This window comes from Eublepharis macularius, chromosome 14, assembly GCF_028583425.1.
Source record: "Eublepharis macularius isolate TG4126 chromosome 14, MPM_Emac_v1.0, whole genome shotgun sequence".
Taxonomy (NCBI): Eukaryota; Metazoa; Chordata; class Lepidosauria; order Squamata; family Eublepharidae; genus Eublepharis; species Eublepharis macularius.
Genome location: NC_072803.1, coordinates 57,840,876 through 57,973,117, shown reverse-complemented (window position 1 = coordinate 57,973,117; position 132,242 = coordinate 57,840,876). Strand labels below are relative to the sequence as shown.

Below are 132,242 nucleotides of genomic sequence, written 5' to 3'. Positions count from 1 at the left end.
TCCCTGTTCACTTGCCATTCACTTGCTCTCCACTTGATCACGTAGTCTGTTCACTTGCCAGGCAAGTGTAATTCGTCACTTGTAGCTTGGCTCAGAATCAGCGTTTCCCACTTGATTATTCAAGATTGAGATGCCTAGGGTCATTAGACCCCATGCTTGTGTTAGCTTCATATTTGTCTCCACATCCCAAATTTTATGGTTTACTCTCTACGTTTTCCACCCCATAAGTAGAATTAAAATTCTCAACAAAACAAGCAAGGCTCAAATGCACACTTCTTGTCAGTCAATCTCACAACCACTCATTCCTTGGCTAATATGAAGTGTAAGTATGTATGTGTGTTAAATCTCTAGCCACCAGAACAATAAGGACAGTATTATCATCACAGTAAAAAAAATCTTGCAGCCGCTTCCTTTTGTTCTAAGGCTGTCATCCAACAACAGTATCCGCTGGTAAAGTCCTTAAGCTACTGCTCGTCTGGTTTTTACAGCCGTCTCCGTCACCAGCAGCACCGTGAAAGGCCCCTCCTGACCTGCAGCGAGTGAAGGTTCCCTCCAGGACTTTATTAAGACCTCATCCCCTGGCTGGAAACGATGAACCAGGAATTCCAAGGGTGGAGTCTGCTCCAGGATAGCCTGCCAACGTAAACCAGAAAGAACAGCCAGCACCATGAGCGCATATTCTTGCAATGCCACATCAGAAATTATTAGCCCCTCCTTGCCTGGCCATTGTCCTTGATAAGGCATCCCATGCATGAGTCCAAAAGGGGAGATTCCTAGATTTCTCCTTGGAGCCGTTCTCATTCGGAGAAGGGCTAAAGGGAGCACCTTAGTCCAAGGGATTTTAGTTTCCATACATAGTTTGGTAAGAGTTCTGATTTTGGCATTCAATTTTTCCACTGCTTTGGCGATGCCATGGAGTATGTCCCTTCCAGGCAAACCCTATGGCTCCCATAACCTCCTATAGTACTTTACCAGTGAAATGGCTGCCCAAATCTAAATGTACAGACTCAATTATTCCATAGCACGGTATTAGATGTTCCAAGATGCATTTAGCCACCACCTTTGTTGTGGTTTTGCTGGTGGGGAGACATTCTACCCATCCAGTCAGGTAATCCACACACATTAAACAATACTTCAGACTTTCTACTGGCTTTAGCTCAGTGAAATCAATTTGCATATATTGGAAGGGCCGGAGGGCAACAGGTCTCTCTCCTAAACCCTTAGGCTTCGCCCCTCCTTAATTGTTAATTTTCAAACAAGGTACACACCCTGTAGTAACAACTTGAGCAATCTGATAAATCCCAAAACATTTTGTAAGAAACAGATCAACTAAGGCTCTGGGACCCCAATGGCTGCTCTCGTGAAGGGTGTGTAACACACTCCGAGCCATTGGCTTAGGAAGCCATCTTCTTCCATCAGGTAATTCCCGCCATCCTCCCACTTTAATTCCCCAGCCACTTTGATTTTCTGTTCTTCTCCATGAGTGTATTCTGGAGCCTCCCTTGGTGAAATTAATGTGGGGGTGACAGGATAAGCTATGTGGTTTAGCTTAGTTGCTGTGACCGCTCTCTTGGCCTCTACATCAACCCTGTGGTTTCCCTGTGCTTTGGGTGAGTTTCACTTTTTGGTGGCCTGCCACATGAATAATTGACATTCAAGTACTTCCTTAACCAATTGCTCATGAGCTAAATTTCACCACATATTTTGAATCAGAGTGAATATTCATCACTTCCCCCCCCCCCGGAGGGTCCGCTTCAAAGCATATAATTTACACATTTGAGCTGCCTTCCCAGGTGGCAGGGGACCTGCTTCTTTTACTGTGGACGATTCCGCACACGTTGGATAATGCACTTTCAATGCACTTTATCAATCGTTTGAGGTGGATTTTTTGTTCCGCACACAAAAAAATCCATTCCAAATGATCTATAAAGAGGATTGGAAGTGCATTATCCAGCGTGTGCAGAATCACTCATCGTCTTCTTCTATAATAACATACCCATTCCACCATTTACCTTCTATTACCCTAGAGGATCTATCAATAAACACATCTATTCCATCTGCCCACCTAGTTTCCTTTAGATCCTCTTGAGCTTTGATCTGGAAATCGATAATTTGCAAACAATCATGCTCCTTTTCTTCATTTCCCTCTTCCACCCCCTTTAAAAATGAAGCGAGGTTCAACCCTGGACTGGAAGACAACACCAGGTCCTCCCTTTCCATCAACACTGCTTCATACTTCAGTATTCTAGAATCCCTTAGCCACTGCTCTGCCTAAAATTGCTTTTGCTTGATGGGGGGGGGGCAATCACTCTTAGAGCTCCACCCAAACTGATGTAACAAGCTTTTGCCCGTGTCTGAAACTAAGCTTCTACTAGCCAAAAGAAAGATGCATCTTTCTCTTGGAAAGCTTTCAGTAATTAGTTCTCAGACCTGTCAAACAGATAAATTTTTTAAACCACCTGTTTATCAGTACATTTATTTATATAGGGTTCAGTATTGCTTTGCAACTCTTCATCAAACACACAGACACCTGTCCAGAGTTTATTTCACTTTATTGAAAATACACCCTAGTTTTTTAATGAAGCATCAAAATATAAATGGTTATTAATATAAATCCTATACAAACAGAACACAGAAAGGCAATAAGAAATAAGTTTGCTAACATTTCTTAATAAATTCCAAGTTTAACATAATCAAAGTCTCTATGAAATGCATAGGTAAAAATAAGTTCTCACCTAAATTCTCTCAAGAGATTTCTTCCATCAGAACTCTGACATTCTATCTGAGTTTGCAATTTTATAAGTCATCATATGCAAATATTTAAGGTCTATTCACATGATAGCACAAACAAACGATAGTTGGTCTGATGCTTCATTGAATATTCATAGTTTCTATTGTACAACCTTCCAATTAGTAAAAAATTACATTATACTCAAACTTGCAAAACAAAACTATAAATCTCTGAGAAGTGTCAGAAAAAGTTGAGAGATCACTATTGGTTGAATCTCTGATAGAGGAACATTAATCTCGATAGAGTCCACTATTTTAATTAACTGCCAAAAGATTAAAGTACACCTGTTAGAATTACCTAACACAGAAAAAACACACAGACGGTTCATGCAAAGTCTGAAAGTTCATCTAGAATACAAGTGCTTGGCCTAGTATTGCTCAGTATTGATTATTGTCATGTGCTTTTATCTATTTTGGTGCAACAGTGAAACCCTGTGCCATTTCCACTATTAAGGCAGTGGTGGCAACTCCTTGAAGGCATGGGGACCAGCCCCTCACCACAGGGTCCAGCAGCCTAGACACGTAGGCTACTGGTCTCATTATTCCAGCTTGTTTCTGTGCCACCACCCCTATGGCTGTGCCATTCCTAGTTTCCACAAACACATGGAAAGGCCTTTCCGTGGTTGGCAAGGCCAGGGCGGGGCTCTTATTAATGCCCGTTTCACTTGCTCAAAGGCAGTTTTCTCCTCAAGTGTCCAAACAAAAACCTCTGGTTCCGACATGACTAATTTCTTAAACAAGGGCTTCGTTTTGCTGGCATACCCTTCTACCCACACTTGACAGTATCCCATCAGACCCAAAAGGGCGCAAAGCGCCCTTTTGGTCCTGGGGAGGTGGACCTCTTTTATTGCTTGGACGTTTTCAGGATCCAATTTCTGACACACCCCTTTTCCCCCTAAAAAGTTTAACAGCTGAATGGTTGCTTGAGCCACCGCTGTATGAGAAGGGGCTCTACTTGTAGCCCTCCTCAGTTTCCCTCCTTTGCTCATACTTTTAGGGTCAATTAAATCTTCCTCCTGTACTCTGAGTGGACACATGGTCACCCAGGTGGAAGAAGAATCCAGGTTAATTTGAATACACCCAATTTTTCCAGAATATCCCTTCCTGCCAACTTCACCTCCCTATAAGAAATCTCACATGATTACTGGTTCTCCCCTTCCTCCTCCAACCACTAGTGGTTTAAGGAAGAACGGGGAGAAGGGTTGGTTTTCTACCACATGAATTAATAAAGAGGCTGATGATAACCTCCCTTTCCTACAGAATCTTTCCCAGCGTAGACCGGTGTTCACTAGGAAAGTCACTCCTTCTTTCTCAGGCCCTACCTTTTAACTTTATTAAGGGCTTTGCTAACAAAGGGCCTGAGTAAATGAGCCCGACTTTCCTAATCCTCCAACTCCATCAAATTCATGATCTCATTGTGTTTCTTTTGTTAAAAAAAAATACTCCGCCTTCCAATGTCTCTCCTTTCCACGACTAAAACATCTCCCTTTCCCTGGACAAATCCCAGGTTGTACATGGTCGAATCCACATTCACCCATTACCCGCATGTTTATCGGATATCTTCCGTTTGCCTCCAATCCGCGATTTTTTCCTCTTCGTTCACATCCCTGCTTCCAATCCGTCTTTCTCGTGCGTCCCTCCGGTCACACGGCCGCTCGAAAACCGCTTTTTTGGGCGGGACCTTTTTTTCCCGCCCATTTTTTTAAAAAATTTTTGAGCGCACTTTTCCGTTATTTCAATCTTGCCTTATAAAGAAACATCATTGAAGATAATGATTCCTCTCTTTCCCCCACTGACAGCACTGATGGCTCTCTCCCATTTCTTTTTTGGAAATTTGGAAGCATGTGGGAAGCTTTCATGGGCATTTCCTATGCAGGACAGTTCAGTGCCTGAATTTTACTGAAGTTTCACTTCCTTGGAGTGTCATTATTTCGATATTTCATAATTTCGATATTACAGTAATATAAAATAAATAAAATAAAAAACAGTTAAAAAGGAAGTTTCGCGAGTCCGTTCTGAGGATGGATTCACCCCAAAATGATTTTTCAAACTACCAGATTTGATTCAGAAACAGCATAATCAATTAATCCAATGCTATGAAGTCAAAAACAGTCTTTGCAGACTATGGAGCACTTGCAAGTTGAATCAGCCAATAGGAACTCTTGGAACGGCCGGAGAGACAGGAAGGGGGGTGGTTTTTAAAAAAACCTCGTAAATTGCGCATTGGCCCGTTCACAGCCACCGTGAAACTCCCGTTGAAAACCTGTGACCACATATTCGGGAGAAATGCGAATGAAATGCGTCTGTTTAATGAGGTAATGTGACCGGCACTCGGGATTGCGTGGGGAATGCGGGGAACATGCGACTTAGAATGAGTAATGTGGATTCGACCCATATCTTGGGCCTTGTTTACCCCTACCTCTTCCCATCTAGCTTCCCAGCTTTCCAACTTTTAATCCATGACTTTGTCCCCTTCTCCTCAACCCGCTTCACGCAGGCTGAGTTATTTGGACCATCACTCTGACTTTACTTTTTACCTTCTCTTCTTCTCGCCTCACATAAACTTTCTGTGCTTCCTTCACCAAGACTCCTAGATTGGACTCTGTCCAATCTTCCTTCTTCTCCTTCTTTTCTTAATGACTGGCCGTGTCTTGGTGACAAATTAGACCTTTAGAAGTATCTGTGCTTCCTGGCCATCTGGGTCCATGTTTGTGTGTTTCCTCAAATTCCCTTTTAACCTTTTTACCTACTCATTTGGAGTTTTCATCTCTTCCCTGTGAATCCTGAAATGCCCTCGAAAAACTCTTGAGTCTTTGGAACAGCATTTCAGATTCCCTTAATCAAATAGCTTCTATAATCTTCCATACTTTGTGTGCTGCCGTATTTGGATCCTAATTTGGATTGCTTATAGGTAATTTAACATCGGCGGCCACCACTCCATCTCTAGGTGGGTGGTCTTTTTCTCACTCTTGCATACCTGCCACCTTAATTTGTGTTTCGCTTCTCTCCTGTGAAGAGGGTCAAAACTCAAAACATACTTTACATTTCAGACCAAGTATTGATACCTGGCCCCCAAAACTGACCCAATTGTTTTGCCACCCCTTGGGGTTCTTCTACCAATGAAAGTAGTTCTTTTCCTTAATGCTCTTATTTCTGTTCTCGTAATTGGTGATTCTCCATAACCAAATCCTCTATTCTGTCCTTCCAAGGGCACCTGTCTGAGTGGTGTCAGTAGTGTTGTTTCTTTGGGTTCTTTTAAAGTTTGCCCTTCCTTATGTTCCAAGGGTAAATTCACCAAATCCTTCTGGAGTGGTCTCAATTCTTTCTTTAGACCCTTATATGGGTCTACCCTATTGGCTTCTAGGGAAAAAGGCTCTTGTCCCTCTCCTTCTTCTTCATCATCATCATGATAGACATGATGACAAGGATGAGGCAAATTAAACCAAGGGTTCCCATTTCGGCAGGGGAGATGCTGATGGTTGATAGATTTTGGAACCCTTCCTTGGTTGCATCCTCAAAAGATACATTTCAGCATTACAACAACCATATCCACACAACTGCATAATCACTCTCCTGTGAGAGAGGTTTCTCTTTATCATGTTCGTATAAATTTAAAAGTTATCTAACATCTAAATCAAAACTTCCTTACCTTGGCCAAATGAAACCTTTTGCCACTTTATACTTTGGCCATTCCTCCACACAGTATTTAACCCTTACCCTTTTCCTTAAACCCTGTGTTCCCATAGTACTAGCTCAGTACTGTAATAATAGCCCCAAGGGACTGTCCTGGGGCACATTTAGAAAACCTGTCGACTCGCCAGCTGACTCCCTGGGAGAACTTTTATCCTTAGAGACTTTACTCGGACTGTTATTCATTGTCCTAGTTCTCCCCCTTATTGTGACATTTTCCCTAGTGAACTAGTGGGAGAAATGTCCCCTTTTACCTTAGACCTATATTTTCCATTCCCCATTCTGTAACCCTGAGACTTTCTTTCAACTGTTCGCTAACACTTCATCCGTCTCTAGCTGCTTCCCTCGCTGGAATAACAGAACCGCGGATCTGGACTCCACACTCACTTCGTACTTACTTGTACATCTCAATCACACACTGACAAGTCTCACAGAATGTCCCAACCACCAAAGTAATACTCTAGTCCAATTCCACAGGGATTCCTGGAAAACATCCCTCCTGTTAGGGCACCATAACCTTAGACCATTTACTTTGACTCTTCTCCATGGTGTCCTTCCTTAACTACCCAGGTATATACCTTAATAAACCAAATAAACCTTACCTGGGTCTGTGCGCACAGAGTTGCCTGGTTATTCCCAACCGCCGGTGGTACCTGGCCTCCAAGGTTGGTCTCGAATTACACCCGTCCTCCTTTCCCATGGGTCCTGCAGGCTGCAGTCAAGGAGACCGTGAAATCACGGGCTGCAGCTTCCCTTTGGTCACTGTCTGCCCGAACCAGAGTTAGGAGGTAAACCTGAGATAAGAAAAAAGGAAGTTCCCGGCCAACGCACCAAATTGTGGGATACAGGTTTTTGTGGTCAGGAAGTCACTATTAAGCTTTATTAATAAAGGGAGCAGGAAAGTTTTACCTCTCCAGCTCAAAGTTTTTAGCATGATCTTTTCTACATTTGGAAAGTACATCCTACCCCGTTTGCACACGCCCCTCTCCCATTCTCCCCTTGCTGGAATACTAAGGAGGTACAGCATTTCCGATCCGCCCGTTTACATCTCCCATTCCCCACTTTAAGACTCCCCTCCCCACAAATATACTTTATACCTTATTGTCAGGGCTTGTTGCTGCCGCTGCTGGGTGGGGCGCTGGCTGGGCCAGCCCTGACATCAGAGGGGTGCCAGGGATGCTGCAGGACCCTGCTCTGTGGAAGGAGGGGCAGTATACATCACCCAGACTCCCTCTCAGTCCACTCACTGGCCTGCTCAACCTGGCCTGCTAACCCCCTGCGTCCTCCATCATCTCCTCCTCCCAGAACTCTCCTCCAAGCCTCCACTCTCACACTGCTCTGCTCTCACTCCACACCATCACTCCTTACTCACACCCACCACCTCAGAGCTCTTCCTAGCCACCCTTTATAGGGTTTCCTTTCCCCGCCCCGCCCTCCTTCCAGGCTTGTTCCCTCTCCTGACTTGGCCCAGCTGTGCCTTCTCTCAGGTGTTTCCCTCCCATCACTAACCCCTCTTAGGCTTCCTTGCCTTGCTAGCAGGGTGAGGTTGAATGTGAGCCATCCCCAGCTGAGGTCTCCTTGGCTTTGCTCATGAGGAGCTGCCCCAGTAGGCCTTTGAGCTGCTGAGCTTGCCTGGCCTTGCTCGCGAGGCGCTGCCCCAGCCGGCTTCTGTGCTGCTGAGCTTGCCTGGCCTTGCTCGCGAGGAATTGCCCTGGCCAGCTTCTGGGCTGCCTGCTCATTGATGCTGGGCGGGGCTACCCATCTCCTCCCCCAGAATGCCTGTGGCAGCTCCACCTGGAGGGGCTTGGCTCCCAGCAACTCCTGAGCCAGGCTACTGTCCTCTAGCCAGGGTGTGGCTCTGGGCTGTAGTGGCTGCTTCTCCTCCTTGGCTGGTAAGGGCTCTGTTTGGGCTGCTGCTGGGCCCCTATTCCCCCTGCCTTGGCCCTTTTCCTCTGGCCTGCTTAGCCCCCTCTCCTCCCCCTGGAGGGTGGGACTAGCTGGCCTCCCCCTGCTCCCTCCGGCCCTCTGAGGATTTGGCCTTTCGCCCCTTCCCCCTGGAGTGGGCAGGTTCTGGACCTGGTTGCTGGCTGGGGTGCCTCCCGGTTGCCTCCCACTGTTCTGTCCTGGCAAGTCTGGGGGCTGGGACTCAGACCCCAGACACATATATAGTTAGCTATTCCATTAGCCACACTCACACCGCTAGTCCTGTAACCACAACTATTTCCTGAGCAAGTAGCTTTCAGCAAGTTTTAACTGAAGATAAGAACAAAGCAACTTCGGGTTCTCCTTTTGAGAACACAAGGGGAGCTAAAAGAAAACTCTGAGCTAAGTTTGCAACCCATGGTTTCCTGCTGTCTGCTATTTGGGCTCGTCTCCTTGCAACGTAAAACAGGTTGTTTTCCAGCACAAAGAACATTCTGTATTTAACAACTGTTTAACCATTTCAGTCTCACACTCTGAAGAACCTTATTACAATCTAGAACTTACTGGGGGGAAAGCACAAGCCAGTTGATGACTCCCCTCTACAGCCCTTGGAAGCTTACAAACAGGGTTTTTACTCCAGCATCTGTTACTTAGGCCTGAGCCTTGGAGAAGGGCACACTGCACAGAGGCATGGTGGGGCAAATAAATAATAACCACTACACCAAACCACTACACCAAATGAACAACGGAACACATGAAAAAATAGACCCTATTTAATGAAGTCTGACATTGGACAGAACTCCCAGCACCCTTGTAAAGCAGGCTTCTGTTTACAACGGAGGAGCTTCATTTTAGGATGCTGGTAACTAGAACTGGAATGCCAGCCTTCTACTCCAACTCTAAGCTCTCGTTGTTCTTGAGAAACAGAAAGATTAACTACAAGCAATAAAACGACAGTGGTTGACATTCTAACTTCTATCCTCCATTTAACTATCACAGATACAAGGCGAAAGATTTATGCGATCTGAAGAGAAACCAAAGTCTGTATCTTGCTATATGCAGACGATGCCGTTATTCTCTCTAGGACCTCCGTCGGGCTACGAAGAGCTCTTCATACTCTTGCTCTGTATTGCAACTCTCAACAGCTTGTGATTAACTATCAGAAAACTGAGGTCATGTCCTTTGGTAAGCGCCCCAAACAAAGAATCTGGGTGATTAATGGCCAAAGGTTAGAACAGGTTAATTCCTTTCAATATCTAGGGATGGTTGTGCAAGCCTCGGGGTCCAGAATATCTCATTGTGACTATGTTGCGGATAAGGGAGAAAGATCAGCTCTCAACATCATCAAGTTTCTCCGCACCAAGAGTGGCCATTTCTCACCAGCTGCCCTTAAGCTTTTTCAAGCAAAGACACTCTCTCAACTACTATACGGGACCTTCCTAGGTCCACCTGTTTCATGTTTTGCCCCTCTTGAATGGGTGCAATCAAAGTTTTTGAGAGCAGTCTTGCAAGTTCCCAGATGTATATCAAATTCTATGATCTGCCTAGAAACTGGGGTGCTAAAGGTTGCTGCCAGGATATCACTTTCTTCGCTCTTCCTCTGGCTCAAAATAAATCTACATCCTCGCGGCCTCCTTCCACTCATCCTGCTAATGACTTTCGATCCAGCTGGCTTAAGGCTACCCAACTGACAATTGCACAAGTTGGATTCTCCTCTTCAGTTCTCCTTCAGATGGGTGGAGACTTAGCCAGACAAGCTTTGAGGCAGAGAGCGAAGACACTGAACGGCAATCTGATTATCTCAAGATCTGCCACCTATATTGTAGCACCTCATAAACGCTACCTTTCTACCCCGGCTCCTTATTTATACACGCTGGAAAATAACCACCAAAGAAGAGCTTTCACTCTGGCTAGATTTTCCGCTCTGCCATTTGCAATCATCAAGGGCAGATACCGTAAGTTCCCTTGGGCAAAGAGACTATGCCCATGCAATAGTGATGAGTCAGAGACGATGGAGCGTTCTACACTCACTTCTGATTTGGTCAACATAAATAGGCTTCTGTCTGACGAAAGTACAGAGATCACTTGGCAGGTAGCCAACTTTTGCTCCCAAGCAATTAAACATCGATCTTCTCACATCTTGCCTGGCAATGTTGATGAAGAATCCATTGTAATATCTAACACGTCATCTTAGCCATACTTTGTCTGGAGTTGTGCAAACCCTTATCTCTACTTGTAGTAAGTCCTGATTTAAATTATTAGATGTTAGTTGGCATATACTGGCCTTTTAGTAGTATTGCACTAGTATGTTTTTTATTGGTCCTGATCGACTTCTTTTAATTTTGCAAGTTAGTGTTTGTTATGAAATTATGTATCCACATCTAGATTTGTTACACTCTTGCTATATTTTATATATGCTAAATTCTGGTCGCTTTTTATCTCATTCCTCTCTGGTCGCTGACTGTAATAAAGAAAGTATCACGATACAACACTTATGTACTTCCTAATGCCATTTCCTAGTAATGTAGCATTCATGTAATCAGTGATAACTAAGGGCACCTAAAGGAAGAAAACCAATCAGTGCAGCTTGAACAATGCCAGGACTTGAAATATCACAAAGATAATCATGCAGCACAGTTAATAGCCAAGATAATCATCATCTTTTCTTTGTGATTTTTTCTGGTCCCAAATTGCAGATTGGGGTTAAAAGTGGGTTCTCTAGCTGAAATGATTGAAGATGACTGTTCCAGTTATTGGGGTGGGTGGGTGGGGGGGTTCTAGTTTCTGCTCTAAAAAATATTTTAAGCCTTGAGCATATGATAGTTAAACATAGGAAACAGCATGAGCTCCACTGCACTGAAATGAAAGTAAATGCAGAAATAGGAAACACAAAACTTGCTATATCTCAAAGGTTTATTATAGCACCAGTTTCCATTTCTTTTTTTTAAAAAGTCACATTAACTCTGAAACAGTTAAAAATTCACTCAAATTTCATCACTCATTTTTTCATTAAAAATACAAACAAGCTAAACATTTGGATGATTTTCCTCTACTGCCAATCGTAAAACCATTTATTTAGGGACAGAGGTTGATGGAACATAAATACGGTGGAAAAGAAAGTTATTCTATGTTTTCCATAAGCGACCATGGCCCTTTTCACAGCGCTTACCTGCTGCCGTAACGACGCGAAATATCGCGCAAAACCCGTGGCCATCGCAAAAACATCGCACGAGAAAACGTGATGTTCTCCTTTTTTTGTGCGATATTTTGTGTCGTTGTGACAGCAGGTAACCACTGTGAAAAGGGCCCTTGTTTTGCAAAAACAGAAAATGCAGGAGAGTGTTAAAGCAACCCATGCACTGCTTTGGAAGAGAAGCAGCCTGCACTCAGCAGGCTCTATGATAGGAATCAACATGCCAGGCACTTGAAGTAGCAAGAGGGCTTACCCACAATATTTGCAAGATCACACACCCATCCACACCCAAACACATGTATATGAAGTGTAAACAAAATTTGACAATATGTAACAAAAACTCTTATTGCTCTTCACAAACTTACTCATAAAAGACTAGGGAGTGACGAAAATGGTGTGGATCTGTAAAATGGATCCCAAGAGGGTCAGTAATACAGAGATTAGTAAGGACAGGCCAACCAGTCAAATGCTTCTCCTTAAAAGTGATATTCTCTGCAAATACTTCTTCCCTGCAATGGGTAACAGCTACACAATTTGAACTGACAACTCTCCCACTGGAATAACTGGAAGAATGCCGGAGAAGGCAAGAAAATGGCCTGTGCCCTTCCCCAGTCTGCCCCAAAGCATGGCGCTCAAACACACAGCCTTGAGACTTGGATTCACAGTTGTGCAGACGGCTTATTATACACATCCCACCTGTTCTGCATCCAGTTAAACGTGATTTTGGAAGTTTAAGGAATCGTGACCAAAGCATTCACAAAACATCAGCGAATATACAAGATTATTAAAATCCCCCAAGTTACTTGGTAAGAGAAGTAATCAACATAAGGCACTAGAATATGGTGGTGGGGGGAGTGTAAATGTCCCCCACACTTGCCAGTTTTCATATGGCTTACGAAGCAACACAGTCCTTGATGCTCTCATCCCATTATGCCTTCTGGCCTCAGTATAAGAAGCGTGTCTCACTCAAGTAACCCAAGAAAGGCCCCGAGCTACACGGACTCCAAAAATACTTCTTCATTTTTTAAAACAGGATATGGCTTTAAATAGATCTTGGCTTCTGTACTTGGGCTTGTAGCAACAAGGTACTGCTGTAGTGAGGAGGGGGTTCTTATCAGAGGGGAGATTGGGAACGGATAGGGGAGCTTGTCAAGGCACTGTCACCAAAGACATTGGCATAAGAGGACTTGAGGAACTGGACGTAGTTGTGCATGCTGCGATTGGTGCTCTCTGACTGTTCCAAGCGGTCCTTCAGGTCCTGGAGGCGGCTTTCGTATCGACGCTCTGCCTGCGGGAGGAGGAGAGTCGAGGGATTAGAAAACAGCACAGGCGTAGCCGAGCCGTTCCATCTTCATGCCAATTTTTTGTTGCAATCCACACTCAAAATGCCACCATCCACAATGTATCATGCAGGTACAAAAGGCTACGGCTGAGGAAGTTCAGAGCTACAAATGCCTTCCTCTAAATCATTTTAACATGCCACTTCCTGAGCTCCCATCCTTTTCATATGCCCCATGCAACAAGCAGGTGTCTTCCCATACAATTCCATTTTCTCTGTCTGTCCCCTGCCACTTTCTGCCCTCCTTTATATAGCCTCTGCTCTCTACAGTCCTCAACGTGGCACCCACCAACACCTTTCTTAGCACCTGCCAAGTGTTTTTAGAAGGGGGGGGGGCTTTTGCCCAGCTCATGTAAAGGGGATAGCCAGCCAGGTCAGATCCTTGCAAAATGAAGACAGATGCTGCCAGAAGAGGGTTATGTATACTTCCTTTGTGTGTATGCAAGAAAATGTGTTTAAATAATATGTTAACTTCGAAAGGTGTCTTGCTAAACAGAGATTCTGCCTGAAATGCTGAAGAATTACTATCAGAGTTACGCACAACCTCATTTCTGCGGCAACCATTTTGTGGTTGTGCTATGTTAGAATTCCCAAGGGGCTTGCAGGCTGCAAAAGGTTGGAGACCCCTCCTCTATACTCTGTAGCTTCCAATTGCTGTCAGAACTAGGGCAGAATGCATCCGAGAGTTTCTTTTTCTCCAGCTTCCAAGAGAGGAAGGTACAGCAGCCTGCCACTTCGGCAGTGTGCCTGGACGTAGCTCAGCTGACAACCTCCTCCCCTAAAGGATATTTGTATTTAGTACTTCTTTATTCCTATGAGGTGCTTTGGGAGCCAACATTGGCTGAAAAGTGGAATAAAAATATGACAAGCGCAGCCGAGGAAGATGGAAGCTGAAACACTTGCAACGTAAGATGTGACAAGAGCTTCCCAGATTCCTTAGCCAGTATCTCTGGCACTCGTATCCCGGCTATTCTGCTCTTTTAATTATTTAATGTTTAGAAAACCAAAACACACATCATCTCAAAATCAACCCCTACAAAAGCACTCGGAAGCTATCACCTGCCACAGGACAGACCATTTCCATTTCTGGGACTAAAGAAAACAGGGAAAGAAGTTGTGCACTGAATAAATAAATAATCTTTACCCGTGACATCTTGTTTCACTACACGTGCATTTGTGTTAATCTTCCCCTCAAGGACATGTCTTAGGAACAGCTGGGAAGAATGAAACAAGGATCCCTCTGAATCAGACCAAAGTTCCATCAACTGGGTGCCTCAAGACGACTTTGACACTCTGTACCAACTCGTATTCACGGGTATGACACCTCTATGGCTGCATCTGGCCATCTTGGCAAACAGCCACTGATGGACCTCTCCGTCTTCCATGAACTTGCCTAATCCCCTTTTAAAGTCATCTACGTTATCAGCCATCACTATATCTTGTGCCACGTGTCAATTATGCATTGCGTGACGGTCTCTTTCTGCCTGCCCGAAATCTACTGCACAACAACTTTATTCCTGAATAGAGATGGGCAAAAAATGGAACACGAACCAAAAAGAACCACTGGTTCGTGGAAGCTCCTTTCCACAAACTTCCAAACTGGTACGATGGTTCGTTTTAAAAAGCAATGCCCCTTTCCGTGCTGCTGCATTTAAACCCCATGAACTGGTTCACGAACTTGCCCCAGTTCGGGGAAGTTCGTGGTTCGTGAAAATGCACGAACCAGGAACCGCACGTTTTTTTTTTTTTTGCTGTTCATGCCCACCCCTATTCCTGAATTCTAGTGATGTGGGAGAAGTCGAAAAAGTTCTCTCTATCCGCTTTTTGCATACTGTGCAGAGTTTTATAAAAACTTCTATCAGTGCTAGATACATATAAAGGCATCCTGTACCTATTGCAGGAGTCTAAGGGATGTTGCAATTCACTTTTTAAAACGAGTCCTAACTAGGCCTTTTCTTGGCCTTTTTCTTTAACAAGACAGTGATCGAGTCTGGATAGGGATAGCCCAAGAAACTATTAAATTCCAGCTGCAACTTCACAGGCTGTTGGGAGTCTTATCTTCTCTGGAAGAAGGGCTGCAACTTGCCACATGAAGCAACAGGTTGAAATGCTTTCAAAAACCAAACAAACCTGTCTTTCCCTGACAATATTAATATCAAACTGATCAAGGATCTATCCATATTTATAATATATATTTAATGCTCCTTTTTATTTATTATGTTTATTTAAGCATTGATGTTGTAGCAGACTTCTTTCACTAATTGTCACAGCAATGAACAGCAGCAATTTAACCGTTACTTGATATTTTTCATCAAAATGGATTCAGAATAAACACTACATGATTGTGCTTCATGTCATATCCCAGTAACTTGTACAATAGCAACCTGAGACCAAGATATCAAAGCAATTCCATCACAGATGGCAAAATCTGTTTTGGCAGATTTACACTTCCATTATCAGAAAGTGTCTCTTTTATCTATCTCGTTTCATCAGACATGTTTAAGTGATACTGATACAAAAAATAAAATGCGATTGTGACTCTCTCTGCAACATTATCTGAACAGCTGAGCTATGCCGTTTTTGACAGGTTTGAACATCTAACCATGGGCTCTGAGCAGAGCTTCCAAGGCTACACGTTACATGCTGCTCTCTCTACACATGGCAGTCCTGGACGTCTACAAGTACTATTATTTATGTTTGCATTTGTTACATTTTTAGCCCACCCTTCCTCTAAGGAGCTCACAGTGAAGTAACATGGGTCTCTCTCCTCCATTTTATCCTCACAACAACTCTGCGAAGTAGTAGAAAAGAGCAACAGCCCAGTAGCACCTATAAGACTAACAAAATTTTTGGTAGGGTATGAGCTTCCATGAGCTCAGCTACTGCTACAGACAGACTAACACGGCTACCCGTCTTGATCTATCTGTGAAGTAGGTTAGCCTGAAGGAAAATGGCTGGCCCACAGTCTCACGAGTTTCAAGGTGAACGAGGACTGAACTGGAGTCTCCCCAGGCATACAGTGAAATCTTAAGCAGAGTTACTCACGTCTAAACTCATTGATGGGCTTAGATTGAAGTAACTCTGCTTAGGATTTCACTGATAGTCACACTAACCACAAGAACTAGCCGTGACAAGGAGATGGTCCTTCCTTACCATGAGAAAAAACCAAGCTGGCTTTGGATACATCTAAGCAGTGCTCTACTCAGAAAAAAGCTCCCCCACCAATCGCATTTGTTCCCCCCAATCCTGGCAAATTGATCTGCTAGCTCCCACGGGGCCTCCCTTAGTATGGGGAGAGAGGGGTGAATCCAGCCCTCCTCCAAAAAGCCTTCCCCCAGCCTAAGGAGACTTCCTCCAACCAGAAGAACCACTTAAGCTGGAGAAAGGGTTCAAGCCTGAGCCAAACAGAAAGATAAACTTTGTTCAATAGAGTGGTAGAAGTAGGGTAGGATCAATCCCGGAGTCTCCTGCAGAGAACTCACATCATCTTTGCCCCTGCGCAGCTGATTCAGCTCTGTCTTTGTCCTGCTCAGCTGGGTCTCCAAATCCAGCATCTTGGACTGGGCCGATCTCTCTCTTGACGCTGCTCGGTCCTTTGTTTGTTCCAGCTGCAGGCAGAAACAAGAACATCAAGGGCTGGCTTGTGGGCCAGCAATATTCCCTAAAAACCCTTAGATATGAAGTGAGCTTGTTTGTGCATGCAATGACCGGTATTCTTTAGCACAAGACCAGAAACATCAAAAAATGCACTTGTCCCTTGCCCTTCCAAAAGATGTTTGTCCGGTGCCATCTTTGTGTATTTTCAGGTGCCGGGCAAAAGTTAGGCTCAGGTTCTTCTTTCAGAGCTTCTACAGCTGGTTCATAAAATCTGTTACTGTGGAAAAAGGAACCTGGTAGAGTGAGCGCATTTCTCCCAAACCCATGCATAATTCCTTGCCAAAAAGAGATACTTACCTGCCTCTTGGCATCATCAATGGCCATCTCCAGTTGGCGTGCCAAGGAGCCACTCTCCCGAGTTTTCTCCTCTAATCGCAGCTGGGACTGATGGATGGACTCCTCCCTTTTGGCTATGACCTGGAGGAATTCTATGTTCTGAGCACCTGTCGCTTCGAGTTTCCTGAATCGCAACAGCAAAAGAGTCACACGCATGCATATATTTTAAACACGTACAGTTTTTTTAAGATCTCCTCTGATCAGCCAGAGTTGCATCAAGGCTTGGACCCAGGAGGTAACATCGACTAAACTTGTTAAAGGTCCCACAGATCCTGCATGTGGTGTATGAAGCTGCCTTTAAACAAGAGCTGACTACTGGTCCAGCTAGCCCGGGCTGATTCTGCACACGTTGGATAATGCATTTTATCAATCGTTTGAGGTGGATTTTTTGTTCCGCACACAAAAAAATCCGTTCCAAATGATCTATAAAGAGGATCGGAAGTGCATTATCCAACGTGTGCGGAATCACCAGTCTTGTCAACTCTTAGCAGCAGCTCTACAGGGTACTGGAAATGGAAGGACCTTTCCCAGAACCTTCTGCCTGAGCTCCTTTACCTAAAATTACCCTGGGACCTGCTGCATGCCAGGCAGGGGCTCAGCCACTGAATACTGCATCTGCTTTCTACAATTCAGCAACAGTTGCCCTACCGCCTCCCAAACGCCTCTGCCAGAACTTCGCAGCTTTGGAACTGTGTACGAACAGTTGCAGTGCTGTGACTAAGAGGCTGAGTTACAAACGGTTTGTAGGGTTGGTCTGGAGCCAGGTATATTTAACACAGAGAAGAATGGGGACACAGCTACACTCTATAAACACTCAAAGGACTGTCACACAGAAAAGGGCAAGATTAGACCTAATGGACTTAATTCACAAGACGATAGATTTCGAGCACTGATTATGTCTTTGCGGCACAGGGATAACAGAGATTGGGAATGCACTAACTTTGGATTCCCTGCACTGAGCTGGGAGGCTGAACTAAGCTCATGCCATCTCTAGGACCCGATAATTAGAACTTGAAACAAGGAAATTTCTGGTATGATTGTTGTTGTGGATTTTCCGGGCTGTATAGCCGTGGTCTTGGCATTGTAGTTCCTGACGTTTTGCCAGCAGCTGTCACTGGCATCTTCAGAGGTGTAGCACCAAAAGACAGAGATCTCTCAGTGTCACAGTGTGGAAAAGATGTTGGCAGGTAATTTATATCTACTCAGGAAGGTGGGGTTGAGCCGAGTCATCCTGTAAGAGTTTCCCAGCCCAACCCCACCTTCCAGAGTAGATATAAATTACCTGCCAACATCTTTTCCACACTGTGACACTGAGAGATCTCTGTCTTTTGGTGCTACACCTCTGAAGATGCCAGTCACAGCTGCTGGCGAAACGTCAGGAACTACAATGCCAAGACTATGGCTATACAGCCCGGAAAATCCACAACCACCATCGTTCTCCAGCCGTGAAAGCCTTCGACAATACATCTGGTATGATTCTCTCCTCTGCCACCAAGGCGCTAGGTGGCCTTTGGCAAGTCACTCATTCTCAGCCTCACCCCCTTCTGATTTCCCCAGTATTGTTACCTCCCAACATATGGTATGCAAGTATGTTCCTCCACCCACCCTTTTAATAATATAGCTCACCCCTCTACACGTGCTCGCCCGCGCCCGCACAGACACACACACACAAATGTCCGGACAAGAATCCTACAAAGTCCTAACTCACAATATCAGCTGCTGCAAAACACTTGCCCAATGCAGCCTAGCTGTTTTGCTTGGTTTGCAGCTACCATTTCCAAAGCATCTTACTCCCTAACCTTTCCAATTCTTCTAGCTTGAGGGTCAGGCGCTTGTTCTCCTCCTGGGCCGACTGATACTTCTCTCTTGTCATCTCCATTTTGTCTCCTTGGAGTTCAATCTAAAAATACAAGGATTAAAAGGAGGGGGGGAATGTGGGGCTTTTGTTACATAGGGTAGAGACCCACCAGGAGCCACCAGTGATGCACAGTTCTACTGTCACTCGGAAGATGCTCCATCCCTTTCAGAGCTTCTCCAAAATATGAGCAGAGTCACATAAAAGAGAAAGAAAGTGTGAAGCAGCAGGAAAGCTACCGGGTCTAGGATTTAAGTGGAACCAGGACTCATCTGAGCATTTTCAATGCCAGGGTTAAAACTGGAGAGGGAAAATGTTTTTTCCTCACTGCTGCACCGCCACAACCAGCCCCCGCCCCGCACTTAATTGCGAGGGAAGACTTTCCAATCTGAAGGGGAGAGCAGCACCTTCTGTTCTATACATTAAGCGCGGTGTGTGTTCGCATTTTTGTGGCTCTTTCAGAGGCTATTTTGATCCAACATGAAAGAGTTCTTCTCCACACCGCACAAAACAAGCAGCTCAGTCACCTGCAAGCAAAGCGAAGCACACAGATTTGAGGAAAGCTCTAAATGCAAGAAAAAATCCCCCTAGCAAATGCACAGCTAGCTGCTTGGAGAGCCAAGGAGGGGACTTCTGAATTTCAGGGAAGTCAAGGCTGGCTTTAGCATGGAATGCTAAGGCCTACTGCTTCTTTACTAGACACACAGTAGACCCAGATTTAGGCCGTTCTTGCGTCTTATATAAGGCATGTCCTCCTGGCCTGAAGAGGGTAAAGATGGCTATTCCAGTTATTTGAGGATAGCACTGAATTCAACCTGTAGGTATATAAAAAACTTTGTATTCAAAGGGACTTCAAACTTTTATCTCTAGTGATCCAATTAAGCCACACAAAATAAGCCAAGATTTACTGTGTATAATGATTTCTACTTCCAAGAGTCAGGATATCTGATGAATTAGGATGTGTTTTAGCAAACACTGGCACAGCAGGGGGAGACAAACACAAGAGAGGAGGGCACAGACCTGAGGCTTGGATGGCCAAGAGGCCGTGTCGATTAGACCAGAGGCTAAGGGAGCTGAACAAGCACACCCACCCATACCCTAGCCTTTGGGAATAGACACACACAAAATACTCCTATCACCCAGTTCTTTTTTAAACTTATAGAGTTGTGGGTGCTTCACAATTGCATCCCAGGTGCAAAATTTAATATTCGAAGGAAAGCAGCTTTCATTAAAATAAAATAACAAAACCAAGTTTCTAGTCCTCAAGGTTTCAGTGCCAGCCTGCTGCCTGGTCTCAGCCCTGGTAGCAAAAACAGAACATACAGAAGAAACAAACATGCTAATGTTTTGATACAGTTTCAATTGTTTTGATTTCAACAGAATACATAACAGTCCCTGTCTAAATACTGACATTTCCTTTCCACACATCATAATAAAAACAGTGTGTTTATATACTGCTCTTCTAGGGAGATTAGTGCTCACTTAGAGCGGTGAACATAGTCAGTGTTATCATCGTCCCACAATACAGCTGGGGAGCTGGGGCTGAGAGGAGTGGCTTCCCCAAGGCTGCCTGCTGAGTTCATGGTAAGAATGGGATCCGAACCAGCAGAGTGCTGATTTGCAGCCCAATCTCTTAACCACCATGCTACTGCTGCTCTCGAGATTAGAAGCACAACTTTTTGATACATAATGAGGAAAGCAGAGAGTTTCCTAATTCTATGCTTGCAACTTCAAGAGCGCAGGAACTCAACTATAATGCCATGATGGGAAAGGAAGCATGAAGGCGCGGACATAAAAACGGAAGGAGCTGATGAACCCGACCAAACAGCCTTGTGAAAGTGGATAGGAAGGTGCCAGAGATGCCTGCGGTGGACTGTGCTAGGTGGCAAGCTAAGAGGACAGGAACTAAAAGCAAGGCAGCTAAGCAACAAGAAAATAAAAGACAAAAGAAGAAAAACAAAAGACATGCCACACATCTTTTTATTCCGCAGTGCAGTTGTTTTAATCATTTCAAAAAGAGACGAGACAAGAGACAAAAGAATGCACTTTCCTGACGCTAGAAGCTCATTTTGGTCCCCGGCTCGAGGTTCGTGTGGGCGTTTTCTGCCAGTCCCTTACCCTCTGACGGAGATCTGTAATCATGGCGGACAGGTCCATGTTCTTTTTCTCATAACTCTTGAGCTGATCCTGACACTCCGCCAGTTTGGTCTCCGTGAGTTTCAGAATCTCGGGAAGCTTTTCCAGCTCGGCAACTTGGCTCTGGAACTGCTTACGAGCCTGTCAGAGGAAGAGCGGGTGGGAAAGGCAGCAGTTAAAGATAGGCCGCAACATTTATGATCTATTTGGCCGCTGCAAAAGATCTGCGTTTGCTCCAGCCCTCTAGACCTCACAGCTGCTCTTTCCCTAGCTGTGCAGCACACGGTGTTCTGCTTTGGATTCTCTTTGTGTGCTAACTCTTTAGTTACTAGTCACATACGCTGGCAATCAGGTGATGTTGATGAATAAAAACATAACCAAAAATTTTCAACCAAAAATCTCCATAATAAGAATTTTTAAGACAAATACATGAGATCACAGGCTACTTTGTTCCATTAGACCCGAAACTGATTTTTTCAGATCAATGGGATACTGTTATAATTCCTCACATTAGAAAGGAATTGATACGAAGCCTGTTGACGGCAGCTAAATCTCTAATAGCATGTAACTGGAAATCTATGAAGATTCCAACGGTGGAAAGTGGGATTAGCAAAATATGGGACCACCATATCCAAGAGAAAATCCATGATGATTTGTACCAAGCACAAAATCCTATGAAAGAAAGTGACGTTTTAACGAAATGGTCTCCGTTTTTTGAATATCTCATTGTTACTGAACTACACCCTCCTAAACATCTGCAATTTCTCACTTTAATTTAATAAGAGATAATGATAATGTAAATTCCCTGTTTACTTAGCTTTTTGTAAATCTTGTTATGTGATTGTTTAACATACACCGGATAATGTTGTAAATGTTTAAACAAATTCTATAGTCCTTACTGTAATTTATAATCTCTATTTTATAATTATCTTCAATATTGTTGTACTGTTATTGTTGAAATGAATTAAAAAAAATTTTTTTAAAAAAATCTCCATAATCAATTCAATATAAATGACAACTAAGATGCAGTAAAGGTGTTTCTTGCGGGAGGGAATTCTCAACCAGAGCTGGACCCAGGCAGTAGGGAGGGGTGCCTGGCTGCATCTGAATCTTACTTTGATGGCCACATCAAAGTCAGCTAGAAGGTGGGATGGGGGCGGGGATCTCTCTGCTGGAGATACAACCAGGCGCAGTGGAGATATTAAAAGGACCAGGCAGTAAGTGATACAAGAGACTTCTCTATCAGAGCTTCTGGAAAGCAGCTGCTTGTCACAGTAGACAAGACTGACCTTGACAGATTAAGGATCTAATTCTGTACAAACCAGATTCATGCATGTAGATTCTAACGCCACAATCCAACAGAGGGTCTTTTATATTACCTTTACATGTTAATCCACATAATAAGTACAGGACACTGCCGTATAATGAGTCAGATAATTGGCCCATCTAGTCTGGTACAGTCTACACTGACAGCTAGTGAGACTCCAGGTTCTTAGATGGGAGTCATTCCCAGCTCTGCTACCAGGAACCAGAGGTGTTCCGAGTCCTGTCCAGAATCTTCTGTATGCAAAGCACATACTCCTTTATTCAGATATTTATTTATTAAAATATTTAAGAGGTATTTGTATCCTGCCCTTTGAAGAAAAATAACCTTCAGGGAGGCTCACTATCAGATCGAACCCTTGCTGAACCCAGACAACTGAAGGCAGAGTAGCAACACTTGGAAATGGGCCTGGAAACCAACCAGAGAAAAGTTAAGCTACAGCAAACTGGCAGTGTGTTCCAGTCCACACGCTGGCAACTGTATTTTGGACCAGCTGTAGTTGCATACATAAGTATGTGCCATCAAATTGCAACTGACTTATGGCGACCCCAGCAAGGGGCTTTCATGTCAAATGAGAAGGACAGGGGGTTTACCACTGCCTTCCTCTGCGGAGTCTTCCTTGGTGGTCTCCCATCTAAGTACCGACCCTGCTTAGCTTCTGAGATCTGACGAGACTGGGCTATAACATGCCACCTTCCCTCCCTCAGCTGTAGTTGCTGAACACTTTTCCAAAGACAGACCCCGACAGGACAGTAAAGAATGTAAATGCATCAGGCAGCTTTGATGTATCCTTTCAATCAAGCAACCAACGCAGGTGGAGAGAGGCACTCTCGGCCACCACTGCTAACTGGGTGCCCAGGAGTTGTACTTTACCCCTGAATGCCTCCAACCTGAGTGTTCATGGGGAATGTAACTCCCCCCAACACCTATCATCATCATCATCACCAATAACAACAACAACTCCTCCTGAATCACACAGATTCCGTCAGCCATCGTTTCCACCTTGTCAGGATTAAGTCTGTCTGCTCCCCTTTATCCAATCCCTGAGCTCAACCACCACCTTAAGACCTCAGCTGTGTTCTCAGGATTGGATGGAGACAGAAAGAAGGCATTCCAGCAAGGCGTCATATACACAATCCTCCTAGCCTGCAACCACCTCTAACTGCAGCAGTTCCTCACAGTCACAGGCAAAAAGCCTGTTGAAACCTTATCGCCAAAGATAATTTCATCAGGACATGTCCGGGATTGAACTTCTGTGCTGAGCTACAACTGTCCCCCAAATATAGATCACAATTTTTGCTGGCAACAAAAAGTAGACCAGTGGCATTCACTCAGTAGCCCAATGTGGCTCTTCGACACGCCAGCTGCGGCTCTTCTGAGCACTATTCCCCAATGAGACACCTGTCCCGTGTTTCAGGACCATGAGCAGGGCACTTGCTGGGTGGGGCCTGTAGTTGGCAGGTGGTTCCCACCTTGAAACAGTCACCACCAGAGGAATGGATGAGCTGTGAGCCTCCTTGAGGTGCAGCCCTCGGGTTAGAGATAAAAGAAAATGTTGCCTTTTTGGTTGATGGCAACTGTGAATGTGGTTCTTTGCAATCCATGTAGTGAGTACAGCAGACACTATAGAGTGAGTACCATGGAGTGAGTACCACTGGAGCAGACACTACGGAATGAGTACCATGGAGTGAGTACCACTGGAGCAGACACTATGGAGTGAGTACCATGGAGTGAGTACTACTGGAGCAGACACTACAGAGTGAGTACCATGGAGTGAGTACCACTGGAGCAGACACTATGGAGTGAGTACCACTGGAGCAGACACTACGGAGTGAGTACCATGGAGTGAGTACCACTGGAGCAGACATTATGGAGTGAGTACCACTGGAGCAGACATTAGAATGTACCAGGAGACACTAGAATGTACCAGCAGCCACTGAGCAAGGCCTTCTGTTGTCCATTCACATACAAACATGATAGTTTCAGGGCAAACCACCACACAAAAACACACACATGCATACTCAGCTCTTTTGAAAAAGGAGAAATGTTGGATCTGTGAAACACAACAAATCCTCACATTTCACATTCAGCTTGCGTGCTAGATGCACACTTACATTTTCAATCTCTTTGCTCATTTCTTCTTTAAGTGTTTTGTTCTCTTTGTCACAGAGCTCTAGTTTCACCGTCACCTCATCAGCTTCCATTCGGGTTTTCAATACCTGGACACAAAGATTACAAAATAAAGATGGCAGCTGTTTCAACAAATTGTCAGTATGCAACTTACTTCTTTGGTGTCAGGATACATGTCATCTCTCCCCCTACCCTCAGTTGCTGATATTAACAGAGTATTTCAGGTGGAATGCTCATATCCTGGAAATCTAGTTGATCTTTAAGGTGCTATTGGGCTGCGAGTCTTGCTCTTCTACTGCAGACCAACACGGCTACCCACCTGAAACTATTTTTAAATTTATACTCTGTTTTTTCAAAAGCTCAAGACAGCTTACACCATATCAACGCTAATGGATACTAAAAGCAGACAAAAATTTACCGGTAGAAAAGAACAAGAGTCTAGTAGCATCTATAAGGCTAACAAAATTTGTGGTAGGGTGTGAGCTTTCGTGAGCCACAGCTCACTTCTTCAGATACAGCTAGAATGTGAGTTCATCTGTCCTTATATCTTGGAGAGTGGAGTGATTACAGAAGCCAAATGATATGTTTGGTGTAGTGGTTAAGAGTGCGGGACTCTAATCTGGAGAGCCGGGTTTGATTCCCCTCTCCTCTGCTTGAAAGCAGCTGGGTGACCTTGGGTCAGTCACAGCTCTCTCAGAGCTCTCTCAGCCCCACCCACCTCACAGGGTGATTGTTGTGGGGATAATAATAACACACTTTGTAAACGGCTCTGAGTGGGCATTAAGTTGTCCTGAAGAGTGGTATATAAATTGAATTCTGCTATTATCATCATCATGATAATGATGCATTACCAAGAACTTATGGCACTTAAGTCTTCAGAAGAGGGGGATACAATTTCCACCATTTCCTCCTCCCACCAGAGATCCCCACTTTGCCCCCCAAGCTGTCCCTGAGGGACACCTGATCCCTAGGAACAAAAAGGGGAGGGGCTCAGTGGACTGCAGTGGAACGGGGCTCAAGTCCCAAGCAACAAAGTCCCTGGTTGCTGTATGTATCTCCAAAACAGACGACAGAAGCTTTCAGCTGAAAGCCCCTCTGAAACAAAGTGGTCTGACAAAACCGTCTGAATGCCAAAGAGGGAGCTTAGCTGATGCAGCAGTGCAGTGACCCAAACAGGCCCATGTTTTTGCTTGTGTTTTTTTCCCGAGGACAAATGCACCCGCCATGCAGTCGGCACAGTCAGACAGGAACCCTGAGTTGGCCCTGCTGGACCCATAACGACTGTGCTTTTGTCCACCCAAGAGAGAACTGCACTTCCAACAGCAGGGCAGAAAATAATTGCACAGAGGCCATTCCTGAACCTTCACTAGATACCAAGGTCTTTTCAGACGAGTATGTACTTTTGTATGTAAACCATACACATGAGCAGTATAAAAGCCACCTACGAAGTGATACCCCAGGGCCATTTGCTTGCTTTTGCGTGAACGTGGCCTAGGTTTAATTCATGTAATTGCCACATCAATTTCCCTGGAGCAAGTTCTGCAAAGCGGACCAGGCAAGATCACATCACTAATACCTCATTCGTTTAATGATGTGAGCACAGAAGAGTAGATGCTGATTGCGTTCACACATTTCAGCTGAGTATCTAGAAGAGAACTTGCCAAAGAAATCAGCATATATGCGGTTACCCAAGGCCTATAACACCAAGCATAAAGAGATCACTCCCCAAGAAGAAAGGAGGAGAATCGAAGCACCATACCTGATTCTTGTAGGTTTCAATCAGCCCTTCGTAGTTCTTGAGTGATGCTTTGAGCTGTGCCACTTCCATCTGAGCTTTGTTCAACTTCTCCTCAAGAGGGATCATGCTATTCTGGAGAAACCACGAAGGCAATGAGTGCTCATTCAGAATGCAAGGTTTGGTGTATGCAAAGCAAGCCTTGGCCCACAGCACAGAAACCAATGGTACCATTTCTCAGTCGGGGCTTAAGGCGACCCCTAAACCAATCCCCAGTGAAGTCAATGGAAGTTACACAAACACCTCAACTCCGACACTATGCCAAAAACATGACTGAAGCTAACCATGGTTTGTTTCTTTCCAAAATACATAGCTTAGAGCTGCTTGTCTCTAAACCCATAGGGTGTGCTGGAGTTGCTTGTCTGCTGTAGTTTTCTCCCCACTCCGTGCTGAGTTTCATAGAGTAGCAGCCTCAAGAAGTGGAGCAGTGACCATAAATACAGCTTCTCATTTCAGGTGACACACCAACCATGGTTGGTGCAAACTATGGTTTCTCATCCAACTGCACACCATGGTATCTCAATTAAGATGTCACACCAACTTAGAATCTTCCTTAGCCCTGGCTGAACACAATGCAGGCGTTACGCCAAAAGCAGCAGCTTCTGTCCACTTCCCCAGGGCTTCTGCAAGAGAAATTCCTTATGGACTGTAACTGCACCAGCTCTGGAGACCCTAGACCCCCTCCACTGACCTTCAGCCTCTCATTCTCCAGTTTGAAAGAGGTGCTCTCTGTGACCTGCCGGTGCAGCTTGTCCACCAAAGCATCTCTGTCTTCCCGCATCTTGTCTTCTACAGTGTTCTGCTGTTCGAGAAGGTCTGTAATTCGGCTGCCAAACAGCAGGGGGGGGGAATTATTAGCACAAAGAAAGCAGCCGCTATAACAAAATGCAGAATTACTCAACTGACATGTCTTAAGTCTCCTTGAATCACAGGACAAGCAAATGTTGCTTCAATTGTTGTTTTGTGTGCATAGATCTTGGGGTGGGGTGTTGAAATACAGACCAGTTTCGTGTCCCCATTTTCGAGACATTTTAAGGCTCTCTAAAACACACACATTAAGAACTAGACAGAATGCACATTTTATAAAGACACATTGTTTTAGGGATTTTCTTAAGAGCCAGGATGGTGCAGCAGTTAGAGTGCTGGACTAGGATTGGTGAGGGCAGGGTTCAAATCCTCATTCAGCCATAAATCTCAGTGGGCCACTCACTCTCAACCTAGCCTACCTCCCAGGGTTTTACAGCAGAGGCAGAGAAAACTACCTTAAGCTACCTGAGCTTCTCTGGAGGAAGGGCAAGACTAAAATGTTAAAGAGATTTTCTGATATAAAAAATTAAAAGCAACCCAGTGAAATTCAGAACTGAAAATGAAAGCGGCCTTTAGCAGCAAGCAGAACGTCGCCATCCATTGGAGTCAACTCTCTCAGCCCTGCACTGTTACAGTTGGGAGCGAATTAATTCCGGGGATGTCCACAAGAGAAAGGCGTCAACACTCCACCCTTCTGCTGCAGCAATATTTCAACAGACAGCCCAGCTTGCTGAAGACAGCTCTCTTGCAGAACCTAAGGCTGTGCAATGTGCTGTACAAGTGTGGGATATGATGCAGCAACCAGCAGCCAGAGAATCTCCAGTTTCTAACCCTGGTGCACGTGGAAGAAAACTTGAAAATCTGATGACGTTGCCTTAGTGCTACAAAAAGGAAACACAAGGGAAGGGGGCACGTTCCAGTGCTTCCCATTCATTTCACTGTGTCAGGCGATGGATGACAGGATACTGCAGACAGATCTCTGGCCCACTTGCAGGAAGACACCAGTACTTAGTCAAATGGATTTTATCCAGAAACCAGGTCATTTCAATATACGGTTCCATAGGTCTACTTAGAAGCAAGACAGAGCTCCAAGCAGCATGAGTAGAAAATCACTGGAATGACATCATGTAAAAGATACGTTCCTTTTACCCATCTCGTTTACTCCATTCCCCCCTCCTTCTAACTATAAACAATACTTTGGCACTCATTTTGTGTGAGAGCACTTTACATATTTGTGATATCAGGATGAGTTGCTAAGAGGCGAGACACAGCACGGGTCTGGGAAGAATTGCAAGGTCATAAACACTGAAACCATGGGAAGCCGCTGCAGTCCAGCAGACAAACACCTGTGAAAGCCTGAGAAACAGTTAGAACACTAGTCAAAGGAAACTGAATTATACTAGGATCATGTTTATAATAACTGGACTAAGCCTCAGAATCAGAATTAAAATTGGGATGGATGAATGGGTACATGACATACACGAGACACTGTCCCTCTTCCCACAGCTACTGTTCTCACTTGTCCTTTCTACTATAGCTCAGTTATCCCTGCCTCCCTGCTTTTGTAATATAACCTGCGCTCCTTTTATTCCTTCAGCCGGCAGGCCACTGAATCCTACATTCTTTGAACACTTTGGCCTTGATAGCAGACTAAGCCAAACAGCAGCAAACCTTTAGGCACGTCTGCTTTAATCAGTAGACTAGAACTTGGATTTCTTTCGGCACAGTGCCTAAAACAGCAAACAGCATGGTGGTCATCTTGACGGTAAACCACAATACACCCTATCTCAGAGTTGGGTACTAAGCTACATCCTTCTGGCACCCCATCCTAAGTTACTCAAAGCGCCAGTTCCTCTTGCTGTCCCCCAAGCACGCGATGCAGCTCTCACCTGTTCAACATGACTATCTCCAGCTCCAGATCGCTTTTCTCTTTGACCGCTTGGTTGTAGCGGCTTCTCCAAGATTCCAGGGTAGACAGCGCCTCTGTTACATAGTTGTCCTGCCAACACGGCAAGAAAGACATGTGGTTGAAAATACAACGTACAATGTATGGAGGCAGGTAGCTTAGAGGCCTTTTTGGCAGAGTAGCATCAATGCCTCCGTATGGAGGACAAAAACCGGCAGCTTACTTGTAACTGACGTTCTTCAAATGCTCACCTACACAGGTTCTGCACCGGTGCAAAAGCAGCCTTGGAATATTCTAGAGCTCTAGACAAAGAAGTGCTGCCCAAATGCATCTCCCCCCGCCCCCCAAGAGAGAGTTTTGACCTTCCATGAATGCAGCATAGGAAGGGGCAGTTACCTTCTTGATTCCTTCAAGATCCACACATGCACGGAGGATGCGTTCAACCTCATAGTATAGTTAAGAAATAGTCTGCATTGTAGCCTTAGGGGGGATGAAAAGCAAAGCATCCTCTAGGCCGATGGAGGCAGCGATTTTCTTGCTCTAGCAAGAACAGGGTACTGGCTAAGGTGACCAAATGGAATGTTTTGATTTTGTGAGATATAAAGGTATTCACCACTCCACCGCTTATGATGAACTGTAGAAAGCCACTTAATGGAACCATGCATAAAACGAATAAAACTCCTAGCTGAAGTGGGATACAGGGCCACACTCTACCACTCCCTTTTGTAACAGGGCCTGTACCTCATTGCTAGAGGAGTGCACTAAAAAAAAAATCAGTATTTTTTGGATTCAGCTATCCTTCAGTAATGATTTTATGTTTGGATCCGATTGGGAAAAGTGTTCGATTCTATAGGCTCCTGAACAAAATGCCCCCAGCTACTCCCCATTGTTCACTATGTGGGGAGAGGGCGAGAAATCCAACACTTTCTCTAGGGCACAGAAGTCTAGCCCAACACGTAAGAGCAACCACTGACCAAAAGTATTCCAATGTAAACAGAATCAATAAAGCCCAACAGAACCAATGCCAGACCAGAGAATCCCAGCAGAACAAACCTGGCAGCTGAAAGGACGCACTCCCCAAAAAATTCTCTGGTTTGGCAGCTGGTCAGCTTTCACGGACAAAAGAAGGGAGAGGGAAGGAGGTGACTCCCACACATGAATAGAATTGCACGTTAGGGAGAGCTCAACTGTCTGTCTAATCATGATGATTTTAATATAGACCACATGAAACATAGTGGTTAGACAGACAGTTGAGTTTTCCCTAACATGCGATTCCATTCACCTCTGACAGTCTCTGTCCTCCTCCCTCCAAAACCACAAAATTGCTGGTCTCAGTTACTTTTGAATATTTTGGGGTTAACTGAGACCAGCAATAGCAAAATATCCAAGAATCCCGGTATTGATTGAGATTTCTGAATATACCCAAAAATACCAATTAGGTATTTTTCCAATTAGGTATTTTTCCAGATTATTTTCCAGGTAGTTTTCCAATTAGGTATTTTTTCAGATATATTTTCAGACTGGATATACTGGATCTCACACCCCCTCTCATTGCAGAGGAAGGACATCGACTCAGTAGATCAGAAGGAGAGTCCTGAATGCAAGCCGTATGATGGCGAGGACCTAGGAGTTAATGCAGCAGAGACGGGCGGAACGATCCTTTTTGTACATCCAGTACAAACGGGAGGTGAACTGGCAGCTAGCAAGAGGCTCCAGCATACAGCAAAGCCAGAGATTTTGCCGGGCTTCTCTGTTTCTCAGCTTGACTGTTTTTGATTTTAGGTGTTAGTAACAGCTCAGGGCCAAACTGGAAGTCACACCACCTCTGCAAGATGGAACTCTCAGAGGGAGTGTGAATGCCAGTCCCTATGGCAGACGTTGCATCTAGTTCAGATCTTAGAGGTGAACACAGGAGTTATCTGCCAGGCCCGAGACTCACTTCAAGACTGGGGAGATGGGACACAAGTTCTTCCAGCAGATCTAGGGCTGTTGCTGGGATGATGTGTGACAGACAGGGGCACTCCCATTTTTCTACCTGTGCTCATGCCACAAGACAGGTATCTAAGCCTGTGTTAATCCCAAGTATAGAACCCCGGCTTGTAGAGGGAAAATCAATTCTATCCAAGGAGGGAGGCGCCATGTACGTGTAGGAGCCCAGCACCAAGCCGGTTTCGGGCACATTCAGAATTAACGCTGGCTTGATGTCATGTCTGAATATAACCTATGAATTACTACGACTACCAGTGTTGAGGCAAAAGATGGTAATTCTTTCCTTCTGACTGGAGAAGAGACACCAGAACTTTCACAGAAGCCGCTTTTTAAAATTTGCCCACTTGAAAATCATCATTTCTGTACAACTGCTGCACACCTTTGATTAAAAACAACAGCTAGCTCTGGCGCTTCCTTTCACCACAGTGGAAAAGAGGGCTGAGGGACTGGGCATGCCCCTTTCTCCTCTTCACATGAGAGAAGGGAGGAGAAGCAGTGTTTTGTGCTAAAAAGGAACTAGAGAATTTTCTGCAGTCGGCACCGTACCCACACAGTTCCCATGTGGGGTCGCACAGATGCTGCAAAAAACAAAATAGCCGCAGGCATTCTTGGTGCCCTCCTGTTATGAAGACACAACGCACAGCAGGGCTTCTTGGAGACAGCATTCCCCGACTGTGACACAACTCTCTTAAAAGCGACAGAGCGACAGTCACCTTTTCTGCTAGCTGGGCGTTCAGCTGTTCTGCGTATTCTTCGCTCCTCTCTGCTCGCTCTTTCTGGGCACGGATAGCTTTCTTCAGTGTCTCTTTATCTCTCTCCCCTTTGTCCCTCAGCTCCTTCAGCTGTTCCATGATATGCTCCACCTCTGCCTTATGCTGAGACCCAGCACGCTCCAGATTCTGAAAGGAGAGGACAGACGACAAGTCAAGGGGCCCAAAAGGATGTGCTTTGCTTAAGCCAGCTGAAATTCTTCCGCCCACCTGGCAGGCAGTCCACAAAACTCTTGTTTAAGAGCAACTCAGTTGAATGGAACATACATAGGATGCCAAGTCGGACTGAGTTCTGTCTGCTCTGAGCAAGTCTTGGGCACAGAAAGGGCTACCCGAACACCTTTTATCTGAGATTCCTTCTTTTGTTTTTAAAGCAGTATCCGTGAAGGGTGGGGAAAAAATGACAATCAGGTGACACATCTCTCCCCCACTCCCCAGAGGAACGGAACCCGGAATCTTGCATTCTGTCACCAAACGTGGCACAAACACGCAAGCCTACTTTATACCAAGTCAGATCATTGGTTGATATTACTTAGTAGTGATTCTCCAGGGCCTTTTTCCTAGTACGTGCAGCTCGAGGCCCATTAACTAGAGGTGCCAATGAATGAATGCAAAGGAAGTGCGCCACCAATGAGCTCTTCCCCAAAGGGACCATCCTGAGCTCTCCTCCCACAACAAGGTAAGGACTTGCAACCTCCTGCTTTGGGAGGCAACAGAACCAGCCAAGCAAGCAGCCGTCCCACCAGGAGGCCACTGGAATCAGAGCGCAATCCACTGAACTGAATGAACGACATCATGCTCCACGGAGCTTCAGGCCAACTTTACAAGATGCAGGGAAGCCTGCAATACAGCAAGCCACTTTCTCATCCTCTCCCGGAAGTGGCTACTTATAAAAAGTTTAGCCAAAGTTATTCTGCGATTGACTAATTCTAGAAATTTCATACAGACAAAATTGACTCTGCCACGTCCCTTTTAAAAGCCAAGTCACTCAAGATCACCAGTTTCCATACCTTGATCTGGATGTTCAAGCGGTTGTTCTCAGCTTCTTTGTTGCGCAACTGAGCCTGCAAATGGCCCCTCACAGCTTCCATAGATTTGGAGAGTTCAGATGCTGTCTTTGATTGATCCTAAAATGAGGGAGAGGTATGGCAAGGCGGGACTCTCTTTCTTAGCCACACAGCCAGATCCCACGCTTCACCATGAAGGCAAGAAGCTATGCAGTAGCACTTTTACTGAAAACACCTCAGAAAATAGGTTACCTTTTCTGTCTGTATCTGAACCAATAGATCCTCTACTTCCTTTTCTTTCTCCTGCAGTTTCTTTAATAATTGCTGCAAGACAAGAGAGACAGAGAGCATGCACCAAAAAGAATCTTCACTGTTGCTTTCCACAGAAGCAAATGAAGCAGAATTTAGCCTGAGGACCAAATGAGGCTGAGAGATCCACGAGTGGATGCAGTTTGAACTATAAATACTGCAGCAGTCTGGGCGAGCGTGGATCAGGGCCATGAGAAGGGGGAAATTTAACCCTTTCTCCATACTGTTTCCCCAGTATCAATTGTCCCCATGCTAGGTGGAGCTGCTATACACAGATAATAACCATATGATGACCTGCATGTTTTCCTATGAGGTAAAGAGCAACCACCACTTCTCACAGTTCTAAGTAGAACTGGGGTCAACCACAGCAGTTATTTAGTTTCTTGAAATGGGCAGGAGATCCATAAATAGATCAAATTTAGTTTGGCTCTATCAACACCGATGCAGGGCGAGAGAAGGCCTGTATATACGGGCTGCAGAATTATAACTAGACTTCTCTATAAAACACTACATTGGGACAAAGATCTCTCTGTCAGCAGAACACCAGGACTGGACGGGTTAAAACACTAGTGCTATCTCTCTCTCTCTCTCTCTCTGTCTGTCATGTGATGTCTTTGGGTGAAATCATTTTCAAGACATCTCTAAGAGCTTAGGCACAGAAATGCTCCAAGAGTTTTCTCTCCACACATGCATGGGTGTGACGTGACCTCGCTCTCATAAATCATGTACACAAATCTACATTCTCTTGCAACCCATACAAAATCTACAAACTCCGAAGTTTACAAGTTAGCAAGGAAGCAACTGGGAATATCCACATGACCGTCCCATGGGAAAACAGCATTCTGCATGCTGTCTTCACAACAGTCCTAAGCAGGAGTCTACAGTTCTCATTTTATAGACCTGGGAACAGCAGCTGAGAAGTCTCAGGAGTGACATGCCATCATCAGAAAATGAGTGCCTCAGGCCTTTTTTCTGGGAAAAGAGGTGGTGGAATTCAGTGGGTTGCCAGCACAGGGGGCAACTCCTGGCGGGAGGTGGTGCCCCTGGTACCACATGTGCACACGCAAAGTGCATGCATGTTCCCAGGACCGCGCAATGACGTCGCTTTGGGTCAGCTGGAACAAGGGAGAGTTTTTAAAAGTTTAAATCACCCTCAACGAAAATGGTCACATGGCTGGTGGCCCCACCCCCTGATCACTAGAGGGCGATCTGAACTCCCCTCTGTCTGGAGATCAGGGGGCGGGACCACCGACCATGTGACCATTTTCAAGAGGTGCCAGAACTCCGTTCTACTGCATTCCAGCTGAAAAAAAGCCCTGGACTGCCTGACCCACCTCTAGTCCTTTCTTTCTTATTCTAAAAGAAATGCTTCGTATAGCAGCACTCGCTCAACCTGCCGTTCATATTTCAAGGACAAAAAACTCCCAGTCTTGCAAAGATGCTCTTCAAAGAAAAGCCACATTTTGCTTCCCACTTACCGCTTTCTCTGCGTCAGAATCAGTCAACCTCTTCATCAGCAGTGCTTGTTGTTCCACCAACTTCTGAGCGTCTTTCTGCAGGAGGACAGAAAATTCACAAAAGGATTCTGTCCCAGCCCCTTCCTGCAGGCTCTGCTCTGATAAGCCGTAGGTTTCGTTTGTTCAAGTGTTAGTTCATGACCTTATCTACCCAAAGACAAACACAAAATCTGGGCACTGGAAGCCACTCGACTGATCTGCAACATGCACAATCCCAATTCAGAGGCTTAACTGCAGTGCTGATTCGTTACAGAGATCTCTACTTGGGTGGGGGGGAGCATTACTTTTAAAGATTAAGACATTGAAAAAAGAGGTATCTTTGTTTACTTTAAAGCAAAGCTCTAACCACTAAACGACAGAGCTGTATTTAAGAAAGCTGTTCTTTCCCACAGCTTATGTCTTACAGATTAACAGCCTTCTGACTAGGTGGGGTCAAAAGTTTATTTTTATTCGAGATGTAAAGTGAAAACCATATTTCTAGCCAATATTCACTCTATGTTGTCTTTAAGACTCTGATTTTAAATCAATCTAATCGGCTTTTTTTCTGGGAAAAGAGGCAGTGGAACTCAGTGGGTTGACAGCACAGGGGGCAACTCTTGGTGGGAGGTGGTGCCCCTGGTACCGCACGTGCGCACGCAAAGTGCACACATGCTCCCAGGGCCAATGATGTCACTTTGGGTCAGCTGGAATTCCACCACGTTCTAGCTGAAAAAAGCCCTGTATCGAATCAATCATCAAACAAATATACACCAATCACAAATATGCAATTATAGTACCGTTCTTTAAAGATAACAGAAGCAGATAAGCAACATGTCCCTTTCCCTGTGTATCTTAGATCTAAAAAGTAAAATACAATTTTCAGAATCTCAACATCTTTTTGAAAGATTAGATAAACACACCCAAGGATCCCTGAATCTCTCTGACTTGAGTTGCTTGAGACTATCTAATAGACTCTGTATCACATGAAACCCGTCTGACCATACCAAAACCCACCAATTTGTCACTTCCCGTGGCCTGGGATAAGTTCTTCTCTGAGTTTAAAGCAAATCCTTCTTATGGAATATATAATGTAACAAACATTATACTTGTTCAGAACAAGCTAATAAGACTAGTCTGGGCAGCCGTCCAACCACCGTGCTTTATCTCATTCAAAGATCCAATAAGAACTAAGGAGAGCAACATATGCCTTGCAAATATGAAAATAATGGTCAAGCTTGCTGCTTTTCGTTCAGTAACTATCTGAGGCAAAGATCTGTGACGGTGTCATGCCTGGATGGACAAGTAATCATTTGCAAGCCATGGCTGCTTTCAGATGCCATGCAAAGGCCGCGCATTTTGGCTCGCTGGTAACGTGAGCCAAAATACGTGTCTCCCTTGCCTTATGGCTGCAAAAGGCGGTTCTCAAAATGCACTAGCAAATACCTCCAGAAATCTCAGAAGCCAGAGGGCAGCTAAGTAAGTTTTCTAGGACTTGATGGAAATGCTTTAGTAGCCCACATTGCTCCCCTGACCATGACTAAGAAGCCCAGAATCATGCACAATAACTCTTTAAATGCATATTAAGATATTCTCATGACAAGCAAGACCCATCTAACCCCAGCAGCTTTTCTTCAGCAATTCTATGTATGGAACATTGTGCACTGCACTTAGTGCCTAATTTTAACTCCTGAAAATTTCACTGTTCTGATTTTTAAAAGGATCTCTCTCTTTCACAGTTCACCACGTTTTGCCAGAAATATAAGCCCAGATGATCAGTGTCTCCTGCGCTGCCACTCATCTTAACAGCTATTCCCAGTTGCATCTCTCCTAGCCACACTCCGCACTCTACTGGTTTGAATCCCACTGCTGCCATGAGCTCAGTAGGTGGCCTTGGGTAAGAGTGGCAAGACTCTAATATGGAGAGCCGGGTTTGATTCCCCACTCCTCCACTTGAAGCCAGCTGGGTGACCTTGGGTCAGTCACAGCTTCTAGGAGCTCTCTCAGCCCCACCCCCCTCACAGGGTGATTGTTGTAAGGATAATAACAACATACTTTGTAAACTGCTCTGAGTGGGTGTTAAGTTGGTCTGAAGGGCAGTATATAAACTGAATGTTGTTGTTAAATACATGACATCGTCAGTCACAAAAGTACCCCGTGCACCAAATACCACCCCTCAGTTCCATACACGCTTTTATTAATTGCACTTTTGCAAACATAGAAAGAAGCCCATCTGAGAAAGTTCATGCTAAATTATCATAGCTGATTCCTCTGCCTCATTATTTTGACGAGGATTTGCTTTATCGCATTGGCCCAGAGATTAGGGTATGGCAGGGTAGAGCATCAAACAGCCCAACAATGCTACAACGCACAAAACAAGCAATTCAGATTCCAGTTGTTAAATCATTCCACAAATAGAAGGGCTGTCTCAGCCTTTGTGCTAAGAGCGCCACATGAGAAAAACAAAACCAAATCTAAATACAGGTACGTAACTCCTCTCACCAGTACAGTGTCTGGAAGCCAGTACTGTGCGGTAGTTAGAGTGTTGGTCTAGAACCCACGACACCCAAGTTCAAATCCCCACTCTGCTATGGAAGTTTTCTGGGTGGCCTTCGGCCAGTCCCACACTCTCCACCTAACCTAATTCACAAGGTTGTTGTGAGGATAAAACAGAGGGGAGAAGAATGACGTAAGCCACTCTGAGTCTCCAGTGGGGAAAAACGCAGAATATAAATGAAGCTGTATTGTCGAAGGCTTTCACGGCCGGAGAACGATGGTTGTTGTGGGTTTTCCGGGCTGTATTGCCGTGGTCTTGGCATTGTGGTTCCTGACGTTTCGCCAGCAGCTGTGGCTGGCATCTTCAGAGGTGTAGCACCAAAAGACAGAGATCTCTCAGTGTCACAGTGTGGAAAAGATGTTGGCAGGTCATTTCCACACTGTGACACTGAGAGATCTCTGTCTTTTGGTGCTACACCTCTGAAGATGCCAGCCACAGCTGCTGGCGAAACGTCAGGAACTACAATGCCAAGACCACGGCAATACAGCCCGGAAAACCCACAACCATAAATGAAGCTTATAAGTCTTCAAGAAGTGTACGACTGAGAAAAGTGACAGAATGTTCCTGCAACAATGTTATGGGAACTATGGTTGTTGTGGGTTTTCCGGGCTGTATAGCCGTGGTCTTGGCATTGCCACGGCTATACAGCCCGGAAAATCCACAACAACCATCGTTCTCCGGCCGTGAAAGCCTTCGACAATACATTATGGGAACTGTTAGCTTCACACGCGCTTCTGCAGAACAGGATCCCCAGAAGCTATTTTCATGCCACTCCCAATTCCATGGATTCAAAATTACACGCAGCAGGAATCCAGCACCAAACTCCTTGAGCTGCAGAGTGACCTTTTATACAGGGTCCACTTCTCGCTACAGAGGCAGTTCCCCGGCCACTCACCTCCCGGCCGTGTTGCTCCCTAAGCAGATCTCTGAGTGTCCGGTTGGTTTCTTCAAAAGTATTCAATTTCTGCATCAACAGTTCTTTTTGTCTAGTAAGGGTGTTGATGTCAGAAACAGTCATGTGCTTCTCCTGGGTGGGGTGGAAGAGGAGGGAAAAAAAACAAACAGTCCGGGGTTGTTAGATCTGCTGATTTGCTGTACAGCTCCCAGCGCAACTGCACAAAATAAAGCTTTGCCAACTACACAAGCGACAGTTACTTGTGTATCTGGCACATTAGGCTCTCTCTGGAAAATTCTAGCTGGAAGCAAACATCTACACTTCAGCTCTTTGGGCACACACAAATAAAACTCTATTCTTGCTTAATTTTTACTTTTCTCCCTACATTTCAACAGAAATCAATGCGGGACGGTTTCAGGTGGGTAGCTGCGTTGGTCTGCAGTAGGAGAGCCAGATTCAGATCCAGTAGTACCTTAAAGACCAACTGGAATTCCAGGGTATGAGCTTTCGAGACTCAAAGCTTTGACTCTTGAAAGCTCATACCCTGGAAATCTAGTTGGTCTTCAAGGTAGGACAGCCTTCCTGCACATCTCATTGAGTAGAAGTAGAGATCTGTAGATATTCAAACCTTTAAAAAAACACACACACATAGGAAAAAGTACATAAACTTCCTCACCGCTTGAAAACCAGCTGAACAGCAAAGTGGCTCTCAGATGGCTTTCAAAGGGAATTTGACACATTCAGAGAGGAAATGAGCAGCAGTGGCTATTAGCCACACAAGCTAAATGAAGCCTCCATCTTTAGATGCAGTATATCACAAATCCTGAGGCTGAGGAAGGGAAGGGGGCGGCAACAAAGAAAAGAGTCACTGCCTTCGTTGCCTGCCTGTGAGCTTCCTGGAAGAGCCTGGTAGGCCACTGTGGGGAACCAGAGGCAAGACAAACTGGAGCGCTGGCCTGATCCAGCAGGGCTCCTCCTGCATCCTTAATTACTACCCTCCCACATGCCGTCAAAAGCCTGAGATAGAATTTCTCTCCCTGATGTGCAACTCTTCTGCTTGCAGCAAGCTTTGCCATGAAAAAGCACCCCAAAAGCATCCTGTTCCACACCCATTAGTAGTGGTACAGTTCCACCACATTCTGCTCTATTTGCAGAACAGACCCTGGTAAAACCTACTGGGAGAAGATAAGGAAACTGGGCCTATACGTTCCCTCTGCCCCCCACGCCAGTTAGACTATCTCCCCGCAACATCTCCTGCCCACTTCTCCTTTGATCCAAGCAGCTCTCCTACAGCTGACACGTACAGTTTTCAGCTTGCCGATCGTATCCTTCAGGGCTTGAATCTGCTTCGCTGCCGCCGCTCCATCCATCTCTGCCTCCACTAGCTTGGTCATCAGACATTCTTTCTCATGTTGCAAATGCCGCTTCTGCAGTCTGGAAAGCAAGAAGGCTGTCAGAAGGCAGAGGAAGCATCTGACTGCACACCCTCAAAAGAAGATCTTTCACTTGGGGACCAGATCCGTGACTGCAAGTAGAGGCAGAGGCCTGCACTACACCATGCACATAGTACCTTTTGCCCAGCTTCGGTACAAGGTGGCCACAGTTAGACATGCTCTTGGGTGCTTCTAGAGTGGACTACTGTAACACACTATGCAGGACTGCCTTTGAAGACTCTTTGAAAGGCTTCAACGAGCGCAAAACAAAGCAGCCAGACCAATGACAGGCATGAATTAGCAGCAACCAGGGCTTTTTTCCAGCTGGAATGCGGTGGAATGGAGTTCCGGCACCTCTTGAAAATGGTCACATGGCTGGTGGCACCGCCCCCTCATCTCCAGACAGAGGGGAGTTGAGATTGCCTTCTGTGCCGTGGTGTGGAGGGCAATCTAAACTCCCCTCTGTCTGGAGATGAGGGGGCGGGGCCACCAGCCATGTGACCATTTTCTCCAAGGGCAACCCGCTGAGTTCCACCACCTCTTTTCCCAGAAAAAAAGGCCTGGAAGTTAGTGTGTTGGAATAGTACCAGGGAGATCTGGATTCAAATTTCACCACTTCTGTGAAGCTCACTAGGTGACTCCGGGTCAGTAGTCTTCTCTCATCCTAACCTACCCTGAGGTAGTTGGAGGAATAAAAATGTGCTAGATGTACTGTCAGTCCAATTCTGTAGAAATTGTGGGACTTAGAAACACATTTCCAACAGAGACAGCAAGTTACATAACTTTAAAACATGTAGCCTGCAGGTTAAGAAATTATTTATCCATTTACATTATTTTTAGTCCATTATTTTCCCTGAGACTCAAGGTGCATTACACAGTGTTAAGTCAATGCAATCAACAACTGGGACATCCAATAAACCAGACAAACCTGAACCAGAATTGAACTCACATTTTAAATGGTTAAGTTCCTTGGATATAAGCCTCATTGTGACTTAACCGAAAGTACGGGATAAAGGTATCTTATAAATAAAGAAGTAGAACTTCAATGTTCTGCAGAGCCTGCATTCTTCTCCCATAGCTTCTTCTCTGGCCCCTGAGGACTGCTTGATTTCTAGCCTCTATAACTTCCTTTCCTTCTTTCATCTGCTCCTCACTCCCACCCCACTGGTGACACAGCATACACATAAACTAATGTCTCACTGGAGTCACACACATGCACATGTCTTATGACAAAATGCCACAGTGATTCTCCAGTGCCCTGGGCTAATAAGAGTCTTGTCCAACACCGGCTAGCCAAGATCTTTTTAACTGTAGTTGTCAAGACCCAACCTGTGTCCTTCTGCTTGCAAAGCATCCATGTGACCACTGACTTACGGCACTTGCCAAAGGTTAAGAGGCCACAGAGCTGTAGCTTTAATTGTTACCATTGTTGAGAACTTGTTACCAAAAGCGGGGGAGGGAATTGCAAGAGATATTTTTATTTAAAATATTTATAACATACATGCTCAACTAAAAGTTCACTTAGCAGTTAATTCCCAGCATCTAACGGTACACAACTGTCTTACTGTCCCCCCCCCCAATTACACTTGACTGTTTTCATCAAGAATTTAACATTAATTTCCTCCAAAGACAACATTCTACGGAGAAAAGAAAGAGCTAGAAGCTTACTTACACGGAAAGATCTTTCTCCTCTTTCATGCGTTCGATATTGCGCCGAAGAATAGTGTTCTCGTGTTCTGTCTCCACCAGTTCCTGAGTGACTTCGTCCAGCTCTTCCTTCTGCTCTTCGAGCAGACGCTTGGCCACACATCGCGACTCTTCCCGCTTTGGTATTTTAACCTGCGAACACTTTCATTTGTGCAACAGGCAAGAGTTTTACCCATAACACCTCAGCTGCCAGAGACACAGGACATACATGCGACAAAAATGTTACCAAATTCTGTGAATACATGGTTTCAATTTGAAAATTCCAGATTCTGACCTGAGTTTTCAGAGTCAGGAAAAAAAAATACATGCCCAGATCACACTAATGAAATATGAGAGAGTCTAGGGGTTTTGAGTTGGGGAGGGGGTTGCATCAATGGAATTTTTTTAAAAACTGGGAATATTAATTACAAAAACAGGTGAAACGAGAAGGTCTTACAAAAATATCAGATGAACACACACACACAGAGGACATGTCATACATTTCCCTATATAGCAATACTACATACTACTGTGACAATTTCAGCAATAGCTCTCTCTAGAGAAGGAGCATCTGGAGAACTAGATTCTGTGGGAAATATGAGGTAAGGGTTTTCTTGAAGTTTTTTCTTCCAGGAACTGGAGATCACAAGTTGCCAAACCTGCAACTGCTATGAGGAGGGAAGGGGACAAGAAACTATCCGCTGACTATCTGTGAATGACAGTCCAGCCACCATCCATAGCTCAAAAGTAATTTAATGCTCTTTTACTCGTTAGAGCAAGTTGGTTTCTAAAAGTCAGTTCAGAAGATTTATACTAAAAATATGGGAAATGTGACCTTGAACAATTTTTGGAGGGCTGCGTCTCTACTCCTTGCAATAGATTTTTTTTTAAAAATGGCTGTACACACATTTCACCCTCTACAATAACAGTGTATAATGTCAACAAAAATTGATTGGCACAAACCTCATTGCCAAATCTTATTGATCTGGTATAAAATGGTATACAGCATTGTAAAGAGGTGCAGTTCACACCTGACTAAAATACACCACAGTCAAGGTCCTTTGGCTAGTTTGCAGTGGTTTTGCTGGGATATACAGCCCCACACGATTAACAAAAAATATCAAAGTATTTTAACATGTATAACACCCAAGTAAATACTAATTTCTGGGGCAAAGATCAAGAAAAGCCATACTCCAATATTGTACCACAGCTTTCCCATGGGTCACAGATACGCTACCACTTGCTTCTCCCCACTACATATTGTACTCTAAAAAAGGCCGAAGCCGCACAATCTCCATCTTACCTTATTCATTTCAGCTTCATCTATTTTCTGTTTCTTTTTACAATGGGCAGTTGAGGGATTGGGAATGGAAAGAGAAAAGGACAAGTATGGTATGACAAGTCTCTTGGTCTGCAAAATCTTTCACTGATTTGGAATTATTCACAAACGAAAACCTAAAACTTGCATTTAGCTTGCAAGAATACTATGACCAACAAGTTTACCAGTGAAGCTGTGGGTTGCAACAGAACTAAAAGACACCAGACTTTGAACCTCAGTCTAGCCAGTCAAAATGGAGCATGCTCAACAAGAACTTCGAAATACGTTTCTGCAAAGGCGAGCTAACTGGAACGCACAGAACTCGTTACGTGAAACTGAGCCACGTCATACAGTGCAATCCAAAGAACACTTTGGGAGTAAGCCCCATTGAGAACTATGTTGGATTCCCAATAAACCTGCTTAGGATTGTCTTCATAGTATGTCTGAATAAACTGGCCATATGTTTACACTTACGGCGGCACAGGCAAGTGGATGGTTCTTTGCAAAGGGGGAGCAATGCTGTACTCAGCTTGACTAAGTGGCCAGTAGTAATAGCAACGACACTGTTTCAACAGCCACCTGTTAATTTTGTGACCGCAAAGCTGTTCTTCTGAGTAATTCTTGCTCTACAGTGCTATGCTTTAGTCAGAGATTACACCATATCCCAATTTTAAAAATATGACATCCCCCCACCCAAGCCTGAGCCTCATTGATTAGAAACCCAGCTAGCACAAAAGCAACTGCCCTCACCTCATTTTTTAACGTGCCCACCACATTCAGCAAGCTGTCTATTTTCTTCTCATATTTGTTCATCTTGCAGTGAATGGTGTCTTCCTCGTCTGTAGAAAGGTCGCTCAAGCGGAGCACTGACAGTAACTTTTCTGAATCTGGAGGAGTGATTTCCAGGCGATGAGTTGGCCCCTGGTTGAGGACGAGACAAGGACAGCAACCAAAAACTATCAGAAACCCTGCAGACCAAGTCAAACAACACAACCCACAAATTCTGTACATCTGTCATGTGAAGTGCCTCAATTATAACCTCGCCCCATGGACACAAAACATCCACCAGTTAGCATATAAATACAAACACTTCAGAATCTCCAAGGCAATCCATGCTAAATCAAACTTACAACAGGCTGGAAAAGTAAATTAACATTCTCCCTATACTGCAGACAGAGCAGCTGAAGTCAAGATACAAGAGCTTGCCTACAGCCGTCCAGTGAGTTTATGGCAGAGGCAACATCTGAACGGAGGACTTCCTGGTTAACCACCAATCACACCTCTTAATCACTATACTGCCACTGTCCCAGTTTAGTTCTCCCTGGGCACAGTTTGAGAGGGAAAGAGATCGAAAGGATAGCTTCTGAACAGGCCCACTCTTAGGGTCCCAAGGAAGGAACAGCCATCCTACCTCCCACTTGTAAGATGATTCTCTGATGGATGTTTTGCCTGGGGGCATCCAGGGGACTTTGGTTTTTACTCGGACACTGCGGCGCACATTCACGGTATCCCCTTTCATTTTCTGCTTGTGCTTTTGCTAAGGGGGAGGGGCATGTAAGGAATAAAGAAGAGAACAAATTAGTTACACGAGACACTTGCCCAGATTAACTTTCACATCAAATTGTGCAATAGAACTGGAAGGCACCAAGTTATTCCAAGAAACAGTACCACGGAAAAGCTTCACGCTCTACATCACAGTTGCAGTCTCAGTAACCAGGGCCAGGAAAAAGAAATGTAAGTTGGCAATGCATAGCGAGCAGGGTCTGGGACCACACTGAAAACCACTTTATTCTGTGTCACTCAGGGATCATTGTGACATCATTCATGTAAGCTTGACCTCTTATGATGCAATGCAGGCCTTGGTGACCCTGTAAGGATTAGATCTAGTGTAGATCTCGGCTGCAGCAAAGGACTCTAGATCTGAATCTATGGACCTCTTGTATCCCTCCACTTGATCTAATAGCCTCATAACGTAACAAAAGTCTCATCATAACAATGATCTGAAACTGCAGAACGGATCGGGAGCAATTCGTCTTTGTGACTCTCTGAAGTGACCTGCATTGCTAGAGGCCTCTGGCAAAACCAGGTACATTGAAAGAAGAGAGACCACTAATTCTCTTACGATGGAGTAGGCTGTGAAGGTTTTCAACGTGATTAGAGGCAGTTGATACTGTTGCGGGCAACAATTCTAAGTAATTATTTCTTAGACAAAAGGAAGATGCAGATTGTATTTTAAATGACATTATATTTTAAACAGGGGAATAAGTTTCTACTTCTGACAGTGCTAAAATGCTCTGATACATAATTACATCTACAAAAGCTCCTATAATGTAGGTTCATCACATCTCTAAGGGGAAGGGGAGCATTTTATCTAACTGCTCCTATCATTCAAAGATGACAACCTTATTCAGCTGACTTCCCCTCCAAATTAACACCCCATGTAATAAATTCTTAGTTTACTACTCTATGAAGCGTATGGAGAACTTTTAACTTTTACTGATTTCAGGAGGAGACAACATAATTTAGCTTTACTACTTCCACTGCTAATAATGAATGAGATAATGTAAAAGTATATTAGTTACCAGTAGGCATATTAACGTCATATTTTCTTGACGAAAAGCTACCAAATTATTTTCCATTTGTGAAAGGACATGGTGGCAGGCAACCACCATCTGTCCTATTGCGCATTTTCACCTCTGTTTGACCTAAAAAATCCCATTTTTCAAAACTATGACATGGAATTGCCGAATTAGAATTTAATTAGGACATTTGTTATTAACTAATTAAGCCTCAATTAAGACAACAGGTTCCTTTCACCCTAGAGGAGTTATTATTAGATATATTAATAAATTACACTGCCTCTTATTACCACTGTACTTCTGGTTGTAGACATCTGAGCTTTGTAAAGAAATATCATAGACTGGATCTCTTGAACTTCATGGCTACCGGACCACACTGTTTACATTTCTTTGCTCTACACTTGTGTGTGTATACACCATGCTCACTCACCTACCTACTTAGGATGCACTTCATGTATCTGAGGATGGGCTCTAATCCATGAAAGTACATGCCAGTGTGCTGTAGTGGTTAAGAGTGGCAGGACTCTCATCTGGAGAACTGGGTTTGATCCCCCACTCCTCCACTTGTAGCCAGCTGGGTGACCTTGGGTCAGTCACAGCTCTCTCAGAGCTCTCTCAGCCCCACCCACCTCACGGGGTGATTGTTGTGGGGATAATAATAACACACTTTGTAAAATGCTCTGAGTGGGTATTAAGTTGTCTTGAATGGCGATATATAAACTATTGTTGTTACTATAGTTGTATAGTTGTTATTATATATATTATAGTTGTACAGGTTATAGTTGTACAGGTCCTACAAGCGGCGCGGAAGGCAATCTAAACTCCCCTCTGTCTGGAGATCAGGGGGCAGGCCACCAGCCATGTGACCATTTTCAAGAGGTTCCGGAACTCCGTTCCACTGCGTTCCAGCTGAAAAAAAGCCCTGCTAACTTCTATAGCATGCTTGTTTTCCCCTTATTTGTAAACTTCGTAAAGATACTTCCAGGAACTATTCCCTTTATTGTTGATTTACTTATGTGGCAGCAAATGAGATTTGTACTCTGGGGGAGCAGTGCTGATTTTGAGGGTACTACTTGACAGTATTTGATAAAGAAAATATAGATATAAAGAAAATATAATTGAACACAAATTAGGTAAACAGCCTGATGCACATTTTCTATATTCAAGCACACTCACCAGTACTAAATATGCAGCAAAAAAAAAAAAAGGCAACAGCAACAAAAATGCAAACAGGCAGTAGCATAACCCAACTGAGCAAGCCTACTAAATTCGTAGCAAACAGATAGCAGCATAACATCATTGCAACCCACTATTTATTTATTGACCCCTCAATCAACAGGAACAGGCCTTGAGCTTCCACTGGTGCTTCTGGGGGCTTTTGCTTTCCAGGCACAGCCCCTAAAAACACTCAGCTGCACACTCGTACCTGGGATTTTGCAGGAGGTGGTGTTTTCTGACCCTTTTTAATATGGACATGGACAGGGGTATTTTCATCCACATGGACGTGCAAAGGGGGAGTTGAGGAGCGGCTCTTCATAGTTCTTCTCCGACAAGCGGGAAAAGGGCAATCAATACAATGGAAAAAGGACCTGTGAATAAGTAGACTGGAAATAACAACAATTCTTTGTGGCCGAGTCAAAAAGGAGCTGCAGCTCTCTTTGGGTGGGGTAAAAACATGCAACATTTGCAAACCAAGCAAACGGCCAATTCAGACATTAAAAACCATCCTGGAATGACATACTCCAGGAATACCAGTACTGTGTGCAAATTCTGCCCATTTTAATTGGCTCTTGTTTAAGTCATCATTTAAGTTTCCTTTCATAAGCACTGCCCAACATCCGGCTCGATACCGAACATGAGACCTTTCTCTGTCATGGATACTGTGGTTGGAGGGTATCTAATTAGTGCCACCAGGAGGCCTCTGAGCACATCAGCCTACCGATTTGGCACCAGTTAGCTAGCTTACCAAGGAAGTTGTGCAATGGCAACATCAACTGGCCACCTCACATTCTAGGCAATTAACAGCAACTGGCACAGAGCTGCTATTTTTTCCGAATGGACAATTCTTATTCTAGGTCAATGGGTGCCTTTGGAACAGTCCATTTTCTCTTCTAGAATAGCTTTTTTACAAAGCTTGCTTGAGCATAAATGAGGGATGAGCTGCGTACAATCACAGCTGGACTACCTGCCGCTACTCTTCACATATGACCTCAAACACGGAGACCACCATGGTGTACGAAAATACACATTGTCTCCCATAGGCGTACTGGGATAATGAGTGCAAGAAGGCTTTGTGCTATGACTATGCCTGTCAGGCAGGCAAAGTACACACTGGCTGACCCTCATTTTGGATCGCACAAGCTCCATGGAATTCTCTGGAACAGAAACGTGGCTCTAAATAGGAACTATTTGGGGGCCTTCTAACCTAGCAGCTTGACATTCTACTGACCCTGGGCATCAAGTAACCCATTAAGTACCCCATCAAGTAACCTCAAACAGGATAACCATTTTATTCAATTATCTTATCTAGCACACAGAACACAAGCACTGCAACTTTGATGTCTGAAGTTCTTTTATGTTCTAACTCTCTAGACAGGTAAAAAAGGTAAAGGTAGTCCCCCTGTGCAAGCACCGAGTCATTACTGACCCACGGGGGGACGTTGCATCACGAGGTTTTCTTGGCAGACTTTTTACGGGGTGGTTTGCCATTGCCTTCCCCAGTCATCTACACTTTACCCCCAGGAAACTGGGTACTCATTTTACCGACCTTGGAAGGATGAAAGGCTGAGTCAGCCTTGAGTCAGCTAAATGAACCTGGCTTCCGCCGGGATCGAACTCAGGCCATGAGCACAGCTTGGGCTGCAGTACTGCAGCTTACCACTCTGGGCCACGGGGCTCTTCCTCTAGACAGGTACCTGAGTTTAAATTGTAAGTATCACTCTCACCCAACTTTGTTACTACCATATTGTTTGGAAGCGTCCCCCTTAATCAGAATTGCACTGTCTATGAATATCCACAGTCCCAAGACATGTCCCCACCCCCACCCCACCTGCTCTTAACGTCAAGTAAGAAACCCTTCCCAAGAAAGCTAGAGAATGAGGGAAATGCTTACGCTACATAGCACAGTCACATACAGATAGAAGAGCCTCAGTTGCTGCTGATAATTTTCTTTGAGTGGAGGCTAATACTCCGTTCTTGAGGGACGGGGACAACCTGCAAGTACATTTTGTTTTGAAATTACAAATTTAAGAATTTGTCAAGTATTCTCATTTTCTAGGCACAGACATTGCAACCATTCAGGAATACTTCATTGTATGCTGCTCAGATAATCTGCAGAACAATTCAAACTAGGTCTGGAGAGCCTGGCTTGGGAACCGACATCCCTTGAAAACCCTGACTGGTGACCTTCCCTGGAATAGAGGTGGGGGGTGCGTGTTCCCATTGGAGATGCTGCTGAGTGTGCAACTTCTCAGTGGTTTTTGATACCACAGACCATGGTACTTTCCTGACCCAACTGGCTGATCTGAGAATCAGCAGCTCTGGTCCTATCTAACTAGCTAATACAATAACCACTCAGACTCCTGGCATTTGTGCTGTGGGATCCCACAGGGTTCTGCCTTGTCCACTATGCTGTTTAACACCCATGAGAAACTGCAGGGAGTGGCTGTCTGGAGGTTTTTGAGTCAGATGTCATCCCAGCAACAGTCTACTCTATTTCCCCATCAGCTGCATCAGATGAGAGAAATCCCAAAACAGTGTCTACAGGTGAATGACTGTGTTAGGGCCCGTAAACTGAAACTCAAACCAGATATGACTGAGGTATCCTTGGTCAATAGCACTGCCAACTGTGGATTGTGGCGTCACCTGTACGGGATAGGATTGTGCCCCTGCTTACGGAGCAGATTCGCAGATGCGGGGAGAGAGGGCATTAGACCTATGCTGACAACTCTCTGTATCTTTGGTCCAAGTTCTGCTGGTGTGCTAACTACGGCCTCTCTCATACAGACTAGAGCAGACTCCAGTTATCCATGCTTTAACCATATACAGCCACGTACCATAATACTCTATATAGGACTACCTTTGAAAATTGAGTTTCAGCTGGTGGAAAATTACATGAGGAGACTGGAAAAGCACACTATAGGGAACCTATCTCCCCACTCTTAAAAGTACTGCATTGACTACCAACTTTTCTGGGCTCAACAGTGCTGGTGATGACAGTGACTTGAGTACATGAAACTGCTTTATACTGAGCAAGACTCCTTGGTCCGTCCAAGACAGTATCATCTACTCTGACTGGCAGTGGTTTCCCAGTCTCAGGCAGATATCTTCCATGTCACTTAGGCTTAATTCAAAAATGTTTCATGTCACATGCTTAATTCAGAAAGGTTTCATCCATGTGTTTTGCCTTTACTACTTCTCTGCTACCATTCTGTATTGCATTCTGTTTTTCACTGAATGTCCCAACTACTGATCATACTGTATTTTTGCTGTGAATGTCCTAATCATTGAATGATTTAATTATTGATTATATTGTATTCATTTGCAGTATATAATCCACCTTGAATCTCTGTGGGCTATAAATAAACAATAATAATAATGAATAATATTTGATTTTTTAACTGGAAATGCTGGGGCTCTCCTGGATGCAATAAAAATGCTCTTCGCCATTCTGTAATAGCAACATCTAATTTATGCAACCTATTATACTATTTCTATTTCATTGTTCTATTTGTGTGAGCCATCTCATTGCATTGATTCCTGTATGTATTATGCTGTTTGTTTTTTTCCATTGTATTTGTAACTCTGTGATCCGCCTTGGGTCTCAATGAAAAAGGCAGATAAAAAATAAAGAAAACAACCATCAGGTAGGCAAGACTGAGAAAGAACAACGGGCCTAAATTCACCCAGTGAGCTTCCAAGCTGAGCAGGGATTCTGAACCCAGATTTGCCCAGTCAGTTCCAAACTGTTGGTGCTATGCTGCACTCCATCAATAATACTTAGAGGAAGACTGCCTTTGAGTATGGAGGTTCCATTTAGTCAATGACAGACCCCTCCCCACAAGGTTGCCAACTCCAAGTTGGGAAATCCCTGGAGATCTGGGGGTGGAATCTGGATAGGGTAAGTTTGGAGAGAGGAGGAATCTCAGTAGGCGATAATGCCATAGATTCCACCTGCCAAAGCAGCCATCTTCCCCAGGGGAACTGATCTTTGTCACCTGGAGATCAGTTGTAATTCCGGGAGATCTCCAAGCCACAGGATTGCCAACCTCCATGTAGGCCAACAACAATAGAGAGATGGCCTCCATGTAGGCCAACAACAATAGAGAGATGGTTGTTGTGGATTTTCTGGGCTGTATTGCCATGGTCTTGGCATTGTAGTTCCTGACGTTTTGCCAGCAGCTGTGACTGGCATCTTCAGAGGTGTAGCACCGAAAGACAGGGATCTCTCAGTGTCAAACTGAGAGTTTGCCAGTTTGACACTGAGAGATCAGTGCCAGTTTGATACTGAGTGCCAGACACTGAGAGATCAGTGCCAGTTTGACACTGAGAGATCCCTGTCTTTTGGCGCTACACCTCTGAAGATGCCAGTCACAGCTGCTGGCGAAACGTCAGGAACTACAATGCCAAGACCACGGCCATACAGCCCGGAAAATCCACAACAACCATCATTCTCCGGCCATGAAAGCCTCCGACAATATAACAATAGAGAGGCTGCCCTTGAAAACACTAAACGCCACAAAACAGAGGGGATTCCCCGCCAGGGCTAGAACCTAAAGAAATCACACTAAAATACAATAAAAACTGTAGAACAAATCACTCACAAATAAATATTTATGTGTTAATTCATGCTTTTTTTTCAGAAGTGCAATATTAAAGTGCTAAGTATATCTCCAACGTATTCACAGCCACTGTGATCTCTTGTACTATTGTATTCTTTTGCAGGGAATATGGTTATATTATTTTGTCTCTTCGATAATTGAATGTCAGTATTGTGGAATAACTGACCATATGAATTTGTATGAGCACTTAGCACTTAAATATTGCACTTTTGATAAAATAGCATGAATTAACATATAATAATAATATTTATATTCTCCTTCAAGACAACTTAATACCCACTCAGAGCATTTTACAAAGTATGTTATCATTATCCCCACAACAACAATCACCCTGTGAGGTGGGTGGAGCTGAGAGAGCTCTGAGAGAGCTGTGACTGTCCCAAGGTGGCTTCAAGTGGAGGAGCGGGAAATCAAACCCGGCTCTCCAGATTAAAGTCTCACGCTTTTAACCACAACACCAAACTGGCTAGAAATATTTATTAGTGAGTAATTTGTTCTACAGTATTTATTGTGCTTTAGTGTGACCTCTTTAGATCCCATCCCTGGCAGGGGGTCTCCTTTGTTTGTAACCTCCATGTAGGGCCTGGAGATCTCCGGGAATCACAACTGATCCCCGGACTACCGTTCCCCTGAAGGAAACGGTCCCTTTGGAGAGTGGACTCCACGGCATTTACATCCTTGCCGAGTTCTCTCCCCTCTCCAAATTCCACCCCCAAATCTCCATGAATTTTCCAGGCTGCAGTTGGCAACCCTCTGCCCACACCTGGAGGTTGGCACCCCTGCCCAGCCCCTTTCCAAGCTCTCTCTCGCCCTCCTGCCACCACCTCACCATGCAGAACTGAGGCGACCCCGCAGCCGCCGCCTCAGGATCTCCTCGAAGTTGTTGATGAGACGCCGGTAGCTGCAATGGCTGCGGCTGCCATGGAGACCCTGAGGCCGGGGCGCCAGCGGGCGAGGCCAAGGGAAGCCGCAGTGGCAAGACCCCGCCGACGCGCAGCTGCAGCTCCAAGCGCCGCAGATCGACTTCCGGCTACGCCTCCAGGACGCCAGCCGCTGCTCCCCCATTGGACGGTTCGAACCCCCCGGGTCCCGCCCCCTTCGTCCGGCTTCCCTGGCCTCGGTGCAAGCGCGCGTGCGCAGCTTCCCTTCGCTCCGGCTCCCTTCTGTCGCCCCGCCCCTACACGCGCCCATCTCGGGGGAGGGGACGTGGCGTCATAAGAGCCCCGCCCCCAGTCAAGGCGCAGGCCTGTCGCTGTGGAAACAGGGACGCTAAGCCACAAAAGCCCTTTAGCGAGGGCCCCGCAATAGGATGTTATTTTTTGAGACCCAACAAAATAACAGGACACAATTTAGAGGCTTCAGAACTTTTCGGGTTTCCTCATCAGTGTTAAAAAGGGAGGGAAATAATCTTTTCTCCTTGGTGGCTGTATAAATGTTATTGTTAAATACCCTACCCAAGCTGTTTTGAGGATATTTTCATAATGTTCACACACACACTGTTCTATTTATTTTGTCATTTATATTGTTAAAAATTTCAAAATAAACGAGCAAAGTGAAAAAAGGTCTTCATTTTAACTTCATTTATACCCCATCCTTCTTCCCCATGGGGGCCCAAAGTGGTTTACACCATTCTGTTCCATTTTCCCCCCTCACAAGAATCCTGTGAGGTAGGTTAGGCTTAAGTCACCCCTTGAGCTTCCACGGCAGAGTGGAGATTTGAACCTGGGTCTCCCAGCTTTGAACCCAACACTCTAACCTGTACAGTGCAGGTCCTGGTCTTATGAGCCAGTATGAAGGAATGGATAGATAGATGGACTAGTATCCAGGGAGACTTGGGTTCAAATCCCTTCTCTGCAATGGAAGTTCACCTTGGACCAGTCACAGTTTAACGTATGTCACAGGATTGTTAGTAAGAGAGAAGGCATAGGGGAAGAACCATGTTCTAAGTCGCTCTGAGTCCCCATTAGAGAGAAAAGCGGCAAATAAATAAATGCAAATACCTGATCTTAATACCTTTTGAATCAGGGAAGGATAACTTTTTAATTTAGATTTTCCCCCCCACCATTCCTCAAATCAGTTCAGAACAACCCTGTGAGGTGGGCTTGGCTGGGAGCAAATGGCCCCAAACTACCCAGCAAGCTCCATAATAGATTGGGAAAATGAACCCCATTCTCCCCGATCCGAGTCCAGCACTTTAACCATGACAGAAAATTGCGGTTTTGCAAGCCACTGATGGAACACAGTTGATTCTCTGGGAAACAGTAGTTGATCAAACCTTTGTCCAGGGCTTTTTTTCTGGGAAAAGAGGTGGTAGAATTCAGTGGGTTGCCAGCACAGGGGGCAACTCCTAGCAGAAGGGGGCAACTCCTGGCAGAAGGTGGTGCCCCTGGTACCACATGTGCATGTGCAAAGTGGCGCACGCTCCCAGGACCGCACAACGATGTCACTTTGGGTCAGCTGGAACAAGGGAGAGTTTTTAAAAGTTTAAATGGCCCTTGGTGAAAATGGTCACATGGTTGGTGGCCCTGCCCCCTGATCACTAGACAGAGGGCAATCTAAACTCCCCTCTGTCTGGAGATCAGGGGCGGGGCCACCGACCATGTGATCATTTTTCAAGAGGTGCCAGAACTCTGTTCCACTATGTTCCAGCTGAAAAAAAGCCCTGTCTGTCTAAAGCCAAATGGCCACATATATCCTTTGAAAGTCAAGAGCAGACAGAAAACAGCTTTTCTTAAAACTGAAACTGAACTCAGACAAAAGTGATACTGGTTGGAAAGGCAAAGACCTTGAAGGGCAGTGCCTCCCACTTTTGATGGGGTTCAGCTGACCTTACTGGTTCAGTGAAGAACCTAAGGATTTTACTGAATTCTGTTACTGCTGGAGAAACTAGTTCATGCAGCTGCAAAAAATGTTTTATTCCAAACTCGTTTAGCCCAGCATATGACTGCCTACCTTAACTCAAGTCAATCTTGGCCCCTGGATCCATCCTACAGTGATCTCAAGATTAGACTACTGTGATGCTCAGGCTACCCTCATCAGATCTTGGGAAATAAGCAGATTTGGTTCTTGCCAGTACTTGGGTGGGAGACCACCAAGGAAATCCAGGCGCACTATGCAGAGGCAGGCAATGGCAAACCACCCGTTTGTCTCTTGCTTTGAAAACCCTACAGGGTTGTAATAAGTCCGCTGCAATTTGATGGCACTTTACGCACACACACTAGCCACTCCACAAGGGTCTGCCCTTGAAGTCAACTTGGAGACTCCAGTTGGTACAAAATGCTACAGCTCAGTTCTTACCAGGAGCTAGACAGAGCATGCATATTACACCCATTCTGAAATCACTTCATTGGCTCCCCATCAGTTACCAGGTTCAGTTCAAGGAAGTTGTTATCACATACAAAGCCCTTCATGATGACCTCAGACCTTCATAGCTGCAGGACTGCCTCTCCTTCTGCTCTACCACAAGAGCTTCACTTATCTGAGCAAGGCCTTTTTGGGGTGTTGTCATGCAAATAGGTAAGATCTGCATCTGTTTGCACATGTGTATTTTCTCTGCCCCTCACCTTGTGGAATGGCCTGCCTGTGGTAGCCAAGAAGGCTCCTGCACTTCAGTATTTCCACAAACTTTGCACAACTGAATTGTTCAGGATGGGATTTATTTAAAGGAATAGTTCAGGAAAGGTTTTTTTTTAAATAAAGGGGACTCTGGATTATACCACTGTGCACAGTCAACTAACCCTGGTTAGTACTGCGAAGTGGAAGGCGGCAATGGTAAACCACTTCTACTAATCTCTTACCTTGAAAACCCTATGATGAGACAGTCCAAAATGTATTACCTACTAGTTGTAGGTATTATTCTGCTTTATGTTCTTTAACATGTGTTGAAGTTGGAGGATTTGATGACACATCTCTCTCACTCACTCACTCACACACAGACACACACACACAGAGCACGTTTAAAATGTGCATTCTGTTTGTGAGGAAAGTGTCAGGAGGCGTGTACATCAAAACAAGCTATCCAGGGAACAGGGATGAGATTTAAGTCCTGCTCATAATCAGAGAGCCAGAAGGCAACTCAGAACTACCCCTAAACCATGACACAGAATTTTATTTATTTACGTTATTTATCAATGCAGATCATACAAAAACGAGGCAGGAATTAGGCTACAGCAAGGGGGAAACAAGAGATGCTGCCAGATGCACCTCACCTTGCAATAAAGTGATACAAATTCCAGTGAGGCGGGGCAGTGAATCAAAAACTGCATCAACTACACCATCAAATCTCACTTCCTGAATCCTGATTTGTTCCTCACCCCACATTGTCAGCAAGTGTCCTTGATGAACCCCACTGCAAAAATGAGCGAGGGAAGGAAAATGAACACAAAGTTACAAGCAATCCCTCTTGCCATCCATGGGACCCTATTGTGGTTCCCATCTCAGGCGAAAAATTACCTCCTCGCCTGATTTACTGCCTTGCAGCCACTGTGCTACAACAGCTCTGCTAAGAGGCTAAGGCCGGTTTCATTCATAAGGTGGTCATCTGAACCACTTGAGACTGCAGACATGTCTGAGTGGTGGTGGTGGTGCCAGCTTTGAACTGTCCTTCACATAAAAAACTCAAAGCAGAGAAAACTAGCACATGAGAGATAAGGGTTCTTTCCCTTGACTGTGCTGGTTTTCTTTTTGCAGGGAGTTTTAAAGGCAGAGGAACGTTCCGTAATGTGATGCTCCAGTAGCAATCTGAAAATGAGCAAACCACTGTACTACCACAGCTCACTACCGTCCCATTCCCGTTGCATGTGCGAGCCGGGTCCAAGCTATGAACCAAGTTCCTAGTTCAATCTCACCTGTGCCATGAACTTAATGCACAGTCTTATGCAAGATCTCTCCCAGCCCCAAGCTCCTCCCCAGACCTGCAATATTTCCTACCTTACAAAGTCATTGGAGAGAGGCAGTGGCTCAGTGGCAGAGCTTCTGCTTTGCATGCAGGTGGTCATCATCTATCAAAAGCATCAGGGGAGCAGGTGATGTGAAAGACCTTGGCCCGAGACCCCTGGAGAGCTGCTGCCAGTCAGAGAACACAACACTAACCTTGATAGACCAAGGGACTGACTCAGGATAAAGTACCTTCGTGAATTCAAGTATTCTGTTACTACCAGTATACCCAAGAGGTATTTCACTGCTGAAATGCTGTATACAACAAAAGGGGGAAAAATGAAGAGAACAAGACTCTGCTGAACAGCAGAAAATTTACTTTATTGCAAATATCGTTTCTTCCTCTCAAGCCTAGAGAAAAATACACAGCGGGCTGGATCCCTGATATCTTTGCACGATCAGCTCACTACACTGCAAGCCGTCTATGGAAGAAAAGGAAAACAGAGGGGGGGCATCTTCCTTTCAGAGAGTGCAAAATTCTGCCTGAGGAACTGGCAATGCATACATCAGTCTATGGCTTCCCAAACTGGTTGTGTCTGTGACAATTGTCCCCGGCAGGAATTAGCTCAAGAGGGAAAGTTCCATCCTAACATGCCATAACCCAGCATATTAGCATGGAATCAAATCTTTGATTTCAGCAGTACTTGTTTCCCAATAGTGAATGTAGGCGAATGACTTTGGGGGGGAAAAAGGGGGGGGGGGACACATAAAATTCACTTCTGAATTTTGCACTAAGCCAGCTGAAGAGCAAATGCAGATGTAACTTCAGCTGCAGTCATCTGGTCATATACAATGAAGCAATCCCATTACCTTCAGTGGAAGTGTTTTTTACTTGCAAGTCAACCCAACTTTTATCACTAGTCACGGAAGGCTAAAAAACCTCAAGAAACCATTTTTCATACAGTAGCCCCACTGACATTCAAGGTTTCATCCATAGCACAATCCTCTTACATTTGTTTAAAAGTAAACTCCACTGTGGTCAGGTGTACTTACTCCCAAATGTAAGAATCACGGGTACTATATGTTTTACCAAACTTCCATATACATGTGTATCATAATGTGTGATAATCACACATATGCAGAGTATCATTGTCACAGATTACAAACTTCATGTATGCCGGGGAAGGATTCTGGCCCCATCCACCCAGTTACATAGGAATTTTGCAACCCAAAAGACTTTCCTGCACTGGGTAGCAGTTCAGGAGCGTAGGGTGTACTCGATTTCACTCTTTCCAGAATATTCTTGCTTTAGTCAGTAGGAACATTTCCTGAAATCTAATCCATTTTCAAAGACAGATTTCATAAGTATTTGTTGTCCACTTATATTACTGTAACTGGGTCTGCATGCATGTAACACAGAAGCTCACTAAACAGTACACATCCCAGAGAAAGAAGATGAGCCACTTCGGAAGAGCTGGAAGCGCATTTCTTCTATAGCTATCACCTCTTTTCCATCATACAGGGTGGTTCTTCTGACAAGTGCCCATTTCCTCGATCTTTTTCGGCATATATCTGTGCCATTACCGTACTTTAAAATAGGCAGGAAGCCATTTAGGGCGAGTCAGAAACCGAACTGGAAGTCAAATCTCTAAGTAGAACAAAAACAGCCATCACAGCAGTCTGTACAATCACAGGCGCAGTCCACACCCATTTGAAATCAGAATCCACTTGCCAAGCATAACATCTATTGTGTGCCTCTAAAATTTTATATTTCCTATGAACCGTTAACCACACTTCTACCATTTCCTGGCTTCCCCCAAATCCTTTATTAGTGCTGCACCAGGCATTCCACTTAGCCTGTTTCAGTCCCATCTGCATGAGTGGAAGATGTCAATTAATAGCTCTGGCTTCCCCAATGGCTGCCTCCATATGACGGTACCAAGGCTGAATTTTGGTGTGAATCATCATGTCATCAAATGCTTCCAGCCCCTCCATGACTCGTAGGACTCCATATACAGCCTGTGCAAACGAAAAAGGAGAGAGCGTGTAAAGCTGGTCAAAAGACCATTAGCTATACATATAGTGTGAAGGGGTCATAGCTCATTGGGCATCTACTTGACCCATGGAACATCCCAGCTTCGATGCCCAGCAATGCTGGTTTGGTGATTTCAGGCAACAGGGTTGGGGAAATACTCCCTTAATCTGAGCCCTTGGAGAGCCACTGCTTATCAGAAGGGATGATATCACGCTAGATGAGCAAAAGCTCAACTCTGCATGATCAATGGATGGAGCTGAGCAGTGTTTTTGATCGTACAAAAGAGTCGGTTTCACTGGGAGATGCAAGAGACCTGCTATGGGAGAGCCCAACTCCCCAACAGGTGACAAACATTACGCTGGAAGACTATTTTATCTGATCTATTCGACATGGTCATTTTTTGTGAATGTGCACACATGGCGACTGCTGAGATTTGCCATCCCAGGGCATCCATCTACTCTCAAACCTTCCCTAATCCCAAGTGGTTATCATTGCACAGGAATTAATCAGCATAAGAAAGCAACAGTCACTATGCACTGATGAAATCCAAGTGAGACACCCTCTGTCTACAGAACATTAAGCCAGATTCCACTGATAATCACCCGACTGACAGATCGTATGAACAGCACCTCCTTCTCTAAGCCAGGTTATCACATACCTCATACACCCACCACGAAAAAGACATGGACTCCCCTGTGAAGAAAATGCTCTTTTTCTAACTTATTCAGAAGCCGTATTTCTTGAAACCTTGGTCAAGAGGCCTCATGTTAAACTAAGAAAATTCCTCTTGCCCCAAATCCCCCTTTCTTTCTACCTGAGAAATGAGTTGTCTTTAGAATCTCAACTTGCTGCGACCTCGGAGATAGGATAACACGTTCTGCCTTGTCAGCAAGTGAGCCTCCGTGACACAGCTATCTGCAAGCTAATGAACATTCCTGATTGCTTAGATTATGCGTCTGCGAGATTGGGTGGGTGCTACCAAGGACTGCAGATTCGGTCTCACTCTTCCTTCCTCATGTACCCATCTACCTTTGGTGACATCAGCACTTGGACACCTGATTGGCTAACAGGCCTGGGCCACTTTGGTTTCCAAATGACATAAAAGTAGCTACCCAACATGGGGCTTTCAAGCTTTCGGTGAGTTTCAGTGACTTCTGCAACTCGCCCCAGCTTCATTTCTGGCTCGAGATTCTGTGGACGGACGCTCATGCAACTTGGTTCTTGACTTTAAAACCTTAAAGTAATATTCATTCTGCTGAACGCACTCTGTGAACTTGTGAACCACCTACCATAATAACATTCTGTCTTGTGAACTCTACTTGCAAGCCACCCTTGCAAGGTAGACTTCTGTTAATTCCCTCATAGGCTTGGAGCTTTGACCCTTTATTTCTGTGCTTAGCGGTAGACAAAAGGAATGGTGGCAGCTTACTAAGGCAATTGTGAGACTTTCTCTCATTCCCAGTTTTGTAGCTTGTGTGAAACCAGCCTACAGGGCACTGTGCAGCTCTTCCCCTCAGCTGGGTCGAGGCGGTGGTGCCCTATAGCCCATGACACCAGCCCTTATACACAAATTATAAAGCAGGCAAGATCCCATATTTTGTTAGACCACCTTCTGTCAGTTTAAGAGTACATCAGCATTTCAGTTTCTGCAGTACCAACTAAACAAGCATAGCTAAAGTTCTGAATTTACCAGCAATAGCTATAGTAAGTTTCAAGAAAGAAATGGATTCATTCGCTCAACTTCTCTGACAGGAAAAATGGATTGCTCATGTCTCAGAGTTTCAAAAGAAATCCAACTTGATTAGCTGAGGGAGCATTTCTATAGAACAGCGTGGGAGGAAGGGTGTCTGATACTTCTCTTTATTTTAATAAAAATAAACTTTAAAAAAAATTGCATTATTGACTGTTTTGGTTTTAAATCAGTATCTGGCCAACAACAGTGGCCTGTAGTGAATGATTTTAAATGGTGTGCTTTGACAGAGGGAACAGACAACCAAGAACTATTGACACCAACTGGCTCCGGCCAATTCCTTACCAAGTCAGCAAGGTTCGGCTGGGATCCCCCCATGAACATTCGATGTTTGCCGATGGCTTTTACCCAATCATTGGCTGCTTTGTACAGGTCTTCTCTGACATCATCTTGCAGATGGTGCCTGTGTAAAGAGAAAGTACAGCATTCCACTGCGACTCCTTGTTTTTGTCCACCTTTTTTTGCATCAAGATACAGTTGCAAGACACAAAGGTCTTATTCTTTAATTTAAATTTCTACCCAGTCCTCTAAAATTAGGACAAATCTTCTTATTTTTTATGTCATTTATAGTCCACCTTTCTCACTGAGACTCAAGGCAGATTACACAGTGTGAGATCAGTACATCAGTATCAAGGACATTTCCATAAACAATGCCGTACGGTAAATAGATACAAGTTCACAAAGATATCTCATTAGCAGGAATCCAATATAACATAGTGGTGAGGTCTATGGTCTCTAACTCATTAGCAAAGTATCTGAGACTCCCTCCCTACAATACAGCCCTCCTATCTGAGTAAAAAGCCTTTTTGAATAATTCGGTTTTGCATCGTTTGCCGAAAAACAGGAGAGTGGGGGCTCTCCTGACCTACTCAGGCAGGCCATTCCACAAGGTAGGGGCCACCACAGAGAAAGCCCGTGTATGGGCTGCTGTCGATTTCGCCGATGTGCAGGGTGGCACCTGCAGGAGACCCTGTTCAGAAGAGCAAAGCTGCCATGGAGGAGTATAGGGAGGGAGTTGTGGTCACAGATATACCGGACCAAGGCCGTGAAGAGCTTTGTAACTGATAACCAATACATTGAACTTAGCGTGGTAACTAATGGGTAGCCAATGGAGTGACTGCAGGATTGGAGTGATGTTCATGCGCCTGCTCGCTCCTGATAACAGTTGAGCCACAGAGTTCTGAACCAATTAGAGTCTCCTAGTTAACTTAGATGGCAGACTTATGAATAGTGCATTACAAGAATCAAGTGTTGATGTTACCATAGCATGGATCTGGGTGGCCAGGTCAGCCATGTCGATGTAAGAAGCCATTTTCCAGGCTAGGGAGAGGTTGTAGAAAGCATTTTTAAGCCGTTTGAAGAGGATTACAGAGGGAGATCAACGGGGTCATCCGTCGCTCAACTGTGTAGTTGTTACATATTTACATACAGCTACACAGCAATGTGAATCTTCTGAGATGATCTGGTTCAAAGGATCACTAAGCCTTCTTATATATCTCACCTAGTTATAAGGCTGCAGCTAATACTGAAACAGATCGTTGGCCAGATGGTGCCGAAGTAACGATTTTCCACAGTGCTCTGTAAGGCAATCTTATTTAAACAGGCCTTTTGATGAGCTGTTTTTCAAACATGCAACTATTAATTTTGTACTTGTTTACTGTGTGCTATTGGAAGCTTTTACTACTTTTTCATCTCTAGTTCTACAATACTCTATGCAGGGATCATTTCGTACAAAAAGAGCTGGAGGAACTCATTAGCATAACTCATTAGCATATGCCATGCCTCTTCCCATCACCGGAAGTGTGTCATTAGTATAACTGATTTGCATATGCCACACCCCCTGACATCACCTATTCTGGCTGTTTTGGACCCAATCCTGGCCATTCAGGGCCAAAATTGGGCCCAAAATGGCAAAAAGAGGCTGAAAATGGCTGAAAAGGGGGCCAAATTGGTAAGGATTGGGCCGCTGATGAACAGGAGAGTGATCCACCACCCATCAGAGGCCCGATCCAGGCCGAATCAGGCCCAAAATGGTTGAGTCAGGGGCCACCTGACATGTGACCTCTTTGGGGAACTGCCGGAACCGCGTTCCGGTGCGTTCCCCCTCAAAATGAGCTCTGACTCTATGTATTTATACAGACAACAGAAATGTAGGTATATGGGCAGTTACTGATTTTGCCCATTTACAGTTGTAGGTCATCTTGGGATCCTAAAGGTGGAAACACTAAACACAGAGTAATGGAACTCCCTCAGTTACTTCCAGCAGTCTGATTTTCCCACACAGAACTAAAAAAATAAAATAAAGTAACAAGCCTGGGGGAGGACGTCAGAAGCACCCACCTGCTCTTCAGTCTCTTGCTGATAAAGAACATAGCAGCAGCCCCAACGTATTTGGCAAAGAAGCCTTCCAGTGTGCCAAACTTGCCCTCGCGGACAATGTAATCAAAAGAGGCCAGGGCCTCGCCAGGCGTACGATAAACGTTGGGTGAGATGAGGTGCACGAGCCAATCATCTACCCATTTCCGCCATTTCATCTCCTCCCTAAAAACAAGAAATAGAGCTGCTTTATTTCAAAGAAAAAAAGTGGAGCCAAGGGAAAACACAACTGGGGGGTTGGCAGAAAGGAAGTGGTGCTAATAGGGTAGGAAGCATCCTAAACTAGGGCTTCTCCCCACTGCATTCTCGGCACAGAATTTCTTACTGTCATTCCAAACGTGATTTAGAACAGAAAACCGCAAGCCATAGGCTAGCCTGATTACGTCAATCTACAATATCCAGAAAAGTTAGTGGTACAGTCTTTTCTGCAAGGGGGTACCGCTTTAGACTGCAAGGAGGAGGGATATTGTACACTCCTTTATGTCAGGAACTCTCTCCCAGCTGAACCCAGCATGTCATGGAGGAAGATTCTAGCCTAGCCTTCTCCTGACAGGCTCACTTTCTGTGTGCTGGGAGCCTTTGTCTTCCATCTTCTACAGTACTACATTTTTATCCTGACTCATCTCCAAGGAGACCAGGGGCAACATTCCTGTTTTTTTCTCCATTTTATTCTCAACAACCCTATTTGATCTTCAACTGGCGCAAGGTCACTCAACAACCTTTATGGTCACGTGAAGGTTTGAACCTGGACCTCCTCAGACAAAAGTAGATACTCTAACCACTGCACTTATAAGAATGCCCCTCCCCCCCGCTTTCTGAAGTAGCAACTGCCTGTAATTATGCCTTTTCTCCCCTGGATATACAGAGCAGCTCTGAAGTAATTCATATGAGAATGAATGTATAACAACAACAACAACTGTGCTGCTCTTCTAGACTGCTCTTCTAGACAGATTAGTGCCCCACCCAGAGAAGTGAACAAGTTAGTGTTATTATTATCCCCACCATACATCTGGGGAGCTGGGGCTAAGAGGAGTGGCTTCCCCAAGGCCACCTGCAGAGCTCATGGCAGTAGTGGGATTCGAACCAGTAGAGTGCTGATTCTCAGCCGAACCATTTAACCACATATCACTCACTTGAAGCCACAAGTCCCTGGTGAATTCTGACTCAGTTCAGACTAGTGATACTGCTAAAATTTGAGATTCTAAAGTTTGGAAGATGAACCTTAGTGGTTTGTAATGTTTCTTCAGTATGGAGTGGGGTGGGAGGAAGAAGAGAAGGCAAACAGAAAGAGTGCCTGTTATGACCCTTACTTTCTCTAGGGTAGATTGTGCCTTTAATCTTTCCCTTAACACCCTCTGGGTAGTTTGCTGCCACCAGGAATATTATATTCCAAGATATTTTATTTAAATTTTCCCTTCAGTAATGTGCCTAAGCGTCAGGCTCCTTCGTGGTTCTATGTGGCCCTGAGGATAGGAATGGGATATATCAATGACAGCTAATCTGGGATATAACAAAACCAAAACAAACTTTTATTTTTTCAAGAAGCATATCGGTTTCATAAAAATAGTTTTTAAAGTTACTTCATTTAAACTCATTCACACAGATCGCTTCTAAGGCTTCACACACAGTTTGCCTCTTTCTTCTGACTCAATATTTCTCTCACAGAAATGCTTAAAACTGCTCAGGCAGCACACAGCCAGCCTCTCTTTCTCTCTGACTCTTATTCACAGAAATATTAAACCTGCTCAGGCAGCACACAGCTAGCCTCTCTCCTCTGACTGAATATTATTCACAGAACTGTTTAAAGTTACTCAGGCTGCCCACAGCTTGCCTCTCTTTCCCTGACTCAATATTTCTCTCAGAACTGCTTAAAAATTACTCAGGCTGCACACAGCTTGCCTGCTTTCTCTTGACTATTATTCACGGAAATATTAAACCTGCTCAGGCAGCACACAGCTGGCCTCTCTTTCAGCCTCCCTGACTGAGTGTTCTTTCACATACATACTCGGTTCAGGTTCCATACAGGTTATATTTCTCTCATAAATACTTCAACATACTCAGGCAGCACACAGCTAGCCTGTGTTCTTCTGACTGAAACTTTGCTCTCCACTCTCAGTCTAAACTGCATTCACTCCGCCCACACTCTCAGGGCCAAACTACAAGTGATGAATGACACAGGTTGGACACTTGTCAGCTTCCCTCAAGTGTTGATGGGAAATGTAGGCAGCTTGGCAGAATGTTGGACAAGTGACAGTTGAAAAGTCCATTGGACAGCAGTCAGAGAGCCAAGCTGCAAGACCAGGACGCCTACATTTCCCATCAAAATTTGAGGGAAGCTGACAAAGGTCCAACCTGTGTTATTCATCACTTGTAGCTTGGCCCTTGGTCATCAACCAATCATATCACTCGCTCGTCCCTCTCTTTCACCCCCACTCTTCACCGATCTCACACCAAGCATTTAAAGACACATGCACACATTTACTTGAAATCAATACAGTGCCTCTCTTCCTTCTCTTCTCTGGCTTATTGATATCACTCACTGCAACAAATTAAAGTTGAGCTAGGATCCACAGGAGAAATCCAGTAGCCAGGTGAGGCACTCTCAGCAATTTTATTGGGAATGCTACAGAGTTTACCAGATATTCCAGGTCTAACTGGGCATGGGAAGAAACCTGGTTATTTCAGGTATGGTTTGGTATTTTCAGGTTTCAGCAAATTACCTGTTTACCCATTCTATTTTTATCTATTTTATAAATATCGTATTTACCATATATTCTCAATTTTATAGATCTTATACTTTAAAACTATTGTTATTTAGTAATTCTGTATTTGTCCTTGATTTTAACTGTATTAAATTATGCTTAAGGCCTATGGCCATATAAGCAAATTAAATTATGGATGATGAGAATGAAGCAGAAGGGAGGGTGTTTTTCTGCTCATCGTTAATTCAGACATTACATCAAACCACAGTTAAGGTTGCTTAGCTATAGTTTGATGTGGCGTCTGAACTGACCAACCGTAGTTTGGGATCAAGCAGCAAACCACAGTTGAAAACCATGGTTTAATGTGTGCTTGGAAACCATGGATTGTGCTTAGAGTTTGGTACCATGTCTTAACTGCTAAATCAGAGTTTCAGCCATTGCCTCACCACCAGAGATCACTGCCTGATAGAAAGGGGTGAGCTGAAGCAGACAGAAAATGAAAAGCAAGCACGGTTTGCCTGTGGATTTAGAAGCTCAGTCCATGTTGTGCATTCTATACCACAGCTAGCACAAATTAGGGATCGGCATGATGACTGAACTGAACTTCTCTGAGGAAGCTATACACATAAGCACTTCTCTTGCATCAAATACCTACGTCCTTGCAGCTTTGATCGGGTAATGGTGCACCGTTTCCTTCTCATCCAGCATGAGCCAGTATTTGTTGCCATAATCCGTCACTTCTTTTCCCCGTTCGTTGATGGCTTTCATAGGAGGGTAATAGGACACAATCTCATCCAAACTCTTCCTAGAAGGAAAAGGTAATGGGGCAAAAACAACAAGAACAACAACACATGTAAGTTTTTCCAGGAGACACACGGACAGATAGACACTCTCCTAAAATCAATGCTCTGGCCATTTCCGGCCATTTCTGCCCAGTCACATCTTGGCATTAAGAGCACATCATGCTATGCCTTACTGCAAATAGAGAAGGAAGTTCTCTGCACATTGGATTCACTAGATTTTGCACGGCACGCATGCCATAGCAGGGTGCAGTAAAGATGGTTAAATGCTATAATACATTAGAAAGCACATCCAGGGCAGGAAAAGTCACACCTGCTGTGAAAGCAGAAGCAAGTAAAACGGAGGTGTGCGAGGACAGCATCCGTTACGTTCAACTCAGGGAGATGTGCGAGGACAGCATCCGTTACATTCAACTCAGGGGAAAAGGCAGGCAGTGTAGAAAATGTTGACTTATTTCTCAAACGCAAACTAAAACACCGTCAAATGTAAAGATCAGGATGGGTAGCCATGTCAGTCTGTCTGTAGCAGTAGAAAAGAGCAAGAGTCCAGTACTACCTATAACAGTAGTGAGCTGTGACTCATGAAAGCTCATACCCTACCACAAATTTTGTTAGCCTTATTAGTGCGACTGGACTCTTTCTCTTCTCTACTGTCGGAAGTAAAATCACTTAGGAACTGAAGTTTGTTAACTGCTATTTTCTTCCTCAGACTGTCATGGAGAGATAGTAGCATATAAACAATCAAACGTGAAACGACTTTCTCCCTGCCCGTCTCCCTACTTATTCCGTGTCACACACATGTGTGCTCTGCCCCCCACACTGCTTGCTGCCCTCTATGCCCCTCCTCCTCCCTCACAATCTGTCACTTCAGCACATTAGAACTGAGACAATAGCAATAACGTGCCCGCCCCACACCAAACGTGCCCTCCTTTCCCCCTTCACAGCTAAGAGCCAAGCTACAAGTGATGCCTGACACAGGTTGGACACTTGTCAGCTTACCTCAAGTTTTGATGGGAAATGTAGGCATCCTGGTTTTACAACCTGGCTCTCCATTACAGCTGCAAGACCAGGACGCCTACATTTCCCACCAAAACTTGAGGGAAGCTGACAAGTGTCCAACCTGTGTCAGGCGTCACTTGTGGCTTGGCTCTCAGTCATGGTGCAAAGCTGAGAAGAAAAAAAAGCCTGTTAAAGGGCTTAAAGGGGAGTGGGGGCACACAAAGTCTAGCTCTGCTTAGGTTAAAAGCGGATCTTATCTCCATGCCTGCCTCCCTGCAGGAAGACTGTCTAATGGATTCTCCACCCACAGCCATCCACAGTAAAAAGGGGTGTATTTTTGAAGGGGGGGTATGGGATCCACATGAGTCTTGTTCCAAAGGAACCCAGCATCACATGGAAGCACCCCACCACCACCACCACCACCAAAGCAGGCGCATTTAGCTAGCCACACAGGCCAAAATCTCCAAGTGGAAGCAGTCCAAGAAGAAAAGTGCTCACAGATTACAAACACCAAGGGAATATCACTGATGAATCAATCAGGATACAGAGCAGCAGTTAGCGGGAGTTAAATTCCAAATATTTATTTATTCGCTTATTTCATCTACAACCCACTTTTCTCCCAAATGGGGACCCCCAAGCAGCTTACATCGTTTGCCTCTCCTTCATTTTGTCTTCACAACAACTGTCAGGGAGGTTAGGCTTGGAGTGTGTGACTGGCCCAATGAGACCCAGGGCAGTGTGAGGAGGATTCGAACCTGGGTCTTCCTGACCCTGGTCCAACACTTTAACCTCTACACTGTACTGGCTGTCCTGTGCGCTTGCGTTTCAATACACGTAGTAGAATTTACAGTGCCATTCATTTATGATTACAGTGAACTATTAAACATCTTAGCCAAAATCCACCTTATAGCCATCCCCCCACCCATGGTTTTGTAACAAGTTGGGGGCTTGCAAGGAATCACAGTAGGGGAAAGAAAAGATTAGAAATCTCCCCATCTCTAAGGAGTCCCTCCCCTTGTCTAAGATCTCAGGGGCTTCAGAAGGCTGATTTCTCCTCCCTTCCTTTTTTTCCCCTTTAACTGACTCTCACCTGCTCTCAACATGATGTGCTTGAGAAGAAGGGTCTTGTAAGCCTGTACTAAAAAGAGTTCGGGGCCTAGGTCTGATTAGCAGACTGCAGATACTTTGATAGACCTTAGGCCAGGCCAGACTAGCAAGTAACTGATGCGTACATAGGCTTGTATTAATTTGCATGTTTAGCAAAGGCTCATAGGGCATGTGTTTGAAAGGGCCATGTCTAGGAGAGGCGGTATAAAGCAGGATTGGGCGAGCTGAAAAGACTGGGACAGAGAGAGGAGCGCTAAAGGCTCTCTGAAAGGCAGAGCTTGTTTCCAAGCTTTGGATCCAAACCAGATGCAGAGCTGAAACGGCTAGCCAGGGAGGGCTGAACACTTATCCCTTGTACAGCAGAGGTGGCTAAGAAGAGCTGAAGAAGCTGGGGAAAGCGAAAAGCAGGAATTGTTGACAGCTGAACTTTTCACTGCCTGCCTGAGATCAACACCCTAGTACAGAGCTGCCCCATGTCGTCTTGCCAGGAGGAAAGGGGAACTCCTCCTAGGGCAACAAACACACTCAAGGATTCATCCAGCATCTTCATAAAAAGAGTTTCTGCTGTTGCAAGAAGACCTCCTGGATATGTGGGACTCTGTTCCAGGCATAGCCTCTGGATGAACCCACAGTACTGCCTGCGCCCTCAACGAAGTGGAGTGTGAGGAGGACTCTGCTCTGGGGACACTGGTTAGTGAACCAGCATGGATAGCTTTGGGAACATTTTCACAGTTGCGTTCTGTTATATTTAAATAAATTGGATTTACATTTTAAATTTGTGAACATTACTCTAGAAATTGGACCTGGCCCTTGGGACTCCGGGGGTTGCGCTCCATCTTCATCAGTCTGGGTTTTTTGGTGGGGGAGGCAGGGGGAGAGTGCCCCAAGTAAGCGCAGACCTGCCTTGTCTGTAGGATTCAGCCATTCATAGTACAATCCTATGTACTTTAGACATACTGAAGTCAACAGGTTAGTCTGGAGTAACTGCACAGAATAACATTGTCAGTGATAAACTGTTAAATGTACAGTATTGTCAGTTTCTGCCATGGCAGCGGTGAAGCCTTGGGCACGGATATCTGCGGGCAGGACCTTGGGCATGAGTAGGCTTGAGATTGGTCCCTGGATAGTGGAAGGAGGGGGATATACAACACCCTCGCACCCTCTCAGCCACCTATGGACCTGTCGAGCAGAAGCCCTCTGCTCTTCCTTCCTGCACTGCCCTTTGCCAAGTGAACTCCTTCTTCTCCTCTCTCTCTCTCTCATTGTGTGTGCAGGGCCAGGCGTATCTCCTGCTTGCGTGCTTTGCCCCTTGGGACCTAGCACCCGGGGAGGGGTCTGGGGCTCATCTGGGGCTGCTCCCAGGTCTCCCGGGGTATGTTGGCTGCCTTCTTGCACATCCGGGGCTCCCCTGGGCCCCGGTGTTCTGCTGCTCTCCACCTGCTGTGATGGCAGTACGCTTCCCACAGGCCCCAGGTGTTGTAGCTGTGGTAAGTTTGGGGGGTGCGGGAAGCTCATCCCCGGACAAGTATACAAATCTTCATGAATACATGAAAATACATGAAAGTATACATGAAATGTATAGCATACAAATCTTTGCACAGTATAAAAATCTTCAAGTACTCAGAGCGGAACCACAAGTGACGCCTGACACAGGTTGGACACTAGTCAGCTTCCCTCAAGTTTTGATGGGAAATGTAGGCATCCTGGTCTCGCAGCTTGGCTCTCTGACTGCTGTCCAATGGACTTTTCAACTGTCGCTTGTCCAACATTCCGCCAAGCTGCCTACATTTCCCGCCAAAACTTGAGGGAAGCTGACAAGTGTCCAACCTGTGTCAGGCGTCACTTGTGGTCCCACTCTCAGTGTCTTAAAGAGCTACACTGGGGCTCTTCTGACTTCAATCTTTGGATTCAAATCACTTATGTAGACCTTCTTCTAAAGAAAACGGGAAAATAGAATCTGTTGCATCAGAAGACATAATGCAGGCCAGCAGTTTTGTTACCCAGCCACTTTGAGAACAGAGTGAGTAAGAGTGCCCAGGCCCCAAATCCCACCTTCCAAGCTTTCATTAACATAACACATCCCATGCCCCTCTTTGTCCTCTAGGGATCAAGCAGCGCCCCTGCAAGGGCTGGCTTGGGCTCATGACATGACCAGCTGGTGATCCTTACGAGTGGAAGTATGATTCCAAATTTATGCACGAATACATTGCTTATTTAGAATGTGTTTTTGCAGCCCAGAATGGAAAGAACAAGTTTTTTCCTTACCTGGAAATCAGATAGGTTTTAAGGGCACTGATGATCACCGAAGAGTCATTCAATTGCTGGATGGGACAAAACAAAGAAAACAAATTACAGCAGAACTTTTACAAGCATTCAAAGTATATCCAAAGGGACAGCAGGCCTAGAAGAAGCCGCACGCTCTAAAGGGGTAGCTTTGTTTGTTCACTGCAGCAAAGCCAGTTTTCTTCTTGGCTGTGCAGAGCATAAAAATTTGGCACTCTGATGGAAAACAGCAACTATCACCCAAAGGTGCTTAAATTGAGGACACCTGGCAACTGAACGTGCCATTGGTATGGACTCATCAGCGTTCCAGGTTTCTTCGGTGCAAAAATGGAAAAGTATAGTACTGCCTTCAACGGATGACTGGACCGTGTAAACGATGGAGTTAGCAGAGATGGCTAAACTTACAGCTTTGATCAGAGATAAAACATTGTCTCCATTTATATTAAGTCAAAAACCACTTACTGAGTTTCTGCATGAGATGGGAAAAATGAATTAATGATCTGTGGGTTTGATTTCTAAGAAGATAATTTGGGGGAAATTAAATAAAAGGGGGCAATACTGAAAAGGTAAATTTGGAAGGTATTAAGACTACTAGTATAATGTTTGTAAATATATGATAGGTGTTGTAGAGAAAACTGAAAATGATTTTTATACATGTATTATTTTTCTTTGTTCTTTTTTAACATTTCTGCTTTTTCTTTTTCTCCTTCATTATTTCTCTTTCCTTTTTAATGGGATTTTAAACTTATCAATAAAATAAAAAGTACTGTGAAAAAAGACATTCCAGGTTTCTTCCCCTAATAAGAAGGTGAGTTTCTGAGAATCTTGCTACCATAATAGGACAGCACAACATGCTATATGGGAAGGCCCATACCACAGGAAGAACAGTCCGGGTTACAATCTCCAGTTAAAGGACCTTAAACCACAGAACTTCAAAATTTCTTGGCCTCGGATTTTGAAAAGATCAGTGCCAATCAGAGACAATAGCATGGGACTAAATGTGGCTCACACCAAACCATGGCTTGCACTGACTGCAACTAGGAATTCAACATATGATTTAAGCATCGAAGCACATAACTGTGGCAAACCATGGATTGTGAATTCAGATTTCACACTAAAGTTAGCACCAGCCCACTTCTCACCACAGCTTTGAATTCACTAGCTAAACTCAACCCACTGTTTATAGATTAGATTCAGACACTGCTGAATCTAATATGCAAATAGCTTGCATATTATCATTCTGGCCCCAATCTGGGAATCCCAAATCTGTACAAATCGGGTCTGATTCGGGTATTTTATCCGAATCAGAAACCCAAAGCGCACACCCCTACTTGTCACACCAAATCACAAGCATCTTTAATAGTGGGAAATTCAAATACAGGATAAAATTTCAAGAACTCTGCTGTCAACCAAGGACATGCACTTTGCATCAATAAAGCCCAAATTTGGCAAACAACTGGAATTGTAAAAGTAGGTGATATTTCACCGTGCACATAACAACAACAACATTCAATTTATACACTGCCCTTCAGGACAACTTAACACCCACTCAGAGTGGTTTACAAAGTATGTTATTATTATCCGCACAACAATCACCCTGTGAGGTAGGTGGGGCCGAGAGAGCCCCTAGAAGCTGTGACTGACCCAAGGTCACCCAGCAGGCTTCAAGCAGAGGAGTGGGGAATCAAACCCGGCTCTCCAGATTAGAGTCCTGCCGCTCTTAACCACTACACCAAACTGAACTTAGAGCAAAGAGGGGATTTGGTTTTTTTAAAAAAGGCCTGCTGAAGGGAAGGCAATCTCTAGGAATGATACGGGATGCTAGATATTTATCTAACAAAATGAACAACTATTATGCAAGCTCAAGATCCATCAAAGCAAGGAGGCTTAGCATGCAGCAATTAGAACTCTTCTATAAATGGGGGAAAAACTCACACATTTTTGTACAAATGCTCAGAAACCAATAATTGTTATTTATAGAGCGGTATCAGTGAATGCAGCACTTTAGAGGAATACAACCTAAGGACACATCTCCCTGTGCAGAGAAATAAGTAATCTAAATTTAGAGCAGGGAAGGGGGAGGGGAGACACTGGAAGAAAACTGCGGAAAGAAGGGAGGAGACAACACAAGACTAATGTCAGCCTAGAGGTCACATCAGGTGAAAAACCTAAGGAGTCGGTCAGCTATTGTTCTAGCCAGAAACTCACCAGGGCACTTCCAGCGTCGGCCAAAAGAATGGGCACCTTTCTGTAAGAAGAGAACTTGATTTCCTTCCGCATGACCGGATTCACCTCCACGATTTTGTAAGGCAGCCCATGATAATCGAGGAATGCTCGCACTTTACTGCAGAACGGGCAGGTCTTGTACTGGTAGAGAGTCAGCTGCAGGTGGCCTTCCGGGAGCTGGAGGGCAAGAGCACCACCAACATTTTGGGTCACTGATCTGGCTAAAGGGATACAAGACACACAAACACCCCCCCCAAACCAGTGCTTAGACATTTCTAAAAATTAAGACATTCTGTGGTCCAAAACCAAACTGGCAAAGGGAGAGAGCTAATTTTCCATTTGCCTGGAGGTCTGGGGGTTTCTTTCACAAAGGAAAATTCGAAGCAAGAATCCACCACGAGCAATCCGAAGCAGTGCAGTCTATTCTGCTACCTCAGGGTTTTCCCATCTGAAACAAAACCACCAGATATATAATGTCTTCATTTGAATCTATGCAGCAACCACATCTTGACTACAATGTACAATTCTAGTCAACCCATCACAAAGCACCAGATAAGGTTGAAAAAGAACATTGAAACAAGGAGTTGGAGCACTTTCTCTAAGTGAAAGAACTAAAGCAGCTGGAGTTTTTCAGGTACGGAAAAATGACACCTACCAGTTAAGGGTTAATATTTATACAAGTATGCACGTTGTGATAATAGACACACATGCCTATCCCTCTGGCCTGGAAGTCTATTAGTAGGTTCTGGACTGGCATGGATGTACTTTTTTATGCAGCACAGAATTTGTTCATGAAAGTCATCGGCAAGACACTGAGATGGCTGCTGGATTATTTATTTATATTTATTTATGTCATTTATTGTCCACCTTTCTCACTGAGACTCAAGGTAGATTACATAGGGTGAGATTAGTACAATCAGCAGCAACCGACATTTCTATACAGTGTCAAGGACATTTCCATACATTACAGTGTCAATGACATTTCCATAAACAATGTCATAAGATTTTACAAAGACATAGAATTAGCAAGGATCCAATCCAGAGTTGAAAAATCGCTGAAACTATATTCATAATCAATTCTAGGACTGACATTAGACAACATGAAGCACAGGTAGTATAAAGGAGTACATATTTAAAGCAACAGATAATATGTAAGGCAACATAGTGGTGAAGTCTAGGGTCCCTAACTCATTAGCGAAGCATCTGAGACCCCCTCCCTACAATATAGCCCTCCTATCTGAGTAAAAACTCTTTTTGAATAATTCAGTTTTGCATCGTTTGTAGAAAGCCAGGTGAGTTGGGTTCTTTCCTGACCTCCTCAGGCAGGCCATTCCACAGGGTAGGGGCCACCACAGAGAAAGCCCGTGTACGTGCTGCTGTTAATTTCGCCCATGTGCCGGCTGGCACTTGCAGGAGACCCTGTTCAGATGAGCAAAGCTGCTGTGGAGGGACATAGGGAGGGAGGCGGTCCCGTAGGTATGCTGGGCCAAGGCCATGAACAGCTTTGTATGTAATAATAACCAATAATTGGTTTTAAAAGGGGCTTAGTTAAACCCAAGATCAGAGGCCCAGCAGCAGCTATTGAGCAAGGAAGCAGAATGAAGCCTCCATGCTCAGCAACATTATATCTTTGAAAACCAGTTGCTGGAGGCCAAACAGCAGGAAGGGCTGTTGCTTTCCTGCACTATCAATAGACTTCTTCCTGTTGGAAATAGGGTGCTGAATTAAATTACTCCACCATACTCTGATCTGGCAGAGGTGTTTTTTTCACTTGCTAGTTCAGGAATTCATTCCCAAGCAAAACACCTTGTGATGCACCTCAAGATACTTTCAGGTGGGTCACTGTGTTGGTGTGCAGCAGAAGAGGAAGATCTGAGTCCAATATCTTTGCAAATAGACCCTATAACATTGAAAAATCCTAAAAATTGACTGTACTAACTCACACTGTGGAATCCTTGAGTGAGAAAGGCAGACTGTAAAAAATGTAAATAAATAAATGTCCAAGTGAATTTCCAGGGCAGGACCTTGCCAGAGCCAAAGCTCCTTTGGTCGGATTATCTGAAGAAGGCCACTTGGAAAGCTCGTACCTTGGAAATCCAAGAGTCCAGTAGCACCTATAAGTCTAATGAAATTTGTGGTAGGGTATGAGCTCTGTGAGTCCCAGCTCGCTTCTTCAGATATTTCATACCCTACCACAAATGTTGTTAGCCTTACAGGTGCTACTGGACTCTTGCTCTTTTCTACTGCCACAGACAGCCTAACATGGCTACCCATCTCGTTCTCTCTCCTGGGAAATCCAGTTGGTCTTTACCGTGCCACTGGACCCAGATCTTCACCCTTTTATGTCACTGGCTGCTTCCACACACGTTGGATAATGCACCTTCAATGCTCTTTAGTGATCCTTTGGAACTGGATTTTCGTGTGTGCAACGAAAGGTTTTCTAAAGCGTATTGAAATTGCATTATTCAATGTGTGTGGAAACGGCCAATGCATCCCCATACGCTCTTAAAGCGAGGTTTAGGGGTGCACCGGGCGGCCAGCAAGCAAAGAGAGACGTGTTCAGACGTGGGATCAGGCCGCCTGCCCCATTTTTCCAGACGCTGCTGAAACTTCACCCCAGCAGGATATCTAGGCGAGGGGAATAAAAAGCAAGCTGGCGGCGCAACTGGGAACGCGCTCTGTGCACGCGTCCGAGCAAGCGTAGGCAGGGGCAGCTCCTCAAGGACTGAGGGTAGGGTTGCCAGCTCCACATTGGGAAATTCCTGGAGATCTGGAGGGTGAAACCTGGAGAACGTGGGGCTTGGGGAGGGAAAGGACCTTGGCATGGCATAATTCCATAGAGTCCACCCCCAAAAGTAGCCATTTTCTCCAGGTGAACTGATCTCTATGACCTGGAGACCAGTTGTAATTCCGGGGGATCTCCAGCCACTACCTGGAGGCTGGCAACCCTAACTGAGGGTGCTGCGTTCCCCGGCTTTACCTGCGCGACCTCCTGCTCCGCCTGCTGCTCCTGGCCTTGGATGCTCTGCCGCAGGGACTGGTACAGCCCGAGGGTGCCCCCCAGCCCGAAGGCGGCCCCCAGCAGCAGCGGACTCCGCTTCCCGGCCCAGCCCTGCAAGCCGCGCCTGGCTCCAAAGGAGGCCACGCACCGGGCCCCGCGCCTCGCCTCCGGGAGCCCGGCCGAGCCGCCGCCCAGCCGCCATGTGAGGCACCCCAGGCGCCGCCAGCCGCTGCCCGCCCAGGCCATCTTGGCGTTGCAGGGAAAGCGGCGCGGCAAGGCCCGGCAACCAACAGCGCAGCGCGGGCTTGCCAGCTCCGGAGGGTGGGGCGGGGCCTGGGGGCGGGGTTTGGGGGGAAGGAGCTTTTGCCTCCTGGAGGTCAGTTGCCATTGCGGGAGAGCTCCAGGCACTAATTTAATTTAATTTTAATGTATTAGATTTATATTCCGCCCTCCCTATACCAGCAGGCTCAGGGCGGATGGTTGATGAAAAACGAGAGCCGTAGGCGCGCCTGCGACCAAGAAGTGTGGCCCAAGACAGCAAACAGCGGCTCGTGTAATTCAGCAATGGCAGATCGTTGGAGTATTGTTGCAAACAGGCACGCTCTTGAGGAAGATGGCAAAGAGTCCAGTGACACCTTTAAGCCTAACCAACTTTATGGTAGCATAAGCTTTCGAAAGTCACAGCTCTCTTCGTCAGCCTCTTCCTTAGAGCTTGAGGAAGAGATACCAAACGAGCACGGAGCTAGCATCTGTTTGAGCGCATGGCTCCGGGCAGCTGATTTCGCCACAGACCTGTGAATGCAAAAGGAAAGATTTAATTGCCCCTTAGACAACTATTTATTTATTTTTATTATTTATTTGATTTGATTTATAGCCCGCCCTCCCCACAGATGGGCTCAGGGCGGCGAACAACATTCAAAAAATACGTTAAAAGTCACAAAGCCATAAAATCAATAATGCTTTTTAAAAAATCATTAAAATAAATTTTATTTATGTTCTTTATAGTCCGCCTTTCTCACTGAGACTCAAGGTGGATTACATAATGTGAGATTAGTACAATCAGTGGCAAGGACAAGGGCAGGCATTTCCATACAGTGTCAAGAACATTTCCATAAACAATGTCACAGGGTAAATGAATATAAGTTTACAAACATACGGTATTAGCAAGGATCCAGTATGGGGTTGAGGAATTGCTGAAACAACATAATCAATTCCAGGACTTACACTGAACAACATAAAGCACAGGTAGGATATAGGAGTACATATTTAAAGCAACAGGTAATATGTAAGGCAACATAATGGTGAAATCTATGGTTTCTTACTCATTAGCAAAACATCTGGGATCCCTTTCCTACAATACCTCCCTCTTAGCTGAGATTTATGATCTCTATTTGCCTGCAGGAACAATTGACAGGTAGCCTTTGGTATGGGCTCTCGGTGGTGCCTCCAAAATCAAGAAAATGTTTCACTTACTATTTCATGTGGCAAAGAGTATTGAATGTGTATTTATTTGTATTTATTGGTTATTGTGTATAGGAATATGATGGGGCATGCTGCCATCTTTAATGACTATTGCACTTTAACACTTAGTGAGTTCTTTAACTGGCTTTGCTTACTGCACTTTATGAAATGATAATAGACTCTATTTGGAATTTGTTATAAGACAGTTCAGTATTATTTTGCTGCTACTTATTGGTCACAGGCGAGCCTGCAGCTCTCGTTTTTTCAACAACCTTGCACCTAGTGACACTTCCTGGATACAGATTTACTACCTGGACGATGGCAACTGTAGTGTACATACTGTATAATGTATTTTAAAGATGTAATTTTGAATGTTTTATGGTTTAAAACTGTATTAACTGTTTAATGTAATTTTAAATTGTATGCTGGTTGTAATCCGCCCTGAGCCTGCTGATGTGGGGAGGGCGGAATATAAATCGAATATAAATAAATAAAAAATTGCCTGCCACTTCCAGTGTGTGCATGTAATTATATTTGTATTCATGTGTGTGTGGGGGGGGGGGGTGTTTGCCTTTTTAATGAAAAGTTTTGGATTGTGAAGGCCTGTGGCCATATACAATAAATTATCTTGTCTGTCTGTCTATTTATCCTTTATGGTGCTGCTGGGCGCCAGTTTGATTTTGCTGTGACAGCCTCACTCAGCTTGCTACCCCTCTGGAATTACAGATAGGCCAGGTTGAAAAGCTGCAATCAGTTTAAATCCGTGGATCGTACTCCTAAACTTGGTTAAGATCAGGACTGCAAATCTTCCTGATTTTCTTTGCTAAGAAGGCATCCTCCCCTGGTCGCCCCCACCCCATGCTAACAAATCATCTGTAAACTGGGGGGGGGGGGGAAACCAGTTGGTTCCTCTTTTAAATACAATGCCAATTCCTTGCCCTACAGCACCACTGTCAGACATTCACTGTTCCTATAACCATAAACTTAAAAAGAGTCCAGTAGCACCTTTAAGACTAACCAATTTTATTGTAGCATAAGCTTTCGAGAATCACGTTCTCTTTGTCAGATGCATGGAGGGCAGAAGGAAACTGGCCAAATAGAGAGGGGGGGAAGGGGGGAAGGAGGAGAGGGGGGATGTAAACAGCTCCTTTGATATGGAGATGCAGACAGCTCCTTTTGGTGTGGGGATCAGTTTGCTTGTGTAAAGATTCAAAGGAGTTTGCCGTGTTAGTCTGTAGTAGCAAAATCAAAAAGAGTTCAGCACCACTGCAGCACAAGCCCTCGATAACCACAGTCCTCCCCGCCAGATGCATCTGACAAAGAGAACCGTGTGCATAAACTTAAATAGCACTAAAGGCCAGGCCTCTTAAAGCCGCATGCTTTGGTGTGTCTCCAACTCTATGACTTCCCCTGGATGCCTGTTTAGTTTGTGTCGATTCAATTAAATTCTGTTCATTGCTCTGTACAGCCCTGCAAGAATTATGAGACCATAGATAAGAAAGTCAGATTTCCTGCTGTGGCTGATTTACACGGTCAGACAGTTTGACCAAGGTCAGCCCAGTATTGTCTGCTCTGACTGGTGGTAGACCTTTCATGTTGTCTGATGGATCAGGAAATAGCTGTAAATCGCTCCAAGCAAAATTCAGAAGGGAAAACAGAATCCATGCAATCTTTTTATTGGGGCCGACCCAAATGGCAGAAAGCGCTGTGCAAGTTTTCAGATTCATTAGTACTCTTCATCAGACAGCTGTTACAAACAATTTTAAAGGAAGGAGGGGCAAAGCCAGTTGTCTGGTTTCACATCTTGAGACCCAGTTACACCAGCCTTTGACGTGAGATGCTGACAGGCGGAGAGGTTCTAATTTAATTGCTTGAAGGTGTTGGATTACTGCACTTGCCTTCTGAACAGTAGGCCTTGCCCGACTGTTTTTTCCAGTATAATCAATTGTTTGCTTTTTCTTCCTGGAAAGCTTCTCTGTAACCCTGTTGTAATGTTGAAAGTTGTATCTTACAGCGGCTGTTTAAAGAATTGTTGCTATAATGGACATGATCCAGCCTAAATAGTGCATTTTAAAAAAATAACTATTTTTATTTTTATAATTTTTAACATTAACAATATATAAACTTTTAACACCAAACAAATGAGTTATATTACAATATTTAAGATATTGAGCTAAATAATCTAATATACAGATTTTTATGCCATATACAATTAATATAAAATAAAATCCTTATTTTTTTGGTAGAGAGTTGTCAATTGTAACATGGTTACATATTCACGAAAAGGGGACCATGTTTCTGTATATGAGGATTGATAATTGGGATTATTCATAGATATTATCAGGGCTTTTTTCCGGGAAAAGAGGTGGTGGAACTCAGAGGGTTGCCCTCGGAGAAAATGGTCACATGGCTGGTGGCCCCACACCCTGATCTCCAGGCAGAGGGGAGTTGAGATTGCCCTCTGCGCTGGTCAATCTCAACTCCCCCCTGTCTGGAGATCAGGGGGCGGGGCCACCAGCCATGTGACCATTTTCAAGAGGTTCCGGAACTCCGTTCCCCCACGTTCCTGCTGAAAAAAAGCCCTGGATGTTATCTGATCAGTTATTTTCTCCATTATCAACAGGTCCCAAACCTTCAGCAACCATTGTTTGACAGTTGGGATTTTGTCTGTCTTCCAGTTTTGAGCTAATGCAGTCTTAGCAGCCGTCAACAATAAAGAAACGAGATCTTTTCTCAGTTTTGGAACATCATTATCATTCCCTAAAATGAGCAAGATAATTTCTGGACATTTTTATATTTTGTATCCTCTGATGTTTTCTATAACTTCTAGAATTTTATTCCAATATTTTTATATATGTGGACAAGATCACCAGCAATGTATAAATGATCCAATGTTACCACAGGCTTTCCAACAACTGGCATTTGTTACTGCTTTACAGTAATAAAGTTTTTGTGGTGTGAAATACCATCTTGTAAAGATTTTGTATGATTGCAGTTTGATGTTTAAGGCATTGGTATTGTATCATTTGGAAGACCATACCTGATTCCGTTGATTTTCACATTCTTAAGTTTCATTCATTTCAGGGAATTTAAAATTTCTCCCTTTAAAATGCAGCCATTAACCCTGAAGTCTAGAGACTCTGTACCCATGAATATTATTCAGTTAGCACATTCTAACCCACCTCTCCAACTATCTGCTCAAGGAGGCTAACTGAACCCAAAGGTTGAAATCCTTATAACTCTTTCCTGGGAGTAAGTGCCAATGAATAAAATGAGTCTTACTTCTAAGTAGACCTGTTTAGGCTTGCTCTTGAAAGGAGGAGGGCTTGTGGTCAACCTGGGGATGTCTGAATGGTCACTGAAAAGAGGGCACGCCCTCTTTGGACCTTAACAGTGCAATCCTAGAAAGAGTTACACTTTCTTGAGCCCATTGACTTCAGTGGATTTGTTTAGGATGGTGTTTGGTAGTCTGATCCAGTGGACAATGTTTGCCTCTCTCTGTGTTTCCCACTAGGCAGCTTTGCTCATCTGAATGGAGCCTTCTGCAGCTGCCACCCTGCATAGGGGCAAAATCAGCAGCTGCCTGTACATACACATTCTCTGTGATGGCCCCCACTTATGGAATGACCTACCTGAAGAGGCCAGGAAGGTTCCCGCTTTCCTGGCTTCCTGCAAACTATGCAAAACTGAACTATCTGAGAGAGCTTTTTCACACAAGTAATAGGACTGTGGTGTAAGAAAATGGTTCAAAAAGATGCTTTGATAAAGGGATAGGGACTGTAGACTGTACTACTGCATACTGTCTGCTGTTGTAAGTACACTCCTATTGGATATTTCTGCATGGTGTAAAATGTCATATCAAATTGCTTATGTCTTGTTTCAGCTTTGTTTTTAGATCAGTATCAGATTTCTTCCAGTGTTCAAATTTCTTCAATCCTTACCCTATTGTATTGTTTTTTGAATGTCCCAGCCGTTGATCATATTGATCTACACTGTGCCTTGAGTCTCGGCAAGTAAGGCAGACTATAAAAATAAATGTTAAAAGTGCTTGACCAAATTTTGCCCAATATAGCAGTAATAGTAATTATAACAACAACATTTGATTGATATACTGCCCCTCAGGACAACTTAACACCCACTCAGAGCAGTTTACAAAGTGTGTTATTATTATCGCCACAACAATCACCCTGTGAGTTGCATGGGGCTGAGAGAGCTCTGAGAGAGCTGTGACTGACCCAAGGTCACCCAGCTGGCTTCAAGCGGAGGAGCGGGGAATCAAACCCAGTTCTCCAGATTAGTCTCCTACTGCTCTTAACCACTACACCAAACTGGCTGTGAATGGCTTAGCGGAGTTGTTGCTGTTGTTATTGAAGATAGTATGAACAAGAAAGGTGGTAATAATGAACAAGAAAGGTGGTAATAAAGATTGTTAGCTGCTATAGCAAACTGGTAGCTGAATGACTTGGGGGGTTATTATTTCCCCTAGTATTATCGTTAATATTCATATTGAAGATAGTATGAACAAGAAAGGTGATAATAATGATTGTTAGCTGCTGTAGCATACTGATGAAATGGTTGGGCTGTAAATCAGCATTCTGCTGGTTCAAAGCCCACTGCTGCCATGAGCTCAGCAGGTGGCCTTGAGTAAGCCACTCTTCTCAGCCCCAGCTCCTCAGCTGATGATGATAACCCTGACTTTGTTCAGTGGGGCACTAATCTCTCTGGAAGAACGGTATATAGGCACCAGTTTTTATTTCTGGTGCGCAGCAGCGCTTCTCAGCTTGAAGACCACTGCCTCCCTTTCTGTCATGTAGTTAAGATTTTGCCTTCTTCTTACACCCTCTGAGTAGATAATGCTGCCTCCAGAAATTATATTCCAAGCTAGTTAATTTTAATTCCCCCTTGAATAATGTGCCCAAGTGTCAGGCTCCTTCGCGGGACTATGTTGCTCTGAGGACAGGAATGGGATATATAGGAATATATATAGGAGAGTTTACCACCTATATAATGCAACATGGCATCATATTCTTTCAGGAAACCTGGATGAAGGAAGCCTTTGAACTACCAAACTATAAGGCAGTCCTGCTTCCCGCCACTGCTAAGCCAAGAGGAGGAAGACCTTCAGGAGGCCTGAGTATATTTGTATCAACCGCACTGAGAGACACTGTAGAGAAATTAGATATTGCCGGCAACTGGGGTTTAGCTGCTTGTGTATCTTTTACTAATTGTAAATTTTTTTGCATTAATGTATATTTGCGTCCCCAACCTTCCCATTCATCCATCAAAAATATTTGGGAACAAGAAGAACAGCAGATACGCTGTTTTCTGGGGAGATTTCCCATGGCATCTATAATAGTTGGGGGTGATTGTAATGCCAAGCTGGGTCAAAATGAGAATCAAATATTAAATCAGTTGGGAGCACGGAACCCAGACGCTGCCTTTGATAAATGGGAATCACACACACTGGGGGTGAACAAAATAAAGCACCGTGCTACGCGGCCCTCCCCTTGGGTTTCTTTCAACGGATCCTACAAGGCCCTTTGGCTGAATGGAGGCTGCCCAGAGCGGATCAGCCGGCCAGCAGGAAAGGGGCGTGGCTTGCGCTTGCAACTTTGTCTCTGCGTTCCATCCGGGAAGTAGGGGGCGTGGTTTGTCCTTTGTAAGGCGGCGGGGGGGATCTGTGAGCTCAGCTGCAGGCGGTGGTGGCAGCATGTCGGGGCCGAACGGAGAACCGCATCTCCCTCTGGGGAGGGGCGAGGAAGACCCAGACGGCGGCGGCTTCGGGGAAGCAGGTAACCTTCCGGCTCCTCCTAATACAATATCCTTGCCTTGCCGGCGCCTCTGGCTAGCTTAGGTTTGCTGATGCAGGGTCTGGAAGGCGGCAGCCCTTGCTTCCTCGGGAGTAAACCCTGGCTGTCATTGAAGCGGTCAAACCCCTATCAGGGCTTTACCGCTTGAGACTGCCGGAGGAGGGTTGGAATGCTCCGCCTCTGTTCCTGAAGACAGAAATGTCAGGGTGAAAAGTTAGAACCCTCCTCCTTGGTGTGCTAGTCGGTTGTGCAGGGAGCTTTAACGTGCTTTTGTATGTAGAAATCCGTATACCTAGAAAACCACCGTATGGGGGGACAGGCTAATCCTGACTCTTCTGTCTGACCTGCTTGCTTTCTGGAAGGGTTTTTGTAATCCCTGCATGCAGAAAATTAGGATGTCAGGGAGAAGGATTCCACCATTATGTGATTAGTAGCCCTCAGCTTTATCAAGGCAAATAAATGGAAGGCAGTATCTTGGGAATCCCCTCCCATATTATTAGGTTGCTTCAAACCTGAGCTGATTAGGTACCTGGTGACTTTTTCTAGGTATTAGTGAGTTCTCCCCTACCCATCCCCTATCTTGAGATTAGTTCCATGTCAGGTTCACATGTGCTGGTAAATTCCATTATGACTGTTTATTATGTATTTGTGTTATTTATAGTCTGCCTTTCTCGCGGAGACTCCGGGCAGATTACCACTGAACTTTTGAACAGACTCCTATTGAAAGACTTTGGTTTGGGATGGGAGGCTGGAAAGGCTAAAATTCAGTTGCGCAGACAGAACAGGCCAATCGCACATGCAACTTTGGATGTTGCCGTAGTCAAGCGAAGGATGAACCAGCCACTGATGATAGATGATCTTGTTCACTGATGGGGAAAAAATTATGCCTGAGGAGCTGTGAAGAAATACAGCAAGTGCTGCTTATGATACACTAATGCTTAGCTCCCTCAACCTCTGAAAGGCTTGATGTTCCCCATGCGGCTCCTGGAAGATCCAGTACAGTTCTTCCAATACAGGAATTTAAAAGTCTGTGATGCCATAGAGCTTGCCTGTGAAGCAGCCCTGGGAGAGAGAAACTACTCTTGCTCCCATTTTTGTAGAGTGAGGCCAGGCTAACTTGACAATTACATGTGTTAGGAAGGGTGGAATACACTTGTGAATCCATTTTCCTGCATGGCCATCAGTCAATTTAGAAACCTCATACAAATATATTTAGAATGGCCTTTCTGTTTTTCAGCTGTGCGCATCAACAGCAGGTGGGTGGAACTGAAAAGGGCTTTAACATATATGCTGATCACAACAAACCACAGTTAGTACAAACTAGGGATAACCCAATAGCTATAAACTGCAGTTTGAAATCCCAGTTAGTAGATAGCCCAGGTGAGCCTGATCTTGTCAGATCTCAGAAGCTAAGCAGGATCAGCCTTGATTAGTAATTGGATGGGTGACCTCCAATGAAGACCAGGGTTGCAGTGGCAGGCAATGGCAAACCACCTCTGTTAGTCTCTTGCCATGCAAACCCCACCGGGGTCGCCATAATTCTGACTTGAGGGCTCTCTCCGCCACCAGCCAATCAAAACCCCTCGTCTGTTGGACTGTCTGCCTTCAGGCATCACAACTAATCACGGTTTGAGCAAAGTACAGTTTAGAAACCCTAGTTTATTGTGATATATGAATGCACTTGCTGGCAAAATGTAGTGGTGGTATCTCTGCCCATTCAAATTTCTGATCTCGATTCATGATTTTCTTTCTAAATGTTGGTTTCTCTCAACTAGAATATGCAGCAATCAATTCCATGTTGGACCAGATCAACTCCTGCTTGGATCACCTAGAGGAGAAGAATGACCATTTGCATGCTCAGCTGAAAGAACTACTGGAGTCTAACCGGCAGACTCGCCTGGAGTTCCAGCAGCAACTGAATGAAGAGGAAAACACAGATGCTGCCATGCAGGGATCGGAGCCGGACGCTTAGTATCTTGTCTTTCTACAGTTGGATAGAAGCTGCTTTCAGTTGGATCATCCTTATCCATAGGTTTAATGTTAAACTTTAAATAGAAGAGGTGCTTTTGGTTTGTGTGAGCGTGTTTCATATCTCTTCCCTCTTCTCCTTTGGATGCACGGTTTTGAGCATGTAGCTGCTATATAAGAAAAAGGAAATTATGACGTTTCTCATAAGGTAGATAGGAGAAACAGGATGGTGTGTGTAGACCAGATAAATCTGTCTAAATGTTGCAATTTAGCTTATGGAATCAGGATTAAGTTGTTGTTTTATTTTTAAAGTAGCGGCTCTTCCGGATGAGCGTTGCCGATTGTATTTGGGGAAAAGTTTCTTCTTTCCAGTCTTGTTGATCTCCCTGTCTCAAGCTGTGGCAACTGGATGAAATGCATGAAAGAGAGAAGGGGCCTTGATTTCAGGTGCAGTTGATGATTCATTTCAACTCTGCCTGATACATCATTGAAATTTATAAACAAAATCTGTAATTAATGAGTTTGGGGTGGGGGGGAGTTACCTGCTTGTGTGAACTTACCAATCAACGCAGCGCTTCTTTCCTCGTGTTTGTTTGGAGATTAGCCCTTATCAATTGTGGGACCAGTTTCACCATTTAATTTCTCATGGCAAGTCTGCAGAAAATTCACAACACCCTTCCCAAGCTACAATTCTCAGCATTTTTCGCAGAAAAGGCATTGCAATTAGGTTTAAAATGAGCAGAAAGGCAGTCACGTCTCATATGTTCTATCCAACCCTTCCCTCTCAATGGGAGGCCTTTCCAGAATAAAAATGCAGGCGTTTCAACCAATGAAACATTGAAGCAAATATATTAACCTTAACCCTAGCCGTTCGAAACAAGAGGTATCACAACTCCAGGTTAAGGGTAAAAACATTTGCTTAATTTGCTTAAAGGCAAGGCCTAAAATGGATACCCAATATGCTTTTCCCTGTAGAGATGTTTGCCAAATGAGAATGGTGCAAAAGAGGGTTACCCGCAACTGTGTTGTAGCTTGTTTCCCTTGTAAAAAGATGCCATTGGTGACTGCATTATTTTCCTTCCTCAAAGCACAAAAACAGGTGGCCTTACATGTAATTGTAAAATCAGTAGCAATGGCAGGTAAGAGCTACATCTCTGTCTAAATACTGTTCACAGGGTATCAACAGAAACATCACATGCTCACTCCATTCTTTCGGGGAAATGCATTGGTAAATTACAAGGGCAACTGTAATGAATTCTATGGGGCGGATGCTGGGGTATGCTTCTGTGGATGAAAATGAGGAAAAGCTGCTTTTTCGGCCTGAAGATAGATTGGGATGTCTTGGAATAATAGCATCTTGAATAATAAGATATCAGATGGGCAGCTCTAGCTTTGTATGAAGAAATCTGGTTCAGAAAACGATCGTCAGCAGAATTGTTTCTTAAAACTTTTTATCATTTGGAATACAGGAAGTCAGAGGTGGCTTTTGGAGAAGGGGTTTTAAAAGGGAGGGGTGAATGGGGAAGGTGTGACAGCATAGGGACTGGTTTGAATTTCCTATCAACTTGATTGGTTTTGTATGGTATTACTTGGAACTGCTGTTTCTGAATAAAATCACTCATTGCGATTTTAAAAGATTAAAACATGCTAAATGTGTTTTGATTAAAGTCTTCCTTGTCAGTCTTGACTTAGTAACTTGCAATTCTTCCAAAATTCAAAATATTCAGAGCCGGGGAAACACGACTTGTCTCTCACCAGTCGAGGGATACATCTGATGAGTAGTGTCACGTGTTTCCTAAGAAGTCCACTAAATGCAGTGAGCTATGAATGAAACAGCTTCAGTCTTGCATTGCCTACTTAATACCGTCCCCATAACCTACCAGTGTCATAAATTTGCACAGCCAGGAGTGCACGCTCCATATCCCCTCATAGTCAAGTTATAACTAGTCTGAGTTATTTTGAGGCACATTCGAGGAACACAAATAGTTCTGCATTGTTTTGTAAGTGTGAGGTAGTCAAGCACTAGAATGTAGTCTACTTTCCCCTTGCCTCTGCATTAGGACTTACTCCCTTCTAAGTGTGTTAAGGACTGGAACCTTAACTATCTGAGAGCCAGTTTGGTGTAGTGGTGGAGAGCCGGGTTTGATTCTCCGCTTGAAGCCAGCTGGGTGACCTTGGGCTAGTCACAGCTCTCTGGAGCTCTCTCAGCCTCACCCACCTCACAAGGTGTTTGTTGTGGGGATAATAGTAGCATACTTTGTAAACCATTCTGAGTGGGCATTAAGTTGTCCTGAAGGGCGGTATATAAATCAAATGTTGTTGTTATTATCTGAACAATAAACTGACAAGGATTGACAGGGCAGTTGGTAATGCTACAGGCATGATTTAGTTCTTTTATCATCAGGGGTAAATTTATAAACATCTTACTTACTGAACTTGTGATAATTCTCAGAATCAACCAGATTCTATTCAGACTTAAATCTAACCATCGTTTGTCTTCAAGTAGGGAGAACCAACTAGGCACCCTTTTGTGGTGTTTTTGGTGGCGAGACACAAAATTCATTACTGCTGGCCACGTCGCCACACTCCTACCATGTATCTACTGATTAGGTATAGACTTGATCATTTCTTTGATAATTCCTTGGAACAGCTCTAAAAGGAAGCCCCTGGCTCTTACACTCGATGTTTTTTGTACCATAAAGAGGCCTCTCTGGCCATGGCTGCCCCTGCTGATGTCTATGATCTGTTGTACATGAACCTATTCTCAGTGGCTACAAGTCTGTGATATTTCTTGGTCTTAAAACAGCACAGGCCTACCTACTGACTGTTGAAATGAGTAACTTTTTCAAAGTTTCTAGGAACTTTAATAAATCTGAATGATTGTGAAAAGGGTCTTGCTAGAAGTTGGCATAACAGGATCTGTTATGGTGCAGAATGTTTAATGAGCAGGGAACATAGGCTGTTCTTGGGAACAAATGTGGTCTTAATGATATGTATGTTACTGAATCTATAAGCAACATAATCCATGTAATATCTTTTACAAGGACCAACACAGCGACTCACAGCATTGTGCAAGCTTTTGAGCTCACCAGAAATTTTCTTCAGGATTTTAAAAAGTTTTTAAAAGGTTTGGGGAGGGAAGAATGCTTCGGGACACCATGTGAAATCCAAATAACATCACGTCCTGAAGTATTTCCACCACTCCCTAAACTCTTTTTAAACAACTTTTTTTTTTTGTGACATCCCACCTGAAGAAGAGTTCTGGTGAACTCAAAAGCTTGCACACTGCTGTGAGTCACTGGGTTGATCCTATTAAAAGGTATTACATGGATTGTGTTCTTAGACTTTGGGAGTTTAGTTCTGGGCTGACCCGGCTGTAAACAACTTCTTTCTCCTTGAATGTATAAATAGCAATGGAGAAACACCAGGTAATAGCTCTACAAAACAATGCAGAAGCAGTTAGTGGTTGGACAGCAAGCAATCTATCCCCAGATGTTTTAAATCGGTTTTAAATAGGTTTCCCAAATGTTCCAACTATGATATACTAAGGGTGTCTTTAGAGGGGGGTTAACCCTCAAATTACGATCTGCTGTGCAAATTTTGTTGAGGCAGCTTGCAAAATTCACCAGGCAATCATGTGTACTGAATTGAAACTTTAGTTAAATTATATAAATTGATACTGTCTTGTTTTTGGTAATTATGGCTGACCTCTCTTTTTAAGTTTTGAGATTTGCGCTGAATAAATTTGATTGAAATAAATCAGCTAGGGGAGAAACACAAGGAGTGGTTTTCCAGAACTCAAATGGATTAAAGAGCTGAATTGAAACACATCTAACAGAACACAATCCTGTATAAAGCACATGAAAACTAGGGAGGTTTTTTCTTTTTTTTTAATTTTTTTAGAATAAAACCTGCAGTAAAATCATAGCACACTTTTTTCTAAAAGTAGAAGACCTGAAGATGGGGGAAAAATAAATCTTTCTTCAAAAATCTACACAAAAGGGGAGAAACTCTCCTATTAAGGTTACTTTATCTGGCCCTACGCCTAGTAGAACGCCTGCGTCCAGCCGAGGCCTCCCCTTTGGCTAGGGAGGAAGGCGCTGCTCCCTCCGGCTGGTCACTGCCAGCCAACATCTCATTTGTGCTGGGATCTTCTTCGTCTGCTGTGCCTCTGCCTGGGCTTCCCCCTTGGATGGTTTTGTCGCTGAGCTCTTTTTTCTGTACACACAGTCCCACCGGTTCCCTCATCCCTGCAGCGGCATCTCCAAGCAACGAGTGATCCCTCAGGTTGGAGACCTCATTTTCTTCATCATCTTCATCGTCTGCCAGCAGGGCTCCACCTATATCACCAGTCTGAATGGCTGCTGGGCTACCCCTAGGAGTCAAGGGGCAGCCTTCTTCTTCTGGAGGTTTGCAATCTTCTTTGTTGGCTGCCGTTAATACTACAGCCTCTTTTTCCACATCCGTGCTCTCCGTCATAGCAGCAGGAGGAGTTTGGTGGTCATCAGCCAGCCTGAGCTGAGGACCTGAGGGGGCCTCTGTAAGCACGGCAGTGGCCTGCGGCTTTGTGGCTTTGTATCTCTGCAACCGGAAAACAGAGGAGACAATACTGAGTTAGATGTCTGTGAATTTGGGCTGCTATTCTACTTTTTAAAAACAAGCGTTCGGGCCTTATGGTTATGAAGATTTGTTTGAAAGAATATGGCCAGTGCCTACAGAAAGCTCAGGAGCCCACAGGGTAACTAAGAGTTTTTGCAATGAAGGGCTATATTTAAGTGTCCTTGATCATGCCATTAGCAAAAAATCAGAATTATGTAGAATTGCAGTATAAATGTGCCAACTGGACCAATCAGGATACTATATTCAGCTTGCAGAATTCAGATATCCTTGGCATAGATCTTAAGATTGCTTGAATCCAGAATAAACACACAATTTCTTCTTGTTCATTTGCTTCTTGTAACTGCTCTAACTTTACCCATGGTATATGACAAATTACCCTGATCTAGATAGCCCAGGTGAGCCTGATCTTGTCAGATCTCAGAAGCTAAGCAGGGTCAGCCTTGGTTAGTAATGGGATGGGAGACCTCCAATAACGACCAGGGTTACAGAGGCAGGCAATGGCAAACCACATTTTAGTCTCTTGCCATGAATACGCCACCAGGGGTCGCCATAAGTCAGCTATGACTTGATAGCACTCTCCACCACCAACATATGACAAATTCTCTACCAGATTCAATGTTGGAAAAAATGCTTCTATAACTTTTTTTGAAAGATGGCCCTAGCGGACAATTACTTTAAGTTTGGTGAAAGGGGATTGCACATTCTGTCTATTTTCAACAGTGCAATGGAAGTTTTCTGCCTCTAGTAGTAATATGATCATGGACTACCCCTAGCAGAATGTTTCCACTCACACACATTTCCAAATGGTTTCCTAGAGAGTACTGGGGCTCTCCAGCAGAAAAGATCAACAAATCTGCCAGAATAACTACATCCCTAAGCCCCATGGAGCAGAGTATAGTAAGCTGCAGTACTGCAGCCCAAGCTCTGCTCATGACCTGAGTTCGATCCTGGCGGAAGCCAGGTTCAAATAGCTGGCTCAAGGTTGACTCAGCCTTTCATCCTTCCAAGGTCAGTAAAATGAGTACCCAGTTTCCTGGAGGTACAGTGTAGATGACTGGGGAAGGTAATATAAACCACCGCCTAACAAAAGTCTGCAAAGAAAAGGTCGTGATGCAACGTCTCCCCATGGGTCAGTAATGACTCGGTGCTTGCACAGGGGACTAGCAAGACTAGCTATTTTTTGTGGTACCCACTTGCTGTTAAAGATATAGGCCTATAGGTAAAAGAAGATCATCCCAAGCTAGTAAGTGTTTAAGGAGACAATCTTTTGAAGCCTTTCACAATTTCTTATGCAAGACAGTATTGTTAGAAGGGAACATCAGTTCACTAGCAGAGATCAACTTGCAGCACACCACAAGCAGAGGGCAGAAATGACCTCAGCATACATAACATTGGTGCAAGGCTACATTCTAGGAAGTTGAACGCGTGCACAGGGGAGAATTGTGCATGCAGCCAGAAACTGGCTTCCCAGCTACACTACAACAGTTCTCTTTGCTGAAGAGGTAAGAATCTCTGCACAGTGACTTGTCTCTGGCAGCAGGAATTGCTTGCAGCGGAATCAGGAAGCAAAGCAGTAGACAATAGTTCTCTCCCTTCCAGCAGGGAGCCATTTATTTTAGAACTTATACCACACCTTATCCAAGGGAGCTTACAATCGCAGATGAAAACAGAAAAATATAACCAGTCTTTTGGAAGTCTGTTCTTAGAAACCTGGCCAGTAGCAGGCCTGACCCACTTGCAGTGAGAGCTGCAGTATCTTCAGGTCCTGCTGAGCCTCTAGATTGCATTTGCAAGTATCAGAGGTTTGCTATCTGCAGCCAAATGTAACCCAATATGGAAGCAAATGTGATTCTTCAAAGGTAGTAACTGAAATATTTAAGTTGGGGCGGGGGGAATAGGTGAGGTGCTAGAATATCCAGTATGTGAAGGGAATGGAGGACAAAGATTTTTATGGAACTAAAGATGCTTTGAGATGCTTTCCAGAAACGGAAATGAGAAAGGTGAACAACTGCCAGTAATCCAAGTGCAAACCATGGACACATTTATGCCAGTGCATTGAAACAATCATACAGGCCACTCCTGGGAGACCTTGTGTACAACACTTCCTAATAAACAACTCACAATCACCACTGTTTAGGCTGCAGAAACTTTATGGTTATTAATCAACATGTCAAATATCAGTCATACTAATTTATACAATTTCAGTTATGCACAGGGGCTCTCTTATACTAGCTCTTTGCTGAGCCCTTTTTCTGAATTTTGACACAGTTGGACTCTTTAATTGTCAAAAACTGCTGACCCCTAAGCTACTGTACAAATTCTAGATGAGTTAGGAGCTGCAATTTCAAATTGCTGGAATTTTGCGTCCAACCAGTCATTTAGATCCTGTACCATTTTTTATACTATTGACTCCCCCATTATTGAAAAATTAGACTGCAAGTTCCCTGAAACAGGAATTGCTTTTCTGTGGTTTGTTATTCTGTAAAGTGTCATGGGCATTGATAGTAACATATATACACATTAAATAACCTACAGCAGTACGGTTTTAATGGAGCCGTGGCCAGATAGCACCCCAATAACCTTTCTTCCCTCTCCAAAAGCTCCCTCCGGCTGGTACTTCCCCCATCCTGCCCAGCTTCAAATGCAACAGTCAAGATAATCCGGTATAAAAGTTTATATGTCAAAATTCATTATCGCTAGTTGTTAGGCTAGCAGTGTTAATACTGTATCATCTGATTCTGGTTGTACGAGAGCAAATGTCACGTCTCATGTGCAAGCGGGTTAATGCACATAAAGAACAGCTGAGGAGCCGATGGGGACTAGCTATTTATCACCAACAGCAGTCAGTCTCTAGAGAACTGGAGTGCTTCATTTCTAACCAAGAGGCTAGGATTGACTCCTGCCTGGAAGTCACAGCCCAAAAAACGCCCATAATTTACCAATGAAAAGGAAAGAGGAAATCTGCTCATGCTCAGAAACACTATGAATCTCTTCAAGAGTTCCAGAGCTGAACTCTAATTTAAAAACAAGGCACAAAACAGAATTCTACTCAACATAGTGGCAGGGGTCTAAGCCCTGAGGATTTACAACTATGGTCACATCCACGTATTACTTCATTTGAACAAGCGCTTTATATTAATATGGCCTTCCTGGTCCAAAGAAGGACGTATCTCTTGGGCCACGTTACCACTACCAGACACCAGCTTGCTCAGTCCCTTCAGTTCCCTTGCCACCTGGGCCAGTTACCCTATAGGAAGCAAGGGTAGAAGGCGTCCAGATGGCAATAACATTTAAGACCAGCAGTGATGGAGCAGGAGCTCTGGTGGCTGGGGAGAGGCGAAGTGTCACTGCAGAGCAGACAAGATCAGAACGAGGTGGGCCTTGGAAAGCTGGAAAAGAAAATTCTGTGGCACCCTTCCTTCAACAGTACTGAACACAGTGGTGGAAGAGCGAGAACTATTATGGGTAGATGGGTTGACTTTGGGCCATAATCCACAGAAGAATCCTGGACTAGTTACCATCTCTTAACAAACATTGCTGCAAAAAACGGGTTAATGCCCTCGTAAGGAATACTGAGCTTCTTGGACGAAAGGAAGGACACGTGTGACAAATACACAACAAAATAATGGTATTGGCAGGCACCACACTAAAAGCATGTACATAGTACAGAAGTAAGGTTTGATTCCTTCCCAAGAGACTCAGCAAGCCATTTGCTTTTGAAAACAATCCTATGAATGAATGGACAAGTTGAAAACACTGAAGGTCAGTGGAAAAACAAGCGATCTATCAAGAACTATTAAGGGAAGCACAAAGAACATGTCAGATGGAAGTTAACAGACACAGAGGACAAATGGAGGAAGTGCTGTTAAGCAGACAGCTGAAAGGGAAGGAGCCACCAAGGGGGGCGGAGCAGACAGTCACAGGACGAGAAAAGCTAAAGGTGGAAGGGTCTAACCTGAAAGTTTTCAAAATGCATCAGAGACTTGCAGTGTGCGAGCCGGGCAGCCGAGTCGCTATGGTAGAATGTGCGACACAACCTGCAGAGGAAACCTGCCACGGGGACCAGAAAATCCGGGCCTGCGAAACGAGGGAGGGGAAGGGAAGTCACAGATCACATTGAACAGAACCAAAATAAAATTTAAGCTAAATAAAATCTCACATAAATATAGTATGTGGGAGGGGATGCAGGTGTGGTTAAAAAAAACACAGGACGGTTGTGCTTTTGTTAAAGACGAAAGAAGTGTTAAAAACGAGGCTTGATTTGTGTGCTACATTCTAGCTGCACAGCTGGGGAAAATGGGCATCAATCTAGCAACTGGAACAGAGAAAGACACAAGCCAAACAAATAAATAATAAAAAGAAGATATGGAAAAGTACAGAGGACGTGTCATCCAATGGAAGGAGGCAAAACCACAAAGATGACAGCAGGTAAGCGAAACACACACATACAGTATGAATCATTATTCCATCTGCCTCAGAGTAGAGAAGGGTGGGATGATATGAACAAGGGGAAAAAAGGCCTGCAGTAGCACTTAAAAAAACCAACCGTATAATGTGCTGCCTTTTCATTTCCCTTTGCAGCTTTTTATTTTTAAAAATTGTTTCAAAGAGACAGCAGCAGACAGAAACTGGAATGGGGGGGGGGGGCGCGGATCACAGGACATGAACATGTACTTCATTTATGTGAATGGGAGGTGCCAGGACTTGCACAGTCTGGAAGCTCTGGCCTTGGAACAAAAGTGTGCCCAGGGCTTTTTTTCCTGGGAAAAGAGGTGGTGGAACTCAGTGGGTTGCCCTCGGAGAAAATGGTCACATGGCTGTTGGCCCCACCCCCTGATCTCCAGACAGAGGGGAGTTGAGATTGCCCTCCATGCCGCCAAGCGGTGCTGTGCGGAGGGCAATCTCAACACCCCTCTGTCTGGAGATCAGGGGGCGGGGCCACCAGCCATGTGACCATTTTCAAGAGGTTCCGGAACTCCGTTCCCCCGCATTCCCGCTGGAAAAAAGCCCTGAGTGTGCCAGTGCAGGCTGTAATTACTAGGGAAGGAACATATATTCTGTATTTGCTTAGAGGGTTATTTGGTGCATTCCACAGCTCAGTGCAACTTCTGAATCGTTAGAAAGCACCCTGCACCGTTTTGCAAATAAATAAATGAAATGAAACCCAGCAACAAAAAAATTAACTGCTAAGGCAAAGCTCCTGTTGACCCTTGTCAAAGAGATGCCTTCAGCAAGTTTCTATTCAGTTCAATGGCAACCGTAACTCTATGGGGGATCACACGAGATCACCGAATGCAGGATGCAGCCAGTTCCATTGCTGGCGGAAACAATCCTGATGGTTAAATCGAATAAGGGCAAGCATTGGAAGGACAGAAGGGCAATTCCAGCCCCTGTAGCTTCATTTAGTGACATCTTCCAGTTTGTGGAAGGCCTCGGGCAAAGTAACATCAGTAATTGGACGCTTCTGTAGGCCCGCCTCTTTCAAATCATTGTCGCCAGCCTTCCACTACCGCCCGAAGGGAAAGAGGGCCCCCTCACACTCCTGGGGCTTCTTGCTTGTTTGAAGAAGGGAAGCAAGCTGCAGCAGCAGCGAAGGGGGTCAGAAGCCCCGAAGCCTCTAGAACTGGTAGGGCACCCCCTTCTGGGCAAGTGTCCAACAATGCCAATCTCTGCAGCTGGTCCTGAATTTAAAATGACCGTGGCAAACTTTATCCATCTCATCCATTCTGCTCCCACCTCCACCCGGCAAGAGGCTCTACAAAATTTCAATCAAGATACTGTCAAACCTGTAAAGAAAAAAAATGATGTATGTTCTCTTTCTTTCTCTCTAAGCTTTGCGCAGAACAGCCTTTCAGTTGACTAGTGCCAGCTTTATTAGAAACCCAAACTGCTTTTGCGGGAGGCTGGGCTGCCCAGCAAAATGGACTGTTGGCTCCTGGATCAGTACCCTGAGAAAAGGAAGTGGCCCCTGAGAACAGAGACGTTGGCCATTTGGACAAAACACCAAGTTACCACAAGGAGGTGGGTCAAGGGGTGATAGGCCTTTGAAGACCTCAGGCCCTGCTCCCTTCCCAGGGCACTCAAATACCTCTACCATGAGAAAGAGATAAACTTAGGAGGCAGGGCCGGATCTAGGGTTGCCGGTGCCTGGTGCAATCCTTGTCCGGCCCTCTGCATGCATGCACCTGGCGCTGTGTGATGACGTCACTTCCGTGACGACATCACACAGGGGCGGGAGGTGTGCCGCCCGTGTGGCAAGCCGCCTGCGCCAGCGCCCGGTGCGCTGCTGAGCTGGTGACTGCACGGGCATGAGCGCAGGGCTAGGAGGCCCTCCGCACGGTTCGCCTGTCCCGCTGCCCCGTGCTGCCCATGCAGCAAGCCAGCCGCCACAGTGCCTGGTGCACCGTGGAGCTGACGGCAGCAGCGTGGGCGTGCGCTGGGGTGGCCGACTTGCCGCATGGGTGGCTGAGCACAGGGCTGGGAGGTCCTGCGCGCGCAGCAAGCCAGCCACCCCATTGGCAAGGCAGGCAAGGACCTCCCAACCCTGCGCTCAGCCTCCTGCGTGGCTAGCTGTGGTGCACTCCCGGTGGCTGGCAGCCACGCCAGGCACCCCCTCTTTGGCAGGGGCAGGCTAGCCCCCTGCCCACCCTCTATCCGGCCCTGTAAGGAGGTGGTACTATTGCCTCCAAATAAGGCAGCTTCATACTGAACATGTGTTCATCCAAATTCACCTAACTATACTGAAGTCAGCAACCTTGTGTAGGTGGCTTGTGCAGGGCTGTATTAACCCACGGCCGGGCCCCTAGGCTTCCAGGTATTTTGGGTGCCCTCCAGCACTTCAATCTTTCACCCCACTACAGCTGACATCCTGACCCTGGTACGGTAGGTACTAGACTGCAGTACTTAACCCTATATCCATTTTGAGGGTCTCCTGAAGAATCCTATTCACATTTTAAAAATATTTTATTGCGCGAGTAGAATTCTTCAGGAAAGTACATTTTGGGGGTATAATTGTTCAATACTGTAATATTTTGAAGTGAATCATTTGTTTTATTATTTATTAAAATATGTAAGTTATGGATAATTGTTTTAATATAAGAAACAATTTGTAAGCAGTTAATTATCTTATTAATAGAGATTAAATAAGAGAATCAATTAGTTGTAATTTACGTGGGGGTGTGCCAACAAAAAAACCTGACGGGCCCCTAGTCCCTGCGGGGCCCCTGGGCTTCGGCTTAGTCAGCCTTATGAATAATATAGCCCTGGACTTTCAGGATTTTGAGAAGGGTAATGGACGATGCCACAAAATGGCTGCTACAGAGTGGGGTGCAAACTGAAAGATGTTGGGAGGTTCCAAGCCCAACAGTCTCCTATAATCAGGATAGCTATTTCTGAATGGGTGCTCCCCACAAACACAGGAGTGATGCCTTCTGGGGTCTCCTGAAACACCCCCTGACAGAGGGTAGACAGGACTGGAACCTTGTTTTGGGGAAGCAATACTCTGGCAGAGAAGGACACCAGTAAACACGTTGGTGGCTGCCGTGTTGGGGGATCATGGCTCTGTATCAATCCAGGGCTTTGCATTCATTTCAGGTGGCTTATGGAACAAAGCAGTTGCGGATGGGGCGTGCCATTCTGCAGCCTGCTTTGGGTTTCTGCCTCAAGACTTTTTTGCTGTGCCACCCACAGACTGAACAAGCAACACTGACCATCATGGCAGCATCTTCATTTTGGCAATGGATCTAGTCAAGAGGGCATAAAAAATCTGGAGAGCTACTAGGATGGCTGGAAGGGCTGCTCAAACATGAAGTGTGGGGCTGGTAAGCCTGTAACTAGGGGAGTGCACTTCGGGTTTCTGATTCGGAAAAAAGCCCAAATCGGACCCGATCTGTAAAGATTCCAGTTTTCTGAATCGGTGCTGGCCCCGATTTGGAACACCTGAATCAAAGCTTCCAAGGTGATTCGGGTTGCTTCGGGAAGCTTCGGGCTCCTTTTAACTTCAGAGGGCCCATGGGCCAGCTAAAGTTTAAAGGGCCTTCGGGGGGGCGGAGTTTAAAGGGAAAAACACTCCCCGTGCTGTTTGCAAACAGTACGGGGAGCCTTGTACCCTTTAAACTCTCCCCCCTCCCCTCGGCCAGCTGGACAGGGGGAGAGTTTAAAGGGTAAAAGCCTCTCCGCGCTGATTGCAAATAGCACAGGGAGACTTTTACCCTTTAAACTCTCCCCCCTCCATCCAGCCAGCTGGACAGGGGGAGAGTTTTTAAAGGATAAAAGCCTCCCCACGCTGTTTCAAACAGCGCGGGGAACCTCTTACCCTTTAAACTCTCCCCCCTCCCTCCAGCCAGCAGCAAACGAGGCGGAGGAGGCCCTTCCTGCCCCTCAAATGGCTGCTGCGGCGAGGGCCGCCGCCACCGGCACAGCAGCACCCTCCCACCGCCCAGCTGATCAGCCTCCCCTCTCCCTGCCGGCCAGGTAAGTGGGGTGGGTGGGTGGGGGGTTTGCTCCCCCTCACTTCAGTATGCTCCGAATCTTTATGGAGCATACCGAAGTGAGCTAAATACCAGGTTCTGGTAAATCTGGATTATTTACCCGCTTTGGGTAAACCCAAAGCTGGAAACCCGAATCTTTTGAGGGTGCACACCCCTACCTGTGACTATCCCATTGCCACAGGGAATATTTGTCCATATTTACGCTTTTGTGCCATCTTTGTATTTGATAGACGAGATGGCACTACTATTAAGGCTGGATTTGACATGGGGGATCTTAGTTGCTGACCTTTAGTACAGAAAGATAGATTTTAAAAGGACATTTTAGATTATGTAAGCAAAGGGGGAAGGGGTGAAGACAAAAAGGACGGCAATGTGGAAACTGTATACTGCTAGCAATAGGAAAGAATGCTTAGAGAATGCAGGAGGGAGAGGGTTGAGTTGGTTTTTTTTTTTAAATCTTGGATTAATAACAACTGTGTGTAGGTGTGTGTCTGTGTTGCTCTGTTGACCCACTATGCTTATTTACACTCAGCTCATGAACCCTTTCAGGAGATGACAATCCACCTATGTATTTACAACAAATATTCTTACCTTCCTCAAAGCCCAGCTATAAATATAGACAAATACCTACCAGCCTTTCCTTGACAATAGCAGGTATATTCAGCAAGCCCAGGTGTCCAGAAGGACATTAAGAATCCGGGCAAGATTTTTTTTTTACAGCTCTACATCTCAAAAAGGTATAACAATTATCTTCCTGGGTAAGATCAAAAAAAATCCATACAGCTCTTTCCAACAGCTGCTAGTCAAAAGCCTCTAGTAACTCATGCAGCATGAAGACAATCGCCATCTCTGTAATCAGTAACACTGCTATTCAAAGATACACTGCTCCAGAATATGGAAGTTCCATTTAAAAAATTATCATGGGTAATAGCTGTTCAGAGACATATTATCCATGAATGTCCTTGTTAAGAGTGGACCAAGTAAGCCCTTGGTAGAGGAGGCGGCTGATCTCCCCACTTTTCCTACATACAAGCTGGTTAACGGTCTTCTCTTTCTCAAGTACTGCCAACCTACGTTTTTGGGAACCAGTCAGAGATTGCTGCGATTCAGTCACAATGATAAAAGAAGGAAATAAGTGAATCATGGGAAGGGGGGAAGAGACAACACTGGAGCACACTTGCGAGATTCCTCTTGGCTTGTCTTCTTACCGTAGATGGTATCCGGACAGTACTTCTCAAGGGCTTCACCGTTGCCCAAGGATACTTCCTTTAGCCCAGCCTGTGCAAGAGGCAAGACAACAAAGTTAGCCTCCACATTTTGATCCTGTCACTCAAGGCTCGACGCTGAGGCTAGGAAAGTGTTTGGTTTCACCTTGCCCTTATCGTTGCTGCTGTTTCTGAACAGGGAGAGGGAGTGTAGTCTAGTGGGCAGAAAGGCAAGGTAGTGGTTAATTATTTTTATTCCATCCTGATTCCCCCTTCCACTCTCTAGAGTCCTGACCAGGATGGCCCACATTAACCCAATCTTGCCCGATCTCAGAAGCTAAGCAGAGTTGGCCCTGGTTAGTATTTGGAAATGAGGCCATTACGAAAGTCCAGGGCTAATACACAGAGGCAGGCCACAGCAAACCACCTCAGTTCATCTCTTTCCTTGAAAACCCTACGGGATTGCCATAAATCAGCTGTGACTTGACAGCACTTTACACATATAGTTCTTTATTTATTGAATTTTAGTAATGCCTTTTTGCCACTGCTTACAATGCAAGAGTTCGCTCTGTCATAACACACAGGACATCAGGAAGAGGTGAGGAAACACAAGCAGTGTGCCTGTTCTAAGAGAACATGTACATACTATGCAAAGATCAAGAGAAATGGCCCCTGCGAGAGACAGTTCTGGGCAGGGAAATGGGAGAGGGGCCAATGCAGGAGGGGCCTTGCTGCCTTTTCTTTTCCTATACCACAAGGTATAGAGAGCTGTTTAAATAAAATGATCAAGTGATTTAAGTTTAACTGTAATTCTTTTTTTGTTTAGTGCATAACATTTGATTAGTGAATCTAACCATTTGTATCTCTCTTTGTAGGGGTAGGGGTTGGGGGAGGTCAGGGAGGGAAGGTTTGTTAAGGAGGGAGGGAGGGAGGGGTGGGCAATTTCAGCAGGAGGGAGGGCAGACAACTGTTTACGTAAATGTTAAGGCATGTTGGTAAAATTTTCCAAATTATTATTTTTCAGAGCTCTAACTATAACCACTTTTAGATGTAGAATCCTTGTGATAATGCAATGCTAAAAATCTTTCTACAATATCTTATTTTGCTATTGAATATCTTCCCTTTTGTTGTTATTGAAAAAGTTAAAAATAAAATCAAAAGAAAAGAGAATCCCGAAAAACCTGCCTGCCAACTCCCCTAGCGGCAGAACATGTAATCTAGCCTTAGTAAAAAAAAGTATACTTTCCCATGGATTGCTATTCCTTCCTTCCCCTATCGTGACTCAGTGGCACAAGGCACTTTGCCTAGAGACGCTCCCACATTCATTCCCTGGCATCTCCAGAAAACATTCTCTGGAAGTGGGCTGAAGAAGACTCTTCCTTACTGAAAGCACTGGAGAGCCTCCACCAGCAACAGTAGACCTAGGATCCCCAAACCTTTTGAGCCTGCAGGTACCTTTAGAATTTCAACACTAGATGGTGGGTCCAACCATGAAATGGCTGCCACGAGAGGCAGAGTCAACCACAAAATCTCAGGGAAGGAGGTCACATGCAACTCTGAGAGTAACTTTTCCACATTTCAGGCAGAAGCTCAGTTGAACAGGATGCCTTTTAAGAGGAACGTATTGTTTGAAAATATTTCCTCGCATACACTCAGCTTATCTTCAGTCTTCCAATTAAGGTCCTTGTGCTGGGGTGGCAGCAGCTGCAGAAGCATCTTCCTAAAATTCTGCATAGCCAATCAGGTCTCCAATGGCCCTAACAGGAAGAAGCCCCTCTGGCCTGGCCTGCAAGTGCCCTGGTGCCCACCGGCACCACATGGGGAACCCTGGAGTAGACAGTACTGAGCTGGGTGGACCTATGGGCCAATCCTGTGGAAGTCAGCTCTGTACACTCTTACTTGGTAAACATAAATGTACAAAGTATTCGAGTACAGCTCGTGTGTCTGTCTGCCTCCTCTTTGTATGCTGGGGGCAGGAATGTGTAGCCAACTATATCAGGTTCTTGTATATATTGATCGCTGGATTTTATTGTAGAATCTGCTATGTGATTGTATTTTATGACTTTTGTACCCCGTCCTGAGCCCACTTGTGGGGAGGGCGGGTTAAACACTGAATAAACTAAACTAAACTAAAGAAGCAAACAATGCAATACACATCCATGAGACTGCCAACTCTGCAGTCAGTTGGGGGACTGTACCTTTTTCCTTTTAACAAAAGTGTACTAAGTCATCCTTATAGTAGGTAAAGGTAAAGGTGCAAGCACCGAGTCATTACTGTGCAAGCACCGAGTCTTTACTGACCCATGGGGGGACGTCACATCACGACGTTTTCTGGGCAGACTTCTGTTACGGGGTGGTTTGCCATTGCCTTTCCAAGTCATCTACACTTTACCCCCAGGAAACTGGGTACTCATTTTACTGACCTCGGAAGGATGGAAGGCTGAGTCAATCTTGAGCCGGCTACTTGAACCCGGCTTCCGCCAGGATCGAACTCAGATCGTGAGCAGAGCTTGGGCTGCAGTACTGCCGCTTACCACTCTGCACCACGGGGCTCCGTGAATCCTTATAATATAACACCCCAAATGATTATGATAAAAAGCTACACTGAAAAAAACCACTGAAATAGAATACCGTGTCAGCCCAGCAAGATTTTACTTACTTCCTTTATACCCAAAGCAGCTTACCTTCTTCTCTTCTCCATTCCATCCTCCCCAAAACAATCTTGTGAGATAGGTTAGGTTGAGTGTGCGTGACTGGCACCAGGTCACCCAGCAAGCTTCCATGGCGGAGCCGGGATTCGAATCTGGCTTTCCCAGATCCTAGCCCAACACCCCAACTACTACACCACATTGGTTTTTGGACTATTCCAGCTGGTGCAGACTCCTGTGTCCAGCCACAGCCTTCTTTTTAAGACCATATACCTGCTTGCCAAGAGGATCTTCACCATCCAGTTGCCCCATCTCAGAGCTTTCCTCCCCTTCGACTTCTTCTTCTTCCTCCTCCTCCTCCTCGTCATCATCTTCAAAACAGCCAACAGCATCTACCGTTATAAGCTCCTCTGAATCCTCTGGTCCGCCCTGCTCCTTTTCTCCTAACCTCACCTGGCCAGACACAGCAAGGAAGGAAATCACACAGAGTCCATTTGGATGACATGTTTCTCGCTCTCACTCACATTTACACACACAGCTCACTTCCAACAGTGCTGCTTTATGTGTTATAAGCAAATGGCTGCGTACACAATTCCTGCATCTACTTATGGGATTCTGGTGTGCTCACCCAAAGCAGTCCTCTCCCTTCCCCGACCAGTGAAATACACCAGCTCACATGTATGTTTCATTCCTGGTGAAATAAGTTCACCTTTGTGAATTGTACCCCTACTGTATTGTCGAAGGCTTTCACGGCTGGAGAATGACGGTTGTTGTGGATTTTCCAGGCTGTATAGCCGTGGTCTTGGCATTGTAGTTCCTGACGTTTCGCCAGCAGCTGTGACTGGCATCTTCAGAGGTAGCACCAAAAGACAGACATCTCTCAGTGTGAGAGATCCCTGTCTTTTGGTGCTACACCTCTGAAGATGCCAGTCACAGCTGCTGGCAAAATGTCAGGAACTACAACGCCAAGACCACGGCTGTACAGCCCGGAAAATCCACAACAACCATGTACCCCTACTGTTCCCTTTTCTCTATCTGGTTATAGTATTCTAAAGCATGCTTTAGAATGAACAAGGAAGGCTAGAGAATTCTGTCCCCCAACATTTCATATTTGCCACCATCACACTGCAAATCCTGGGAACAGATGACCTGAATTCTGCCAAGGGGCGCGATGCCATGCAATTCAAGGAAAACACTGATGTGAATGAACCCTAAGATTCAATATGGCTCAAGAGGGTCACCTAGAGAGTCTGGATTCTTGGACCCCACATGAGAATAACACTTTGTACTCCATTCCACATTAGGACTACCAGGACAACTTAATCCTTTTTTGACAAAGGGCAACCACTTTGGGCCAGTTTCTCTTTTTGTCATGTTAGTGCAGAGCCATTAAAATGGTGGGACCGTCCTGTAATAATTCTCTGATTGGTGGAAATAGTCTCTGACATCAGAGATGGAGCATTGCTTGGTATTGGTCAGGTCTGCTGATCAATCTCACTGGAGAGGCTGGCTTAGGTCAGACTCCATTGCCCATAAATATCTGGGAGCTCACTTTGTAACATCTGGGGACTCCAAGACCAGTGGGCCAGGAGTTAAGGACTCCTCCACTCTCTTGGTACTACAAGGAACTCTGCATATACTCTGAGGAACCTTCTACAACTTAGGTAAAGTGTGCTTAGCTGAGTTAGCTCAACACTGTTGTTTTATATGATAGACTGTGTGCTGTGTGATAGTGTGCTTTCCCCTGGATTTTGTATTTTGTCCTCCTTCCTACCTTTTGAATACACCCACCATTTCCCTTTTTTTCTAAAATAAACCTTCTTTCTGTAAAGGCATTTTTGGCTTCCTTGGTACAATCCATTTCTCTAGGATATTTCTCTGATTCTCTTCCCTACATGCCAAACCGCTCGGGCACTACCCAGTTTGCTATAAGATAGTTTTTCAGGGTTTCTACCCTGTTACTCTGTTATTTTGCTAGGCCTGAGCTGGAAGAGCTCCCCCCCCCCAGCAGATCAGTCTAGCTGTTCTCAGGAGGTACCTGAGTGGTGGCAGACAACTACTGAAGTGTTTTCTGGGGAACCCTTGGTCTAAGGCTGTCCCCAGCAAGGAAAGTTCCTTTCCCCCCTTTCCTAACAGTAACAATTGAGAGCACATTTTTGTTTGTACACATTAAGCTAAATGTCCGGTCCAGGATATATTCCACCTGTGCTGCTTGAACCCCTCTTGCCCCATGCCAACTCCAAGCCCAAGGCCATCCTGTCTCCTCAGACCTAGTTCACGTTAAACTTGTAAGGTGGTATAGGATCCTTCGAGATTTTGATTCTTCAACTCCAAAGCGAATGCAAAAGGAACCAGCAGATCGGCTCAGCTTCAGATCACAAAGGCAACTGACTACTGACCAGGCTCCCCACAGCAGAATCCAGAGATCTAACCCTGGAGAAAAAAGCTGTCAAGCAAGGCCACAAGCTGGGTAACTCAAGATGCTGTATTCTCCTGGGGTACAGCACTAGAGTCCAAACAGACCAACCATAAGGCACTCTCCCTCCCGCTATTCTCCAATCCAGAATATCTGCTCAGCACATCGCCACAGCACCCCTGGCGGCTGTTACCTCCTTGGCCTTCTGCTTGTGCTCCGTAGACTTCATATGCTCCACAAACTTGCGCGGGGTTTTGAAATGGCGGCTGCAGACAGTGCAAAATGGCCGGAGAGCACGCTTGGCAAGCTGGAGGAGGGGAGGGAGAAAAGGGTAGGAAAGGATATGGAATTTGGTCAAGCCAACGTTTGGTCAAGGCAACATTTAGGTAATGGGTTGCCTTTTAAAAGCTCAGAGATGGCCTCAGGAAGGGCTTTTTTCTGGATAAAGAGGTGGTGGAACTCAGTGGGTTGCCCTCGGAGAAAATGGTCACATGGCTGGTGGCCCCGCCCCCTGATCTCCAGGCAGAGGGGAGTTGAGATTGCCCTCTGCAGCGCAGAGGGCAATCTAAACTCCCCTCTGTCTGGAGATCAGGGGGCGGGGCCACCAGCCATGTGACCATTTTCAAGAGGTTCCGGAACTCCGTTTCACCGCATTCCAGCCTCAGGCAATCCACAATCTTTCAGCCTCAGCTTCCCGTTTGCTATATGCAGATAATAAGACTTGATTAACCAACAGGGCTGTTGGAAGGATTTACTAAGATAATGAATGGCAAGTGCTTCAAGCACTTAGGAGAAGTGCAGTATAAATGCTAAAATAGCACTTGTTTATGGAGAAACATGTATACCTGTGGTGCCCTGAAAGAGCTTACAAGCAAGCCTGTGATGTACAATTTGCAGATTCAAAGTGACAAATTACATGTTTAAGCATACAGATCCCTGGTAAGTCGGCCTAAGTTCTCAATGACTGTGCAATTCTAACCAGAGTTACTCCCTTCTAGGTCCATTGAAATCAATGGGCTTAGTAGGGTGTAACTCTGCATAGGATTGCGCTGTAATGGTTATAAACGTAGTGCCTTATGAATACACTGCGGCAATGAGCCAGCAGCCCAAGGAACAGCACCACGTCCCCTGGCTCTCCAGTCCCGGGCGGTGGCATAAGGAGGAGGATACAGAAGGGCCAACCACATGCAGGCTGAGCGTTACCAACTCTTTGCAAGTCAGGTACATTCTGAGCCAATGGCAAATTTCACCACAAGATAATCAAAAGCGTTGCGCCAAGAAAAGGCAAATCCTGTGACTTGTATAAAGCGAAAAGCAAATCTGCCTAAATGTCCCTAGCTGGCAGAATGTGTTTTGTTTCTGCTGATAACAGAGAGGGCGGCGTGTTGTAAATACGGGTTTCAACAGGCACTGAAGCCACAAGTGCTAAAAATAAACTTTTAAATTATTTCTTAAGGTGAGATCTCCAGAAAAGTCACTAGGTAATTCTTTTGCACCACATTTTCCTATGCTTTTAGACACACATCTTACACTCTCAGAGCAAGGTTTTTGTTTCCTAACTGGAGTATTTTTTAGAACTTCTGCCGCTCTTCTCACCCTCCTCCTTCCTTCTGCGGCCCCCACTCCCCGCTGGATCGGTCTTACCACAGGTCATTCGGGGCTTCTAGGATCGGAGCAGCTCCTCTGCTGGGGCCTGCTCCTTCCAAGCCTGTGGGAGTTGCTGAGAGTGTTGGGCTTCGTAACAGGCTACCACGGACTCAAAACCACACCCTCTGGTCATGGGGGGGGGGTTCCTCCCAGCCCAAAGGTTGGAGACCTCGGCAGTAGTCCACGGTTGCAGCTGTGGAACCTAGGACTACCTAGGGCTGTCGGCGCTATCGCTCGTCATCACTCCAAAGAGATGCAGAGAGGAGGGAGCGGTAGAGCCCTTCCCTTTGTCTAGGAAAGCCATACATTTATATGCCTAGCCTGAGCACTTTGGTTCAGGCTCGTGAGTTCTCACAGTCCCAGTCCTGGCTTGCCACCCTGGGAATGGAATGAACAGGCTCCTTAATTAATTGCCTCTGCAGCCTGTTGTTGCAGACCAAGAGGTCCTTGGGTGGAAGGGAGTCTCAGCTCCGGTTGCCCTCCCTGCTTTCTCAGGCTTAGTGAGGCTGAGGTCAAAGTGTGCCCTGATTGGCTGACAGTCCTAGAAAAGGTGGCTCCTCACGGCACACAGAAACACGCTCTCTCGCTTGGACACCTGGTTTGACCATTCTATCTGCAACCATTATTCTAGCAGCACATGAGAGACATTGCTCCATGTCAGGCCCTACAATTACCAGAGCTGCCTGGCATGGTTGGACTTTGTGAGTACGAGCAACCTGGAAGCCTTCAGAGAAATGCAAGTTAGCAAGCTTTTACGCCTAGTCAGATAGTTTTAGCTAAAGTTAGGTAAGCTGTTGTTATTTTATTGCCTGTTGCTTGTGCCTTCTAGTTCCTGACTTGCACACACTCTCCTGTATGAATAAACAACATTTATATTTGAGCCTGTGTCTGGAGTTTCTGACCACATGTGCTCCAAAAACAAACCTGGAGACTGGGAAGTCTCAACAAATTAAAGGACTTCAACCTTCCAGAGAGCTGCTAGGGGTCTCAGGTGGCTGGTTCAGCGCTTAAGATTGGTAGCCAGGGGTTGAACCTTTACACATAGAGCCCTACCCTCCTGCACGAGCTCAATGCTGTTCATCATCCAGAATTGTTGTGCTCTGTAGAGCGCTGCCAAAGACATCTTGCTCGGAAGGCAGGGCCGGAAAGACTGGTGGTTCCTGGGACAAGCTCCTCTCCTCCAGGATCAAAATCATCTGACTGACCCTGCCTTCAGAAAGGAGGAACTATATTCCAGAAGTAAGGACTGCCCCACTCCTAGGACCCCCAGAGAAAACAAAATGCTCCAGAATAGATCTCTATGGCTGCTGCATAAGTTCTGTTCAAGGGGGGCAATGGAAGGAGCCCAAAGGAAGGTTCTTTTAACCAGAATGAACTTTTAAGCAGTATTTTATAAAGCACTATAATTGTGCAGCAGGTCCAAGAACCAGATTATTACTCTCTCTTACCAGGGAACACAGAGATTACCAGAATAATCTAATACTTTAAGAACTGCTACGGAGATTTTTCGACTGCACAACCTCACGCATCTTCTGCTTATTCATTTACTTGGGGAATAAACAAACACCTCATGTGTGTCCCCCCCCCATTCAATCCCTCCTTGAAAATCTAAAGGAAAGAAGAAGTTGTGTCACCAGCTACCTTGTGTTCCTGAGTCCGCCGATGTTTAATCAGATCACCTGTAAAATGTAGCTGGCAGGTGTTACACCATCGCTGCTGGCTCTCTCTGCAATGCAAAGAGAATCTCAATAAAGACAGGAATACTCCAGGGCCACCTCTCCTGACCGTCTGATGTCTCTTTGTGGAGCTACTTTATCTGCCAGCTGATGGCCTGGACGCTGCACAGTCCAACAGCCCGGCTAGAACTTTTCTCCCTAAACTGCTTGTTTTGTTGTTGTTCTTTTTTACTCACAAGGTGGTTCTGTGGTTTTTGAAATGGTGAAGAACTTAGCTGACTTATGGTGACCCCTGCGGAGGTCTTCAAGGCAAGACACTAACAGAAGTTGTTTGCCATTGCTTGACTCTGCAACTCTGGTCTTCTCTGGAGGTCTCCCATCCAATTACTAACCAAGGCCAACCCCGCTTAGCTTCTGAGATCTGATGAGGATGGACTTGCCTGGGCTATCCATGTCAGGTTTTCAAACTATTGGTGGTGGAAAGTGACACTAAGCCATAGCTAATTTATGGCAACCCCTGCTGCGGTTTTCAAGGCTAAAGACTAAGAGGTGGTTTGCCTCTGCAACCTTGGTCTCTGTTGGAGGTCTCCCATCCAATTACTAACCAAAGCTCACCCAGCTTAGCTTCCAAGATCTTATGAGATCAGGCTTACCTGGGTTACCCAGGTCAGGACATCATCACTCCTACTTCTGCTGACTAAGGCTTGCCTCTAACAAGCTCCATGCAATGGACAAGATCAAAAAGCATCTTCATCAACCTCGATAGTCTGCGGAGTTTGTTCTGCTTGTTATGGGGTGGGGGGAGAGAGCTTAGAGGGATCTGGAGTACCGGGCTGCAGAAGGGATCCCTACGCATACCCGTCTTTCTCAGCCAGGGGCCTCTGCTCCTTCACCATGGGCAGCAACGAGACGAAGCAGATGTTGCTCATGTGCTGTATCTCCTGAAGTCGTTGCTGGTGTTCCAGTCCTGCCATGTGAGCCTGGAAATTCTGGCAAAGAGAGGAAGGCCATCACAGCTAGCATCTGAATCTGGAATGCCTCTTTCATTCCAGTACAAAAGAGTCCAGTAGCACCTATAAGACTAACAACATTTTTGGTATGGTATAAAAAAAAATGGTTAGTCTTCTAGGTGCTACAGGACTCTTGCTCTTTTCTACTGCTACAGACAGATTAACATGGCTACCCATCTTGATCTATCGTTTCTGCAGAAAGTGCAAGATGACCTTGGGTCCATAACCAAAGCTGGATTATTAGAACCTACATTTTTCAAAGGCCTCAAACAAAAAACAGTTCTCTGGACTTATTTCGGTTCCCAATTCCTCAGCCAGGACACTAAATCCATTACTCTCCAAGATCTAGTAACCAGCTGACTCCTAGAGTTCTTCTTTGTCAAGTCCTGATCCTGAAAAGCATGTCTACATTTCTGACAAAACAGTAACTTCAGCCCATGTGCTGCGTGCCTGTTGTTGATGCAAACACATTTAATGGTTTGCGAATAGTGATGCAAGGGGGGAGGGAAGGTAATTGCAAAGTCCTCATTAAGAAAATATGTCCTCCACCTTGTGCATGGCTGTACCTGTTGGTTGCAGCAGTTGGTCTTGCAAATGTAACAGTAGAATTTCACAGCAGACTCAGGGCTGGTCTCCGCTGTGCCCACCTCAGAGGTCCAGTGCGTGGGCTTCAGGGCCGTGGTACTGATTGCTCGGCTTTCACTGCTCTGCTGGATAGTTACTTTCAGTGACCCTGCAGAGCTAATCACCTGGGAAGACAAAAAAATGCTGATTCAAGCTATCCACCAGTATCTTCCATCAACAATTAAACCCCTTTAGCACACGAGAGAAGGAAAACTCAGGATACATCTAAACATCAGCTTTACACACAACCTACGGCAGGGGATATCATGAACACCCAGGAGCTTGGAAAATGTCCATGACATGCAGGACCATTCATCTACCAGAAGGGACAAGACTGTTGAATGAAGGGAATGGATCTCGGTGAGAAATCCCTACAGTATTTAGAAGCAAGGGAACAGACTACTGAGTAGCAGTCAGCTGCAGCATATTCAACTTTACAGACATGATCTATCAGGCAGAAACACGGGGGTGGGGATGGAGTACCGCACAACAATAGCGACAACTTAAAACAGCCTCTCCCAACCAGATCCTCCTGTCGGCTCTCTAAAATTGTCCAAAACTTTTGTAAGCCTGTCCCCAAAGGATGGGAAGAGCCAGTTTGGTGTAGCGGTTATGAGCATGGGACTCTAATCTGGAGAGCCAGGTTTGATTCCCCAATCCTCCACTTGAAGCCAGCTGGGTGACCGTGGGCTAGTCACAGTTCTCCGGAGTTCTCTCAGCCCCAACCACCTCACAGGGTGTTTTGTTGTGGGGATAATAATGACATACTTTGTAAACCTCTCTGAGTGGGCATTGTTGTCCTGAAGGGCGGTATATAAATCAAATGTTGTTGTTGTTGTTGTTATTATTATTAAAAGCTAGCGGAAGCAAGGGGAAGCCCCCCATACCCAATTCACTCTCAGTCAAAGCCTTTTTTCTCCCTGGCGAGCCTTGTAATCTTCCAGGCCCCGGAGCTGAGAGAGAGCCTAAAATGGCGGCTGGGCTGAACAACAACATCAGCATCCCTGAGGAAGAGCCCGTCTTAACCAAAAGGGACCTGCTTGAGTTTAAAACTGATTTAGAGCATGCCCTCTCATAGAAAACGATGGGTCTTTTTGAGCCTGTATTTCTCCAACTCCAAGATATAAAAGGTTCAATTAAAGAAGTAACAAAACCAGCTGATACTGCCTTGGAATTAGGTCTCACTCTCCAGGGAGAGGTGAAATACCTACAATTGTCTGAACACGCCTCCAGAAAAAAAATTATAGAGCTGGACACTAAATACCACCAAAACAACCTTAAATTTAGGGGTCTGGTTGAAAATATCAAAGGCAACGGTGAACTCTCTGACTTTCTATCATCCTGGCTCATCTCAGCACTAGACTTGGAAGACAGGGTAGCCCCCAATCATTCCCAGAGCCTACAGGGTAGACCCCCTCCTTCAAATAACAGACCTCAATTTGCAAGAGACATGATAGCTCTATTGAACACGCATTATATCCCTGACTGGGTTCATATTGAGACTGCGCACATTCTGCCAAATGACATAAAAGATGTAATCTGGATGAAATCAAAAGACAGACCCACTCAAATAACAAAAAATGAGTTTCTTAGCACCACCCTGAGAACTTGGGACAAAGTATGGAAACATCTAGCTCCTGAAATTTCACCCCTTTCATCATTCTTAGGCCAGGCATGGTTTCAGCGTGGCAAGGATGTTAAATCCTTTAAAGTATGGAAAACCCTTTACAAAACCAGATTAAGAGATATTTCTAAACACGGTAGTATTTGGGAGAAATGTTTATTAGAAAAAAAAACAGATCTTAAAATTCTGTGGTTCTAATATCTCCAGGTAAATCATTTATTAGATAACCCCAAGGTCAAGTCGGGATTCAAGCGAGACCGAACAGCATTTGAATTCCTTTTAAAACAACCTATGACACCTCACAAAGGACTAATATCCAGGATTTATAACATATTTAATTCTGTAGAAGGGAATTCATCCTTACCATACCAAAGGAAATGGAATAGAGATTGCAATATCACCTTGTTGGACATTCAGTGGGATGCCATTTGGCATGGCTGAGAGTGCGAACTGAGAGACTCTATAGGACACGTGATTATCAGTGTCAGATAACAAAAACACAATCCTCTCAATTTCAGAATACGTGTTTGTGACTGATAGGATTCTGGCCAAGAATTTAGCTCTGGGTACACTATATAATGGAAAATAAAGTAGGTAGTGGGAAAGGTTCTCCACTGTAGGTAATCCACAAATGCAGGTGCGATGATCCATAGCGATGTGAGAATAACGCCCTGCCAAAAGAGCTGTTTGCATCATCTGAAAGCGCAGAGCAGTGAAAGACACTCTGAGGTTATAATGAGAACTACTGGCTAAGTAGGGAGATCTTAAATGGTCAAATTTGATTAGTTTATACCAAGGAGCTGCCTTAGATTTTAATATTGATAGCCGATCCATCACTGCATCTGACTTGTAGATCCACTCCTTAAGTAGGAGGTTGTTGGCTGATGGTATACCTTTGGCAAATGGTGGATAGAAAGCCAGGGTGTGAGGGGTCTTTGGATAGTAAATAATTTACTGATTGGCAGCTTAAGGAGTCAGAACTGGAAAATTTGATCCTTTTCCAGTATTTTAGAACTGCAAGGTGTACCTGCGGCCTAAGGGAGGGGAGTCCTGTTTCAGCCCTCATCAGGGCAGCAGGAGCACCTTTGGGCAAAGCCAAAATCCGCCTCAAGAACTGGTTTTGGATCACCTCAAGACTGGTTAGAATGTCTTCCTTCCAACCCCACACTTCAGCTCCATATAGGAGGCATGGGAAAACATTACAATCCAATCTTATTGGAAATTGATTATTTCACAGATCCAAATTACTGGATATACTCTTCCCATGCAGCCTTCTTTAATCCTTTTAGGCCTTTGGGAAGATCTCACAGTTTCCATAATCTGGGAAAAAGCTTAACAATGCTCTCAGCTGCAAAATCATGAATAGCATCATCCTGGAAAAAAGAAAATTTGCCTTCTCTGTCAAACTGGTTTGTGAAACTTTGGGATTTCTGTATTATGGACAAAATCACAGACCACCATCAACCCTGGATAATCCACATTATCAATCAACATTCCTCAAACAATGGTTGCCTTTGTTAGACTACACATACAACACAAAACAGTCAGTTATTCTCGATTCATTTATATACAATTTTACAGCACTGTCAGAGCCAATTTGGTGTACTGGTTAAGAGCGCAAGACTCTAATCTGGAGCATTGGGTTTGATTCCCAACTCCTCCGCTTGAAGTCAGCTGGGTGACCTTGGGTCAGTCACAGCTCTTTCAGAGCTCTCTCAGCTCCACACACCTCACAGGGTGATTGTCCTGAGGACAATAATAGCATACTTTGTAAACTGCTCTGAGTGGGCATTAAGTTGTCCTGAAGGGTGGTATATAAATCGAATGTTGTTGTTGTTATTGTTATTATTAGTATATGCTGTTAAAGATTGTTAAATATTCTTATTGTTATTCTTATTACTGAATGTTGTTTTCCATGACAAGACTGATTTCTGTATAGTAAGCTTTTGGAAAAACTATATACATAAAACATTTTTTAAAAAACACAGAGCGTGGGGCAAGATTGACAGATACGGGTCACGCAGCTGGACTAGTTCATGGCGATTAAGTCTTGCAACACGAAATAGCCGTGATGGCTAGAAGAAACATCCAGTGCACCTTTAAAGACCAGATGCTGGGAATAAAAGCTATTTGCCTCCATACCCTGGTTTGTAGGTTTCCCAGTGGTGCCTGGCTTGCTGTTGGGAATTACTAAGTGTTTACATTCAGTCATGAAAGAGTTAAACTGTTGTTTGTGTTACTGTGTTAGAAAACGCATTTGCATGTAACCACTTAGCCATCAACTAAGGTTTCCCACCGTAGGAATGGAAGTCTCTATGCATAGTGAAGTAAGATTAGGATTTTCTCTTGGGTAACCAGTTTATTAGGGGGCAATTAACTGGAAAGAGATACTGAAGTTTTATTGCTCTTTGTTCAGTCTTGCCCAGTCTGAATCCAGTCTCTGTTTAGTTCAGAAGCTAGCACAATGCAGCCAGTTAGATATTTCTTGTTTTATTCCAAATGTAACCTTTATCCTTTTAAGTAGTAAACTTTTTTATAGAGCTAAACTCTGGGAGTGTGTGTTCTCATTGTGTCCAATGTGCAATTCTGCTACAAAATGAACATATCCTAACCCCTGCCCCTGTGTGAGACCGGAAGCTGGACTAGATGGACTTTTCGTCTGATCCGAAAAGTCCATCTAGCCCAGCTCTCCATCTCTAGACCAGCCTCTCCTTATGATCTTCTCTTCAGGGTGACTTGGGACACCACGGCACCCATCTGGAGACAATTTAAAAACAATCAGGGAGAAAGGGCTCATTTGCAATGCCACCTTTTTCTCGTGGTCTAAAGAAGCTGTGGGCTCACCTCAGATGCCTTCAGTTCCTCAGAGAAGTTTTTCTCCCTCGAAATATCTGCTGCCAAATTCTGCTTCCCGTGGTCTGCCTCTACAAAAACAAAACCTTTAAATCGTTGGCAGAAGAGCTGGGGAGAAAACATTCGTCCAGAGATCCTCTCCAGATGATTGGTGGTGGTGGTGCAAAATTCTGTCAAGTCATAGCTAACTGATGGCGATGCCTGATGGGGCTTTCAAGGCAAGAAACCAACACAGGTGCCATTACCTGCCTCTGCAACTCTTGTCTTCTTTGGAGGTCTGCCATCCAATTACTAATCAAGGCCAGCCCTGCTTAGCTTGTGAGATCTGTTGAGATCGAGCTTGCCTGGGCTTTCCAGATCAGGGCCTCCAGATGATCACACAAACCAAATAAATTCCCCAGCTCTGTTCCATGTTCCAGCTCTGCTTCTTGGGATCTTTCTAGTTAAGGGTGCTCTTGCATTGACCGTTGGCCACAGCAGGGATCAATTGATCCTACCCATCACTGAAAACAGCAAAGGTAGACCTGGCCTCCAGAGGACAGGTGTACCACCCACTGGTTAAAAAACACTTTGTGAGATACATGGATGAGTAGGAATTTGAATCAAAAGTTTATGCTACAATAAAGTTGGTTAGTCTTAAAAGTGCTACTGGACTTTACAATAATGGGAAAAGAGCCTTTTTCATGCTGCTCCAGTTGTCTTAAAGGTGCTACTGGACTCTACTCTTTTGCAACTACAGACTAACACAGCTAACTCCTCTGGATCTTTTCCAGGGCTTTTTTTCTGGGAAAAGAGGTGGTGGAACTCAAGACCACACAATGGCATCACTTTGTGTCAGCTGGAACAAGGGGGGAGTTTTTTAAAGTTTAAATCGCCCTCGGCGAAAATGGTCACATGGCCAGAGGCCCCGCCCCCTGATCTCCGGACAGAGGGGAATTTAGATTGCCCTCCGCACTGCCGAGCGGCGCAGAGGGCAATCTCAACTCCCCTCTGTCTGGAGATCAGGGGGCGGGGCCTCTGGCCATGTGACTATTTTTAAGAGGTGCCGGAACTCCACTCCACCGCATTCCTGATGAAAAAAAGCCCTGCTCTTTTCCATTATTGATACAAGTTACCAAATTCAGTTTGTTTTTTTAAAAATCAATACAAAATGTCCATTCTTGTTCTTAAAGCAGAGTTGAAGCAGCCGTTGCCCACCTGAGGAAGCGCAAGCCTCTTACCTTCCACAGGGGATTCTGCATCTTCCACTTCCTGGACGCACAGGACGTCATCAGGGATCGACTCTTCATCTCCACTAGCAGAGGGAGAGAGGAGGGGGAAAGGAGAAACCATGACTGCAAACGGCAATGTGGGGGTCTTCTTGAAAATTTTGAACTGGACAATTCTGCAGAAAATTCTCTGGAAGGTTGCCAACTGGCTGTACCCCAATTTGACTTGTTGTTTGACTTGTATTTGGTTAAGAACAGCGCATGCAGGGCTAGTTGCCCCATTTCAACAAAGTTATATGAACATACGAAGACATCTTATACCAAATCAGGCCCTTGGCGGACTAGCACAGCAATGTCTTCTCTGTCAGGCAGCAGCTCTCCAAAGCCTGATTCCGCACACGTTGGATAATGCACTTTCAATGCACTTTATCAATAGTTTGAGGTGGATTTTTTGTTCCGCACACAAAAAAATCCATTCAAAATGATCAATAAAGAGGATTGGTAGTGCATTATCCAACGTGTGCAGAATCACTCAGAAGAGTCTCAGGTCGAGAAAGGCATTTCCCAGTACTTGTGATCGCAGATCCTTGAATTGGAGATACTCTCGTACTGAATCTGAGAGCTTTCACATGTAAACCACATGTACAAACCCACAGTTCAACCTTACAATACAGAAAAGGGCAACTAAAATAGCCAGATTATATACTATTAATTGGCAGCAAACTGAGGACAGGTAAAAGGAAGCTATTCTTCGCACAACGCTTCATGAACTTACAGAATTCATCCAGCATGGGACAGAGAAGTAGTAATGTTTCCAGTTTAAGTTAAGAGGATATTTATTGTGGTTGAAACTACCCTGAAGAAAACGTCTCTAAAACGGAAAGAATAATTCCGGATTGCCCATTGCATAGTTACAAGAGAGACTAAGAGAATTCACAGAATGACTCTGGATCTTCTCTCCTTCATTGACTTCATAAATATCCATGAACTTTGATGGAATATTGGAACGTGATTGTGTTTATGGATGTGAACTACTTATTATGAATTATGCAGAATGATTTACTGCATACTCCACGGAGACTGTAAGGCACACTGGCACTTTTTGTGACATGCTTACTAATTGTATAAGATTGTGGTATTTATTCTGATATACTCGAACTGATGAGCACTTTCACTTTAAAGGTTTAGGATTCTTTTATTGTACATCCGATATACTGCTTGTTTATTTATGGTTACAAGTGGTCAGGGTTGCCTCAGGTCATGAAATTTAGATTTTTGCTATTCAAATAAGGTTTACAGACTAAATAATAAGCTCAATCATATTAGTTGTTGTGGATTTTCCGGGCTGTATCACCGTGGTCTTGGCACTGTAGTTCCTGACATTTCGCCAGCAGCTGTGACTGGCATCTTCAGGGATGTAGCACCGAAAGACAGAGATCTCTCAGTGTCAAATCATCGTTCTCCAACCGTGAAAGCCTTCGACAATATATCAACCATATTGCTTTAAGTATATTCTTATTTGGTATTTAGTTAGGTTTCATAGCTATCATCTCTATACTGACTCTTATACCGTGATTCTTTCTTTTGCATGACTAACATTGGAGACAAGAGTGTGGAGTCTTTAGTCCAATCCCACAAAATCAATCTTACACTTTGGCTTCACAGCAGATGCAGTTCCCAGCATCTATTATTACCTTTTCAGCCGCTTGCTTGCTGGCTCACCATCTGGGGAAGATTCTCTCAGAGTCTCTGAAGACATAGAAAAAAAGATTACTGCTGAGAAGTACTCTGACTCCTTCTAATGCAATGCTATTCACGGTGCATGGCAGAGGTCCATAGGGAGGCATGAACGGTTGCTTGGGGAGGCCTGTGCTCCCCTTTTGGCCCTCTGTCAAGCATCTTGCCAGACGCAAAATGACTTGGGAGATTAGGTACTCTGCAGCCATCACCAGTTAGAAGAAAATATATTAGGATGGGAAGTATCAAAATCATTGCATTTGCAAGTACATCGAGTGTGATGAAGTAGGGAAAGAACTAGGGAGACCTCGGTTCAAATCGCCCGCTTGCTGTGAATCTTACTAGGTGATCTTGGGCCAGGCCAAGCTTAACCCAAAATTGCTATGAGGATTAAATGGAGAAGGGGGGAACTTTGAGCTCCTTGCTGGAAAGACAGGACAGAAGCATAATAAGACTCCAGCTTCTGTGGACAGAACTCACTTCATTCGGGTCAGTTGCTATAAAGAAGCACGGGCAGCAGCAACACTGGCAGCAGAACTGGGTTGGTCAGCTCTGGACTCTCCAAAGGAAATTCATAGCTGGTTTAACCTCTCCCCGCCCCTCCACACACAGGTTAATCCAGAGAGGGGGGAAAACTAAGGGAAAGGTTTCTAAGCACAGTTAGATACCCTTTGCCCCAACTAAGGCAGGACAAAAAGGAATCACAGAGACTTGCAAAAATCCACTCCACTCGGGTTTTCCTCCAGGAGCTCAGGGGCATGCCTGATTACACTTCCCAGGTAAACTCGCAGGAACCCGACATGTGTCGGGCATCACATGCAGTTTAGCTCAAAGACTAGACCTACCTATGGGACAAGCAGGGGGAACGTTCAAAACAGTCCCCCCTCTACTGAAGAGGAATGAAATTCTGAACATGGGGCCATTAGAAAAAGGCACAGAAAGAAGGAAAGATAGTGTTCTCACACACAGATCCAAAGATATTTGTTCCTGCAGATTCCTCCCTCGCTGGAAAATGTCAAGCTAGCAAGCCAAACCATCTGTTGTCCAGATAGCATCCAAGTTTGAGAGAGGTTCCCCCCCGCTTTTTTTGTTGTTGTCTGTGGGAGGTGGAGAACAAGCTCAGAGAAGCTCACCGCCCTTCTCCTACCTGATGGAGAAGAGCCAGCTTGTTCAGGCCCTGTGCTGACGAAACACCCCTCCAAAAGAGGCCCTGGCTCATATGCTCCTGGAATCTGCGATGAGGAGGATGAGGAGATCGCCAAATCTGCTTCTCGCTTCCTCTCAGGAACCCTTGGGAAGTCCTACAGGCCGCAGAGAAAAAGTGTCCCAAATGTCATCAGGGGACAAAAGTCTAGCTCATTTTCTCTGATATGAGCAAGCCAGCCCAGAGGAGGAGGAGCCAAGACCCGTTTCAGGCTAGGTTTAACTAGCACCAAACTAAACACAACCCAGGAGCTGAACGTGGCATCTGTGCTTCAGGCTTCAGTTTTTGCTGCCTGACTGAGAACATAAAAACTTGAGAAGGGGGGGGGGCGTTCCTGCCACCTCTCAGGCCACCACACAACTGTGGTGGGCTGCATTTGGCTTGGTGGGACAGCAGTCATGCAGGCTGGCCTCAGAGACTTTGAAACGAGGCCCAGAAGCATTCTGCATGCAAGAACAAGACACCAAGCTTCCTGTAATTCAATAGAAAGCTGGTGAGAGAGGATGTAAACAGAGAACCAGTCTAAAGCAGCCGCTATGAATCAGGAAGTCCCCAGTTTTCTCTCCCACATTTTTTAATTCCTCCCTCCTTCACAGAGTTCTGGTTGCTGTATGGGGAGGAGGGTTGAGAGTCGGCAGTGATCAGCAAGATTTTGCGACAACAGCGCCATCCCCACAAACTCACCTTGCGAAAGGTGCGATTCTGCCTTTGAAATGGGAGGCCCGGGAAAGCCAGGCGGGTGGGCTTTAAGGAGACCCCGACGGGCGGGGGACCTAAAAGAGAATGCCTCGTAGCCTGAGGGAAGAATTGCTGCAACACAGGAGCTGCTGCCATGTTGAAGCCTCTTAAGTTACCTACGAATGAAAAAAAAAAAGCATATATCCTTTTTGTACCAGGCAGGGCCAGCTCCGCCGCTCCATGCCAGTATCCAAGCTAAGATGCACAGGAATTGCCTTCCTCAGCAGCCCGACTCAAACAGATATGATGCAGTAGTAGAACAAGAGGAAAAAGCACACACAGGCCTTCGCCTCCTCCTACACTGCCATTCCCCAAGAAGTTGCTTGAGACACTTTGAAAGTGAACTGGCTCTGGTACCGGGCAGCTGGAGGAAAAAGCAAGGACAATGGGTCAAAAAACTGATCACCTCTCTGGTGAACAAAGGAAGCCTTCACCATGAGGAAAGTGCAGCGGGCACTGCAAGAGACATCCATAAAAACCTGGCTTATTTCACTCCTGCACAGCTCAACAGAAGCAGGGCAGGAAAATGGCCTTGTGAATCATATCCCATGCTTATTGGGAAGAGAGAAACCATCTTGATTACCAGCCTCGGGAACCAAAGCATCCTGGGCCAGCCCTGCCTGTAAAGAAGCTGGGCAAACAAAGTAGTAAAGAGTCCAGTACTAAGTAGCAGGGCTCATTTCAAGGGGGAATGCACAGGAACGCAGTTCCGACAGTTCCCCAAAGAGGTCACATGGCAGGTGGCCCCACCCACCTGACTCTCGGCCATTTGGGGCCCGTTTTGGCCTGGATTGGGGCCGAAATGGCCTGGATCGGGCCTCTGACAGGTGGTGGATCACTTTCCCGCTCATCAGCGGCCCAATCCTGACCATTTTGGGCCCCTTTTCAGCCATTTTCAGCCCCTTTTTGCCATTTTGGGCCCAATTTCGGCCCTGAATGGCCAGGATTGGGTCCAAAACAGCCAGAATAGGTGATGTCAGGGGGTGTGGCATATGCAAATCAGTTATGCCAATGACACACTTCCGGTGATGGCAAGAGGCATGGTATATGCTAATGAGTATGCTAATGAGTTATGCTAATGAGTTCCTCCAGCTCTTTTTCTACGAAATGACCCCTGCTAAGTAGTAAAGAGCCCAACTTTATTGTAGCATAAGCTTTTAAGAACCACAGCTCTCTTGGTCAGAGAGCTGTGGTTCTTGAAAGCTTATGCTACAATAAAGTTGGTTAGTCTTAAAGGTGCTACTGGACTTTTTACTATTTTGCAACTACAGACTAACACGGCTAACTCCTCTGGAACGATGACCATGGGCAAACAAAGCACACGCAAACAATTCACCTAGAAAATAAAAATGTATTCATTGATTAGTGCTGTTCCATTACCATAAATCAGCAAATAATTGGGGGGGAGGGGAAAAGAGCCATAACTTTCCAAAAGGCTGAAGAATTGGACTTATGAAGAAGCAACCACAGAAAGATGCTACTTAGAATTCTTCAATGTGAACCATTCCTTGTCCAAAGAGGTGGTGGAACTCAGTGGTGGAACTCAGGACTGCACAATGATGTCACTTTGGGTCAGCTGGAACAAGAGGGGAGTTTTTTTAAGTTTAAATCGCCCTCGATGAAAATGGTCACATGGCTGGTGGTCCCACCCCCTGATCTCCAGACAGAGGGGAGTTCAGATTGCCCTCCGGTGTGGAGGGCAATCTCAACTCCCCTCTGTCTGGAGATCAGAGGACGGGGCCACCGGCCATGTGACCATTTTCAAGAGGTGCTGGAACTCCGTTCCACCGCGTTCCAGCTGAAAAAAAGCCCTGCACGGCATGAAGCTATCATTCTACGCCTAAAATTTGTTGGCTGTTTTCAGGCCACACTGCAAGCCAGTCTCTAAAACCAAGTGTATACAAACAACCTTTCTAAGGGCTTGCATCTATCTAATGTCAAAGAATGACGTAACTAGATCCAATGTGAGCGAAGGCTTCAAAACTCTAATCGCATTGGCTTTGAAGTAAGCCCCAAAGAGAATGGGATTTACTTCTGAGTAGGGAACTAAGGCTGAAGGCTGGGATGGCAACTAGGATGCATAGAGAACACAGAACAGGATAGAACAGGTTAAGAATCCAGAGAGCAGATTCAGCCATTCTAGTATAAAATGCCTGGTCGGCTCACTAAAAAGAACACCTTCATTTAGATAGGGGAAACACACACACATTACCAGTTTCCACTGCCGAAACCACAGGTTACACCACCTGCTAAATTATTTACTCTGATGTTCCTCAGATACCTAAGTACCTGGGCATCAAGTATTCTCAAGCGTAACCCAAACCCTGCTGAGTGACCGGGAAAATTCAGATGAACAGCCAGTGCGCAGATCGTTCTTTATTACAGCCGTAACGTGATTATCGATTGCATAACATCTGGACAGCAAATCAAAGAGCAAATGTTGCTATCCAATATATAAAACGAGCTATACAAGAGCATGTAAATTATAACACAGAACAGCTGTAGTGTGTAAAGAAAACTCATGAAATGGTTTTTTTAAAGAAAGGGACTACTTTCTGACAATTGTATCCGAACTCAGTGAGAGATTATATAATTTATATATATGAAAAAAGAGCCATAGATTTTGGCTGGGCTCAGTAGCCAAACATTCTTTCCAGTGGCCCTCAAAGCTCTCTCATACTGCTCCACAGAGGCAAAGTAGGGCCATCCCCTTTGTTCCAGTTAAGGAAGCCTGGCACCTTTTCAAAAGAGGAGCTCTCTACTTTCCTTGAATCACCAGTGGCTTTTTCAAACATTGTTACTTCTGTAGAGAGTCCAGTAGCACTTTTAAGACTAACCAACTTGATCATAGCATAAACTTTCAAGAGCCACAGCTCTCTTCGTCAGATGCATCTGACAAAGAGAGCTGTGGCTCTCGAAAGCTTATGCTACGATAAGGTTAGTCTTAAAGGTGCTACTGAACTCTACTATTTTGCTACTATAGACTAACATGGCTAACTCCTATGGATCTGTTACTTCTGTGGCAGAGTATATTCAAGGTGTTTCATGCTGGTTTCCAGAATTAAAATATACTGATTATCGATGCAGACTGTTTTTGCAGACTCCTGTCTGAAATCGCAGTCCAAAATGCAGAAAGTGTTTAACAGGCTACTTAGGTGCAGCAAGATCACCTCCCATAAATCCAAGCAAATAGGCCTTTTACTGCCTGTTTCCCCATAAAAATAGGAGAATTTCAGTGTTCTATCACATTCCTTAAGTTTTCAGAAAATGCTTGAGTAAGACCATACCAACTATCCGTAGCTCATCCTCACCTATGGGAAAAAGGCAGCACACACACAGGAGCATGTGGGATGGTTGACATACAATGACAAGCCACGGTTTGGTGTTACATGAATGAGCCCCAATCTTATGTATGCTTAGGGTTGCCAGGTCCCCCCAACTATTAGTAAGAGTTGGAGGTGGTGGGGAGGTGGTGACAGGCACTTACCCCTCTTCTTTCTGCATGGCACCATTTGATGATGTCACTTCTGGTGCAACTGGAAGAGACAGCACTGCACCAGGGCTGATTCTTTAAGCATCAGTCCAAAACACTTTGTGGTCCCTATGTTTTGGGCCAGTTCCTAAAGAATCAGCCCTGGCGTGATGCCGTTGGTTCTGGGTCGCATTGGAAGTGACATCATTGGCCGTGGACATGGGAGTGTTTGCATCCATGTCCCTAGCCTGCCTGCCGATGGCAGGCGATTTCCAGGTGGCTTTCCTCAGGAATCCCCGAGAGATTGTTCGCCACCGGTGGGCACCGTGGAACCCTATGCATGCTCTCCCAGTACCCACGTGCCTTCCCCTTAGTTTGATGTTACTTCTAAACTGGCAAACGATGATTTGCGTTTTCCCCCAGATTGAGGTTTTCCTGCAAAAACATGCTCAAAGAAATTTAGAAGGAAAAAACTGGCTGAAATACCAGAGGCCCACAAAGATGACCTTGAACGGTGACTAGAGGTGTGTGATCTGTGGCCAGAGTTCAGAAAAAAGCTGGATTTTAACCCATCTGGCTAAAGCCAACTTTCCCGGATAAAATTAGAGAATCCCAGATCCAATCTGAGACCCTGGTCCAGGTAAATCCAGAAATTACAGCTTCAGCCTCTTGGCTAGCTGTTTCCCTTGCCATCTCCTGCATTTTTTCCAAGAGGAAAGTGGGAGAGGCGGGAGCGAGGGAAAAGTGAGTGGCCAATCCGTGCAGGAGCTCTCCTTGTCAGCCTGGCTTCTGTGAGTGACACTGGTTCAGTTGGGTTAAGTTTCAACAGTGTCCCTTGCTTTGGTTTGGTTTAAGTGGAATTCTCAGTTTTGATATGATTCTCTGGTATGATGTTGGTCCTCTTGCTTCACTTTAGTTCTGGGGAGATTTCATTCCCTTGCTTCACTTTGGTTCTGTTGGACTTTCTCTGGATTGAGCTTGCCCTTGGGAATGTGCCTCTAGTCAGTGGCAGCCTTGCCTGTGTTTTTTGGCCTGAAAGCCAGCTTTAACTTTTTCCCCACCATGGGAAACAACGGAGAGTGGCTGTGGACAGCTTGTTCAGGCGGCACTTGGTGGGGGGGGGGGCTCAGTTTGGTTCTATTTTGCTTTCTCTAGATTGAGCATGCATTTGGGAGTGTGCCTTTGTGCAGTGGTAGCCTTGCCTCTGTGATTTTTTTGCCTGAGAGCCAACTTGGAAATATTTCCTCCACAGGAAACAATGGAGAGAGGCTGGGGGCACTTTATCCAGGGGCCCATAGAATTGGACCCTGGGGTCAAATGTTCCTGAAACTTGGGGAGTTTTTAGAAGACAGGAATAGGTTCTCTGAAAAATTGGTGGAGTTTGCTTGAAAAATGCCCCCCAGATATCCCCCCAAAAGGTTTCCCCATGAAGAATAATGGCTGGATAAATCTGAGATTCTCTAATCTGTCCATACTGGATCAGAGAATCTTTCTCGTATTTCAGGAAACCTAGATTTTTTGGGGATTCCTGAAACCCAGATCCAGATTTTATTTTTTGTAGATTTCATGCTGGCAAACATCATTTCCCAGAAACCCAGCGCTTTCATCATATCACAGAGTACTGCGGGGTGGGGAGGGTCATTCCTTCCCTCTTAGGCACAAGAAACGAACCCTTCCTAAAGTCTTCTGGCACACAGAATACAAGGCATGGCCAGGGTCAGACCACACACTTGGGGAAGGCTGGAAGCAGTGGGACAGAGAGAGCCACACTGCTTAGGACTTCCTCTAAAGCCCACTGTGAAGTAGCAGCCCCTGTCCTCGCCTCCTCCCCCAAAGGATGGCTAGTGAACCGAGTCAAAATTGGCAAACCATTCAAAGATAGAAATCATGTTTAATTTGGACCCCATTGTTCTGCACATGTGGAACACTTATTCTGTATGCATAGGAGGATCTTGGATCTTGACTATACACCTTACATTATAACAAAGCAACACATACCAGAATGTTTCATATAAACAAATACGTTCATATTTTGTATCTTAGTTTGTATTTACCCCCAATGATGAGTTGTGTATTTGAAGTAGGTTGGTTTACTTGGCCTGACATTTCCACATGAGAAAACACACAAGGCACATCAAAATCCCTTATGGTAGGCCTATTCCATAGACTCCACTGAGAAATTGCACGGAGCGAGCCCTGCTGATTTCCAGTCGTTGTAGAATTGTTGGCACAGCAAAGATTCTCAGATAATCTCAGAGTCTCTCTACAGAAGACATCTTACACTCAAGTGAAAGGTTGTACACTTGTTCTCCCATTGTGAATAATCATGCACTACTATGGAGACAGAGTACACTCGAATATAAGACCACACAGAAAGTAAGTCACTTGAGCGCCGCGTGTAAGATGTCTTGTGTAGAGAGACTCTCATCCACAGACAGTTGCTAAGTACAGGATCTTCCCCTGCTCTCCATCAAATGATTTACTAGTTGTACGACTTAGCGCAGTAAACTGGAAAAGCAGCTCTTCAAAAAGCCCCCCCCCCCGGGATTTGCCATCAACCAAGACCCAACCAGATAACTATCAATTACAGAGGTCAGAATGCCCTCCACAAAGCTGAGGATCTTTTCTACAGTGTCCCTTAAGAGAATTCCTTGCCTGGAGAGGCTCTAATGGAATCACGCCTTGTCTCCGCTTCTGGAACCTCTGTTGTTTCAGTTCAGTCCATTGAGCCTTCATTCAGATGATCCACTGCAGCGATGACTTCAATTTTTCATTTGTTTAAGTTATAAGACTTCGGATTTTTAGCTGTGTAAATATTTTTAAACACCTAGGGGGACACTTTACAGAACACCAGTATGTAAATACTGTCAGTGTAGCAAATATACTTGGGTGGGGATAGCATTCCCAAACATTTTAGTGTGCAAGGCTTCACCAATTCATCTCAAGCCAAAGGAAGAAACGAAAGAAGCATAAAGGCGGGCGGCAATCTGTACCTTGCATCTGCTGCACAAGCAGGGCTCGCTGAAGCATCGGGTTGGCATTGAGGAGTGACGCTTGATTGGCGGCTCGCAAGTTCAGCATCGACTGCTGCTGGGGTGATGTCACGCCCCTAGGGAGGAGGGGGGAAAAAACACGTTTCCACATAAGGGACAAGGCAACAAGGAAATCTCCTTCCTGAGGACAGAGTAAGCCCACTTCCTTTTCAAGCAACACAAGATCAGGACTGGCTTTGGGCACCGTAGCACTGGAGCAAGCCTCTCTTGAACAGCAGGTGTGAGAATATAGGTTTCCTATGCTGCTTTTCTAATGGAAATGGTACTTGAGGCTGCTTATAAGGCACCCAAATAAATGACAACACTCAGAGACATCAAAATCAAGGCTGCGGGACATGATCTTGAGCATTTGCAAAGGCCCATTCCCCAGCACTGGCTGATAGCCACAACTGTCTCCCTACACTCCCAATCTTTCTGTTTCATTTTGCAGGCATGAATCCTACCATCTTGCGCATGGGATGATCATTCACAGCGTTGTGAATGAGAGAAAAAGAGGCACGTTGGTTGGGGAACCTGGAGCGCGGAAACTCCCAGTGCCTTCTTTGCATGGAGGGCTGATCCCACACCACTACAATTATACCCTGCCTTTCTTCCATGGAAGTCAAGGTATGGATCTCTCAGGTGGTCTTCCAGCAAATCACCAATTTAAAAATGTTTTATCACCCATCGTTTCTCGTGGACCAAGTGACAGACAAAGCTATTCAACGGTTGACCCCGGAACTGCAAAGCCTGGAGGTCTAGCCTTCCTGCCTGGCTTGCCCGCACGAGCACCTAACGTATCTTCCTCACCTCCCGCCCCACCTCGTGGAATTAAGGGCCAAACTACAAGTGACGAATGACACAGGTTGGACACTTGTCAGCTTCCCTCAAGTTTTGATGGGAAATGTAGGCATCCTGGTCTTGGATCTTGGCTCTCCGACTGCTGTCCAACGGACTTTTCAACTGTCACTTGTCCAACATTCCGCCAAGATGCCTACATTTCCCATCAAAACTTGAGGAAAGCTGACAAGTGTCCAACCTGTGTCAGGCGTCACTTGTAGTTTGGCCCCCCGTCTCCTTCCCTTTGTGTACATAACCCTTGGGGAGGCCTGGCCTCTGTTCCCCCCCCCCAAGTCACATAACGCCACTCCAGCCAACCGGAATTCTCAACTGACTCCTTCTGCTGTCATTGATACTTCCTTGACTAATGCCAGACTCTCGCACTATCACCATTAGCGCCTATGCCCTCCTTTTGCCCTCTGGACAGTAGACACTGAAGCAAAAGGCTAGAGTTACTCTCCGTTGCAGCCCTAGCTGTATTGCTTCAGACGGAAGGAACTGTAACTCATGAGTTCTTTGAGCTTCCTGCTCTTTTTCTTGTTCTTTTAATTCAAGGATCTCTAGGTCTCTTTCCTTCTTCCTTTTAATTGCAAAATCTTTAGATCAACACGGCTACCCACCTGAAACTTTTTCGTTTTCTTTGTTTTTCTTGCCGTGCTAATTTAGCCGTCTCAATCAGACTTCTAATTGATCTGCCCCTGAAATTACCGCAGCCCCAGTCCTGTCACCTTCAACCTGTTCCCTTGCCTTTTTCGGAGGCATTCTGTAAAATTTTTACCTCACAAACTTATGGCAACTGTTTCAGAAAGTTATATTCAGCCACTTCAGTCTCTAAATAAAAGATCTTCTCTTGGCTGGTATGTGAATTTGAATGCATCTTCATACAACCTCTTCTCCCCAGTCCAGGCACACAGAAAACAAGCATGTCACGGGCAAGGCTAGGCTAGAACCCTTCTTCCAGAAATGCCAGTTTTCTACCTGTATGGATTTTTTTGTTGTTTGCATGGAGAAGCATTCCATTAAATGAGTCTCCACCTGTCATCTGAAGTGGTACAGGCCAGTCACAGGTTTATTGCCTCAATGGAAACTGAAAATAGTGCAGAAATGTTAGGATCGCACATGCTTTATCAGAGGGGGAAGAAGCAGTCAGGCTCTCTTCCATGGTGCCCAGCTCCAACCGAGAACTTCTTCCATCAGCAAGACCAGAAAGAGAAAAGGGAGCAGGTGGGCACTTCTCTGTCCCCTCCCCAAGGAGCACTTGCATGGAATTTTAATATCATTTGCACCCTTTTGAAAGTTGTGTTTATGTATGTATGTATGTATATTTTTTATCCTGAATTTCAGCCAAAATTGACTCCTATTGTGACTACCTCCCCCAGTGCAAATGATATTAAAATTCCATGCAAGTGCTCCTCGGGGAGAGGATGGAGAAGTGCCCGCCTGCTCCCTCTTCTCTTTCTGGTCTGGTTTTTTTTCTGGGTTATCAATTCCCAGCTATTCCCTCAGTGATGCTGTCGATGATATATAGAAATTGTGTGTTCCACTCAAAGGACCAGGAGATTGTGGGAAACAGACTGATAGTAGCTGGATATCATGTTCACTAGAAACACCAAGAAAAAAAACCAAACCAAAGCTACTAGTTAAGCAGCATTTTAGAATGCAGTGTGGCAAAGTTACTAAGAGGCTGTATTGTCGAAGGCTTTCACAGCTGGAGAACGATGGTTGTTGTGGATTTTCCGGGCTGTATAGCCGTGGTCTTGGCATTATAGTTCCTGACGTTTCGCCAGCAGCTGTGACTGGCATCTTCAGAGGTGTAGCACCAAAAGACAGAGATTTCTCAGTGTCACAGTGTGGAAAAGAAGTTGGCAGGTAATTTATATCTACTCAGGAAGGTGGGTTTGGGCTGCGTCATCCTGTAAGAGTTTCCCAGGGTGTGGAATGCTAATGGAGGGAGGCTTCTTACTAAGGAGGCTGTTCTGTGAATCAGGGTTTGAATCCCCCCCTTCACCTAGAGCTCACTGAATGGCCTTTGGCAAGTCACTTAGCCCCCAGTCCTGCCTCCAAAAGATGGGATTAAAGAATACCAAACTCTCTTACAAGGTGGCTGGAAGGATTATATACAAGGAACAGACCATAAATACAACAAATCTATCTACTTACAAGCTCATGTATGCGAAGGTGTTTACTGAAACCTTCCTTGGGAGTCTGCGTTCTCAGATTTCAGTAAAACAACTGTTCAAGAGAACTCAGTGCACTGTTTCAGGGGTGGGGAGGGTATTTATCTATTGTTCCTTCATTCTCTCCCAGAGGCTCAGCTCTTTCTCTGATTTGTTCTTTTGCCCACTGAAGAACCCACTCCACACTGCATCCTGTATCACAATACTCCGTAAATGGTAGATCAAGATGGGTAACCCCACCTAACCGGAAGTCCTCGATGGGTAGCTGTGTTAGTCTGTCTGTAGCAGTAGAAAAGAGCAAGAGTCCAGTAGCACCTATAAGACTAACAAAATTTGTGGTAGGGTATGAGCTTTCATGAGCCACAGCTCACTTCTTCAGGTACCTGAAGAAGTGAGCTGAAAAAGTGAGCCGTGACTCACAAACTTTCTTCAGTTTTACAAGCCACCCCCCAAAATTTAGAAGCCAGACTTATTTTTCAGCCTTCAGGGTTTTATATTTTGAAGACCTTACTTTTTTATTGCTACCACAAAACCTAATCCTAAACTCTTCACAGTTTCTTGACCTTTTAAAAGAGCATTAATAGGTCATGTTAAATCGCTTATGCTTTGTTTCAGCACTATCATTAGCTCTATATCAGCTTCTGCTTGTATTAAAATTTCTGTAATTCCTGTTGCAGTGTTTTTTAATGTTACGTTATATTAACCTATGCTGTGTAATCCGCCTTGAGTTTTCAGTGAGAAATGCAAACTATAAATAATGTAAATACATTCAAATAAAACATATAAATAAATGTGTAGTAATCCTGGCCGCCATCACAATAAAAAGTAGAGTTGCCAACTCTGAGTTGGAAAATTCCTGGCGATTGGGAGTAGAGCCAGGGGAGGGTAGGATTTGGGGTGGAATCTCAGCAGGGTATAATCTCAGCAGGGCATAATGCCATAGAGTCCACTCTCCAAGGAAGTCATTTTCTCCAAGGGAACTTATACCCAATATCTGGAGATTAGTTATAATTCTGGGAAATCTCCAGCCCCCACCTGGAGGCTGGCAACCCCGACAAAAAGCTATCCTCTATCCCTCACCTAAATAAGCTTTGTACTTTTACTGAGAATAATCAAGAGGCACTTACAGTAAATGACTGCTCAAAATAGTAGGCGTCTCAATGAAATTTCTAGGCACCATGGCGCCTGGGATTTATCCAGCCCTGAGTTATAATACATCAACCCTGCCACAGAAACAAAATGTGTTTGTCTAATAGACAATATCCTATTACACGTACACCTCCACAACTCAAGGCTGAATTGACAGTTGCCAAATTATCTTAGTAAGGCCAGAGAAGCTTAAATGTTCACTAGAACCTGCTTGAGAAGACTGCTCCCATGGCAGGTAACTTCTCTGTCTCAAAGCAGTTTTCCTCATGGGCAACCCAAGGCAGTGTTCTGAATAGATCAGAGTTCAGAAGTCCAACATCCAACCAGGAAAAACATACCTATAACATATTAGGGTTTGGACATCTTGGCCAACAGTTAAAGATGATGAGCCAGTGTTATAATACCCAACCAGTAAAATGGCAGTTCAATCAGGGAAGTTGGATTTGGCCCAGGGAGGCCCCAGTTGCTGACCCCTAGTTAGAAGAACTGAACAGGAATCCACGTAGACTGAGAGTGGAACTACAAGTGACAAAAGGCACAGGTTGGACACTTGTCAGCTTCCCTCAAGTTTTGATGGGAAATGTAGGCGTCCTAGTCTTGCAGCTTGGCTCTCCGACTGCTGTCCAACGGACTTTTCAAGTGTCACTTGTCCAACATTCCGCCAAGCTGCCTACATTTCCCATCAAAACTTGAGGGAAGCTGACAAGTGTCCAACCTGTGCCTTTTGTCACTTGTAGTTCCACTCCTAAGTTAGTGGAAAAGGTGGAAGGTCAAGATCAATGAAGAGTGCCCATGTGACATCACATCTGTGCACTAGCTCTGCACAGCAAAAGGCACAGATGAGGGCCCTGCGGCTTTCCCTGGAGGATTATTGAAGTGTAGGTTTGAGCATTTTCTGGAGGTAAAATCATTTTTAAAGGGGCATTTCAATGATGGGATTAAGAAAGTTTAGGATAAACTTAATGCAGAAGTGTATAAGGTAGCCCAAAATAAATGATGTTACAGTAGAAAAAGCCAAGGAGCCGCTATTGCAGCTATTTATTTTTACTCCACTACCACCACCTTTTGAGTAAGAAGGCCCTTACACCAAGCCGTATACTGTTAAAAACACTACCAGGTCTCCATCAGCCATATAGGGGAAGAAGTTCTCTTCAAGATGCAAGCCCCAAAGCCCAACGTACTAGCTGAACAGTTCTTTGGATTTCAGCTAGTATGATGTATTTTTAAGGAAGATTTAAATTTAGTAAGCATTGCTACCAACTCTCAAGTCCTCAATGCCAGCAAGTTACAAGCAAGTTTCAAAGAAAAACTCTTTTATGGCACACACGTGCGCGCGCACGCGCACGCGCATGCCCCATCCCTTAGAGATTCAGCAATGAACAGCTTTGCTCTTTCCAAGATGCCATTCAATATCTCAAAAGAAATTCAATCTCCAGTCTAAGGGCCCAATCCCCCAGCAAGCTGTCTGCACACAGAAATGAAAGACAGCTCTATGACAGCACATTCACTGCACAGGAGACATTCTGGTTGGATTGGATGTTAGAGCTTTTATAGCACACCACCCAACAATTCTCAGATGAAACAAATCCACTTAATTTGAATTACGTGAAGTTGAAAAAGCAGGCCAGCGTGGTACAGTGGATAAGGTGTCAAATTTGGACAAGGGAGAACAGAGTTCAAATCTCCTTTCCGCCTTAAGCTTCACAGGATGATCCTCACAAGGTCTCTCTCTCAGACTAACCTCTCTTACAGGGTTGTTGTGAGGAAGGGAGCCACATATTCTGTCCTGTTCTTTGGAGGAAGGACATCCTTGGTGGATGAAAATATATGAACAAACTAGCTGCCCCCATGGAGGTCTTTCCGGTGGTTTCCCCCCACAACCTTCATTTCATGTGAGACATTACAAAACGATTTGGCAACGATTTAAGGAAACTGATACAACACACAGTGTGGCAAAAGTCCAATTTGATGACAATATCTGAATCAGATCAAGATGGGTAGCCGTGTTAGTCTGTCTGTAGCAGTAGAAAAGAGCAAGAGTCCAGTAGCACCTATAAAACTAACAACATTTGTGGTTGGGAATGCGCTTTCATGTGTCACAGCTCACTTCTTCAGGAATCTGAAGAAGTGAGCTGTGACTCACGAAAGCTCAGACCTTACCACAAATTCTGTTAGTCTTATAAGTGCTACTGGACTCTTGCTCTTTTCTAATATCTAAATCAGAAATTCATCTATCAGAACCGCCGTTTAAAACTTCCCCTGCTACATAGAAAACACGCTTTTAAAAACATTTATGTTGTACCATGTGCCCCCTCTCCCAGTTTAAAATAACAGGTCATAATTTTACAGATTCTCACATCCTGGCATATAACAAGTAGAAGTTCCGAGGTTGTGGGTCTCAGAGCAAAAGCTGATCCGGACCCCAAAGCCTAAAAATGGACCAAAGAGAATCCCTGCCCTTAAAAACAGGTCCAAAATGAGTCGCAAACTTCCGTAGCCGCCCCATAATATAGAACGGATGGCTCGGGGATGTTTGAAAGGGCGACGCTTTGGCTCTCCACCCAGGTAGGCCCGCGATCCCCGGCCTCGATTAGAGGGGCTTACCGGCCTGCCTGCTGCTGCTGCGGCGGGTGGTGCTGGAGGAGGTGCTGGAGCTGCAGCAATTGCTGCTGGAACTGCTGCTGGTTGAACATGGCTAAGGAGCCCCGGGGAGCCGCACGGATCCGGAGACAAAAGCGCAGCCCGGTGCAAACGGCGGCGGATCCGGGGCGGCTTCAACGCAGCCCCGCAGCAGCTGCCTCGCACGGCTTCTGCTGCAGCCGCCACTGCCGCCGCCGCTCCGGCTGCAGGACTCCATTCATTCCTGCCGAAGCCGTCCGCTTTCCGCCTTGCCCCCGGGGTCAGCCCTGGCGATCACGAGATGCTCGAGGGGGCAGTGCGCGGAGGTGTCCCCACCCCTTCCACCTGCTGCAGGCGAATCTCTCACACACGCACACGCAACACACACACCCCTTCTGCACAGCCTTTTCTTTCCAAGCGGAGGGGCGCCCTTTCCCCTTGGGCAAATCACGACTTTCATAATTTACAAGAGTAGTTCCAGACGTGCGTGAGTCGATGGGCATTTTTTCCTCCCAAAACGAAGCGTGCCCTTCTTCTTTTCCAAAATCTGAGACTTTATTTTAAAGTTGCTATTCCTAAATAGTAACTCCTAAATTTGTTATTCCTAAATAACCATTCTTAAACTGTACAGCTCGGACTTCTTTTTAAATATACCCGTCAACATATAATAATAATGATAATGATGCTGATGGTAATAATAATGATAATAATATAACAACGTTCGATTTAGATCGACAGAACATGCAATAAAAACAGATACAACAGAGTATCATGGTAGCAGCAAATTTGGAAACTAGCATAAAGCTACTGGTTTTGAAAGGGAGGGAAATGAAAATGTATCTAAATAATCTCCTGCAAAATAAAGCCCCTGGTTTTGGAGAAGAGTATGTTAAAAAACAACAACCTTAGATTTGCTGTTTAGGAATTGCTATTTAGGAATAGGGGATGGTGAAGAAAGCTGACAGGAAGAAAATTGATTCATTTGAAGTGTGCTGGAGGAGGGTTTTGCAGATACGATGGATGGCCATATAAGCGGGTACTAGATCAAATCAAGCCTGAATTCTCCCTAGAAGCTATAATGCCAAATCTAAGGCTATCGTACTT

The 132,242-nt window shown here is 45.0% G+C and overlaps 4 protein-coding genes across 12 annotated transcripts; 1 reads left to right on the top strand and 3 right to left on the bottom strand.

The window, feature by feature from the left end:
* Positions 1–11,302: 11,302 nt before the first annotated feature.
* Positions 11,303–51,822, bottom strand: ODF2 (outer dense fiber of sperm tails 2). 8 transcript variants are annotated; one of them, XM_054997997.1, is made up of 22 exons: positions 51,587–51,602; positions 48,030–48,130; positions 46,344–46,521; positions 43,750–43,875; positions 43,089–43,259; positions 42,324–42,356; positions 41,007–41,182; positions 39,206–39,335; positions 37,902–38,033; positions 34,435–34,509; positions 32,900–32,971; positions 32,651–32,767; positions 31,584–31,769; positions 28,865–28,974; positions 26,860–26,995; positions 26,133–26,243; positions 24,358–24,462; positions 20,902–21,060; positions 18,728–18,828; positions 16,890–17,052; positions 16,418–16,543; positions 11,303–12,884 (listed from the first exon to the last, which is right to left on the bottom strand). In XM_054997997.1, exons 3-22 carry the CDS (start codon positions 46,452–46,454, stop codon positions 12,711–12,713), a joined length of 2,514 nt encoding a protein of 837 aa, XP_054853972.1. In that variant the 5' UTR covers positions 46,455–46,521; positions 48,030–48,130; positions 51,587–51,602; the 3' UTR covers positions 11,303–12,710. The 8 variants fall into 8 exon arrangements, with proteins under 8 accessions (XP_054853972.1, XP_054853971.1, XP_054853974.1 ...); XM_054997996.1 differs by having other exon boundaries at positions 46,344–46,506; XM_054997999.1 differs by having other exon boundaries at positions 46,344–46,458.
* A 4,183-nt stretch (positions 51,823–56,005) lies between these two features.
* PTGES2 (prostaglandin E synthase 2) lies at positions 56,006–75,222 on the bottom strand. The gene is made up of 7 exons (XM_054998648.1): positions 74,891–75,222; positions 71,893–72,087; positions 69,667–69,722; positions 65,151–65,300; positions 61,758–61,958; positions 59,703–59,820; positions 56,006–57,651 (listed from the first exon to the last, which is right to left on the bottom strand). The coding sequence occupies exons 1-7, from the start codon at positions 75,155–75,157 to the stop codon at positions 57,523–57,525; spliced, it is 1,116 nt and encodes a 371-aa protein (XP_054854623.1). The 5' UTR covers positions 75,158–75,222; the 3' UTR covers positions 56,006–57,522.
* A 6,829-nt stretch (positions 75,223–82,051) lies between these two features.
* Positions 82,052–85,787, top strand: BBLN (bublin coiled coil protein). The gene is made up of 2 exons (XM_054998073.1): positions 82,052–82,164; positions 83,958–85,787. The coding sequence occupies exons 1-2, from the start codon at positions 82,083–82,085 to the stop codon at positions 84,152–84,154; spliced, it is 279 nt and encodes a 92-aa protein (XP_054854048.1). The 5' UTR covers positions 82,052–82,082; the 3' UTR covers positions 84,155–85,787.
* Positions 85,788–88,052: 2,265 nt separating this feature from the next.
* CIZ1 (CDKN1A interacting zinc finger protein 1) lies at positions 88,053–131,437 on the bottom strand. 2 transcript variants are annotated; one of them, XM_054997920.1, is made up of 15 exons: positions 131,124–131,437; positions 124,315–124,430; positions 117,796–117,965; positions 117,055–117,208; positions 115,865–115,919; positions 114,183–114,256; positions 112,954–113,033; positions 108,428–108,610; positions 107,710–107,840; positions 106,817–106,901; positions 103,722–103,835; positions 101,386–101,565; positions 98,468–98,537; positions 92,726–92,847; positions 88,053–88,731 (listed from the first exon to the last, which is right to left on the bottom strand). In XM_054997920.1, the coding sequence occupies exons 1-15, from the start codon at positions 131,210–131,212 to the stop codon at positions 88,180–88,182; spliced, it is 2,175 nt and encodes a 724-aa protein (XP_054853895.1). In that variant the 5' UTR covers positions 131,213–131,437; the 3' UTR covers positions 88,053–88,179. The 2 variants fall into 2 exon arrangements, with proteins under 2 accessions (XP_054853895.1, XP_054853896.1); XM_054997921.1 differs by lacking the exon at positions 92,726–92,847 and having other exon boundaries at positions 88,549–88,731.
* Positions 131,438–132,242: the final 805 nt, after the last annotated feature.

Coding starts and splice junctions, on each gene's coding strand:
- ODF2 (XM_054997991.1), bottom strand. CDS start 51,822: ATGGGGGAGCAGCGGCTGGCGTCCTGGAGGCGTAGCCGGAAGTCGATC. Junction 34,510..37,901: donor GGGAGCAACACGGCCGGGAG/GTGAGTGGCCGG, acceptor GTCCTCCTGCAG/AAAGACGCTCAGAAGTTGGT. Junction 21,061..24,357: donor TGAGCAAAGAGATTGAAAAT/GTAAGTGTGCAT, acceptor TTCCTCTGACAG/GCTCGTAAGCAGTTCCAGAG.
- PTGES2 (XM_054998648.1), bottom strand. CDS start 75,157: ATGGCCTGGGCGGGCAGCGGCTGGCGGCGCCTGGGGTGCCTCACATGG. Junction 61,959..65,150: donor CCGATCAAAGCTGCAAGGAC/GTAGGTATTTGA, acceptor TCTTGTTTTTAG/GGAGGAGATGAAATGGCGGA. Junction 59,821..61,757: donor AGCAAGAGACTGAAGAGCAG/GTGGGTGCTTCT, acceptor CTCTTTACACAG/GCACCATCTGCAAGATGATG.
- BBLN (XM_054998073.1), top strand. CDS start 82,083: ATGTCGGGGCCGAACGGAGAACCGCATCTCCCTCTGGGGAGGGGCGAG. Junction 82,165..83,957: donor CGGCGGCTTCGGGGAAGCAG/GTAACCTTCCGG, acceptor TCTCTCAACTAG/AATATGCAGCAATCAATTCC.
- CIZ1 (XM_054997920.1), bottom strand. CDS start 131,212: ATGTTCAACCAGCAGCAGTTCCAGCAGCAATTGCTGCAGCTCCAGCAC. Junction 107,841..108,427: donor CCAACTGCTGCAACCAACAG/GTACAGCCATGC, acceptor TCTCTTTGCCAG/AATTTCCAGGCTCACATGGC. Junction 106,902..107,709: donor CCCCTGGCTGAGAAAGACGG/GTATGCGTAGGG, acceptor TTTGCATTGCAG/AGAGAGCCAGCAGCGATGGT.